The sequence below is a fragment of the Dunckerocampus dactyliophorus genome, chromosome 16 (genome assembly GCF_027744805.1).
Source record: "Dunckerocampus dactyliophorus isolate RoL2022-P2 chromosome 16, RoL_Ddac_1.1, whole genome shotgun sequence".
Taxonomy (NCBI): Eukaryota; Metazoa; Chordata; class Actinopteri; order Syngnathiformes; family Syngnathidae; genus Dunckerocampus; species Dunckerocampus dactyliophorus.
Window position 1 is genome coordinate 6,332,023 of NC_072834.1, and position 122,047 is coordinate 6,454,069.

At 39.9% G+C, this 122,047-nt stretch overlaps 3 protein-coding genes across 8 annotated transcripts; 2 read left to right on the forward strand and 1 right to left on the reverse strand.

The window, feature by feature from the left end:
* Window positions 1–32,484: 32,484 nt before the first annotated feature.
* On the forward strand, window positions 32,485–67,851 carry LOC129168918 (cytoplasmic polyadenylation element-binding protein 4-like). Of its 4 annotated transcripts, XM_054754749.1 has the most exons (11): window positions 32,485–32,893; window positions 33,541–34,763; window positions 47,580–47,670; window positions 56,022–56,072; window positions 61,449–61,472; window positions 62,039–62,209; window positions 63,398–63,487; window positions 63,556–63,674; window positions 63,760–63,874; window positions 65,633–65,814; window positions 66,730–67,851. In XM_054754749.1, exons 2-11 carry the CDS (start codon window positions 33,588–33,590, stop codon window positions 66,955–66,957), a joined length of 2,247 nt encoding a protein of 748 aa, XP_054610724.1. In that variant the 5' UTR covers window positions 32,485–32,893; window positions 33,541–33,587; the 3' UTR covers window positions 66,958–67,851. The 4 variants fall into 4 exon arrangements, with proteins under 4 accessions (XP_054610724.1, XP_054610726.1, XP_054610727.1 ...); XM_054754751.1 differs by lacking the exon at window positions 61,449–61,472; XM_054754752.1 differs by lacking the exon at window positions 56,022–56,072.
* Window positions 67,852–72,213: 4,362 nt separating this feature from the next.
* On the forward strand, window positions 72,214–96,247 carry nsg2 (neuronal vesicle trafficking associated 2). Its single transcript, XM_054754881.1, has 5 exons — window positions 72,214–72,496; window positions 73,452–73,601; window positions 78,563–78,673; window positions 94,252–94,362; window positions 95,225–96,247. The coding sequence occupies exons 2-5, from the start codon at window positions 73,473–73,475 to the stop codon at window positions 95,420–95,422; spliced, it is 549 nt and encodes a 182-aa protein (XP_054610856.1). The 5' UTR covers window positions 72,214–72,496; window positions 73,452–73,472; the 3' UTR covers window positions 95,423–96,247.
* A 10,353-nt stretch (window positions 96,248–106,600) lies between these two features.
* On the reverse strand, window positions 106,601–119,811 carry si:ch211-215c18.3 (uncharacterized). 3 transcript variants are annotated; one of them, XM_054754883.1, is made up of 4 exons: window positions 119,291–119,811; window positions 114,746–114,869; window positions 111,483–111,830; window positions 106,601–109,489 (listed from the first exon to the last, which is right to left on the reverse strand). In XM_054754883.1, exons 2-4 carry the CDS (start codon window positions 114,816–114,818, stop codon window positions 109,383–109,385), a joined length of 528 nt encoding a protein of 175 aa, XP_054610858.1. In that variant the 5' UTR covers window positions 114,819–114,869; window positions 119,291–119,811; the 3' UTR covers window positions 106,601–109,382. The 3 variants fall into 3 exon arrangements, with proteins under 3 accessions (XP_054610858.1, XP_054610859.1, XP_054610857.1); XM_054754884.1 differs by lacking the exon at window positions 119,291–119,811 and adding an exon at window positions 114,968–115,129; XM_054754882.1 differs by lacking the exon at window positions 119,291–119,811 and adding an exon at window positions 115,211–115,406 and having other exon boundaries at window positions 106,602–109,489.
* Between the last annotated feature and the right edge of the window lie 2,236 nt (window positions 119,812–122,047).

Sequence of the window (122,047 nt, forward strand, 5' to 3'; positions counted from 1 at the left end):
GTACCTAATGTTGTGGCTGTTGACTTTACAGTCGATTGTAAGACACTGGCCCATCCTTTGGACCTTTAAATATAGTGTTCTGTGAAAAAATATTCATCATAATAACACGATAGTGCTTTATTTTAATCATATTATTAGGTGGAGTACTGTATATGTGGAGACAGGGAATATGAGGTGAATGGTACAGAATGGGAATGTATAAATTAATTAATGCCAATATGATAACACAACTTTTGCATTTAGCATTTTGATTGAACTAACTGATGAATGATCATTTTTCAGTGGGCATTTCTAAAAGATTCCAACTTATACTTATACTTATACTTTGAAATACTGTATATTATAAAGTACCGTGTTGTACATGCTATTTTACATGCATTATTTGACGGAGTATTAGGACCACATTGTAATCTGATATTTTGAGAATACCGTTGTAAATTTACATTACTGGTAACTTTATGTTGTAGGCATTGCCTGAGACAACAATGAAAAGGGGGGACTTATGTGAATTTTCGCCTCGGGCATGCGGAGGAGGCGGGGTAAGGAAGGCGGAATTGAGAAGGGCTAGAAATGCGTCTGTGTAGGCTCTCAGTCGTACAGGAGTTGTCCAGGCCTTAAATACAGTACGAGTGGGCGGAATTGGTGTGCCAACACCCTCCTCCTATTGGTTCCTTACACTAAGCCTGGGCGGAGTAGTGGTCTTATCCTCTCCTGCTATTAGCACCTCCGATAAAAGGGAAGTGTAGCTCCTTGTAGTTGGGTATGAACGACTCTGATACTGGCTCGTTAGTGTCTATTGTTCTGGCTCGGCTCTGGCTCCACCTCATTTGCAAGACTAAGAGCTGTGGGTTTTGGTCTCAGTAACCTGCTTTATCAGGCTTTATCAACACCGCAGGGACAATTCTAGTGGGCCTCAATCAGCATACATCTACACCTTAAAGCAACCAATCACTCTTTTGAGGACAGCGAGGTAAAGATTTTGGCCAAAGAAAACAGATGGTTTGAAAGAGGAGTAAAGGAAGCTATTTTTGTCAAACAACAGAACCCATCATTGAATCGGAATGGTGGTTTGAGGTTTAATTTGGACCCTGTGTTCAGCAGCTTACTGAGACCAAACCCACAACTCTTAGTCTTGCAAATGAGGTGGAGCCAGAGCCGAGCCAGAACAATAGATGCTAACGAGCCAGTATCAGAGTCGTTCATACCCAACTACAGGGAGCTACACTTCCCTTTGATGGGAGGTGCTAATGGAAGGAGAGGGTTAGACCACAACTCCGCCCAGGCTTAGTGTAAGGAACCAATAGGAGGAGGGTGTTGGCACACCACTTCCGCCCACTCGTACTGTATTTAAGGCCTAGGCTACCAGCACTTATTAGTTCGCTGACGAAGCTCTTCGGATGAGGAGCGAAACGTCCGACACCTTCTTCACAGAAGTACAGATGACGTCTCAAGAAGCCTTTCCCTCGAAGGGCTAGAAATGCTAATCTGTTTGTGCTTAACTGCTCTGTTTTGCTGCCACGTTATAAATAAAAGCTTGCCTGAAGCAAGAGGAAAGTTTCCATCCTTCCTGAAGAGCTATGCTCTATTTTCCCTCTGACACGTATGACACGATGACATGTAATATTATGACTTTGTTCTCGTAAATTTGCGACTTTATTCTCGTAAATTTACGACTTTGTCCTCAAAATCTCAGATTATTGTTTTCTTACAATGTGGCCCTAATACTCGTTCGTACATTATAGTGTAAACAACTAAAAAAGATACACAGATGGGCGTCCAAAAAGGTGATTTTTGACGCGACTGGATGTTTGTTGCACAGCTGAATAAATATCAAATCTGTCTTGGTACTCTGATATTCATGTGGATGTTAGTATTTATATGGAGTGAAAGGGTGTATCTTGTGTTGTATGTTGTATGTTTTATGTAAAGCTACAGCATACAGCATAAGCAAATAGATACAGAATGGTTTGGGGACCTCTATGAATATGAAATCTAGTGTTCCACAATACACACACATGCAAGCGTAACCTATATAAGCAACATAAGCACGCACTGGGAGGAAGATTAAACCTCACACCTAAACAAACGCTTACAGTATATGCTGCATCAGTGATAGGCCCTATTTGCACCAGTGAAGTGATCCCCTGATCATTGTGAAATTCATCTGTATTTATTTCAAATGTGAAGTCATTCCTGCTGAGGCACGGTGGGAGCCATCCCTTGTCTATTTCTATCCCCCTTGTTTTCCCTCCCTGTGTCTGTTGTATTATTTCACACCCACGCACTCGCTTAAAGGCCCGGAGATTTCCCAGTTTATTTTTTTAATGCAAAAAAACCTTCCAAACGCTCAGTTTATTGTCACAGCTTTTTGTGTTGGAAGATGGTCCAGTGAAAACTGTGAAAGGCTGATAGATAGCCTTTTTATTCAGCATATGTTGCGGGCATGTGTGTGTGTTTAGTGTGTGAGTGTTCTTTTCATGTGTGAAAATAATCACCCCGAGCATGGTGAGCATTTTTCTGACACTTGAGTGACAGAAATCACACTTTGATTTTATTAATTGGTGTTATAAGTTAAAATATATAAATATATGTACCCAGCATGGGCAGCTCTCTGTGGCGCTAATCATAGTAGGGTTGTGTGACTATAAAGAGCTAAATTTCCATGAAAGGGAGAAAGGCGCTGTTCTGTTCTATGTGAACCAGAAAGTAGCCTGTTAAAGGCCCTGTCACACCTTGACGATTTAGCCAGCTTACGCCAACGTATGAAAAATTTGGCCAACACGCAGGCGTACGTCGAATAATTATGGGTAAATTTTGTATATGTTAGCAGCACGCGGAAGCACACCGGCATACGTCGTAGTACGTCCAAGTCGTCCAAAAATTTGGTGCATGAACCAAACGTTTTGACGTATGTCAAGCAACAAGCAAAAATATGGCACTCCCTGATTTTTTTCACCATTGTTAGAGACATTTGTTGTCAGTTTTTGCCTCTTGGGCCACAATAAAACTGTTCCTCCGATGCCATAAGCAAAGCTTTTTATGGTCCCGTCATCTCATATTGTTCTCTGTGAACCAGGAAGTAGCCTCCTAAGTAACAGACAAACAAAATAACGGTGTTTCATGATGTCGTTTCACACTTGTTAAAGGGATTTTTTCCTATTTTGTACTGTTTATGTCCCAATGAAGTGGTTCAATTTCGGCCAGAATAAAAAATAGTAGTCCTGTGGGTTTTTTCTGTATTGTTGTCTGTGAACCAGGAAATACAACTGGGTAGACAAACAAACACAAATTTGGCGTCACTTGTTTTTACCCCCGCTTGCGTTAGGATGGAAATGTTAAGAATAAAAAATGGTAGTCCTGTCGTCTTATATTGTTTTCTCTGAACCAGGAATTACCCTGATTTTTGTCACTTTTGTGAGAGGGATATTTTTCATCTTTTTACTGTTTGAGTCCCAATGAAGTTGTCCAACCCGGCCCCAGAATCCAAAATAGTACGGTCCGGTCATCTTAAATCATTCTCTGCAAACCAGGAGATAGCCTGCTAGCTAACAAATGGATGGACAAACAAACACAACAAACACTATTGTTGTTAGAGGAAGTCATTTTTTTTGTTTTTGGCATTTGTGTCATAATGGAACCATTCCCCCTGTCTGAGAATCAAAAATGGTAGAGTCCTATCATGGTATATTGTTATCTGTGAAGCAGATCTTAGCCTGCTAACTATCAAAAAAACAAAATAATGTCGCTTCACAATTTTTTTCCCACATTTTTTGAGGTATTTTTTTTGTCTTGTTGCTGTCTGGGTCTCAATGGGGTCCTGCGCCACTTTTGTTAGAGGAAGTTATTTTGTGTTTTTGCCATTTGAGTAGTGATGGAACCATTCCCAGCCAGCCACAGAATTGTTCTCCATGAACCAGGAGTAGCCTGCTGACATACATACAGTATGTATGGCTGGACAAACAAAAGTATGGCGCTGATTGAATGATTTGGGAAGTAAGTTCCTCTTTTTGTTGAGTCGTAATTACACTGTTTCTCCCATCCCAGAATAAAAATTGGGTATGGTACGGTCATCTTATGTCATCCTCCGCGAATCAGAAAGTAGCCTGCTAACTAACAAGCAAATAGACATAGAAACATAGAGAAACACATTTTTACTTTAGTTTATTTTCTTGCCGTTTCCGACATGAGCGAGTTGCTCCCTGCCACAGTGTAAAAAATGGAACAGTGCGGTTATCTTTCATCATCTTCCTTAAGCTAGGATGTGGCCTGCTAATGCAGCATTAAAGAGGGCAGAAATAATAATAATATAAGCAAATGAAAATCATCTTAACATCAGTGACACTACAACCAGAAACAGTAAAGTCCGATGTCCTCTATTTGCGTCTCAGCAGAGCTTTTGAGACAGTTGCACAAAGAACACAAGCAGAGGCTATTTCTTTCTTTATCTCCTGCCCTCTGGATGCAGCTTCATGCATCTTTAAAGATGAGAGGGAGGCTCCACTTTCTCACGCCTCGTAGGACGAGGAAAGAGGGACCACACATCGGCATGCCGAAACCACATACTGTATCGTGAAGAAAGGGGCATCCTTTGTCTCAACTCGTGTTTTTTTTCCCCCCCTCTGCTGTGTCGTGAGGTAGCCTACTCCTTGAATATCCCTCGTCGTCAAATCTCATCAGGATAATAATTATTCAAACATCTGAGTCACAAGCATCTGCCTCTCCTTCTGTTGACCTCCTCCCCCTCATTCCTGTCCATTTCCATGTGACTTGATGCATGGTCAGAACAGAAAAAGTGAATCTTTTTTTTACCCTTTAAAAGCCACATTGTAGACATGAGTGGTATACTATAATATTACAACAATACGTACACCTGTAACTAATAATGATAATAATAACAATTGTCCATTTTGAGGGGTATTAATACTGTATATCAATCTAGACATTGTATGCAAAGTTGAGCATGACAGTACTGTGCAAAGATTATTTTCACCAAATTTATATTGCCATAGTAACACAGTAAATGCGAGTAGGATAGATGCAGTGAACAGATTTTGCGAAAAATATTAAACCCGTTTCCACAGAACGTGTAAATATGTGGTGCAAGGGTCAAGGAAGAACCCCTTGAATGTTGGTGAGAATCTGGATTTTGTTAGCAGTTTGACCTTGCATTAGACAGGACTTATATGTGGTCAATTTAACTTGGACTTGTGCACAGTATACTACACAGTGAATACTATGTACAATTATGCAGTAAGCCTACTATATTAGATATACTGTTCATACTGTAATGTTCTAAGTTGGACTGCTTCAACATATGCATCATGCTTCAACATATACAGCAGATGTTACATTTACTCTGTACTTACTGACTTATTTCCATTCATTTTGAACATATTTTTCCCCAGTGGGTCTCTGTTTCGCGACAGCATCTTTCATGTCACCAGTGTGTGAGTGACAAGAAGAAAAGTCATTTGGCGCCACCTACTGGATTGTATCTATAAATCTCGAGACCTCGAATATAAGACGGACGGTCTTTTTTAGACATTTACTTGGGAAAAAACACTATTGGTTCACTATGTTTTTTTTAATGATATGGTGAAATCTTTCTGATTGTTCTTAACTCCTGTTTCCATGCTGGTATCTTATACGTAATAGTTCTAATAGCAGCAGAGCAATATGTTAGCATGGGTGTTGCTCAACTTGCAGCTGACGTCTTGTTGTTTAGCAGGCAACCAGTTCAGAAAGAATCAGGCACTCTCCATTTTGCCTCAATTAACGTTTACCACCAAGCCTCCTCATTAATATGTTTAATACTGACTGCGCCATTTGAGCTTGTCCTGCAGCATCACTGTCTTCACCTCCATGCTTGATGAAGCTCATAAACTGTACAATGCCGTGACACAGCTATAAATAGCCAAAATATAAGCCCAATACAGGAACATTAACGGTATCATCACAATATCATGATACATTTTGTAAATATGTCGATAGTAGAACAATGCTTGAGCTCATCTAATGAGAAGGGATGAATCTCACAGGCTCAATAGACACCCATAAAAGCAAGTAGACGGAGCAAAATGGGAGAAATCTCTCACGCGTATGCAGAACAGATTCGCATTGCATGTGAAAATGCTGGGGGAGGGGCAGTGCCTCCTCATGGACGCAGCAGGGGATGTACGCAGCGTGCATATTCACGTAGCGAGAAATATCACTCGAAAAAAAGACCTTTCGTTGGCTTAAACAGAAGCAAAATGTCTGAATTAGTTAGTGAGGGCGATGCATTTGTATCAATTAAACGTTAAAAGTAAGTGGGGTGTCTTTCATGCTCTGGAAACACCATGTCCTAAAATAGTGCTCCATCAATGTTACATACCTAAATGTGTTATAGTTATACATGTGTGTGTGTGTGTGTGTGTGCGCACACTGGGTCTTTCCCCACAGCGGTTCTGTTCTGTTCCTCTCTGAGGTGCCACTGGTTACCATGGCAGCAACATCACTGAACCTCACCTCCTTCCTCATTTTTCCTTCCTCTGTCCTTTCTCTCTCTGTCTTTCTCTCATCTTCTAACGCCCCCTCGACCTCTTTCTCTCATATGTGCACCAAGAAGCAGGCCAACAAGCAAGCAACCTTTTTTTTTTTTTTAACCCAGTTGGTGCATATCCAGGGTTTCCCTCCTCTGGTGGGAGGACACATGGCAGCCATGAAAATGCCAGACACAGCCAGCGAGATAAAGAGTTATAATGAGGTGTTTCATGCACATTCATCCTGCCAGTCCAAACATTAAAGTGCAAGCTGCAACGTATGCGCATTAGTATTTGGACAAGTTATTATTCCGTCGACAGAAAATAAAAGAAAATGGATCCCTCCGCTTTGCAGTTAGAGTTGAATGCCCCAAAACGGGTACAATTTGGAGTGAAACCAAGTTTGTCTGGAAAAATATGACTCAAAAATAAAACAGTTTATGTCAACAAATCTCTTCAGACTTAATGTCACTGAGCATCTATGATTATGTGTTTTACCGTTCCTTTTTATAATACCACCACAGAAGGGTGCCAGTGACGCTAAAGTAAGGAAAAGTGTGATGATAACCACAGAACCAGAAATGACCCCTTATTGCAACTTAGAAAAAACCTGTGGTGACGGCACCACGGATGTCCAATATTCGCTTTTTCGACGATAACCGATATGCCGTTATTGTCCAACTCTCAATTTACGATTCCGATGTCAACCGATACTGATATGTGTAACATCACATATCTTTTTCTTGAGTAAAATTGTTCTAAAGTAACAACACTCTTAAATGAGTACAGTTGTTTTGTTGGCTATTGGCTATTCTGTTGCTCCTGTGTTGTGCAATATAGTTAATAAACGTTAATAAACGACCGTGTGGTTTACTATTACAGAATGAAGTTCTATCTGAGTTTTCAGATTTTGGAAATAACAGCCTCTCCCCAATTCCAATTAATGCCCCGTCCAGTTTAGGTAACTAATGCCTTGGCTATAGTTAGTGCAGTTATTGTAAATGTTTGCAAGTGTACCTAATGTTTGTCCTGTATTTATTTTTTTGGCTAGGAGCAACTGAAAGCATATTTCTTTATCTATTATCAGATTTATGAGATAAAATCATTCTTCTCCTCCACCACCATGCTTCCATTCCCTCTTCAACTCCCCCATTTGGTGTTGTGGGTCCTTGGCAGCCGTAGTTTTTCTTTGGGCCAAGCACAAACAAATGGCAGCCTCCCTCAGTGTGACGCTGCTGTGACACACATGCACCAGCTCGCTTGGAGACTATGGCCAGGTCGTGCACTCGTGTGCAAGCAAGAATGATACAGTACTGTGCACACTGTACCAGCATGGACCAATGCTCATTTGAGCAATCAGCCATGCGTGTGTATGAAGGATACGTGGCCACACACACATACACAGATGGAAGTATGTGTGACATGCACTGTACTTACTGTGTGGCTTTATTAGCATAATCCAGTGTTTTACTATAAATCCGAGCTCTATTCTCCCTGAGGAGATCTCACCGTGGCCTGGTTTCACTCTTGTTTAGCATACACACAAACGTCAGGGTGGGATCAAGCTGTATTCAAGCCAACTTGTTCCAGATTGGCCGCTCATAGTGACAGTGTAATGAGTTGGGAGCAATATGTCGCCTGCCTTTCTGCCTCCCAGTTTTGCATCCCCTGAGCATTGGGATCAAGTTTGACTGCGCTCGCTTATGTGTCACCCTTAAGTCTACGAAGCCTTGCTTATGACAAACCTCACTCAAATACAAATATGGTATGTGGCCTTTTGATTAACGATCCGGCCTTCAGCATTTAAATATTACACTCATCTACTTGTAGTTGTTTTTTTGAGAGATTTTGAGAGTTAGAGGGGGTTGGCTGCACAGAGGGTGGGATTAAGCAGCATGTGTTTATGAACTGGGGAGTGTAACAATTTGAATATGTAAATCGAGCAAGCAAAAAAAGTATTTGCATGCCAGTGTGTGTAGTAATGTGACCCCATCTTACCTCTGCAGCTGACAAACGACACACCGACTATCTTGCTGCAGAAAAATACCCAATTTACCCAAATAGTAGTATTTTTTTCCCTAAAAAAAGTCTTATATTCAGTGTCTATAGATCTAGAGGCCAAGAGGTGGCGACAAATGACTTCCCCCCCTAAGCAAATCAGAGCTTTTCTTCCTGTGATTCACACATATCACTTAATTCAGTCTGTTTTTCTCGTTGATTGTGCCTGTATTTATTTATTTATTTATTTATTTATTTATTTATTTATTTATTTATTTATTTACAGAAACAGGTCTTGTAAAAGAAAGATTGTCTTATATTAGGGTCAATACCGTAATACTAACAGCACCCACCTCTGACCCACAAGTGTCGACCAAGTAAACATATTTCACAAGTTTATCAACTATTTATTTCTAAATTGCTATACATTTTAATAGAAAAAAGTTTCATTTTGCCCTTTGCGTTACCTGGGTCAGGCCTGCCCATGACCTAGTACTGGTCGTAGACCATGTTGTCATGTTATAAGAAGTGGAATAAACACTATTTTCTCTTGGTTTTGTGCAGCTTTAGTTATTGTCCGCCATTTTGTACTTATAGCAACATGGCGGCTATATTTGAATTGTATCTTGGGATACAGTGATGTCATAACCAGCACCATGGACCTCGGGTGATTTTATATTCTGTGGGAACTCAACATGTCTAGTAATTGTGTGTTTTTAAATAAAATTATGCATTTTCATCAAGAAAAATGGTGTGTGTGGTATTGGGGGCTATCAGCACTGCACCAAATACCTTGAATGTGTAATTAACAGGCAGCCTCCTGATTACTGCTTGACTGTAACCCCGTTTTCGGCTAATTTAACATCTCAGTAGGGAAATAGGACAATGAGAGGCTGAAGAGCAATTATTCTCACGTAACATTTAAGTATACTTGCGTAATCCCATGAGGTCCAGCACAGGAAATACTGTATTGTACTGGATATCAATAATTCTTACTTTAGGTTAGATAAAATCAGAAACAGCTTCATATGATGCAGTGCAGTGGCTGCCATTGTCCCTAATTTGTCATAAAGAAATATTGACTGCTATCACTTCTCCTCTTCCCCTTACTTTTTCATTCATTTATCCAGTGTGGTTTCCCTAGTATAAAAAGGGCTTTAAGGACAGGAATCTACTGTATAGTAGTAGAGATGATGAAATATCGGCGTAATATCAGCTACCAGATACTTGGTGAAACCTCACCAGAATTGCAATATATATAAAATGGAGCATCTAATCCGATTTTGTCCTTCTCTTCTGTCATACAATCTTGTTTCTTCTGTCCTTTCCTTGCTTGATCCACACGATGAGAGCATATTAGGCCAGCACGCTGCAGCAGACCCCTGCAATCTTGGGCTAGAGCTTTCGCCTCAGCCTCACTAAGCTATTTATGGCGCACACGCTCGTGCAGCAGCGTGGCTGAGAAAGAAGCTGGGATTGAGGGGGGTGTCTATAGCAGAGTGGGGTAGCTAGCAGGGATTGCTATCAAAAGATGAATCAGAATGAGAGATAGTATAGTAGAAAACCCAAGTTTGCATACGCCCATGACGTATCCCACGGGGCATCCAAAATTCATAGATTTGTAAAAAGGTTTGGTCGGTCTGGTAAGTAAACACATGCAAAGTCAACATGTTCCAAATTCCCTCAGAGCTAGAAAAATAGAAAGCAAATATTTCGGGGAGACTGTTTGGCTTTCAGTTTGTTTGTGTTTCAAGTATAACTTTATTTATTTATTTTTTTTTCTGTTTCAATCTGTTCAAGTGCATTTTTCGCATAAGAAATAGTGGAAATTTAAATAATCCGCTCCAGGAGTGGACAAATCATGTTGTTACATTTTAGTAACATTTTGACATGGTTAGTAGTTAGTGATGGATGAAATACTTGGACTGAGTCAAGTACGTTCGACACAACACGGCAGATGAAGTGAGTGCCAGGTGACACATTGCTGTCCCAGCATTGCGGAAGACCCTTGCACCCAGGCAGAGCTCCGCCTCTGTTAGCAATTGGATACTACCTCCGCAAAATTGCCGGGTTCACTGGGTCCCCCCCATTCATTGTCAGTGCTGTTCATACAGAAAGCTGGAAAAATGATGGCTTTGTATTGGCTAAAGGGGCTTAAAAATCCCACATAGCCTGGTGGTCTACAAATATAGTATAGTCCAAACAGGGTCAGACAACATTCCTCTGCATCACCAGTTGTCTTGTCTATTGGCTAGCATGTCATGTTAGTGTCACAGTTCCAGCCAGCCATGCATGTGTGCCTTGGCCAGCCCTGCAATGGGAACAGCACTATCAGCACTTTGTTTCCTCTCACTTGTTTGGAGGTTAGTGGCGATGTGCGTGTGTGTGTGTATGGGCTGAAATGTTAACAAAACACCCCCCTGCCCCCCCACACACCCCCCTGCCTTCTTGGCCTCCTCTGCTCTGCAGTCCTGAAAAGCTTCATCAGCTAAATTACTGGAAGTTAGCTGTCTCTATCAATTATCACTAGAGCGGTGAAGCCTTGTTCCCTTTATATCTCCCTATGACCCCCTCTATTTTGTCATCTTTCATTTACTCTGTTTGTCTCCTCTCCCTTGGCGCTTTTTCTTCCCCCAACAGCACGTCATCGCTCACTCCACTTCTGCTAATCTACATACATATGCAGCAAATTACACTACACATACATCACAAGACGGAGGGCAAGCCTTTGGTGCATTTTCCTTTAGTCACCCAGCAGGGGGTGGGGAAAGAAGGGGTCACTGGACAAGGAGACCCTCTGGTTCTTGGATGCCCAGTAATGCCTCTCTTTCTTCCGAACAGCCTTTAAAAATTAAAGCACACTCTCAACGCACCATCAGGCTCTATTTCTATTTCATTTCCTTTGAGGCTACACAGCCAGAACAAATGTAAACACACATGCTAACATTAGCTTACCCAGTATTATACTCCACAGTCTCCCCTTTGCTGCAGCACTCCATCTTCTTGCTGCCCTCAGTCTCCTTGTGGATGAAGTTTGCCTCCTTACTGTGGCCACATAGCGAGAAGGAAATACAGTTGTCCCTCGTTTAACGTAGTTAATTGGTCCCAGACCCAACCACGATAAATGAATTTAATTGATATTGAAGTAGGATTCGATATTAATAAATGGAATTTTTTTTGTAGTAAGAGCATAGAAAAACGTCTTTGTAACACATTGCTCACCTGAAATGCGCAGGCTACGGTATCACTGCCGGGACAAAAGAGACAGACGTCACTTTAAACATACAATGCTGCCGAGCTAACTGGTTGGCCTCAAATTTATTTATTCTAAACTTAAGAAATGGTTTCAAATCGAGTGGGGAAGAAGGACAAAGTAAGAAGCCAAAAATGTACAAGACAGTGTATTAATAACACGAGAGGCATTTGTCATATTGTACACTAACCAGGAAATCTATGTGAACGTTAACTGAAAAACGCACTAACTGGGGCGGATGCTAACCGAGGTTCCACTGTAATAGTATCTAAAAAAACAAAAACAAAAGTAATACAAACAATAAAATGAATAAATATATTTTGAAATAGTCCAATTATCTGGCTTGAGAAAAGCAACCGCATCCTAAATGAGCCACACATTTTGTTCCTTGAATGCGTTCTTGAGCAACAGTGTTGCCAATATATGTGATAAAAAACAAACAAACTAGAAGATGATAATAAAAAAAGATACAAATTAAAAAAATGAATTAGATAAAATAATGAAGCATAATGTAAAATATATTTTTCACATACAGTAGCATTAGTGTGTTTCGTAATTGTACAGGCATGATAGCAAATCACACATGCTGCTGCTGTTGCTTTCAGTAATGACTTTATTAAATCAGCTTTGCAGATGGCTTCGTTTCCAAGACAACACTGTGCTCATTATCACTCGTAATTTTTGAGTTAACCCACTCATCCATTTTATTATTATTTTTGTAGCTGTTTTTAATGCGCTGCGAGATGAAACCGACTTGACGCCATGGGTCATCTGGACAAAGAAGTTCACTATGTGGGACTTTTATGTCCTCTTATTGCTCATTTCTGGGGCAGTTTGTATTGTGCGGTGTTGTATTCACAGTGGTGCTTATCTCTTACCAAGTTAATGCAGATGTGACCCACAGAGAGCGAGAGAGAGACATGGATAAGGTCACGTGGGCTCAGCATGTGCTGCTGCTTGAGGTCTGATATACACGCTCTTCACAACAATCCTCTCAGTGTCCTATTTTAATTTTAAAAGTAAGAAAAGCAGCATCATTAGGAATACATCAACCCACTAAATTGTCACAGTGTGGGAGATGAATGTATGATCGATGTCTGGTGGGAAATGGACCACCATGCAGATATTTCATAATCAAAATGTATTATACTAAACATTTCACAGTTTTTCATATTTTTCATTAAGCACATTATATAAACTGAAAAGGAAAAATATTCTCCACTCATGAAAATGTGTAGTATGCATGCCAGGACAATAGTTGTCTATTTTCTATTGAAATACTACATGTATGTGAATATACTGTATATATTAAGTACACCCAGTGAAATCCAATACAAGAGCTGTATGAAAACATCTGCCTTTACAGAGAAAGACGTTTTGATGGACATCGTATTCATTTATGTCATTACCCTCGTTGCTCCAACAAAAGCTGCTATTCAATTAACCACCATAGTCGTTGGGTGCGTGAAAGCAAATAACCTCTGGGATTTCTAATTAACACAGATTAAAAAAACATTGACATTGGCAGCTGCGGCTGTAGGCAACCCCCTCATGTAGTTTTTGTTAACTGCACGTATCCAGCATCTTTATCTACCGCTACATGTATTTTGAAATGCTGGCCACGCCTCTAAAACGCATACGTTGTACACTTGCCGTGCTGTTGTTTACAATGAACTCATCAGCGTTATTAATTCTGGCTGAGCAGTTTGCCTCTCACCGCTGTTACAACATTGGTTCTGTTCATCTGTATTGTGCAATATGCACTAGGTCTCCAACTTACAAACACCCGACTAGCGAACACTCGCGGATACGAACACAAGCCGACTGGTCTATATTTTATTTTATTTTGCCTTGTAGTCAGTCGCTCAATCAGTATTTATACTGCTACTGTGCCTGCTTGACCAGTAGAGGGCACTGTGACACTGCTAATGCAGCCTTAGAGCTAATGAGACCAACAGAGGAAGAGTTAGGCTGGGGAGATACAGTGCAAAGCTAAATGGAAAGCTAAATTGTACAACCCGGACAGAGCGTGTGATTAAAGTTTATGAAGAGTTAATAGGCCTGCTTAATTCTACACCACCCACAGAACACTACCTCTTTTAGAAGAGGACGACGATGACTTGTCCTTTTTTTCAATATCTCCTCCTCCAACTCCTCCACAACAACGTATGCTCGACCACTCCTCTTCAAAGGTAAATAACATTTATCATCACTTTTATTATTGTTTTTTTCATTAATTATCCTCGTTTAATATTACTACTGCATCCAAATTCATATTTACATACATACACATATACTGTATATGTATACACGTACATGTAGTACCTATATCATTGGTAAACATAAGAACAACAACAACATAAGATCGGTCGTCTGGAACCAATTGTGTTCGTTAGTTGGGGACTTAGTGTACAGGATTTGATAATAAATGACGATGCGGTCCAAGAGAGATATGTTTTTTTCCCCACTTTTTCATGCATTCTAAATTATTATTAAAGTTTGTTTGTCTGTATGTGCCCTGTGATTGGCTGGCTACCAGTCCAGGGTGTAACATGCCTCTCACCCAAAGTCAGCTGGTATAGGCTCCAGCATACCCCCCCGACCCTAGTGAGGATTTTCACACTGCAATTATTGCCCACTTCCAATTAATGCCCCGGCTGTAATTACAGAATTACAGTATGTTAATATGTTTTGTGAGATGTTGGACAGTTTCTAAACCTTTACAGCACGAAACGATTGTGCATATGTACCTAATGTTCTGTCCAGTGAGTGTACGCTGTCATCCATTCATCTTTATTGGGCAGTGTTGATATAATTGTGTGTGTGTGTGTGTGTGTGTCTGTGCATGCCTTTGTTGTTGCCCTCAGCTGCTCTCGTGCTTTCCCCAGTGGGGCAGGAATAACAACAGGAGATCATAAACAGCAGCTGTGCCTGTCAGGGCCACACGGTGCACCCCACCAGCGAGCTGAACTTATAAAACACGCTCTGTGCTAATATGTAAACATTGTTAGCATACATTTTACATGTGACCATATTAGAAGTGTGGGACACTGTACTGCAAAATATTAGCATCACATCTCCGTATTGACAAAATGTTTGTTACTGTCTTATCCTGTCGAACCAGGCGGTTATCACGGTCCAGGACACGCAGCATTGATGTTTGTTACTATGGCGACAGTAACCAGAGACACCACATTGGTGTTCCATCGCATAGGGGAGGTCATTCATTGTTCTTAGCAATGAGATCGTCTGTCACACCCCCCTCTGTGACCTGAAATTTCATACATATCAAACCGAGCGGGCTGACAAAAGATGCTTTACTTATTGAAGAAAAGCCAGATTATTGTTTGAATTTGTTGTAATGACACGCACACGCACACACACACACACACACACAATTTACAGTACAGCATGGATGGCTGCTGCGATGGGATACACAAACCTTTGTATTCAGTTACTTTCAGTAGTGACCTATGAACCTCTTGAGAGTTGGCTGCAGGTGGGACTGGGGTTAATTTATATAGAGAGGTGCTGTCTGGGTCTGTTTTCACTGGGTCAAATGTAAGTCATGTAAGTGGTGTTATTAGCGTGCTGGAGGAGGGCGACCCACTTATCGGTATAAGGGTAATTTCCTGGTATGAAAGCAGCTTATTAGACAACATTGTGGTCAGGACAAGCACCTGCTGATGAATTACCTTGAAATATCATCATCTGTGATCATTGCTAATGGGCATGACTAAGGAGGTGATTGTCCTGTAAAGCGGGGGTGTGAAACCGTGTAATTCTAAAAACAAATGAAACCTCAGAGGAACTGGTATAAAAAGCAGCATAGCATACATCCACAGATGCATGTAATATACTCTATATACACACTCCTGGTCAACATTTTAAGACCAGTTGCAAAACTGCAAGAATTTACATTTTGCACTGGTGGAGGCATGCATAGAGGTTCTAGGTAGAGCTTCAAAATGCTAAAAGAAGAAATGGGAGTGAGACACAAAAAATGTAGTAAACAAATCATTGCAAACAACCCTAAAAACTGAAAACGGGTGTGATGTTGTTTCTGCCATACGGTGGGATGCATTGCAAGTATTGATGGTGTCGACATCGACATCCGCCTCCTTTGATTGTAGGAAATGGGCAATTTGTTGCTTTGTTGAAGCCACATCCATTTCATCTGGTTCTCAGTTTTGGACTGCCCTGGCTTTTGGTGTAATTTGTTCTCTGGTGTAATTTGGAGCCGTGTGAGGATCACATCGTTCATTCCTGCATTCTGATCTATCTCATCAATTGTATTTTTAATTTGCGCAATGATATTTTCCTTGGTTCTTGCTCTAGGCGCACAAGGCAGCATTACCATCCAGTAGTACCTGGATATCATCCTGTAGAACCTTGATATCATTGCATAATGCTCTATTTTCCTCCATAGGGTTTTCAACGTCCTTTAGAGCAGCGCGCAAGGAAGCATTGTCATCTTGTAGGACCTAGAGGCGAAAAGAGGTGCTGATGCAACTCCTCACCAATGGATTAGGCTTGAGAACAATTTTAATACCATAAAAACGGCCACTAGGTGGCAGAAGTGCATCAAGAGAGGAAGGACAAACACACAACAGGAGGAGAAAGCCCTTGCATAAAGGCAGCTGTTACATTGCGTACCGCACGGGAAAAAATTACGCATTGTAGGGAAATTTTAACGCATGCACGTGCACACACACGTGCACACACACATAATTCTGTTCCAACTAACATAGTTCAGTTCCAAATGTGAAATTTGTATATAGTTCATGGTGTTATATTTGTAAATAAATTGTCATTTTGATGTAAAACCAACCTTTTTTGTGCTGTTTATGTTGTGGTATAGAAGCATTATAAGTATTATAAGTTTAATTATTATTATAAGCATTATAAGTCATCTGAATGTATTAATTCTATTTGTTAAAAATGGCATAATGATGTAATTGATACAATTTCTACAAAATGAATACAATAAACATTATTTAAAACAAAAAAATATTTAAAATTATATAACATTAAAATTACTTTTTTCATCAATTAATTTTATTAAAATAAAACGTTGTACTCTTTATAACGCTATGAAATATGCCATAATATGATATATTTTTTGGATTGCAATCCATCCGTTTTTATTTCACTGATATTAAAAAAAGGATTTTTATAAAAAAGATGCGTTTGTCTTCAAAAATATTTGCCAAAAACTGGCCAACAACGAGGCCAACAACGAGGGGTTGTCTTATATACACAGTCGTCTTATATTAAGTCAACTCAGTAATGATAAGCCTTTGTTTGTTGCATCAAGTGTTTTTGAATGTGTAGTGCTGCACTGTTCGGTTGACTTTAGTTCGCATTTAGACATTTCCACTTTCAAAAGCTGTTAAATGGACCCAAAATATCCAATCCATACCAACGCAATACAGCGTGTCAGGACAGCAAAACAATATAAGCAAACCTAAGGAGGGATAGACTGATAAGAAGTAATTAGAAGAATCATAATTATGGATGGCTGTGATCAGGTTGTGCTACAGGATGCATTCTCTATTTTATTATTAACAACAAACTTGTATTCTGATCACCTCTATCTCTTAGCAACATGCTGCAACACGGTGAGCTATTCCACCTAGAGGCTATTTTTACTTTGAAGCGGACTACATTATTATTTATTCATAAACCCCAACCCCAGATTACCAGCGACCTATTTATATTTCAGACCAAAATCTGGCTTCACTATGTTTTGACTGTTTCTCCAACTCCTTCTTTATCCATCCCACGGCCTTCTCTTTTTTCCCCCTGTCCTCTTTTCTCCTCCTTGACATCCAGTTGCTATGGTGAGGGTGTGGGTGCAAAAAGGGAGGAACTACCGCAGACAATATAAGGATGTGGGTTAAAGCTAATGGAGGGCTTGCATGAAGGTAGCGAGAACCATCCTATTGCCGGACCCCCTAGTTTAAATATATGCTAAGCAAGAAGAGTAGGATGATGAGTGTCACATGTTCTGGTCCCGTCCCCTTTGATGATTCACCGGAGCCATCAACTTTGTCTCCACGGAGCATGAGACCTCCAATTTAACCTCCAAGTCCCCGCTCCACGTTGTCATGGCAATCCCATCATTTATTAGAGAGTATGAGGAGAAAATTTCTGTACATAGTCTTCTTTCACATCCAACACACTTGTAAACATTTGCCCTTTATAATCAAATTCTGGTAAAAAAAAAAAAAAAATCAACTGTTTATGCCAAGATTGCAGCCTCCGCGTCCCACACTGCGCTCATCTTCTTCTGTTTGTTTGTGTCCTTGTGTAGCACTGGTGTTCAGGGGCCCTCAGAGACTACATTGTCAAGCACCGATGTGGGACGCAAAAACTCCTATTCGGCCCTTTTGAGAATGAATTGGTGTGGAACGGCAAGGTTATTGTTCTGTTTTGTGTTAAAAACATAAACAAAAAATTCCAAGGGTACCATGACACCCTCACTGGGGCATGATCAAATGTAGAAAAAGGGGGAGTAAAGGACAATGGCTGGATTTTTTTGAAAAATAGACCCCACCACATACAGTAGTTGTACCAAATTTTCGACGTTAACCGAAAAACACGCTAACCGGCACGGACGCTAACTTAGGTTCCACTGTAATGGGTTCTTCCTTGCCACTCCACTACAAAATTTGCTGGGAATTGGTTATATAGTTATTTTTTGATCAGTCAAATCATCAGTGTTTACAACCAAGGTTGTACCAACTCTGCAAGAAGCTAACACAACAGAGCATTGTGAACAAGTTTGGAAGCGCCTGGCTTGTACTTTCTATGTAGAAGCCTGTCTGTAAGGGAGCCATGGAGCCATGGGACCAGACCAAAACTGACTTTGCAATTTTGCAACATAATAATTTTACATGGAAAATACCCTAGGTCTTATTGATTCTTCTCGGTGCATCTGTGAGTGCATCAGCATCAGCGCCTGTTTAAATGGCTTATGGCCTCCAACTTGGCAGAGCTCGCTTTAGACCTAGCTGTGCATCTCAATGAGGGCTGTTGCAGAGTGAGTCAAGCTCACAGAGAGCATTCACACCACATGCTAAGGTGTGTTTTAAGTTTAGACGCATGTTTGTGGCTTTTATATCTTTACGGTGTCATCTTAGAGGTCACTTGAACCCGCTCTGTAATAAAAATAGCACCCGTTTTGGTCCGAATTGCATGCCTGGTGTCATTGTGGGTAATTACCAGCCTGACAAAAATGCCATGGTGACTCAATGTTTATGTGGCAATGAAAGAGACTGGCAGTGAAAGTGTGGCCCAGTGTCTGTAATGGAAAACATACATATAATACATATGTCCATAATCATTAGACGTATGGACAATTGTAAGTCAAAGACATTTTGGTTGATGGTGGCCATACTGTATGTAATCAACAGCTAATGTTAGCCGGTAGCACTAGCCTAGCTTGAAATAGATAAAAGTTCATTAAAACTTTGCCTGTGAAGTTAATAAGGGCAAGGGACACTTTTCAATTATAATTAATTGTCTTGTATGCCGAACAAATTTGCCTTTTTAATGGGTATTTATAATGATACTTTTGCATGTGACTTATTGTAATCAAGTGAACAATGGGAGGAGTTCAATAGCTGTTTTTGTTCATTTGTGATACAAAAATGAAGAGCCTCAGAAAGGCCTCACAAAGGCACCTTAAGCTGATGGTGACTGCAGTTGACTTGGCAACCAAATCTCTGGGGTTGTTGAGCCACAACCACTCTCATCATACATTACGGGGTTTTTTTGGGCCTTTTTGTCTCATTCATTCATTCTTTTTGTCTCATGCATGTAAATATGTGTCAGTGTGTGTGTTTTAATAGCGAACAAAGTCATGTCAAGACTGGTTAAATAGCATTACTCAGCACTTAAGGTCTCAAGCTCTTCTTTGTAATCATTTCTCTCCTTGACACTACCGTGCTCTTTTCCATTCGTGATTACTCCCTTCTTCTTTTTGTTGAAGATACAGCACTCACCCCCCCTCCCCTGGGGAGACGTTGACGCAGTAAAACAAATCTGATGGATTCAACGTGTCTGAAAATCCCAGCAGTTTGGCCCCTTATAGCGTCCTAGAGAATAGAGAGGAAGGCAGGAAAAGCTATCAAACCAATCAGACTTCCATCAAACTCTTCATTTGGCACTGTTGGAGCTAGCTAGCGTCTGCAGGTGCGTGTGTTTGTACATGCGGACCTCTCTGATATCAGCTAGTCCGTGTGTGTGTGTGTGTGTGTGTGTGTGTGTGTGTGTGTGTGTTTGCGAGCGAGCTTGTAAATGTTTGATGGGTTTTGATCCTACCATCTGTCCACTATACCACTGCATGGCTGAGACAAAGACAGAGAGATCCACATACAGAGGTCAGGTTACACCAAGGTCGACAAACGATTGACAGTGAATATCACATGTATGCATGTTCCCATACGAGAAGCGTATATTTAACGGATGATTAAATACTCCCGTAAATGCTGTAATCTTAGCCTCAAAGCGGATATGGCGATAATTGGAGAGAGGCTGTTATTTCCAAAACTCATTTATATAGCTACTAGGGTTGTGAATGATAAACCGATGCGACCGGATGTCCGGCTTGACAAGCGAGAGATGCGGCTGCGTCGGTAGCAGCCTCCTGGATCACTAAAAATCAGCCATAAATCCTTAATTTATCGATTGTAGAGACATGCACCAGGCATCGTGAGACAAACAGTCGGTTGACAGTGCGTCTCTTCAACAACGTGAGAGCCTAGGCTGCCGGTGAAAGCAGTGTTAAGCATGCTCCGTAGCCTACCACGACTGACGACGAGAATGGATGTAAATAGTAGCAGTCATCGAAAGCCGCAAAAGATTTTCAACACGTCAGCAAAACGAAAATCTAAAGTTTGGAACGTCTTTGGATTGTTTTGAAAGTACAGTTGTAGCACAACAAATCTTGACCAGTGAAGCCAACGCAGACGAGTACGGTACCTGTTTTTCTACGGCTGCTGCTGACCGTTTTTGTTTTTTAACTTGCTTACTTTGAAATGTTGCACCTTTTGTTACTTACCCGAAGTGTTGAAAACACGATGCTTAGACTGAAATGTTGCACGCTTACTACGGTTATGACATTTTGAGTATGGGGTGGTTTACTTTTCAAGCTAACGCAGCGTTTTCATGACACCCATTTGACAAATAATGCCATTTACTCATCTTTGCTTGGCCACATTGTTGCTATTTTTTACTTTGCACTATTTATTTATTTATAATTATTGATTGGATTGAAGGCTAAGACCTCTGTTTTTTATTGATGTATTTTATATTGATCCCATCAAACAAGAATGTTCATCCGGCAAGTCTTTTTTAAGTGAGGCAAGTGTCTAAAAATACATATATTTGACATGTTATTCTGTTGTTTGTCTTTTGGCTTTATTTTTGCCAATGCCTTGCAGCATGCTTCGGGATACGATGTGCTCTTTTACACATTAAGATGTCTACATCAACAAATGTTGACTGTAGAATCATATCGAGCCGGAATGTATCGTTTGTACACTGTATCGAATTGTATCGAATCGGTTTTGAATCGTATCTCTCTCCACATGGTCATTTATTGACAAGCGTATTACACAACACAACAGCCAATGTTGTAAGAGCAATACAACTGTACATACAGCAAGTGTAGCACAGGTTTCACACCAACAGCTGTCATTTTAAAGCGCATGCAGAGGGAGCTAAAGCTGCAGGATGCTGACCACTCCTGATACTGCATATGCAGCTACTGCCATCTTGTGGACTTACAAAAACAACTTCAGGAGGTTGCCTACAGCCACAGCTGGTAATGCAAATGTTTGTGGAGCTAAAGAAAAAGCAATGGCTCCACTGTAAACACTATTTACATCAGGCATCAGTATTAATTTATAGAAAATTATCAAAACATAGATATATTATTTCATGTCATATCATATACCATCAAAAATATCTTTGCAATTAACAAGATCCAGTAAACGAGATCGTCCGCAGCATTGGTTACTGATTAGCTGGGAGAAATCACATGGTTCTACTGCATTACACTGAGGCACGTCGATATCCATTTAAGTCACCATATATGTTTCCTTGCCGTTTAAATTGATAATATTCATTTTATTTTATGGTCTTTGAAGACATAACTCAAAATGATACAGCTCCTATGTCGGCTCTCATTCGACTGCGTACCTAAGTGTCTGCTGGATGGGTAACCTAGCATGTAGCCCATTCGTGTAATTTGCTATAAATAAAGCACGGCATTAAAACAGCATAATACAATCCCTAATACAATTTTAGCCACCCTATCGACTCAGCTCCTGTGTGATAATCACTTCCATCATGACTGTGCCCTCCAAGCTTCATCTGAGTGTGGCTAGCCAGCTAGATGATCAACATGTATGCTAAACAGCTTCATATTGATTTTTCAGGAGGTATTGATTATAGTGCGCCATGACATTTCAATGCATAGCACAGTGCATGATTAATGTTGGGCTTACAGGGGACATAGGTCACATGATTCTGTGTGTTTACATTGTGCTAAATGCATGAACAAATACATTCATACATGCACAGCGAACACGAGGCCCCTCCTCCCACACACCTACCTTGTTGGGGCTTTCCCCTTCCCAAAACCGAAGACATGAACACATTTGATCATGTCTGCGTTGTACGTCAATCAATGGCTCTAACGAGCAACGAACCGGATTGTGAACTCTTCAAAGGGAGGTCAATAAACACAAAAGACCAGAAAGGTGCACACAGGGGTACGAGGGTGTGATCAATCTCTTACCAACTCCCCCACCCTCCTCAAACTGCCGCGTTCCTTCCACACGAGTAAGGTCATTTCTGCCTGACAATAAAGCTTAACAGCTCATTCGACGATAATCAACAAAAAGCTAACACTTACATGAATAAAGACATCATTTTAGGAGCATAATGTAATAAAAAAAGAGAAGTCTTAGTATCAGAAAAAAGTCAATTTCACAAGAATAAAGTCTAAATTTCTAGAGAGTAACATTTAAATATTATGCAGATAAAGTTGCATTTTTCTGATCATAAAGTTGTCATATTTGAAGTTTAAATACCACGTGAAAAAGGCCGTAACTTTATAACAATAAAATCTGCATTTTACAGGCATAACATTTAAATATAACATGAACAAAGTTGTAATTTGAATGAATGGTAACGGCAATGGCTTAATTTCATTTTGAACATGCGTACAGGTTACATTGGAATACATCACTTATTACATTTCACAGTTCCAAATGTCCAAAGACGAGTAGGAAGAAGCAAAGCTTCACATCCATTATAATACATTTGTTTGTGCACTTCCTTTATTCAGCATAGATAAATAGAAATTTTGCGTGAATTAAATGTTAATTTTGGACATAGAAGTCAAAAATTTACAACAATAAAGTCACAATTTTTTTTAGTACTGCGTGAGTAATGGCAGAATTTTACAAGAATAAAGGCCAAATAATTTTACAAAAATAAAATGCAAATATTACATGACTAAGTCTTAATTTCAAAATAATAAAGTCCATAGTCTACAAGAATAAAAAGGTAAATATTATGGGAATAAGGTTATTTTATGGGAATCAAAGTCAAATATGATATTAATTTTGTGAGAAAAATGACAAATTTTAAAAGAAAAAAGATGTAACGGTATGAGAAGTCATAATTCTAGGACAATAAAGTCATATTAGGAGAAAAAAGTCTTAATTTTAATATAAAAAAAATTCTGAATATTTTGGAAAATCATAATTTTACTAGAATAATGTAAAAAAAACAAACCCTATTGACTAAAGCATGGGACATTTTAAATTATGCTTCTCTCAGAGTCATTCTGCCACCATTGAATGAACTGAGATGGGGTAGTTGGGGAGTGACTAAGGAGCAGCTGAAGGCAGTCATGTCTTGAAACGTCTTTTTGACTGACACACACACACACACGCACACACGCACACACACCTCAAAGTACATGCCAGCATAGTGGGAGGTGCAGCTGTGAAGTGTGATAAGACACATTTGGAGCTCCACCTCTAGCTTCATGTGATCTTTCATTGCTATTGGCCTCACCATCATCAGACACACGCATGCAAGACAACTAACATAATGTCTCGATAAATACATACGATACATGACACCCATTTCATCACACTCCGCCATACACTGACACACATTAGTGACACTTCAAGGAGGACTTTCCATTATTGATGAGACCACATACTCTGTACATTTATTGGGGTGTGGGGCCGCTCCGCTCTGCTTGACTCAGCATTCCTCTGCCTATTGCTCTTTTTTTAAGCCTATGTCAGCACTGTGAATGTGTGCGTGGACACACACACACACTCACACACACACACACGTGCACAGGAAGAAGAAAACAATGGCAAGACAAACACAGACAATATACCAAACTAAAACACAACCTTTAATAGGTAGATAGAGAGATGGTCGTGGCAAAATGATCATTACATTAAAATGATTAATATGTACATTCAATGAAAATACTGTACAAAAGCAACTTTGGTTTTTGCTCCCATCTTTCATGAGCTGAACTCAAAGATCCAAAACTTTTGTACACAAAAGTCTGTTTCTGTCTGTTTCTTTCGGATATTGTTGACCAATCTGTCTAAATCTGTGTTAGTGAGCACTTCTCCTTTCCCGAGATAACCCATCTACCTCACAGGTGTGGTATAACAAGATGCTGATTAGACAGGATGATTATTACACGAGCAGGCCACAATAAAAGGACACACCAAATTGTGCAGTTTTGCTGTATTGAGGAGGGTGAGAGGGGATGTCAGTATCTGGCGTGACCACTGTTGGCCTCACACAGTGCAACACATCTCCACCACATACAGGTGATTGTGGCCTGTGGAATGTTGGTCCACTCCTCTTCATTGACTGTGAAAAGTTTGCCCTATAATGGCAAGGACCGAAACACGCTGCCGTATACGCCAATCCAGTGGTGGCCGGTGAATATGATGTCCATTCAAGAACTGAGATGATGGAATTGTGTACAGATCCTGCCAACATGGGGCTGTGCATTATCATGCTGCAGATTGTCATGGAGGAACAATGGGCCTCAGGAACTTGTCACTGTATCTCTGTGCATTCAAAATCCCATTAATAAAATGCACCTGTGTTTGTTGTTCATCACATACGCCTACCCATACCATAACCCCACCGCCACCACGTGCTACTCGATCCACAATGTTGACATCGGCAAACATCACCCACATGACATCGTACGCACCGTCTGCCATCTGCCCTGTACTGTGAAAACTGGGATTCATCCATGAAGAGAACATTTCTCCAAAGTGCCCACTCCAGTCGGGTGTGACGACCAACTGCAGTCAGGTCGGGACCCCGATGAGGATGATGAGCATGCAGATGAGCTTCCCTGAGACGGTTTCTGACAGTTTGTGCAGAAATTCTGTGCATTCTATTCTTGTTGTAGCAGGTGTCTGGACTCAGACGATCTGGAGGTGAAGATGCTGGATGTGGAGGTCCTGAGTTGGCATGGTTACTTACACGTGATCTGCGGATGAACTTCCAAATTTGGAGAGGGCTTATGGTCGATAAATGAACGTTGAAGTCACGGGCAACAGCTCTGATGGACATTCCTGCAGTCAGCAGGCCTATTGCAACATGCAACTTGCAACATCTGTGGCATCGTGCTGTGTAATAAAACTGCACATTGTGGAGTCGCCTTTTATTGTGTCCAGCCTAAGGCACACTTGTGCAATAATCATGCTGTCTAATCAGCATCTTGATACGCCACACCTGTGAGGTGAATATCTTAGCAAAGGAGATTTGTGAATAGTACTTTCGAGAAATAGGCCTTTTGTGCACATAGAAAAAGTTTTAGATCTTTGAGTTCAGCTTGTGGAAGATTGGAGCAAAAAGAAGTGTTGTGTTTGTATTTTTGTTGAGTGTATGTTTATGTGATGTTTGGTACCTGTGTGGTCATTTATGTGCTGCTCTTCTCCTGGCTCCTTCTTTGTTAAGTTTACTGCTTCTCTTGTCTTCCTTTGTTGTGGTGTTGGCAACCCCTGAGCTGGGCAGAGCTACGAGACGTGCCAGAGCTGTTTTATCAGCATCTTCCTTCTTAATCGCACCTGCGGCGTCTGGATGACACTCGGTGATTCTTCCCGCTGGAGTCTCCATGCCACGTGCTTTCAACTTTCTTCTGCGTCTTGTCATGCTAGTCTGTTTTTGTCCTATTCCAGAACCATCCAGTTCAACTAGTCTATTTTCAGCACATGTAGTTGCTCCGTCTGGCCAGTAGGGTCGTCTTTGTGTTATTACTTTTTCCATTATTACCATTTTCTATCCTCATTAGTGTCACAGGGTATGCTGGAGCCTATCCCAGCTGACTTTGGGCGAGAGGCAGGGTGCACACTGGACTGGTCGCCAGTCATTCGCGGGGCACATATACACAAACAACCATTCACACTCACATTCATACCTATGGACAATTTAGTCGCCAATTAACCCAACATGCATGTTTTTGGAATGTGGGAGGAAACCGGAGTACCCGGAGAAAACGCACGCACGCACAGGGAGAACATGCAAACTCCACACAGAGATGCCCAGCGGAGATTCAAACCCAGATCTTCCCGATCTCTTGGCCACCGTGCGGCCCCCTGTAATACTCCATCTGGGAAAACACATGGGATGGAATGGGTTTTACAATCTATATTTTAAATTTCCCATTGATGTTTTGTTGAATATAACATGGAAGATTATGGAGAATACTGACAACATACATATTAATAGATTTCTATCAAATTCCAGGGCTTCACAGAGGCAAAGAGCAGCTCATCCAAACCAAATGGACAGAGGAGGACCAAATTTGGGAATTTGTACTTGGAGCTAGCCATCCAGCTGCTGCGGCTCCTTCCAGTCTGTCTGCCAGCCAGACTCATCAGCGCATGGACACAAGCCCAGAAGGTAAATGAAACCATTCGTGTTTCTCACACACAATACCTCGATTGATTTCACGTGCACACATCTGTGCAGGTTTATAAAATTAAAAATTAAGTTTCTCTCTCACCACAAAAAAGGCAGATGCTCATACATACTAAAAAAACATTAAAACCCGAACACCACCCTCCCCTTTTTTTTTTATAAGTGATGACAAACAGTGAATGAATGAACTAGTAGGCCAAATTGGAATCACCATGGCAACTAGATATTCGCATATTGCAGAGTGACACATATACAGCAAAGAGTTGCCGTGGGGAGGTGGCAAAAAACATAGTTGGAGACAATCCTACATCCTTGCTTACCCTTGACACAATTTCTACACAAAAAGACACAAAAAGACACATATCACATAGCTGTGACAAACTTTATGCAAGCATTTACCACTGGCGCTATTTGTTCTCCTTCTGTTTTTTCCAGTCCATTATTAAGCATATATTGTTAAAAGTACACTACAATCTTATTCCAACATGACAGGTTGGAGCTGATAACTGAAAAATGTTTTCCCCATTTGTGGCACAATTTGGAAATATTTGTTCAGTCCGCAGTGCACATACATGCACACATAGAACCCCAGCTGCTGTTCTCATGTAATTTATTACATGCACTGAACCCAGTGGAGTCATGAAATCAGGCTTTATGACACACGCGCACTGAGAGTCCATGATTCTTTCTCAAACAGTCGTTGTGGCCCGGCTACTCGACTGAGACCTCTTTGGGTTAATTAGAGTGGAGTCCCCTGGGAGAGCACACCAGGTTGAAATAATACACTGGAAGAAAGGATGAAACCATGTAAAAGGACTCAGTCGGCTCTGAGAATATAATACAGAGTAGAGGCGCGATTTGATGTTAATCCTGAGGAAACCCAATGCTTCACATTTAAAGGTGGAAGAAACCTGAAGGTTGCACCTAATAGTTAAACACACGGTAGGGCCACACTCAACAAATAACAAAACAATAAAACATCTTAATAAAGTTCTAGTTTTACAACAAAATATATAAACATCATTTCACAAGAACAAATGTGTACTAATGCAGGAAAGTACACTCCTGATCAAAATCTGAAGACCAATTGAAAAAGTGCTAGAATTTGCATTTTGCACATTTGGATCTTAATGAGGTTTTCAGTAGAGCTACAATATGCAAAAGCAAGAAGAATGAGTGAGACAAAAAACACTTTGAAAAAGTAATTTATTAAAAACAATTAAACTGAAATAGGCTGTTTATCAGCTGATCAAAAGTTTAAGACCATCGCTCAAAAAATAACAAAAAACTCGCCAAACCAGAACAAAAATTTTTCCCAGTAGGACTCAGTAATGAGTAGCTCCACCGTTCTTGTTAATCACTTCAAAAATTGGTTTGGGCATGCTTGATGCGAGCGTTTCCGGGAGGCTAGTGGGAACATTGCTCCAAGTGGTGAAGATGGCTTCACCAAGGGCATCAACTGTCTGGAACTGATGGCCATTTTTAGAAACTTCCCTTGCCATCCATCCCCAAATGTTCTCTATGGGATTTAAATGAGGGGAACACGCAAGATGGTTCAAAAGAGTGATGTTATTCTCCCTGAAGAAGTCCTTGGTCAAGTGAGCATTGTGAACTGCAGCGTTGTCCTGTTGAAAAACCCAGCTTTTACCACACAGATGAGGGCCCTCAGTCATGAGGGATGCCCGCTGCAGCATCTGCACGTAAGCAGCCACCTGAAGCTCCAGTGTTCCACTGAATGAAAAAGCACCCCAGATCTTGATGGACCCCCCTCCACAGGTGGGATCTCCTTGTCATGCCAGTAACATTGGAAGCCATCTGGACCGTCAAGGTTACATTGTTTCTCATCCGGGAATAAAACTTTTTTCCACCTTTCAATGTCCCATGTTTGATGCTCCCTGGCAACGTCTGAACGGGCAGTTTTGTGGCGTTGATGGAGACGAGGTCTTTGAATTGAGTTTTTTCAACCCTTTTCCCGCAGATGCCGTCTGATGGTTATTGCGCTGTAGTCGGCACCAATAAGGGCCTTAATTTGGGTCGAAGACCGCCCTGTGTCTCGATGGACAGCCAATCGGATCCGCCGTCTCAGTGCAGGTGTGATTTTTTTTGGGTCTACCACTTGACTTTTTTGTTCCATAATGCTCAGGAAAATGTAGAATGACTGTCTTACTGCAACCAACCTCAGCAGCAACGGCACGCTGCAAGAGGCCTTGCTTATGCAGCTCCACAATCCGACCACGTTCAAAAAGAGAAAGCTTCTTAGCTTTAGCCATCGGGAGGGCATGACAGTGTGAATGCCTGACAGAAAATGAAATTTTTGAGCAGATTTTGGCTTTTATAGCCTGTGGTCTTAAACTTTTGATCAGGTGATAAACAACCTATTTCATTTTGTTTGTTTTTTTGTTTAAACTACAAGTTAATTTGTAACTATGTTTAAAAGGTTTGTCTCACGACCACACAATTTGCACGATTGTTGCCAGGTCAAAAGAGCCCACAGTCCACTCTATGAATGATCTTTATGAACCCTCGAGACCGGAAGTACGATCTCACTCTCGGACCAAAATGAAAGAAAATGATTAAAATTTAAACGTTGTTGTGTGTGTACATTTAGACGACAGCATGTCGTGGTGCACACTGGGAGCGATTGTAATTATGCCCAAGGTAGAGGCGATTAATTTTTTAATGGATCCATATTTTATTCATAGCACCTATCCAGTCTTGGTTATGGCAGAGTGCACTGGGTGGTTGAGTGGGAGTGGGGGGGTGCGCTGCAGTCAGAAGTAGAACACATGGCAAATATTTCATTCTGTAGACCAAAAATGCACATGGAACACGGCTATGAATGGAAATGTATTTATACAGTAGTTTGTATGGTTTCATTTTTGAAAGTGAAAGAAGTGAAGGGTGTTGCCTCCTGACTGACACTCGTAAGACCAGTTACGGCTGTCCTAGAAATCCATTTCCTGTATCAATTGAAACTCCCCGCCTTGCATTACAGATGCAGCATGAACAGGGCCATCACTATTTTTCATTCTCACATCTGTACTTTTTGTTTTAATCGGATTACTTTAATCTGGCCTCACCCTTCTAACACTTAACCATTGCCTGCTCATCCTTTTTGTACACATTTATCAACACTCATTTATCACCCTCTACCAGCTGGACTGGAAGTGACTGATTTATTAGATAGCCATTTGTGGGTCGGAGAGACTGACAGGAGCCAAAGCCTCTTGATGACCTCCAGGTGATAATAAGGATACAGCAGGGTAGGACACAAGGGTAGATAGAAGGATGTGTATAGGAGATGGCGTGGGTGGACATGTGGGTTCTTCAACTCAGAGATCAAAGAAAATTATTTTTTCAGGTTAACGTTTTCCGCCACTGTAAACATCTGCTTTACAGATGCCATGTCATCCACTGATCGACATGGTGCTATCATTCATCCAGTAATATTTACATTCATACATGTTTTATAAACCCCTTACACAAAATTGTCATTGGATCGGGCATCTATCAGCCTGTGCCTTTTATCCAGAACCCTACAATGCCTGATATTTCCGCAAATGTGTGCGCTTTCACACAGCATCACAACATCACGCAATTAGATTAATCAGGAATGCTCTGCTGCAGACGCAACAGCACTTTCCCTTTGAACTTCAGAGTACCCGTCAGCTATACAGATGCCGTGATATATCAGTCATACTAAACGTAATTACAGTCACCCAGGGGCACCAAAAAGGGGCAACATACGAGCCTTATTTGATTGATTGAACGGAGGCTACTATTTAAGAAAATATTTCATACAGAGGGCATGCAAAATCAGAGCCTTAACAGTCGATCATACAGATTTTCGGCCATGAGCTAGTATTTGAGGAAATCGGGGAAAGCACACAGAAATCTGCCTTGTGCCTTTTACACAGAACCCAAACTGATAGTGCTGCAAGTGTGCATTTTCACACAGTAAAACCACAAACATGGATCAAATAATTAAATGCATGATTTGTTCCATACACAACAGGACTAACCCATTAGACTCCAGCGAGAAGATTGGCTTTGACGTTACCTCCAAAGGCAGAAAATTGCCGAAATTCTATGTTGGTACCTTTTGTACAGAACAAGCTACACAGAAAAATACATAAAAATGCCAGCTTTTCCTAGCAGCGTAAAAAAAGACTGTATACTTTATGGCTATGATGCTACCTTTGAAAGTGGAAAATTGCTGGGTCAGCTTCCTCCTTGCATTTCATGTTGGTGCCTTTTAAACAGAACAAGCAATGTAGAAAAAGGAGAAACATTGCTAGGTTTTACAAGCCGTGCAAAAAGGGCTTCACACACATGGCTTTGATGTTACCTCAGAAGGAGAAAAAAAATACCCATCAACTTTTGCCCCCATTCCCAATGCCGTTGCCATTTATATAGAACAATGCAGAAGGAGCAAAAATGCCTGCAACATAAAGCCTAATTTAGCTTGTTGAGTGACAGTCATGAATGCTTAGAAATGATGACAAAGGAGGATGTTATAAACCTCATATTTTGGTATTATGAGTGCTTGCAAAACACCCGCACCCACATAAATTCCATCCATCCATTTTTTATACCGCTTCTCCTCGTTAGGGTCGTGGGGGTATGCTGGAGCGTATCCCAGCTGACTTTGGGCGACAGGCGGGGTACACCCTGGACTGGTCACCAGCCAATCGCAGGACACATACATATAGACAAACAACCATTCACACTCGCATTAATACCTATGGACAATTTGGACTCGGCAATTAACCTAACATGCATGTTTTTGGAATGTGGGAGGAAACCGGAGTACCCGGAGAAAACCCACGCACGCATGGGGAGAACATGTAAACCACACAGAGATGGCCAACGGAGATTTGAACCCAGGTCTTCCCGATCTCTTGACTGTGACTGTGTGGCCAACATGCTAACCATGCTAACCATCACTGTGCAGCCCCCCCACGTAAATTATTTGACTTAAAATCCCTGAATTGGCCGCACCGTGGCCCAGTGGTTATCATGTTGGCCACACAGTCGGGAGATGTGGAAGATGTGGGTTCGAATCTCCGATGGACATCTCTTTGTGGAGTTTGCATGTTCTCCCAGTGCGCACATGGGTTTTCTCCCCGTACTCCGGCTTCCCCCACAACCCAAAAACATGCATGTTAGGTTAAGTGGCGACTCTAAATTGTCCATAGGTATGAATTGAGTGTGAAATGTTGTCTATATGTACTCTGCGAATGACTGGCAACCATTCCAGGGTGTACCCCGCCTCTCGCCCAACCAAAGTCAGATGGGATAGGCTCCAGCATACCCCCGTGGCCCAAATGAGGATTAAGCGGCATAGAAAAATGAATATCCCTGAATTCAAAACATTAAACATAATTATTATATTCCTAAAGATAATCTAATTCTTGTGTAGACTGTGCCATTTGCCAGATGACGATATTAATAGAAAAAGTACACTGCCCCCTCAAGTGGCATGGATTTTTACACGACTGATTCGTGAAAAGACAGGTCGTGCCGAGAAAAAAAATTCCATCAGATCATTTGTGCCCTCCCAGTGAAAAAATCATGGGTGTATTGTTCATGCAGTTTTGGGCGGGTAGTAGGCGGGGTCAGAGGAAAGCTACCGGTTTTTCAGCCAATAAAATGCCGAGGTGTGGCTCCCGGTGGGCGTAGACGCGAGGGAAGGGGCGGAGATAGAAGCGGAAGTGTGTTTCGGCTGATCCTTCACTGTCATTCGGCCACGGTCGGCTTCAGTAGAGGGGGCAGCCAAAGCACACACAAACACACACAAGGAATCAGGCAGATAAAAAAAAAATACTGAGGCGAAAAATGAAACCGACCGAATAAGGCTTGTGACACATCCGTAGCTGAGTGCATTTGACGCGTTGCCACGAAGCCCTTGGATGACACGGTCCACAGTGGAGGCAGAGCGGTGTCATTGAGCAGGCAGGACACGTCAAGAGAAGGGAGGAAGAGAAAAAAAAGCTGACCGACAGCACTCAGCTTTTTAAATCGCCTCAGCCTGCATTCAAGACATCCTTCCAGGGACGACACCTTGCTATCAAGCCGACGGAAGGTTCTCGACAAAGAGGTCGGAGGTGGTGATCAGAAGGTGAAACATTTATATTCGACCGCAGCCAGCTAGCATGCTAAGCTAGGAGCTACCTTGCTATGGCTATTAACCCATATTAGCTAGTTAGCTATATTTTTTAACCGGTTATCAAGCTTTTCTTTGTCGTCTTTCAAGGATCAAAACGATTACTACATCTTTACGTTGCGTATTTAGCCGATGAAAGAGGAGAGTCTTGACAGCTGTCAAACAAGGTCGTACGTTTTTCTGTTATATCTCACACGTCAAGATCGTTAGTAATTAAAAATGTCTTCAATGTGTTTCCGTTTTTTAAAAAATACATGGCGTGTCAGTTTGCGTCAAGCAAACGTCTCCAAAAAAGCCGAATGTGTCGCCTCGTCATATCAGAGCTAGGAGCTAAAGCAGCATATTGGCTGCCAGCAGCTCAGCTGTCCGTGGACAGGTTGGCAACGTCATGCGGTTATAATTAGCTGAAGATGTATAATGTTTGCTTTGCACACAAGCGTTAAAAAAGATAGAATGTTCAGGGAAAGGATGGGCCCATTGGGCAGTGAGATGGTTATCACGTATTTAGGAATTCTATGAATGGGTAAAGCAAATCCAGTAGAGAGATGTTTAAATCTGTAGTGACTGCTAACCGTGCATGCTGTGTGCTCTTCTCTCCATAGGACCAAACGATCACGGGATACTATTTGTGTGTGGGGGGAGCAAACAAATGGGGGATTACGGCTTTGGAGTCCTAGTTCAAAACAACACTGGCAACAAGTCCGCATTCCCGGTCCGAATCCACCCGCATCTGCAGCCCCCACACCACCACCAGAATGTGTCGCAGAGCCCTGCTGCGTTCATAAACAGCACCACAGCCGCAGGGAATGGCACCACGGCGAGCTCTCCCTGGCTCTTCCCAGCCTCTGCCACCCACAGCAGCGTGCAGGATGAAATCATGGGGGGGCCTGACAAGCCCAAAGCACAGCAGCAAGAAATGCAAGAAACGCAAGAAAAGCAGCTCTCCCCTGGGAGTCACCAAGAGGGCGGAGGTGGCGGCGGCAGCATCATCATCTCAGAACTGGAGAAGGGCCGGTCGGAGGAAGGCAAGACGGACAACGGTGCAACTGACCCTGGGAAAGATAAGCAAATCCGCCTCGAGTCTCCTGTACTGACAGGCTTCGATTACCAGGAGACACCTGGTCTTGGGGGCCCGGTTCAATCCAGTACCACCTCATCGTCGCTCACTGGCTTCAACAACTGGTCGGCGGCCATCCCACCAGCGCCGTCAACCATCATCAACGAGGATGTCAGCTTCTTCAACCCTGCCTCTGCCAACAACGGGCCGCTGCTGTTCCAGAACTTCTCTCATCACGTCAGCCCGGGTTTCGGCGGCAACTTCTCCCCTCAAATAGGACCAGCCGGCACCCTCTCGCAGCACCACCCGGCACCCCCGCCTCACCCCCACTTCCAGCACCCCCACAACCAACACCAGCAGCACCGGCGCTCGCCTGCCTCGCCACACCCTCCTCCGCCCTTCCCACACAGGAATCCGGCCTTCAACCAGTTGCCGCATTTGTCCAACAGCCTGAGCAAGCCTCCGTCCCCCTGGGGGCCGGCGAGCTACCAGAGCCCCTCACCTTCCCCGGGCTCCTCCACCTCCTGGAGTCCCGGAGGTGGTTACGGAAGCGGTGGAGGCGGCTGGGGTGGATCTCAGGGCCGAGATTATCGCAGAGGGCTCAATGGCGGTATGACCCCTATCAACTCTATCTCACCGCTGAAGAAGACCTTCCTGAACAACCACGTGGCCTCCCAGAAGTACCCTCGCAACAACCCCGGGGGTTTCAATCCCAAGTCCTGGATGGATGATGGAGTCGGACGCAGTGATAACATCTTCCCTTTCCAGGTATGTCTCACCTTCATACAGCCCATCCATTTTCCACCATACCGTACATTCCCATTCAAGCACGGGGATTAGAAATTTGATATTGAGTTTGAATGTAATACATTTGAATTAATACAATCATGTGGAAAAATTAGGACCGGTTTAAGCTCCCACTCCTGGACTCCTGCACACAAAAGGGTAAACTTTTGTCAAAACATGCTTCCCTACTGTGCTGCCTGTGCTATTATTTTGTTTCCGTTATTAAACCCCAAATGCTGACCCCATAGGTCGGAATAACTTGAAATTTCTCATTCAGCTCAATATACACACTAAATTTGGTACATACCTTACAGACGAGCATGCCCCTATAAATTTGAGCAATATTGGTTGGAAAATATGGCCGCCATCAACCATCTTTGCAGGGGGACGGCCCTGACTTAGCAACTAAATGTCCATAAGTCATTGACACTTTTTCTGATTGTACAGCTTTGATGATGTCTGTATTACATGTATGCTATCATGTTGTCCAAAGTATTTTGACCACAACCTATGAGGGATGCCACGTACATGACTGTATGTGCAAAAATCACTGTAAAGGTGATCGCGCTGTTATTTATAGACATTTGGATGAGAAATTAACAAGGCGCTTGCTTCTCTTATAAGGTTTTTTTGTGCTTCTTTGCTTGCATTGCATGTCTATGATGATGACTAATGTGCTTGTGTCACTGCAACGTTGCAGTGTGCCACATATGCGAGCTGAGGGGGGTTTTTATCAAGGATGCGGAGAAGGTTATAGAATAAAGTAAGCGAGATCATGCGTTTTATTGTGAATAATTGTGTTTCACTCCTTTCACATCAAAAGGTTTCAATATAATAGTCCCAGAAATGGAGCCTTATGATTTTCTTTATTAATAAACAATCAAGCGTCTGTTTTAGGGTAGTCCTCTCATTCAATTTTTATAGGAAAGACTAAAGAGTCCGCAAATAATTGTAGTAAGTTTCTGATTAGGATTGACGTAAAAGGGGTAAAGACCGCATGAAGATAAATTCATTGTATTGATCTGCCACGGTGATTGATCGTGTAGGTCATTACAAGGAGGGTGGGGCTTGGGGGGGGATGATGTTTGCCATAGCCCCCAGCTTGGCCTCATGACCTCTCTAAGGACTGTACACAGCCAATGCCCCTTTTTGTCTTCATTTGCTGGTAGTGTTCTGTCAAAGTCGGGCATTTGAATTTATTTGAAATAATATCATATATCAGGCCGCCCGGTGGCCGAGTGGTTAGCATGTTGGCCACACAGTCAAGAGATCAGGAAGATCTGGGTTCAAATCTCCGTTTGGCATCTCTGAGTGGAGTTTGCATGTTCTCCCCGTGCGTGCGTGTGTTTTCTCCGGGTACTCCGATTTCCTCCCACATTCCAAAAACATGCATGTTAGGTTAATTGGCGACTCCAAATTGTCCATAGGTATGAATGTGAGTGTGAATGTTAGTTTGTCTATATGTGCCTTGCAATTGACTGGCGACCAGTCCGGAGTGTACCCAGCCTCTCGCCCGAAGTCAGCTGGGATAGGCTCCAGCATTCCCGCGACCCTAGTGGATGGATATCATATATGCTCTTAAAGTTAGTGCACGATCACATCATTTGTTGTCATAGCTGCTGATGTCCTAACAGTAATTGGCCTCAAAGACCACCATCTGTTGAGAAATTTTAAGTTAATTTTATTCAGAAGTCTTACATATGCCAAAAATTGTAAGTAAAATTTGGAAGCCTTTAAAGTTGCCCATCATGCATGACTGTCAGTAAATCTTGCAAGAGTTAAGTAAATTCTGTGAGACTTAAAGATCAGTGAGCATCTAAATTAGATCCTACAGAACTGTGGTAATAACCATAGAACTGGAAATGAATCTTATTGCAATATAGCATTAGCATAGCATTTCCAATAACAGCTTGGCAGTCAAACTGTCAAAATAAATCTTCTGAGACTTGAGCTCAGTGAGCATCTAAACTTTAGATGCTGGTCTTTAGGACAAGTGTGATGATAATTACAGAACAGGTTCTGACTGGAAAATGGCCCATATTTTTGAATCCCGATGTTGACTTGTATAGTCCTGACGTCTCTCCATGCCCTTGGCTTGTTGATTTTACTGTTTTTTGTTTATTTTTTTTTACACTCAAACCATGAACAATAACATACTCTGATAATCCTGCGTTCATCTTGACTCTTGACGTAATGAACAATCTCATCACTAAATCCCCTGTTCTGGTTTAAGCTAAAGCTACTCCAGCTGCAGTATGTGTGCGTCTCCTCTGTGATGAATCAGATCAAGCAAAGTAGCATTGTCCTTCTGCCCTCTTCGTACAGCAAGGACACATGGTGGATGGGCACTAAATGACCTTACTTCGTGTGTGTGTGTGTGTGTGTGTGTGTGTGTGTGTGTGTGTGTGCGTGCATGCATGCGTCCAAAAGTGCTAGAAATTATGCAAGTCTAACCCACTTACAAACAACAATTGTGACACGCAATCCAGAGTTTCTCAAATAGATTTGTACCTTTTGTAATTGATTTCAATTAGTGCACTAATTCAGTGCATTACTGTGGATTTTAGTACAGAAGAATGAGACCCAAGGTAAATATGCCCCTACATAATTTAATTGGAAAATGTGCCATTTTGGTGTGCTACATTTTTATTGTCTTTGATATTGCGGAGGAATTGCCCTCACCATTTTTTTCACTTAAGTTTTTTGTCATCATTTTTAAGAGAATAAGGTGAGAAGAAAGAGACATCATACTATGAGCAGTCATAAATGCACAAAAAAATTAGATGGAATATGCTGAGAAAAGTCACAATTTCACAACGATGATGTTGTAATTACAGTAAAGAATTAAGTAAAAAAAAAAAAAACATGACAAAGTAACAACTTAGAAGTATTAAGTATAAAGTAGTGTTACAGTGGTGTTAAAGTATAAACAAAAATAACATTTTTTAGAGACAGAGATTAAATATTACCTTAATAGTAGTAAATGTAAAGTTCAGTATTTAATGTTGTGAGAACATTTAATATTATAATTAGAAAGTTAGAATTTTAAGAGTATGTTTTATTAGTACCAGAAAGTAATTTTACAAGGGAAAGGATGTAATTTTTTCCTTATCTTCATTTTTTCCCCTGGTAACATTTAGACATCATTCTTTTGTCAGTGTTGTATGACTATGACAATCTTGTATTTGTGTTTCTGAACTGATTAAAAAAAAAAAAAAAAAAAAAATTGTCATTGTGTTGGTCAGCGCTTGCAGACATATGTTGCACAAGGCAGCCACCAGTTTGGTAACCACTGTACCATTTATCCAAACACGTCTATGTTAAATGGAAAACATGCGGAAGTGTTGCCACACTACCTTAGTTTTTTTCTTCAGCCATATGTAGTTTCCTTTTTAGCACTGACACAGCACATTTAGGGCACGCTCACACTGGGCCATGTCAACCGTGCCAAGTCTTGGGCACTCTCAGTGCTCTACAGGACTGTTTATGTGTGCCAACAACACAGAATTACGGCAAATGTACTCATTGTGTAGCTTATTTCGAGTTGTTGTTTTCATTATGCAAGGTGGCGGTTATCATTAATAACTGGTGCGAGGAGCGATCACATTGATTATATAAGATGTACCTCCTGTGTATGTGGCGGTGCATGAGGACCGTCAATAAATTACTATTGCGCTGAAGAGAATTTGTTTAAAAAAAAAAAAAAAGTATATAGTATAAATATACTGTAAATTACACCACAAATTGATCTATAACCATGTCAAATGATTAGTCCTATCCTAAAAGTTTTTTGCACGCCCATTTTTTCAAATTTGTATCTTTTATTGGATGGACCTTTTATTGGCTTTTTTATTGGATTAGGGACCTTACTCACAGAGGTTTGTTACAAAAGTCAAACAATATTGTTGGGCATGCTGTGTAATAAAGTAAATTAAAAAGTAGCAAAATAATACTTTGGTTGCATTATTTTTAATGCTTTGAAGAGATATTATTGAAAATAATTTTAAAAAAGATCGGTTTTGGATCGGATTGGAAGACAATAAAAAAAAAATAGGAGCCAAAAAATGTGTATCAGGACACCCCCTGCGGTAAGACATTACTTTTTGGATTATTTTTGTTTGTATATTTGGCCATCTTTTGTTGTGTCATGGCTGTTTCTCCCAAAGTAACAGGAAGAGCCATGCAGGGCACACCATGTTCTGTCCTGTGCTGTAGCACAAGCTGTGGTATAAGCAAGCGATGCTGGTGTATTAGAGCAGCTTTAGTATTTGGGCTGGGCTGGTGGCCAGCGACACTCTTGCTAACTGCTATTAATGCAGCTGGTGCCAAGCTTTTACCGTCCACCCCAAAATGTGAACGCTGTTGTTTTGTGTCCCATATTGTTGTCTTTTCTTGTCTTGCAGCCCACACTCCTTCCAAGAGAGCTCCTGTTGTGTCGAGTGTTGTGTTCTATAAGCCAAGACAGGATGTTGTCTTTAGAGAACCACCTGGTCAACTGTTGGTTAAATCTTTGGCATTCTCACGGTAGCCTTTGGACATTGTTTATCCTCAACTTGCTATTATTAGACAGGATATTTAATCAATATAAGAAGCTGTTGAGAGCAATTATAAATGACAAAACTCTACAACGCATGCCTGATTAACATTGTTGCTGCAATTTCCTAGATTAGGTTCATGTGTTAATGATTTCTTCAAATTGCACATACTACATGTGTGTAAGTGCACTAAACGGCATGTGGCTTTCAGTTTTGTTAAAAGACTAGAACCTATGATGTTCATAAAAGACACTTAACAGCTTGCCGTTCCACAGGTTATGTGGACGTTCTACAGTCATCTTTAACATTTTTAAATATTATCAACCTCCCCTCCCACCTAATGTGAAAAGATTTACATTTCTAATGCTAAGTATGCCAAATAACTGCTACAAAACATGGAGCACATCAAACCTTATCAGCCACCTGAAACGGCAGCATAGCGACGGCGCCCGGAGCCCGGGGTTTATTCCTATTGCCGTTGTGTTTGAAATGTGCAAACCATTTGCCAGAGATGACCCGAGGGCTAAAAGGACCTGATTTATCATGGAAATTATAGCCCTGGATGACCAGCACTTTACCGTCATTAGTACCATCATTAGCAGATAGTAGTAAACCATTTGGAGCCAAGGTTTGTACTTCTGAGCCGCTGCTATCTTTTTTTAATGTTTTGTTAATAGTAGTGATGTCAGATACATAATTGGTTTGAACAAATCTACGGGTACAGTTTGTCAAGTATAGCGTGAGTCGTTCTTACCTCCAGGTGTGCACAAACTACAGTTAAATCTAAATTGCAAAAATAGTAGATACTAAAAGTTATTGGTTATCAGTATTGGTCTTGAGACACAGGAAGTTATAGGTATTGGCTTGAAAAAAAAATATTGTGCGTCCCTAGTTTTAATGCAGTACTTAACTAAATCTTTGTTTTATTTTTTTTTCATATTCAATTATAAAAATATGACAGAAAATTGTAAGTTTAAGGTATTGACCCTAATATAAGACAATGCTGAAAATTAGACGACCCCTCTTTTTCAAGACACATTTTTGGAAAGTTTTAAGACATAACATTTCAAAATTAATACTTTTTAAATTAAAAACATGTTTTCATATTAGTGAAATAACTGGTAGTTTTGTCATTATTGTATTGCAGGTTACTCCACATTTCCACCCACTGATTTTTACCAGAGCATTTGCACAAACAAAGGCCTCTCCCTCTATTAGAGCCTTACCCCAGTAGACACTGGGTACTTTCTGAAGCTGAGTAAAGGTGACTGTCCACTGAGGACTCAACTCACTTGACTGAAGCACGGCCTGAAAACATAGGTGTTACATTTTATCAAGCACACGTCCTGGTAGTTTTCCTTAATCCTCCAGTTCACATGGAGTCATTTCACCAATTAGATGCTCATTTCACTGCAGACCTCACTTGATTGAAACAGGATAATGTTGAATGGTTTAAAAAAAGCTTCATTCATTAGAGATAGCTTTTCATCCTTTATCCATGACATGCGCATGCAAATTCCCGTGCACATCTACGAGCACTAATTCTGACTGAGCCATTAAGCTGCAGAAGGCCCGAGGTTTCAGTCATTACCCCTGGTCTTTGTCACGTTGGTGCTAAATGAGGGAAATGTTTTTAGACTAATGAGGGGCCTGAGCTGGGCTGCACAGAGCTCATACTGTAGCTCTGGCTCATACGGCTTCAGCGCGCCCTTCTCACACCCTTGACAGAAGCAGTACATGTGTGTGCACATGCCTGTGGCTGCATGGGCCCTCATTAGTTCCCGGCATATATGTCTTCTACACATGCGTCCTAACAAAGGAAGAGAAGACAAAACGGTGTCTATGTGGAAGTGTCTTATTCTATTTACTTCAGCAGCTTGCATACAATGAAGTCAGTTCAGCCTAATCCCAGAGTAATCCCCAAGCAAAGGAAGGTTTCTGTTTCCCCATTACATACTCAACAATTACCAGCACTCAGCTAACAATTGGTAAGAAGTTGTTTTTGACAGTTGAGGTGTTAAATATCCTAGGAGGGCTTTGAAATATTTTGGCCTGCTGCAGCCATATTCACAAGCATCAAAAGCCCAACCTGCTTCCCCTTCCTGCCCTCCTGGTAAGGCAGGCAGGGAGAAAAGACCTTTTCCCTTTTTTCCTTTTCTCCATCATCCTCTTCTTTTCATCTGCCTTTGCCTTCTGTGCTTTGGGCTTCCTCTCCCTCCCCGTTGATGTTGAGGATGTGATTAAAAACACAATAAGAATGGGGTGAAATGGACAATTTCCCCGGCAATTTAAATGTAGATGTGGAGGTCAAAATCTCCAAATGATGTTTCTCCCAGCTATCCTTTTATCCCTCAGTTACAGTTCTTTAACTTTTCACCTAGCCTCCATTTTTCACGATAAGTCCAGGTGACACGAGAGGACAATGTTGGAATGACTCATCCGCAGCATGCTGTATTTAATAGTATATGTCTGTACATGTACACTTATGGCAGTACACAATATATTTAATAAGTTTGGCTCTAGGACTGGAACCAAATTTTAAAAAAGTGCGGTAAAGATATTCTCAGATCAGCCGACGCTCCTGGATTCTGCAGGAGATTCCAGGGAATTGTGCTTGTCTCCTGAAATCTGGACTGGAGTAAAAAATCTCACAGATTGGGATGTTCTTGTGTGGATCTAAAATATACTGCTCAAAAAAATTAGAGGAACACTTCGAAAACACATCAGATCTTAAGGGGAAAAATGATCTTGAATATCTTTCCTGATAATAAGTAGGTGATGTATTAGTAACAAAATGATGCCACATAATTTGATAGAAATGAAAATGATCACCCTATAGAGGGGGGAAATCAAAGACACCCCAAAAATGAAAGTAAAAAAATGATGCAGCACACTGGTCCATTGAGCTAAAATGTCATTCTAGCAACTCAAAATGATTCTAAGTAGTTTGTGTGGGCCCCCACGTGCTTGTACGCATGCCTGACAACGTCGGGGCATGCTCCTAATGAGACTACGGATGGTGTACAAAATGGGTTTCAAATTGTAAAAAATTGAACCAGGAGCTCAGCTCCTGGGCCCTGCCAGGTACTTCACCCTTGGACCTCACCCAAAATGCTTGCTCGCTCAGTTCAAACACTTGCTATGCTCGCTTGACTGAATTGCAAACAGTATGTTGAAGTGTTGGCAGCTCTGTATACTTCATGTTGTGGCTGGTGAGTGTATATTATTTACTCTTATTTCCAAATATAGTGGCTCAGGTTGTTTACTCATCTCCAGAGACTACCTGGCATGTTTTCTAGGGAAAATGAAGGCCTGCATTTGTACAAATGCATGTTTATTATAATAATAGATACTTTTTATGGACACTGTTCAATTGTGTTTGTTGACGCCACTCAAATCGTTTTGTTTCCTTTTTGTCAATGTTGAAATACAGTATTTGGCAAGTTTTGCTTTGCAGCACACAACACTTTCCATTTAAATGTCATCTTTACAGAAGCCACGTTTGCTCTGTAGATGGAACATGTTGTAATAAAGACATGACCTGCAACACATGGAGGAATCGGTCATTGAGAGCACCACCTGTAATAAAGGTTTTTGGTTGTATTTGTTCGAGTGGACAACGCACTTGGTGACTAATTTAAGTATGGCGTCTATTACAGTTGCATTTGTCCACTTGCATAGCCTCTTTTGGACAGAGATCCTTCAAAATTGCGTACAATTTAAAACAGTAGCTCCAGCATATATTCACCTGTTTCTTTTATACACAACCCAATATTGACATAACTATGTGCTTTCACACAATGACCCAGCACCAGATAATCACATGCGTGATGGCGTCATCACTAAACAGTAACAATTGCTTTCTCCTCTTACAGTACTGAAACTACCTCCTAAGGTAGGCTATGGCCAGATTGACTTCACCGCACTCATTTCATGTCAGTGACACGGGAAAAATGATGGCTTGTACAAGCGGTATGAAAGGTAATGTGGCCTGTATAGTGAGGCACATATGGGAAAAGTGTCGACAAAATTGGCCTCTATGCTTGTATTGTTTGTCAGCGAGACGAAAGACCATGTGTGTATATTCTACATCTCTGTTTTGACCATGTCCCTTTTTGTCAGTGTGAGAAATGTTGGAAGTTTAACCACACTTTCTGTTGCTAAGACGACCAAAAAAGTATGGTAGTTATTGAATTTGGAAAATATTCAAGCAAATTTTAAGAAATTCCCCCTCACCTGCCTACACGATCCTCGGGTCATGCGCTGAGGTCTGTTTTGGTGACCTTTTGAACACGTGACCCCCGCATTTGAGTTCATGGTGTATCATTGTATTGTTTGAGCTTTTCTTCTCCTGAGGTGGCTTTGCCCTCACATTGTTTCGAAATAGCCAGGGTGTGACCTGTGTGCTGCATGAATAAGAGCACATTGAAGATGTTGAGCATTGAAGTGTTTGTGGTGACAACATACAGGTTGACAAACAGCTATTGTGCTAGGGTCTCTGGATTGTCTGTCAAGGTCAACCAGTTCAGTGAAGCTTTGTGTTTTATGTTATACTGTGTGATTGTAAAGTCATGGTTTGTTTGCTACAGTAAAATAGTCTTGCTCTTCTTGTTGCTGGATTTGGAATCAATTGTTCCCACAGAGAATAAAATTGAAAGTTGAAATAATTTGATCCCGTGCTGAACTGTCACCATCACAAAACCTTCACCGACCATACTAGAATTTTAACATTAACATTCAAATGTAAAAATAACTTAACCTACTTAAATGTTGGTAGTGTAAAAACAAAACTATCAAGACTTGAATGAATATCATCGCAGATCACACGCATTGTAAAAATAAATTAACCACTGTGAAAATGATAAAACAAATAAAATCATAAACTCCTGGCTCCTGCTTTTGGAATACCGATGTACCTCAGGTTGTGTTATTAATCCATTCCGTAGGGTCCACTCAAAACTGAATTGTACAAAAACTATTTTTTTTTTCCATCTGAAACAATGTCAATACCTTTTTCACTGTGGGTTAAACAACGATGCAGCTAATTAATGTTAAAACAACTACAGTTCCCATGATGCTTAGAGTGTCATTAATATCACATTTTGAAGTCTTTTATGCAGCGTTTGTGTTTTGATCTGACAAATCTTAAACAAGTTTGACCAAGGGTAGAATTACTACTACCTCTGCTTGGACTGCGGCAGCTGTGAACTCCGATGAAGAAAAGCGTCTCTTGTCGCAGCGTTAGAGCTACTGAGTGATGCTGGGAACACTCAGTGTAGATATGATTGCAAGGTTTAGAGTGTTTTTCTGTGTAAATATCCCATTTTACAACATGGACACCTGCGCCTTATAGACACGTGTGGTCTCTATATATATATATATATATATATATATATATATATATATATATATATATATATATATTTTTAATTCGCTTTAAATTTGGTGGTTGTGGCTTATAGTCGGGTGCTCTCAATAGTCTGGAATTTAAGGGAATCCATTCCAGACACCCAGAAATGTTAACACAAACCATAGAACAATTGTAGTTCTGCATGCAGAAAACAATGTGAAATGCTTATAAATGATGAAAGTAATCAATGAATGTCACTTTTATTTGTTGACTCTTACTAGCGAGGACTGAAGAGGGAGAAGGGGAAGAGAGCGCCACACGAAGGGCACCTTCTTTGCTGCGAGTTACTTCTTCATTTAAATAGTGCTTCTCACCTTCTTTATCACTTGCAACTTTCTTTGGCTCCATGGTGGGTTATTTTTCATCCGTAAACAATAATAAAGCTCAGACTTGTGGTGTAACTTAGTTAGCAAACAGTGTGAACTACGGTGACACTGAGGGGAAGAATGGTTTCCGGGTGGGAGTTGAGGACAACAACAATGTTGTGATCACGTATTAATAACATGACAAGCCACGAGTGCGTGGGATTCTTTGTATGGACACTTGATTCCGAGGAATGATATGGGGCAAACAGAGGTGGTCCTGGACAGACATCTGTGTGGATGTGATGCAGCAGTGGAGTTTCTCTGTTGTCTTATGTGTATCTCTTGTGATTGTGATTTTAACCATTTTTTTTAACCTAGTCAGGCCCCATTAACTAACACAACTGTGTTGCTTTTAATTCTTCCTGTTTCATAAATGAAATGAATGACATGACAATGTTTAGCTGTATGCTAACCGAGACAGTGTACGAAAACCAAGACGTATATATTTTTCACGAAAACAGAAGTGTACGTACGAAAATGGAGGTACCACTGTGTCACAAAAAAACAAATCAAAGTTAAAACCTTTGCCGGTTTTAGCGTCATCCACGACGGCAGTCCAGCTTTTGTAATGTGTTGCAAAAAATGCATAAAAAGCCAAAGAAAAAGTAAAACACTTGACTAAATGTGATCCTTTTTGAGGTCACTAGCAATATTTTAACATTTTGCCTAACATCAAGCATGAATTCTATTTGGAAGTTTTGTGCAAGTAGTGGCACATTATACTGTACAATGTTTTAGTCCAATTTGTTTGATTTTGCTGTAGAGGCAGACTTTTCTACAACTGTGCTTTTCATTTAATACTTAAAATATACACTTCTTACTTCAACTGCTTTATTACTTAGATTTTTATATCTGTAATGTTAACTATTGGCTTGTGTTATGATGCAGTTGAACTCAACCTTTCGTCCATATTAGTTGTGACCAAACAGTCAAGCCACCATGATTAAGCAATTTTAGTCAACTCACTGAAAACATATTTGTGTGTAACCAGAAGACTCTGTGAGCACATGACTGAGCAAGCTATTAAGACATTTCTGCTTTTCAGAGGACACTCATGATTGGGGCAGTGGCTGGAAAAAATGAAGAGACACAGGCAGGAATGAGACATTTTAATCATGTGATGTTTTGACATAACAGTAACAGCAAATTATACATACAGTAAATTGTGACAGGAAGTAGCTGTTATACTGTATGGCTTTTCATGAGAGGGCGCAATATTAGCACAATCATGTACTGTACAGTAGCTCACAAAACCATTCATTTTTAGTACAGTATATTTTCTTAGGGGACAATACTAAAGAAATTAAACATGAATATAACTTGTGTATACCAGGTATACTATCCACAGAAAAATGTTAAGGTGTGCTTTAGACTCATTATCATTTTAGAAAACTGCCATGCGTCCCACTTTCCAAAGGGAGCGAATCATACTTTGCTTCACAGTACATGTCGGAATTCATGTTTCCCATTCCTTGAACTACAGCTCCCTAGTGCCGGCAACACTCATGCAGCCTAAGTTTGTAAATACACGGGACTTGATGGAAGTAGGCAGTAAGGTCCCGACCTGGGACCAAAAAACTGCAACGTCCACCAGGTCGTCGCTCGTGGCTGAATTACAACAATTCTGCAAATATGTGTGGGCCAAAATTCCTCCACAGCGCTGTAAGGGACTCATTGCAAGTTATCACAAACTCTTGATTGCAGTTGTTGCTGCTAAGGGTGGCCCAACCAGTTATTAGGTTTAGGGGGCGATCATTTTTTCAGACATGGCCATGTAGGTCTCGATTTTTTTTTTCCCCCCTTAATAACAAGTTTAAAACTGCATTTTGTGTTCAGTTGTGTTGTCATTGACTAATATTTAAATTTGTTTGATCTGAAACATTTAAGTGGGACAAACATGCAAAAAAAATAAGGAATCAGGAATGGGGCAGACGCTTTTTCACACCACTGTATGTATTGTAGTTCATTTAGCCATAGGCAAAAAATACGTACAATTTTGCAACTGTATATCCAAGTTTAATTTCTATGGTACTGACACTCAAGTTGTACTGGACTGTAGTAAAAATGCTTTCTGAAATGTGACGGGTGTACTCACCTTTTGTGAGAGCAGACATACTTCACTGAGAATGTGTGCACATACTTTTTGTGCACACATTACATGGGTGTGTGTGTGTGTTCTCCTGCGTGCGCACCCAATGAACAATTCTCAGTATGGTTGGTATGACATAGTTTTATGTGACAATAGCTATCGCCCAGCCGTCACGGCTCCTGCTTGTTTGTTTTGCTGCCAACCTAAACACCACCTTCCAACAGCGGACAATACAAAAAGTATCTCAGTTAAGGATGAAGTGACACACACAAAGACTGGTCTGGTAGCTCCTTTGTCATTACTGGAGATGACGTTAATCACACCTTTATACTCCAAATGAAGCCATGTAGCAGCTTGATGAGCATTTAAGTGATTTCTTTTCTTCTTTATTCTCTTTAGGAACGCACCAGGTCGTTTGACAGCTTCAACATGAACACTCTGGAGAGCTCCCTGATTGACATCATGAGGGCTGAGCAGGACAACTTGAAAGGTGAATGTAGTGCCCGTCTGTTATGCAAACATTGCTCATGACATACATTACACAGAAGCAAACACCATGACATGACATTGCACATTTTCAAAGACACTTTTTACGGCATACAGTGAAACCTATGACAACCACAGATGGCAACTATGTCGTTTTGTTCTCACCCCTCACAGAGAGCGCAGAGACTCAACTGCATGTCACGTTGACCCTGTGTGTCATGTTGAGTTGAAGTCCTTGTTTTTGTTGACTCTTTCTTTGGGTCAAAACCCAGAGCAGTCTATTGTAATTTGGCAACGATCACACGCTAACTGACTTTAGTTATTGATTACAAGAGAGCAGCCAATGCCAGTTATTGACTAAATGTTGTTATGAAACACTGCATAAATAGGTTACTGGATTGTGCATGCATGTGGCATGTATTGTTTCATGTTCTAACTGACAGTAATTGCATATGACCAGGGCATACAAGTATTGATTTTTTTGGGAGGAGGTGGAAATGCATGTTGGTAACAGTTTTGGTATTGACACTCTGTTCTCAAGGCATTAGTGCAGTTGAAAGAATTTCCTGGGAGGGTGGTTAATTAATGCTTTATAGGCCACGGAAGTTGAACCTTAATCATGTTTTTGTGCTAAGTTGTCACTCTTGAATGGGAAGCTGTGTTTTTTCTAGCAAACTATATGCCTTAAGTTTAATTATTGTCCTCAGCAATCTATGGTACCTTTTTAATGTTATGGAGTGTACGCAGTACAATAGAACCTAGGTCTAATTTACAAATAGGAAATAATGTAAAGTACTACTAAAGCGATGATAATTACTTGGACAGCCTGAGTAAGTGAAAAGGAAAGCATAGCTCTCTTTGACCATACAATAATTTATTAACAAGTAGGGATGCTCCAATCATTGGCTACCGATAAATATCGGCCGATTTCCTTAAAAAGCACATGATCGGCGTGAATGCCTTTCAAAGCCGACCACAAAAACCGATTGGAGTGCTGCGGCAAACGCTAGATGTGTGGTGTGTCACGTAGGGTTGTCAACACCCGTATGAGCCGACACGGGACGCTCTGTCCCGTATTGCCGCACGAATCAAAACTAGTCTGTGAAACCTCAATGGCTTCAGCTTGCGACAGGCTAAGCCAATTGATGCCAGCTTGTTTGATCATTCACTTATCAAACCTATTGCTGTTCGACTTTTGTTGCATCTTTGTTTACACGCTTTGCCTTGCTGTCACTGTTGGCAGCTAGCTAGCTGGTCTTAAGACTCCAAATGTGACTTTTTACCACAGTGACATTTTGTTTTTAAAACAAACAAGTGATGCTGTTAGTTCAGAGCTCGTTTTTGTCCCACGCAGAATGCTTCAAGTGGATATTACGTTCATGGGGTACGTACTAACTTTTTCAAGTGTGACTGAACAATGTTGCTCTCTTGTTGTCATTATATCTATTATACTAATTATATCTTGTCCTCAAAACACAATTTATGTGTTGTTGAATGAAGATAATCACATAGTGTGTCCAGCCTTACAATGGTGATATTATGAATGGGGTCTCCTATCTTTCCAGCTGATTTTGAGTAGCTCACCAAAGAAAATTTGATTCAACTCTTTTTATTATAACTGTTGAATTCAAACTTTATGCCTTTTATATAATAACAAAACCACAAAATAGCATAAAGACAATGACCACGCTATTTGAGTGGAGATCTGCTTGGGGAAATAAAGTAGTGGACAATTTAAATAGTGCCAGTCATAAATAGAACACTATAGTTCGCAATAGTTGACAGCTCCAATAGTGATGAAAGTTGGAGACCCCTACAACCTGGACACTGAATTTATTCTGTTTTAAATTAAGCAGGCCAGATTTCAATTTAAAAATATTTATTTGTATTATTTTATTCGGTTAATTTTGTTATCTTGAACAAAAATAAATTGAACAAATTATTCCCCATGTATTCATATTACCCCAAAACATGCATCAAATGAAATTGAGGTTTGTGTCAAATTGTACAAAAATCATTTCAGACAAATAAAGGCAAAAAAACCAAAAACAATCCGCCCAAAAGTAATTTAACACCCCCCCCCCCCCCCCCCCCAAAAAAAAAAAAAAAAAACAAAAAAAAACCTATTTGCCAGGTGGAATTGGAATTGTATATTGGTGGCCTTAGTCAATACCACTCATCATAAATAAATGGAAAAATCCACAGTTAATCCATGCCATCGGTGTCTGTATTGGTATCGGCTAATCTCCCTCATGGATGATCGGTATCGGAATTGGCCGCACAAAACCCTGAACGGAGCATCCCTATTAACAAGTATTTTGTACAACACGGCAGCTGCATAACCGATGTTGTAACAGTGGTATGGAGCCAACTGCTCAGCCAGCATTAGTAGCACTGACAACGTCATTATTAACAACAGTATACCCAGTATAACACGCATGCGCTTCACATGAACAGCTGAGTAATGTAAAACAAGAAGAGGTAGATAAAGCTACTGGATGCTAACCACTAATGATACTTCAAATGCGCTACTGTCATTTTGTGACGCTAATTAGAGATGGACAATGTTTGCTTTTGTAGACCACTCACCCGGCGTACATAGGATACTCTCGGGGAGGTTGAATAGTGGTGTTAAATGGAGCATTTGTGGTAGGGATGCCCGATAATATAGGCTGACTGACATTATTGGCCGATATTGGCATAAATGATATCGACGTGTGAGCGATGACGTCATGCTCCAGTAACAAGCAACAAGCTTGCTAGCTCAGTATGTCAGGTCTGGAATTATTTCCAAGTTCCGCCTGTGGATGGTAAATATGCAATTTGTAATGATTGTAAAGCGCTGCAAGAGGGGAGTAAGGGGTCTTTATTTAATACTTCTTATCTAATATCACACAAGTAGAATCACTCAGACTCAGACTCAGACTTGACACACCTGCAGCAAAATAACAAGAGACGAGGCATGCTGTATGAGCCCAGGTTATAATTTCACTGCTTGTATTAGTCCAGAGTTTATACTTTGAACTCTTCTTTGTTCTTATAGCATTCCAAATTGTGTTGTTGCCAGCATTATTTAATTGCTGATTCTTATTTGTGAATTTATTAGGTCTAACCTGTCTTACTTATTAATAGTAGAACATATTATTTTAGTTATTATTTGTCATGATTTTTGATGGCTATTTTGTTAAGTTTAATGTTTTGGTTTTAAAATAAAATGTTTTAAATGAATATGGTCGTTTTTGTATAATCTACATGACATTGTATTTGTCATATTTTACACAAACGGTGTTTATTTGTGAAATGCATCCCGTGGCATCACAGTAAGAGAAACATAACGTGTTCATTCATTGCATGAGATGTGAGGGAAGAGCTGCGGCCCAAGTCAGTATTGGTTTTCATTGGTATCAAAGTGATGAAGTGCTGGACAATATTGGCATATCGGATATCGCCACTATCAAGCATCTCTGAATTTGCAGTATACAGTCATCCCTCGTTTATCGCGGTTAATTGGTTCCAGACCCGATGGGGATAAATGAATTTCTGTGAAGTAGGATTCAATATTCATATATTGAATATTTTTGTAGTCAGAGCATAGAAAACGTGTTTATGACCTTTTAAAAAAAGTTTTAAACATTAGAGCCCTGTAAACATGAAATAGCACCCATGTAGTCACCTTTATACTCCTATGACCTAATATAGTAAACATGAGAAGCAATAATAAGACACAATAACTCAGCGTAAGCATTGGGAAGTTCCTTGTTGTAGTATCTAAAAGTAATGTGGGTCGATTGCACATGGCATAAAAAAAAGATGGCCCTCAACCTATCATCCAGCCTCAATATTACAGGAATACGGCATCTCTGAAGTGACACAAGAGACGGCCGCCGCTTTAAACATAGCAGTATACTGAGCTAACAAGTTAGCTTCCAATTTATTTATCCTAAACGTAAGAATGGGTTTAAAACTGAGTGAGTAAGAAGGGCAAAAAAAGCAGGCAAAAACGGACCACTTCCATATGGAATAATAGGCCACAGTCAACCACGAAACAGCGATTATTAATTAATAGGTTTTTGAAAAACCACAATAGAGTGAGGGAGCGATATTCAAACTGCGATGTAGCGAGGGACGCCTGTACAATGTTTTTAAGTAACTATCATTCTTAATTGTCACGCAAGTGAAGATGAGTTATTGGAGAATGATGCTGTCACCTAGTGGAGTTCTATAGGTATTGTTCAAGGTTAGCATATGGTTTCATGTTGAAAAAAAAGCTAAAGAAAAATGCAAAGTACACAATAGAGTTGATCTTTTAGATGATGTCTACATGTTTTTGTTTTACTTTTCCCAGAAAATGTTGGTCAAGCTCCAAAATTATACCCCTTTTGTTGCCTAAAACTGTATATTTTACTTTGGAAGAAAAGCCGTGTGTGTTTTATAGCTCCAACAATGCTAAAGTAAAATGAGCTCCACAAGTCATTCCCACCCCTTATTTATTTCAGCCTCATACCCACTGTGCTCAGCCAGCTCCAGCTGTGTTCTTAATGTTGTGCTGTCAAAACGTAGTAAATCTTGCCTTAATAATTAATGTGAGAAGACTACTTTGCTGTGTTTCTGGTGCCTTTGCCCAAAAGCCAGGATGGTGCCGATAGCATGCATTTTTGTATCTGTTTTATTAGTAATCTTAAAGGAAAACTGCCACTTTTTGGGGGAATTTTGCCCATCCACAATCCTTATGTGAGACATGAACACATGTCTTTCTCTTTTCTGTGCGTTCTAAAGATATAAAAAACAGCTAAAAAGACATAGCGAAGAATGCACATAATGGGAAACACTTATTCCGCCCATAAAGCCTTCTGAAAAAAACTCCAATAAGTGCCAACAACGCTCCATTTATAACGTAACATGCATATTAGCCAAGCTACAGCGTCATTATTGTTATCATTATTATTATTCTTATTATTGTTACGGCAGTTGAACTACTGTACGGTACTGGCGTATTGACACACCTTGCCACACCATACCGGCCACCTACTATGCAGCTCGAGACTAGCTTCACCACACACACACCTACAGCGTGTGAGCGCTGTGCTCACAATGCCTCAGGCCACTACCAAAAGGTAACGCTACATATTGGAGCTGCCGCTACTGCTGCTGTGTTTTTGTTTTTGAGTTTGGAGAAGTTAATGCTAGGTTTTCTACATTTCTATGTTGCTATGTGAAATCAATGCACCCTGGAAGGAAGTTCCAGTCCTGCTTAAAAGGACCAAAATACAGCAACATACTGTAAGTATTATGTGTTATCATGTACCTGCATGTATCATGTAGGCATTTTAATAGCGGCCTTTGTAGGCAGCCAAGGTCCCTTTACGTGCAGTAATGAGCTGTCTTTTTTTGTCTGTTTTTATATCTTTAGAATGCACAGAAAAGAGAAAGACGTGTGTTCATGTCTCACATAAAGATTGTGGATGATGGGCAAAATCCCCCCCAAAAAGTGCAGTTTTCTTTTAAGGGTATTATGCAGTTATGTTCACTTAGCATTGATAGCATCTTTCTGTAATATTATCTACTGTTTGCTGGGAGGAAAAGCAATACAACAAATCAGTTTCTCCTCCCATTTCACCCCATTTTCCTCTTATTTATCTTCAGGCATCTTTTATCAGATTTTCTGTTATGACAGTGCCTCAGCTGTGTTCACATGATAGATCACGCCAGATTGAGCCGCATATCCTCATTGCCTGTTGCAGTTTGTTCCGGAATTAACGTCCAGGTTTTTACAATATTTCTACCCCTATGAGACACTCGCATATAAACTATTGAAGTATTTGCCACATTTGCTCCGTCATGGTCTCTTTGAGAATCCACACGCAGTAAGAAATATAATAAATGCAACTGGCGTTTGTCTTTCCAAGTGACCATTGTGGACAAAGGGTGAGAAATAAAAGCACGGGGCGCAGGCGAGACAAACTGTCGTCTGTCGTTGTGATTTTGAATTGCTTCCAGCATTGTCTTGACTGACAGAAAGGAACCTTCTGTTCTCCCACGCTAAGCACATACAATACACATACACAATTATGTTTGTGTCCGCTTGTGCATGCGTGTTTTCCTCAACTTTGCTGAACATGTCAAGACTGGCAGCACGCAAGGAGGGTTCACACAATGGGCACGCCCACCCTGTTGACACTGTTTCCCCCCCCACCCCCAGCGCTAGCATGCATACTTCGCATGAAAGATTAAAATCCAATATGACAAGTTGTGCTCACATGGCCACATTTAATTACGCAGTTCTGCAGCATAGCCTGTTCTCCCATGCTTGTAGTTCAACCTCACCATGTTGTGAAGAACATGCTCAAAAATGCATCGCGGCCCATCTTGTTTTTGCTATTCTAGGTATTGTTTTATGCACAGCATCTCCTGCATACTGTGCCGTAACTGCACTGTGGGGGAGGGGCCTTCAGACGTCCATGTGACAGAGGCGTTGGAATGCACCAATCACAGGGCGCTCGGTGTCCGTACAAACAATGGTTGTACTATTTCAGCTTTTTCATCTCATTACCTCCCCCTTTGCGGCGCTTGCATAACTTTGAAGCTTGTTTGGCATCACAACATGAATTTTTGTGTGTTGTTTATACAGTATATACTGTGTGTGTGTGTGTGTGTGTGTGTGTGTGTGTGTGTGTGTGTGTGTGTGTGTGTGTGTGTGAGACAGCGATAGCAAGATGTGGCCCTGGCAAGCGGGACATGTGCGATAGGAAGCCCAAAGTGAGAGACACTCCGACGGGGAAGTGGAGGTTGACGAGACCCAAACATGTAGCCTCTAATGAGATTGATGTGGAGGCAGCTCTCGGTTTGCTCGCAGTTGCCACAGCCAAAGTGTTACCGCTCCTAATGAACTCCCACAGCCATAGTCAAGATACACAAATCAATAACTTCCACCTAAATACTAGGTCATTGCCCTCCTTTCTTGGCTGAAATATTGAAATGGCACCCATCAACAAGATAAAATTGAATAAATAGGGTTGTGCCATGATTGTACCATGTGCACATTTGTCACCTATACTCTGCTTGGGTTGACCAATCCATACTCAAGCGTGGTACACTTGGAAGAGGCGGGTTTGTGTCCCGAATTATTGCTCAGGCACGTTCACCCAACCTGGATGTGTCGTATAATCACTGCAGTCGTTATTAATGTTAACTGCTACCTTGTAAAACAGAAATAAACAGACAATAAAAGACGTCAAAGCTTCTCAAAGTCAAAGCTTATGATTTTCTCTTAGTGCGCGACCACATGCGCAACGTGGTCGCTTGATTAATACGATTGCTCCCCCCCGGCAGTTATTATTGGTAACCGTCACCTTGAATAATAGATTAGATATAATCCACAAAGTCAAACTACACGTCCGTGGTCCCAGAATGCTTGGAAGAGTTGGGTCTCTGTCCGACACGACTGCTCATGCACAAGCACCCAACCTGTATGTGTAGTATAAACAATGTGACAGCTCCTCTGACAGTTATTAATAATAACTGCCACCTTACACCTTACAGTTTCCAATAGATGTAAACAGAATAACTCTAAATAATCCCTAAAATTGCAGTAATCGAGCATTGCACAAAAACTTTATAAACAATTTTCCGAATTCTTTATAAAGCGGTGGCTCATAGGCCTACAAAGCCCAATAATATTTGGTATGCTGATGAAGAAATTTTTACCGCCACTTTGTTGCACTTTACTGCCAACTATTGAGTAAAGAACAATGCACCAAGATGAGCGAAATGAAAAAACAATACAAGCAGTTGATGTTTGCAAAATACAACGAAGACGAGTCTTGAACTTGTTTTGTTATGCGTCTCTACTTATTATTTATTTATTATTATACTGATTATTATATTTATTGTGACAAAATCTTAATTACATAATCCTATTTTTACATTACCTTATCATTATTCTATGCATTAAAAATCACATATGGAATACAGGAAGGGAATAAATGTACTGCACAAGATGTGGAACGGACGGGAGGTAGGATTAAATAAGCTTTGCTTCTTCTTCTTACTCCTTTTGGACATGTGGAACTGTGAATTGAATTATGTGATGTATTCCATTGTAGCTTGCATGCATGTTCAAATAAAATTAAACCATTGCCATTACCAACTATAGGACTAAAGTGGAACACCACTGCTGTTCGATCAAATGATTGAGACACACGTTTAGAATGGTTGGAAATAAACATTCCTGATCACAAATTATTTCGCTTTAAGGGCCTGATCATGCGCTCATTTCGACACCGGACTATTAAAATAAACAAGCGCTAGTCGGGGCTATCATGTTAAAATATTACCATTGTGTGTCTCCCTGTGCAGGTCGTCTGGGGTTCCCCCATCCTGGCGGGGACAACCCACTGCCCCTCAATGGTACGTATCTTGATCGACTCAGGTTTTGGTTTAAAATTAAGAATTAAATTTGCCATCATAATTGTCATTCAGAGAAGCCACTGTGCTTGAATGTCCCATATTATAGTATTTTTCAACAATTTTAAATAAGTGTCAGTGGTCCCACAATACTGTTTTGGAAGTATGTTGTTCAAAATCTGGTCTTGATGCTGAAACTCAGACAGTATAAAAGTGCTTTTACTCAGCCATGCTGGGGACACGCCGTTTTGTATGTCTGTACCGCTAATGCTACTAAGCTGTTTTTGTCCACGCCTGTCTCCCCAGTCTCCGATGGCGTGTGTGCCACCAGGAAGTGCTATTGTGTACTTTATCCCTTTTTTACATATAAACTGTAACTCTGCACTTGTCCAACGTAATAGATGCCATATACTGTATCACATACCGCAACGTAACATCAAGGAGTCTGACAGGAGGGCACAAACACTAACACTAGTGTAGCCATCTGAGCTACAGCGCTAACATTACAGTGGCATTGTAACAGCAACAGCATGCTACATTAGACTATTCGCTGAACAAAAACAAAATTATTAAGCTTACAGAGCCCATGAATGTAGCTTGTTGCTGTAGTTGGTGCATTCCCAGGCTTTGTTTTAAGATATGTAGCGAAGACTTTTAAACATTTTGCAAAGCTGTCCTTGGTAAAGGTGGGCGTATACTGTACATGGAGTGAACTCAGCTATAGACAGGTCAGAGGTGGTAACTTGTTCATGAGGAAGGACGGTTTTCCTTCATGATGTCTTGAAAACCCAGAACTTCAAAAGCGACTGTTTGAGCGCCTCTTCTCTCATAAGTGGAGCAGGCAAGTGACAAAGATGACATTTTAGGTTTGGTGCTCATAAACAGGCTGTAGAGATACATATTACGGTTAGAACATCATTAAACCGTACAAGACAGCTACTGATGAGGAGACGCAACCGCTAGCAGAGCTGTAAAACATCCTGCAAAAGAAGCTGATGATCCTCCGCAGAGCAGAGTGGCACCGGAGACGGGGACGAGAGAGAGCCAGGATGTGAGCAGCCTTGAGCACCAAACCTTTTGGCTTCACAAAACAACTACTGGGGGGACAAGCATAGTGGCCGGCTTGAGTGTTCAACAAAGGAAGTGAATCGCTTCCTCCAGGACACAGTGGGCGATTCTGTAAGAGATCAGGATCCTAGGATCCCTGGAGCTCCCGCCGTTCTATCCTGACCGTTCACACAGTCATAAATCACAAAACTCTCCACATTACTGCCAGGTCGCTACTTTTTTTAATGTCTTGGGATGCGTGAACGTAGCTGAAAGCGTCAGTACAGTCGTCCTAAGCCGCTTTGCGCTTGAACTTTTGCGGCTCCACTTTATCACGGTTTTTCCAAATACATTCATTAAAAAAATCATTGCAGTTCCTCGCTGTTTTGTGGTTGACCACAGCATATTATTAGTCAATATTAGACTAATTTGTATGTGTTTTTGCTCTAAATTAAGCAGTTTCATGCATTAAAATGGGTAAATGAACTAAACTACAAATACAAGGCATTCGGAAGACGTACTATAGTCACACATTCAAAGACAAAGGCCCTCGCTATGCGTATCTAAAATAGCCTCATTTTCATTGCAGTATTTTCACAGGTTAGTGTGTGTGTGCAATTATAATGTACAAGTACGTAAGTATTATTACTGTACAGTGTAAGCATGTAGTAAGCATATCAAATGAAACAAGCTGGAGGTAATTGGTTTGTGTGCGTGTGCGTCTATTGGTCTTATGTCTTATTTTCTCTTATGTCTATTGGTTAATACGAGTGTAAAGGTGACTGGGGGGATGTTACTTCATGTATAGAGGACCCTAACAATGTTTATTTAAAAAAAAAACATATTTAGAAGGTCATAAACAGGTTTTCTATGCTATATGAAATTATTTGCTTAATAAATAAAGAATACTATTTAGCGGAAATTCACTTATCATGGTCGGGTCTGGATCCGATTATCCACGATAACTAAGTGGCATAGTGGGTTTTTGCTCTCTTTGATTTATTACTTATTTTATTCATTGTATTGTTTTATTCTTCTTGTATTTTGTGTTTTTATTGCATTTTGTGAAGTGTTAATTTCAGTTGAGTATGAGTTCTGATTTCTGACACTAAAATTTGACTTCCAAAGCGTTGTAGGATTAGGAGGAACACCTGTACTTGGTTAGCCTGCCAAAATGTCCACGTGGGAAAACCCTTGATGATAATAAGCCTTTGCATATTTCAGTGCAAGCTAATTCTGTTGACATGCAACAGTTTAATATTCAGCTACCTCCACCCTCTGTCCTTTAGCCATGATTATGTTTTGCTCTCTGGTCTCTGGGCCGTGTAGTTTGTTCACAAGATGTGCAGGTCACATGGCTCGATCACATGGTCACGAGCTGTCATAGAGCCGTGAGACAGATGGTGCCAGCGGATAGGCAGTACACATATCTCGCTCGCTTGCTCTCATTTCCTCCCTTCATCATCATGCACTTTTTTTTTGTCATCAGTGTGCTTCTCCATTTTTTTCCAATCTTGTTTTTCCTCATCTTTTAATAGAACTCTTTGCTCCGTTTCAATCTCCTTCCTCTCTCCTCCCTCGTTGACCTTCCTCTCCAAAGTAATGTCCATCTGGGTTGGAAAGTTGTCTGCGGGAGCTGGGGATTAGTGCTTATGTGTACCGCTGCTTCTTCATCCTTTCTGTGTTGCCACTCTTTATATATTGGTGCTGCAATCCCTCACAATGTCTCCTGGACTACTTGTGAAGGCTGGGAACAGATCGTGCTTTCAAATGGTGGCTGATAATCACAATTGTTTGCCCTCCATCTCTGTGTAGGCAATGATCACACATCAAAGATACACAGTGGATACAAATCTTAATTGGAACTGTAACAGATACAGTGGAACCTTCTTTCAAAACAAATTGCTGCATTGGAATTTATGTAATCTGAATTAATCTGTCCTGGTGCCATCATAAAACCAGTACAGTGGAGCGCAACCCTGCAAATTTGCTGATTTTTGGGCAGTTCTCCCGCAGAAAACACATCTCATTCACCCTGAGTTGGTAGTAATTTATAAATGTGATCCTAAAGCATAAAATGTACAGACAGTATATACAGTACAGGATGCTGTACACTGTACATGTTGCGGCATCAGTGCAAGATTGCGGTACCCTGTGTATATAGCAGCATTAACTTTGACAGTCAATTTGTTACTGTCCAGCGTCAAAACTTGCAGTTAGGTGAACACAAGTTAATATATGATCGTAAATCTTTACTGGAATTACAGGCGACAGGCAAGCAGCGAGGATTATGTAGACGTGGCTTTTCTTCGACAGCTAGGTACGACGCAGCGGAACCGCATACCACCAGGAAGATGGAGGTGACACTGCAGCAGACCGAAGTGCGGTTGTAGCGCTTGCTGGCGGGTGTCCAAAGTTTTTCCACCGAGAGCCGCATACTGAATATCAAAGGATGTGGAAGCAAAGGAAAATCAGAGGACCCTTTATATATTTTTAAAGACAAAGCTTTGTTTTATTATTAGTTATTAGGCTCGACATTTTATTTTTACATTTTGCCTTTTTGATCTATTTTTCCCATTTTGCTTTTTTTTGTTTCATTTATTTATACAATGTACCAACAGCCAAAAAAAAAAAACAAGCTGCAGGTCGTAAATGGCCCCCGGGCCGCACTTTGGACACCCCTTTGCTAGCCTGACAACCAGCCTTAAAAGCTAGACTGTGATTCCGATTCCATCTGTTCTATCGATTATCTTTCTTTCATTATCATTCATTAGTGGTCAGTACCGTGTCAAGTAGTTTATGGTGTGAAAATGTGTTTAATCAGTGTGTGACGCGTATTTAGGGCTTAAACCTTTAGTGTGCTTTTATGCGTTGAGCTTGTTAGCTTCCTTCGTTTCGAGGAGCAATTGAGTAGAGATGGGGAGGGTTCTTGAGTTGAATCTAATCTAATGATTGCACTAATGATTGCAACAGTCAGGTGATCCAAAATTGGCGGAGAATGTCAACATCAAGCTAGCAGGAGGGTTTGGAGGGGGAGGAGCGAGCTGGCGTAGTGTATGGTAGCGCCTCGATGCAGCAGCATAATCCAGGCTTTATTAGAGTGTCAAAGTTTTTTTACGGGTGTCTCAATTACTTGTGTTTGTTATTCATAATGGGGGGTCTACTGTATAAAATGCACACCCTAACTGCCATCTAAGTGTTAATAAGTCATATTTATTCATTAATAAGTGAAAAATAAGTTAATTGTCGTGTAATTAAACTAAATACAACTAAAATAATGTAAAACTACTCATCCTTGAACATACCTGAAAGATACGATTCTCCAGAGTGATACTGTCACCTAGTAGTAGCGTTTTATAGGTACTGCTGGGATTAACAAGCGTTGTATGGACACTTATAAAGAACATATCTTGGGAAATGTGGTTGTTCTGTCAGCATGTACTGATTTTAGGTAATTGTGTGCACCAGTGGCTCTCGAAGTGTTTGCACCATTTTTGCTACCTCCGCTTGCCATCGTGGTTTTCCTTTGCATAAGTGGCTTGTCTTGCAGGTAATTGTGGCAATCTTGTGAATTTCATTTCCGCCAATAAATGTATATATCTGCGTATTTCACGCATGTGTATTTCTAATATAAGGTTAGTGAATGTATTTGATTATTTTCATATTTATATTTTCAAATGTAGTTGCATTTTTGTTTTTTAATCTGGATTTCTTGCCCCCGTGGAGGACCCGTGCTATTCCATGCCACATTTTGAGAAACGGTGATATGCCCAATCTGACATCTGCATGTTAAAATCTGTTTGTAATTGATATTTATTAACTGATCATACTGCTCATTTGTACTGAACAACCAGACCTGTTCCTGTCTTGTTTCTGGTTGTATGGTTGTCAATCACAGGGAATTTGAGCCTACAGTCTGTCTCATGTTTTATGGTTGTATGACAGTACAGAGTGGTTGAAAGTGAATGAAGTGAGGTTCAAATGGCTGGTAAAGTTAGCATCTGGAAACGTTGGTAATTTCCAAGCAGGTGTTGAATTTCAGTAGGCTGTTTGTTATTTGATGACATGCTCAGTTTTTTCTTTATTTATGCACATTTGAATGGGAAAAGGTTATGATTTGGTCACTTTTTAATGTTTTACCAATAGCCGCACTGAAATGTGATAGACATTGTTGCATGATAAATGTGTCAAGTACACAAACATGGCGGCTGCTGCTTTTGTTCAAGTCCTAATGCGTAAAACAGTGGGCAACATCTTTCCGCTGGTATGCTTATTGATCAAATGCATTGTGCACTTTTTATAATCCCCACTCTTGTTTGATTTCACATGCAGCCAGGAGTTATAGCAGGAGACGAGGTAAAACCATGGCTGATCTCATTGTCTTACATGTCACATTTTGTCCACATATGCATGCAAGAATATGATGTTGGGACACTGTAGGTTGTTAGCATTTAGCAGAAATGTACCGAGGCACAGAAAACACACAACAGCTCAGCTACACACGTACACGTTCCACAGTGCAGCACATACAGTAAGCTGAGGCTGAGGCTAACTCCCTGGCATAAATCTTTATAAAGCAGCTCAGGGCAGGTTGTATTGGAGCAGGCATAGGCAAGGCAGGGCTTAACCCGTACAACGTGTGCACACATACTCACACATATACTCACGCAATCCTCTTGTAAAGCTACGCAGCCTCTCACCGACAGGCAACGTGTGTGTTTTTGTGTAAACCTGCATGCTTGTTCGGTTCAGTTGTCATGTTTTTCTTTTTTCTTCACAATTTTGAACCACTTGGCAGACGGTGAAGTTGATGTTAAAGACACCCTTAAAATTTAACACGGCACCAAATGTGTGTGTCAGATTAAGCATTGTTTATGCTCCCCTCAGGAAATAAACCCTCATCCTGTACTTTTTACTTTTAGGCCATTCCTCTCTCTTCCCCATGGAGGATGGATTCCCTGATGAGGAGCGTGGCGATCAGGGTCTCGCAGGCTTGGGCTCCCCACACTGCTTTCCACACCAGAATGGCGAGCGCGTGGAACGCTACTCACGCAAGGTCTTTGTGGGAGGATTGCCCCCAGATATAGATGAAGGTATACACGTGCGCACGCACGCACACACACACACATCCCATGTGTTTTATTACAGTTGTAATGCGACATCAATTTATTCATATGTACTGTATAACAAATACCGTATATCTTGATAACCTCTTCATTGTATGGCATGTCAGAGAGTGAGAGACAGTAGCTGCTGGGACAAGGCCGCTGTGTTGCATTAAAATACTACAGAACACAGAACCTTTTCTCCTAAAATGGTGAATTTATTCTTGCTTGTAATGTTCTGCCTTTTTTCATGTAAAATTGTAACTTAACACGCATGATACGTGAATAAATTATCGTAAAATTAAATCTTTATTCCTGTAAAAACTGTGACTTTATTCTCATAATTATTGAATTTTTTTCTCTCCTTAAAATATATATTTGATCTTGTAAAATGTGTGACCTTATTTCAGTCATGTTAGGACTGTTGTTCTCGTAAAATATTTGTTGGCAGTAAAAAATATTGGTTACCTTAATATTTGGTTAAAAAAAAAAAAATCCAGTCTTATTTGTGAAATTGTCCTTAGAATATTAGTACTTTCCTCGCATTTTTTATTCTTGTACATGTTATGACTTTCTGCACTATTATTTTCCATAGAGGTAAAAACATTTTTTTAAACATTCTACAAGTTTTGTAGAATTTGGGCATTTTGAAAATGATGATTTTATTCTTATTCCTATTTTATTCTTTTTCTTGCAAATTGTGATGTATTGAACTTGGAAAAACACTGCAATTTTTTTTTTATTCACTCAATATATGTTGCAAAACTGTTATTTTTTTCTTGAAAAAATTTGTACAAATAAGAATTTATTGGACTTTTTTTTTGTAAAATTCAGATCTTGTCTTGTAAAAATTGCAATTTCATTCTTAAAATATTATGACCTTTATTTGTAAAGTTACCGTACTCTTTTGTCTTACAAATATTGTGTCTTTAACGTCATAATATTTTTCTTCTAGATATGTGCTTTAATATTTATTAGATATTATTGGAATTATAATGTGTTTCTTTTCATTGTGGGCTTTCATACGTAAAAGACTGAATCTGGAGTGGGACGTGCTCGTTTGAAAGAAAACATGCATTATTCATTTAGAAAAGCACAGTAAAAAGTAAAATAGGCCATCCCCAGTAAACCCTCCTTTGAAAAGCTGAACATTAGTTTGCATTTGCTTTGTTTCAGATGAGATAACTGCCAGTTTTCGGCGTTTTGGACACCTGTTTGTTGACTGGCCTCATAAAGCTGAGAGCAAGTCTTATTTCCCCCCTAAAGGTATATTCACATTATCTCGCTGGGTATGTAGAAAGCCTTGAACTAAATGCAACTGTTACCTTGGGCAGGCTACGCCTTCCTACTCTTCCAGGACGAGAGCTCTGTGCAGGCTTTGATTGATGCCTGCATCGAGGAGGACGGCAAGCTGTACCTGTGTGTGTCCAGTCCCACCATCAAAGACAAGCCGGTTAGTGTCTCCATTTTGGTTCCACATTAGCTTGTGTTGCAAAGTTGTAGCTTCGAATGAGACCTATTGACTTGGTGCGCGACAGGTCCAGATCCGCCCGTGGAACTTGAACGACAGTGATTTTGTGATGGATGGATCACAGCCTCTGGACCCGAGGAAAACTATTTTTGTTGGAGGGGTCCCTCGCCCGCTTCGTGCAGGTAGGACACTTAAACCGGGTGGCGGCCAAAGGCGGGAACCTTGGCGGGCCGATCCTCTGCTGCGGAAGCTAGCTCTTGGCACGTGGAATGTCACCCCTCTGGTGGGGAAGTTCCGGCAAGATATAGTCGGACTCACAGCAAGGGCTCGTGTTTTTGGCTTCTGAAGTTTAGAAGAAAGAAAGTCTAGGCTAGCTGGTTATCCCGCTAGCTTGCTGGCTTATTAGCTCCGCAGCCGTCTTGAGTTCCTGCAGCATAAGAGTTGTGCAATGTGTTGTAAACAAAGAATAATGAGTTGGTGGTGTTATATCATGTCTAATGTTTACATGGCTCTAATAATGTTGAAAAACGGATTTAGAAAGTCATAAACAAGTTTTCTCTGCTCTTAACTACAAAAATATTCCGTTATTAATATTGAATATTGTCTGGAACCAATTAACCGCGATAAAGCAGGGATGACTGTACTTGCTTTTGTGAAATGTCGTACTGTATAAGAAAAAGACAAAAATATGTTCTTGTAAAATTACGACTGTTTCCAGTATTAGGATTTTCTCATAAAATGATCAGGTAAAATTTTGACTTTGTCCTAATAAATACTGCCTTTTTAAAAAATTTAAATAGTGACTTTATTCTCATAATGGTGCTTTTTTCATACTCAGTGGTATTTTGTTTTTTGTTATTAATCCATTCCAAATGTAAATCCAGTTAATCTGTTCCAGACACCCAAAAATATGCATATGCAAATTTCATATTTTCTCATTTCTCTGAAGAAATCTAGTTGTTCTAGTTGTGTGTAGTCCCTGGAACCCTGCTAACCTTTTAATCCATCTGTGTTGATGGCTTAAAGCGCTCAGATCTGCTGCCCTCATGAACTTAGTGAATGTAAGGCTGAATGGGATTGCACAGGATTGGCTGACATCAGTGATGTGCGGTCAGGGCAGGCGAGCACCCGTCATCAAAAATAAACGCAACGAATAATGATAAAATAAATATTAGTCAATTTGTACTAAATATTCTTATCATTTGTCCACTGAACTGTTATAAATTAGTAACATTTGCTGAATTTGCACATTTCCTGTTCAGAAACCTGAGATGAGGGTGCGGCACGCCTTTCCTCAAGTGTGCAAACCTTCATAAACATGGTTTCTGGCAGCATGTCACCAGTGTAATGTTTGCAGAAACATTTATTATGCACCACGACCTTCTGCTACTGCCTGTATAACGTCTTTGCCAGCGCCGGCATTTTAGTTTTTTTTAACTTGATTGAAATACACAGCAACACCAAGCTAGAGTCGGGCAACAAGTCAAGTGCAATAAAGATATTCTTATGCTCAGCTGAATGAATGAATTCATCTGACTGCCATCTGACTGTGGAGGATTGTATAGCCAATCTCGAAATCTTATCCAAATTGGACTTTTCAGACACAACAGAAGGAAATCAGACTTTTACAACAAAGTAACAGAGCTTTTCCAGGAGAGGGATAGCTGCATGTACTTCATATGCAAATGAAGGTAATACTACAAATGGTTTTCAGTTTTGCAATAAATAATACATAAATTGTTCTCCTCTTAATGAGCAACCTGTATTAGCATTAAAAAAAAAAAAACTCCAAAAGAATCAGTGCCTCACCAGCCATGAACCTCACGGCACTTCAGTGGCTGGCATTGCTGCATTTAGTATTATGTTTCTGCATCACTCTTTTTTATTTTTTAATTTTGTATTAATGTTTGCTTTGCTTGTATCTTGTCTCGCCCCTGTAGTGGAGCTGGCCATGATCATGGACCGTCTGTACGGCGGCGTGTGCTACGCTGGCATCGACACAGACCCCGAGCTGAAGTACCCGAAAGGAGCTGGGCGGGTCGCCTTCTCTAATCAGCAGAGTTACATTGCTGCTATCAGTGCTCGCTTTGTGCAGCTGCAGCACGGAGAAATCGATAAACGGGTTCGTGGAAAGAAATGTGACCTCGGTCTCGCCTCATTTTGCGCTCACATTTTCCTTTCAAGTGTCTGGATTCTACTCAGTATTGTTTCCCTGTTGAAAACCTTTTCGAGAGAATAGTGACAAAACAGGATCAGGATCCGGATCAAAGCATCAGCAGCCATACTAATCACTTAGATTAATTGATAATATTGTGTGCATTTTGGAGAATTGATTTATTGCATCTTCAAGCAGCCAAGTCAAAATGGGGTGCACTACTTGGCTGCAACCAGCAGAGGCACTGTTGACGCAGTCTCTGCTAGTTTGTTGTAATGTTATGTTAGATTGTGATAAAACTCAATATGTTCTGGGATCAGCTAATTTAAAGCAGTTATTTGATAGCATAGCACAGGTTTTTAAAAATGTTTGATTGTGAAAAAGATTGAAAAGAGCTTCAATATAAAGCTATTTTACAATGTATTTTTTTAAGCTAAGTTTTTTAAACAATGACAATAGTTTGAATATATTAGTTGACAAAACATAGTAACAATCTATTAATTGATACGTAACGTTGAATGCAAAAAATGTGAATACAATTCATCACAAAAAAATAGTATTCTTAAAGACACAGAATTTTATGCCATTTAAAATAATTTATAAAACATATTTAAAAAGCAACATTTAATGCAAAACATTGATAATAAAATTGTGTTGAAAAAAGGGATCTAAAATCTAAAAAATAATATTTTTTTCCCTTTTTTATGGAAATGTTATAATTATATTAAAGAGAGGAGGGAAAAAAAGCAAAAATGATAAGAATATGATGTCCAATGATTTATTAGAAACCAATGATGTCATTGCTTTCCCGTACCTTTTCTACTGGCAAGTGTGGTAGTTTTAACCAGATGTGATTCCCCTAATTCCTTCGTTTGCCCACAGGTGGAAGTGAAGCCATACGTGCTGGATGACCAGCTATGCGACGAGTGCCAGGGGACTCGCTGCGGCGGCAAGTTTGCGCCATTTTTCTGCGCCAACGTCACCTGCTTACAGTACTACTGTGAGTACTGCTGGGCAGCCATCCACTCACGTGCCGGCCGCGAGTTCCACAAGCCTCTAGTGAAGGAGGGCGGCGACCGGCCTCGTCACATCTCGTTCCGCTGGAACTGAGTGCCACGACGACGACGACGACGACGACGACGATGACGACGACGCCGCCGCCGCCGCCACCACCACCACGGCGGCTGGAGGGAAGCAGGAGGGCAAGGTAGTGCAGGAGTCACAAATCATTTTAACAAATAAATGCACTTTTCTGTTGCTGGTTCCTTTTTGCTCAACAACTTTTTTTAAGTTACTATTTATATTTTCAAATGAGAAAACAGGAATATATCTAAAGTATGTCCAGCAAGGAAAAAAAAAAGTTGTTTAGATATTTTTTTTTTTATATTGTTCCCAAAAAATGCTTCTATAGGAAAGATGATGTGTTATGGTACTCTGCTATTCAATTGGTATGCTGTTCTTCATGTGTTTGTTTTTATTTTTGACATAAAAACATCCCCCAAACAAAGCAACCTATTTTAAATTTGACATTTGGATTTTGTAGCAGAGCTCTTGTGAACTGAAAAAGATGTTGCTGGAGAAGAGTGCACTTATTTCGATAACAGTATAGCGGACCCTTAGTTGATAACCAAAGCTGTTTTCATAACTAGCATCACAGGAATAGAGAGAGACCACACCCTTCTCTCGGTTTTTCGACTCCCAACAGAAACAAAACAAAAAAAAAACTCATAATTTGTGGTTTCGATCTCCAAACTTGACATGCAAAAACTAATACCTCAAAAACTCAGCTGCTAACATTTTACCCGTGTTCTCTCCCTTTTCGGGGTGGGTGGGCGGAGCTACGATGTCACTGGCACACTTTTGTACTTCGCTAGCTTCGTTGCCTCCTTATTTTATTGTTTTTGTATCCGCAATATGGTACCAGCGCAAGCAAGAGTGCATTATGGGAATGTATCGCAATGGGAGGCTATAGACGGGAGCCCCTCCCACCCCCAAACCCCTGCATCAATGCCCCTTCCTCCTCCCTCTTTTAACTAGCCGCTAAGCTAACCCGCTAATCCATAAGAAGGGCCTCGTTATTAGATCTATAACCGGTCACATTCTAAGAAAAAATAGCTGGTTTAGTAGCCATTTTTACCATTTTTATGGGGCTACAACCCAATTTCTAAACGTGTATCTGTTAGTTTTATCCAATGTGGTCAGAAACAGTCCGTCGCATGTTTGGCAGGGGTGGGGAACCATACGGAATTTTGTTATTTTTTATAAGAAATCCTCATCCTTTGTTTTTAGAGTTGCACGGCGGTCCGGATCAAATGCTATTGCGTACCATACATGGCCCACTGGCCCGCAGGTTTCTCACCCCTGCAATTTACTGATTATTCTACTCATTCAGTCTTTTTTTTTTTTTTCTGGAAGCATAAATGAAGACCTCTGCAGTGTGCAACTACTGCTACTACTCCACACTTTAGGTCCAGCAACCAAAGATGGCTGTGTAGTAGTAGCTCATTTCCTGTTTTAATTCAGTTTCTTAAATAATAAACCAGCCCCGTCTATCCCGCCGTCAAAACCAAAGATTGGCCTTAAAAATACAAACAGTGCAGTAAAATCACATCACCCCATATATTGACTGCCCTCTCTCACTATTTTCAACAAGACAAAATATAAAAGTGCACATTCACACAGTGAACATACTGTTTTTTTTTAGGGTGCACTCACACTAGGCAAAGCTTTGACTAGTGCCTGGACGTATCATCATCGTATTATCAATGCATTCACTCCTCCCGCCAGTAAGTAATGATAACCTTGCACAGTAGGAATAAGGAAAGTTGCAGTAAATGTATTACAAAGTGATGACTCAAGCTTGAATAAGTGCAGCACAGTGTGAGTGCCGAGTGTGATGCAATGGGCTTAGTGTGAGTGTGCTCACCCCAACCCGTACCCCCCGCCCCAAAAAAATACACTATAGATGTTTCCAACGCTTTTGGGAACAATTTGTTGTTCAAAATGAGATAAATTATTTTATACAAGGCCTGCTGATTTTTTGAGAGTGTTTTCTAGCTAAATTATTTTGTCATGCACATTTAAAAACATTTATTATGCACTCCTTTTCTAGATGGGTTTTTTTGTTTGTTTGGTTTTGGTTTTTTTCACTTTTCCGACAAGTCATTTTAGGCACATTTTTCACAGATGGGGAAACTCCTTTTTGCAATACCTCAATTTTTTCACATTGTGAAAGGTAGCTTTTGTACTTTTGTTACTGAGAGATCTGCATATATGGAAATGTTCATTTTAAAGAAGAGTAAAAAAAAAAAAATAGAGCTGAATGATTTCAAGATATATAATATTATTTTCAATTATGCTTTTTATACATTTCAGTGCTGAGGACTCTTTAACAACCTTAAAAATGTGTGTTGATGCGACTACTTCACAGAAGAGACCAAAGTGTATCCGCTCTTTTGGTCTTTTAGCTTTTCCTACACTTGATGTTTCCAGTCTAATAATAATAATAATAATAATAGCATGGCGAGAAATAACTAAAAAAAAAAATGGACAAAAAAAAGTGGTGATCTTAAAAATTGATGTGACTCTTAACAACTGCGAAAAATTTGACACTTAATGCTGAATCTCGTATCACAAGAATGGATGTTTGGTGTTTAGATATTTTAATATTTGATGAAAAAAAGCGTATATAAATATATACATATATATATATTATATATATATTCTTGCCAACTAGCACCTATTGTAATCTTAGCATGCATGGCGACAAAAAAAAGACAGAAAATGAATTAGCTATTAATTAAACTGTTGTGATGTGCACCAAATGTTTCTCAGCTATTGTTAAGGATACCCTCCCCGTGACCCCTGTACCCCCATCTCTTCTCTCGCAACCCCCATTGGCAGACCTCAGCGGGATGCACATAACAGAAGCTATTAGCGTGAAAGTTAGGTTTTGTTTTTTGTTTGTTTTTTTTTTGGCAGTGCAGCATCCTTCTAGAACACTGTTGGGGGAAAAAAAAACAACGAATAAAGACTTGATCATTCTTACACAGACCTACATGGAGGAAGGGGAGCTTAAAGACTTGAATGTGGTAGAAAAAAAATATAAAAATAAAGGAAAAAAAATACAATGTTGCAAGTTAACTTTCAAGTTGTTATGTGCAATACTTCTTTTGAACCTTTTTCCAGATGAAAGACTCTTTGCAATGTAATTCTTTAAGAAAAAAAATGCCATTTTTAATTATTGCAGACATTTAATTAAAGAAGATGTTAATATGTTTTTTCACAAGTCATTTTCTACTGTTTAATGTAATCCTTTTCATGCTGGTGTTTGTAAAAAAAAAACAAAAGAAATCCAACTATTTGTACTAATATAAATAATTGAAGTTATTTTTAAAACATTTAAAAAAAGGTTTTTGTGCTCATTTTGCTTATATATATTTTTTTGGTTTATTTGAAGCTACTGTGATTGATTGCATTGTAATTATTAGGTCAACAATGTATTTAGCTGTTTATTGGTATATTTTTAATTGGAATGTATAATTGATTTTTATAATTTTGATCAGATTTTTTGTTCTATTTTTGAGGTGAAGCTTTTAATATGTTAAAAGTGTCTAGTTTTTACTAATTGCTATATTGTGCTCCACAATATATGGTTCACATTTTCTGAAGGAAAATAAATATTTAAATATTTGTCTGTTAATGTTACTTAATGGCAAGATTTCAATAGTTTTTAACTGTGTACGGGAAGGTTGTCGTATTTATTAATAGCATTTTTTTACTTAAGATATCACCTTAATTTTTATTGTCATTTCACTTTATAAGTTCCTATTTTTGTATTTTCCTTTCTAATTAAGTTATGTAATACGGATATGTCCATATTTCTAGGAGTTGGTCTGTAGAAGTGCTAGTGAAAACGAAAAGAGAAAAATCTAATGTTATTTAATTGTTTGCGGCCAACTATTTATATAACAGTATGCATAATTTTAAAATATTTGTAATGTGAAATGTTGAATGAAATAAACCTTAACTGTGATGAAAATGTGTCGTGTCCTTATGTATTTTAGATACTTAATATTTGTATTTTTTCTTACAAGTAACATTTTATTATATTGCACAAGCAGGACAGTGATGGCCTATTCGTTGCTAATGAAAGTGCAGTATCACTAAAAGCATTATCGTCCTCCAGCGGTGGTGGCAGGAACAGCACCATTTCCAGGACAAAAAAACAACTTCTTTTGCCTCAGATTTGATGGAAATGTAAACTTTCGTGCCTCAAGGACGAATAAAGAACAAATATAATTATTTCATACAACTTTAATGATAATCTTTAAACCATGAAATTACATTTTGAAATCGCCTCACATTGTGGTTGTACCTCACCAATCTGACCACCAGGTGGCGAACGCCAACCAAACATTAAATGTTTTTTCTGCCATCATGAGCGACAGTAAAGTTGCTATTATATCTACTTTTGGGCATAAAAACAAAAAAATATTTATGCTTGAAAAAAATATGTAGAAACAAGACAAATTAGTTTTGGTCAGGCATATTTACATGCTACTAACTTCCGGGTTAATATGACCGTTAATATGAATTTACGTTAGCAAGCTGACTGTGCTACTTAGCAAATATTGACTTACTTTTAAGTTATTATACTCTAAACATGCAAAATATATCATAATGTATGTGCAAAGATATCGTTAACTGACTTTAAAACAAGCAAGACAGGCTCAGGCGGTTGTTAATTAATCAGCAATGGTTTGCTGCTTGTGTTTGAAATAGGACATAAATGTGTGGATGTGTAGATTTACTGTTTTCACCACATAGTTCGAAATCATGCTAATGTGTGTTTCTTTCCCAGCTAGCTGCTTTAACTTTTCAAATTTCCCGGGCTTTTGAAAAAAGCTTCATTTTGATCATTTGGGAAATGATCAAAAGAACAGAAGCTACGAGAAGTGGAAGGACACCTCTTTTAGACGCGTTTGCCGAGGAATATAGTCAGTGTTAAGACATTTAAATAACTTAACTAAGAATTATGAGAGGCTTTCTGTTACACACTTAAAAAGTTCCTGATAATTATAACTTCGGCCTAATCTGCTTGTGCTGCCTTCGGGAACCCCTGGATAGGTAGAGTATTTCCTAAAATTACCACCCTAGAAAATGCATAACGACTCAGCCGTTTACAGCATAGTACATTGTAATTGTTTAAATTATACGATTGTATGTTTTTTAAATTTATTTAGAAGCATTTCTAACTACTTTCAAACCAGGTCATTCGTAGAGTGGTAGTTTACGGCGAGCACCTGAAGGCAACATGATTTCAGCTCCTAAACAACTCCCAAAAGGATCAAAAAACAAGCTGGGTGTTGCTGCATGTCAGAGACGAGCAGGATTTGGGATTAAGGGGTTGGACCGTCTGCTGCTTGGAGAAGACTGCCGCCAGACATCGCAGTGAGTTTGTATGTAGCGGTGGAGCGTCGCATCTCTCCCGCAGCATCAGCATCACCTGCTCTTCCTCCTCCTCCTCCTCCTCCTCTTTCTTCTCCTGCTGCTGCTGCTACTGCTGCTGGTTCTTCCTCTTCCCTTCTAGCAACACACACACACACACACACGCCGCTGCAGCACAGGACCCACCGACGAGGACTCTGTAAGTGCCTGCATGTCTGTGGTTGTGGTCTTGTCTACATGTTTTTTCATGGTATTGTACCAGAGATATGCTCAGGACTGTCTAGCTTTGTGTAAAAATATACTCAACCTACATCTCAACTGGTTGCCTTGCAAAAATAAGCAAAACAGTCATTTTTTTTCTCCCCAATTCACAACAACAAAAAAACATTCAACTCCCTTATCGACTAAGAACCTTTTCTGCATCCTCCTGTACTGTAGTATTTATTTATTCCTTATTATAAATGTTATATAGTATTTAATTTATTTATATATATACAGTATAATGTTTATATGTTATGTAAATGCATATATTTTTTTTTATTATTTTTATATACAATATTTACTTATGAGCTTATGTTTATATTTTGGCATTTTCAATTATTTGTGTATTTGTGTTTATGTAGTTATTTATTTGTAAGTCGCTTATGTAGGGTTTATATAGCATTTTATTGAATTCATTATTTTAAAACTTGTTTAATTATTGTTTCATTATTTAATCATTGCATATTTATATAAATGTATAATCTTTTTATATTATACGTTTATATTTTCATTTTATTTATATATTTTATTCAAACATTTTAATTTTTTATTAGTAGTTTTCATTTATTCTTATGTAGTAGTTTAATACATGTTATTTTGATATACATTTTCATTATTTTATAAAAATGTGTAATTTTATTTGGACTATTTTCATGTATTTATATGTTTTATTAGAGCATTATTATTATTATTCATGGGTGGATTGCATCGTGTCTGTTTTGAACTGTTAGTAAATGTTGATATAGCACTCCAACGGTCATTGTGTAACTGGATGTACAATGAATCTAAGGGCATCATTCAAGAATTCAAACTCTGAAGCAATATAAATGAAAAAAAAATACATGCAAGGAGTTCATGTTCATATGAATTTATTCATTGCTAAAATCCTACAGGGGACTTGGAGGATACACAAGATGGTGAAGTTAGGGAGTAATCTTCAGGACAAAGGGGCCAAAGCGGTGTCCGTGGAGGACGGCTTCCAGAATGTGCCCCTCATCACTCCCTTGGACGTGGGCAGCCTCCAGAGCCAAGGCCCTGACAAGGTGAGTGGCCATCTGAGCCCCCGATCCGTTTTTCTTTCCCTCCAACCCCTAAATGTCAATCTGTCTGAACTCAGTAATGTCGTCTACGCACATTCATTCACACGCTCATTCATCTCAGATGTCATGCATCCACATCCTTTGTTTTCCCAGATGAGATTAGGAAGCAGATTTGGCTGCTAGACAGACGGCCATTTGTCATGTCGACATCCCATAGTCAAGTGTGCCGCTGCTTGTTAATCCAGTTACCATAGTGACTTTTCAACAAAGGAGAGACAACTGGCGTTTGCATAGGATTGGCTATGACTGTGACTGTGTGATGATTTGCTTTCAAACCTAATTGAAACAGAGACTGGCCAGTCACACAGCAGCACATACCAGGATCCAGCCAGGTAGTAAAGCTCTATTCAAGGCAATGGATCCTATTTCTGACCTATTTTTAAGGGGTAATCATTAGGGGTGTCACAAGATCTCGTGACACAAGATGTGACAAGCTTTCTTGCTTAGAAAAATAATGTCTTGAGGGTACGAGGCCTGGGATGATAATAAAGTAATGAATTAATCACACAATAAATGAAAATGAACTCCATCATTTTGCCGGCCTCAGTATATTGCCATGTGCGTGCGTGTCTCGTTTCCTCATCTCTCGCCCCCGAACAGGCAGGAAGAGGGATCACGCCGTGCATTGGTTTCAGCACCTTGGCGTGTTTGTTCCGCAGAGCAACGGCATGAATGGAGTGAGCCCTTTTGAAGGTCACACAGTCTCTTTGTCTCAGTGGGTAGCGGCGGGGCCGCTAGCATACGCAGAAGAGTGCAATGTTTTGTCATATTTTTTAAAATATATTTTTGATTGTTCTTTTCTTAAAAATAATCTTGTCTCGTCTTCTTCTCATACTTGTAGAACCAATCTCGTGCATTGTATCGTTTGAACAGAGTGTCTTGTGACACCCTTAGTCATCATGGTTAAACTGCTTTAGTTCCTCAAACCCCCCAAAATACAAAACAAACCTAACATATAAATGCAGGCTCTAGATACACCACTGTATGAAAGTGAAACACGATACATATTGGCTATGTATTTGCTAGTTAGGGTATGCTAGTTAACTGCAGTGAAGGCTGTAATTATAGCCTGGGAGTTTATTTATCAAAATTGCATAAGGCTGTATTTCCTGAAATTTGTACTTATTATAAACTTACTATATATAATAACTTGATTTTAACATTAATAATGAATTGGAGTGCATGAGAACGAGCAAAGGGAAACATATCGCTCTTTGAACACATTGTCCTGTTTTAGTAATATATTGCCCAACATAGCAGCAACAGAACCAATGTTGTAGTAGCTGTAACGAGCAAACAGCTCAGCCAGCATTATTACCGCTGATGACGGTGCGGCAGGTGTAACGTGCAACATGTTTCACATCAACAGTGACAATCAGATTTTTTAAAGCGCATGCAGAAGTAGATAAGGCAGCTGGATTCTGACCACTCATGATACTGCTACCATTTCATGGAGTTTATAAAAACTACTGTAGAAGGTTTCCTACAGCCAAAGATGTTTGTGTTTTTTGGTCACATGATGGTTATTTGCTTTTGTAGACCACGTACCTGGTGAGTATAGGAGTCTCAGAATAATTAAATTGTAGCATAATGGTACTGCATCATATAGGCCCATTGCTTGTAAATGATAGTAATAATAAATACTGTATAGGCCTGCCCAGCTTTACAAGATTGTAATGTTGCTCATTGTTATCATTGTTTAATGTTTGTTTAATGTCATGTTTATTATTATTATTATTATTATTGTTGTTGTATTGTTGATGTGGTGGTTTACTTTTGCTCTGGCATATAGCTTTGATCTCTATATTGTGGTTATCCTGGTTTGAAACCCCCAGTGTATATATATATATATATATATATATGTGTGTGTGTGACGAATGACAAGCAATATCTGCTAGCAGCCACCCATTTGTAGTTTGTGACATGACATTTAAAAAGCTGTCAGTCATTTTCCACCAGCCTGGCACACATGCACGTGACTGTGTTGTGTGATCTCCTCTATATCATCGCCAGACAGAAGTATATAAAGCTGAACCCTCAGGATTTGCCGGGGTATTATTGTTGGCTACGTTTGACAAAGGAGGTAGAGGAGAAGAGAAGCGTCTTTCTTCTTGCGTCTTTTCTTGTCGACACGCTGGCTGTCAGCCATTGCAGATTTTTGTCGTCTGCTTCCTGCCTGTGAAAACGTATTTGTTTGGCTGCATAAGCTGCTTAAAGTTGCCCGTATGCACCAGACATAATCACATGCAGTAAAGTCTTCTTCTCCGTCTCCTTCAAAACATTCCAGTCTTTGTTGCCAGTCGAAAATGTACTGCTGTATTTCCTCAAATAGTGTCTGCAGGTCGTTTATCTACCCAACTGCAGAGAGTGCAGTACATTTGGACATTTGTACAAATGTTTGTTTAAGAGTGGAGCTAGATGATGAGGTCACTGTGCGTTATGTGCGAATGAAATGCAGAAATGGTGTGTTGTTGTTCTCCACAAAGGTTTCACAGCATAGACGCACCTAGCTGAACAGATGGCCAAGTTAAACAGTAGTACATGAAAATCTCCAAATTAAAAAATTGCACTGCCAAATCCGCTGTATTTGTGAAGATCGGATAATATTGGCTTTCACCACGAGATCGAGCAGATCCGGTTGCCGTGTCACGTTTGTAACTCTGAGCCACATTCCAGCATGGTAGGTGCTGTAATGTGCCTCAAAGCTGGTTGCCACCATATTCAATCCCACAAATTCATGTTCGTAACAAAAGCTCATTATTCTTGAAAAAGCAAACAAACAAAAAAAACGATCGGGATCGGATCGGAAGCCAAAAAATGTGGATCGGGACATCCCTATTTTGTATTCTTGTAAAAAAATAAAAAAAATTAACCATGAGTGAGGTTATTTTTAATGTACAATTTGGCCTCCAGGGCAATCGTTCATTATCTCATTCAAGATTCGAGTCTTTATTGTCAATTCACCATGTATCAAAGACACACAGAGCATCAAAATTACATTTTTTTTCTCTCCACGGTGCGATTACGATAAACTGTATATGTGCCAAGAGTAAACTTTTCAATCAGAATTTAAGGAAAATTGCCATTATGTAAAATATTGCAGGTGTTATAATTTGCGCTTGTGGCATGGCTGTGAGATCATGCTGCTGTCTGTTTTATTACATATTTAGTCATGTGCTTCTTTCACTTCTAATGTGTTGGTTTGCCTAAAGATGCCACACTTGTTTATTTATTTATTTAAACAAGACCTCTTTGGTTTTATGTGCTTAAATAGGGTGCTAAAGAATTGATCAAAACTAAAGTCCTGTTTAAAAAAAAAGAGTTTGCAATAATGCCTCCCCATTAAAAATTATATATACCGTATATTATAAGTACTGTTTGAGATCAGGCATTTAATTGAGGCACGGACATCTAATTTAGCAAAACCTTTACTTGAGGACGTACTGTACTTTCTCCCAATGAATCAGTGAGGCCAATAGGAACAACCTTGTTGTGGTGGTGCAGTAATGTTTCTGCTTTCTTTGTTTTCTTTGTTTTCTTTGTTTTCTTTGCTTTATCTGCTTTAATCTGATCTGATCAGTCATTTTCTATTATAAGCTTATAGGCCAAGTCATTTTGAACTACAGAAAACGAGACCATTCATTACGATGTCATCCAAAGTTCCATTTTTTTCTCAAAATTGTTTGAATGTTGATGTTTTCCAAGGTTATTGCTATGTTCTTGAAAGGGAATCAATGTAAGAGAAGTGCAGCAATAAAAGAACCTTAATACTAAAAAAGAGCCGACATCCACTTTCCTGGCTCACAGCACCATTATCGCCACAAATTACAGCTTCCCCATTTCCTGTTTCACACGTTTTGCTGCAGGAGTGTTAGATGTGTAGAGGTGTCAATTTTTTCTTTTGTTATGCAGTCTTCCGCCCACATATAACACCACGGCTTCCCTTCAGGTCAGTGGTCTTCAATTCCGGCCTCATGACCTTATTAGCCAGCAGTGGAGTGTACTGGCTGGCAATCTGTTAGATGATTCCTACTTGTGGGAATGCTAAGAGACAAGCACGAGATGTGTCTTATTACCTGTATTGTTTTGATTGTCATTGGTTTATTGGTCAGTTAGTTAGAGTTTAGACATTTCTGTTTTTATGGGCTCCTTAGAGACAGCATCTCAGTATTCTAGAGGGATCTGCATTTTCTAGTTTGGAATGTTGCTGTCTGAGTTTGAGGTTCGATGTCACATTTCACATTCATGATCCAATAACAAGGGCTGTTTTCATCCTTCCTCCATATTCCCCATACTCTCATCTTTGTCCTCTTGCAGTTTCTATTTTCAAAATGATTTTCTATGCGTGTTGTGTGTGTGATTTTGTCCTTGAGCTCCTGATGAGATTTCATCCGAGTCATTTCTGTTCATCTGCTTCAGTACGACTCAGGTTCGCCTTTTTGGGATGCACTGCAGAATTCAATAAATTACACATCTAATTTCAAACAGGGCATAAAAGATTTGCATGAGCTGACACTAATGGGGTTTCTACCTGTATATCACCTTTTTAAAGGGTATCAGACAACAGCTAGAGACACAGATAAGACCAATACATCCTCAAACTCCACACTAACCCCAAACTTAATCTGTAACCCTACCAGAACCCACAAGCCAACACTAACCCTAACCCAAAATTTTACTGCCAACCCTAACCTTACTGCTAACTTATGCTTGCCTTAGCCCCAACAATAACCACAAACCTTAACCCAACTCTAACTCAATCATCACCCAATCCTAAACTAGCTCCTCACCACTGCAAACAACAGCCACAATAATACAACGATGTTAAATCACTACCCCAAGCAAGACCGTTAAGTAAAGGTAGGATTTGTTTTCATACAGCTCTTGACTTGCTCTGCCTGCAGGTGGTGGTGAAAACCCGCACAGAGTACCAGACGGAGAAGAAGAGGCTGAAGGTTCCCAAAGTGGAGGAGTTCACCATCAGCTTTACCGATGGCGTGTCTGAGAGACTTAAGGTAAAATGAGCAAGGAATTACTAGCAATGATAGTGATAATACTGCAGTTAAACCAAGGATTTCTGTGGTCCACCTCTTTAATTTGAGAGAGGTCAGGGATTCTATTGTGTGTTCCTCTAATGCAGGGCTTCTCAAACGGTCTCTACCTGGGACCCGCATTGTTCAATCGTCATTAAGTCGTGACTCACTTTTATTTAAGTCAAACCAAGCAAAGGTATCTTTTTTAAAAACGCCTATGTTGAAACATTAATACACATATTTATATATGCAAAGTGCATTTTAGAGAACATGATCACTGCATGCATACTAATACATAAATCATAATTAAATATAAAAATTGCACTGAATAACCACAAAATCAGATATTTCACTCATAACAAAAATTGGTTGTACAGTCGGCCTTCGTTTATCGCGGTTACTTAATTGCAGACCGTGATAAGTGAATTTCCGCAAAGTAGGATTCAATATTAACAAACAGAATAATTTTGTAGTTACAGCATAGAAAACCTGTTTATGCCTTTCTAAATATGGCTTTTAACATTATTAGAGCCCTGTAGACGTGAAATAACACCTCAATAGTCACTTTTACACTCCTATTGTTCTTTGTTTACCCCACATTGGTCAGACTACGGTATATGCTACATAACAGACAGCTGCTGCGAGCATAGCAAGCTACCGAGCTAACTTCTTAGCCTCTCCAATTTACTTATTCTAAACTTAAGAAAGTGTTTCAAATGGACTAGGAAAGAAGGACAACAAAGCCAAAAACTTACCACGTCTACGCGGAATGAGAGGAGAACCTTTTTTACATGCTCAGTAGCCCGTCTCCATGCAGTGTGAAAGGCAATGTCTCATAACATTACTGATGCCTAGTGACCAGCATACTACGTATAACTTGTCTTTCAATATTTTCTTTACTAATAATAGGCCATAGTTAACCCACGGAACAGCGATCATTTATTAATTATTTTTGGAAAACCCTTGATTAGTGAGGGAGCGATATTTGAACCACGATATAGCGAGGGTCCACTGTATATTACATATTTTAATGTAATTTCGGAGAGTCTGTCTACGACTCACCCAGAATGGATCCCCGAGCCACTGTTGGTTCCCGACCTACCAGTTGAGAATTGCTGCTCTAATGGATAGTGATGGAGGGTTAGTCATCACACATATGCACACCTCTGGAAAGATGATGAGTGCTGGAGTGTGTGTGAATCACATAATTAGGCTCCCGAAAGCGCCTGTCTCTTCTGTTGTTAGGGGAGACCAAAGGGAAGTCATGTTGTCATGGTAGCAAAGAAAACCTCCCTCCATGGCAACTCTAGGATGAGAGCGAGCCAGCAAGTGAATGAGAGGAGTGAAGGTGTGTAATCAAAGGTGTGTACATAGTGACAAGGGATTTTTTTTCCCATAAAAATTTGGATTTTCTATTCTATTTATTCTCATTGATTTAGAAGTAGTACAGAAGTGCAGGATGTAATTACTACTTGCAGTTATGGCCCATAATGGAGTAAGATCCAAAAATCCCATAATGGTACTACTGTGGTATGATCATCTACAGCATTTTTGCTACAGTATATAGAAATAAAATCTCTGTTATTGAATATAAAGTGAATGAAAAACCTTCTTTATGGTGCGACTAATTTAGTTCTGCCGATTACAGAACTGCCAAGCTACTTTTGTAGAAGTCTGTTTAAATGGAAAGCAATGAACCAATCATTCTAAGTGAGGCCATATTTCAATTATGGTATGTTCATAGTTGCTTTACACAACCAGAATGGCAATTAGTAGTTTGTAGCAATGGCAGCACCAATCACCCCTCTAGATTTTGTCATTAGGATTCACAGTTTAAAGTTTGTAACCAACAATGTGGTTAGATAATACCACATAGAATATATTACATGAGTGCCATTTTTAGTCCCTGGATCCAGAATGTGTTGGATCAACCCCATGAGAAAGTGGAAAGGAAAATATAGTTGTTTTTGACCACATGATAACTTACTCACAAGTACAATTGTATTAATAAGTATTATTGTACTAATAAGTACAATAATCCCTCATTTACTGTGGTTAATTGGTTCCAGACCCAACCGTGATAAGTGCATTTTCACGAAGTAGGATTCTTTATTTATAAATATTTTCATTGTTAGAGCAAACCTGTTTACAACCTTCTAAATATGGTTTTTAACATTATTAGAGCCATTCAGACATGAAATAACACCCCGAAAATCAGCTTTACACTTGTATTACCCAATATAGACATAATAATAGAAAATTAGACATAATAGAGACTCACACACGTTAGCAATGCGAGAGTTCCTTCTTGTTTCTTTTTATATTTCCAGGACTTGTGGTGGCTAATGTACTAATGTATTGTAGCTATCTTATAGAGTCACACTAAGTCTGACATTCTTTTAAAGTTTTATTGCCAACCTTAACGCCCATAGTAGTGCTAAACTCCAACACAACACAGTTTAGCTCACACACTTGTCTCCTCCTTGTACCCTCTGCCACAGCAACAACACTTCCTCCTTATCCACCAATAATATAAACAGCAAGGTGTGTTCACGAACATCAGAATTGTGGAGTTTGCTTTTCCACTGGCAATACAGGTTTCTCATTTTGTCATACCTGCTCTGCCGGCATTGCTCATTGGTCGATTTTCAGATTTGTTATTGGACCATTAGAGGCTACATGGTTTGAAATAACAAAAACAAATACACATGCTAATGTTAGCATACCCTATTGCTGCAGTATTGTACGCCGCGGTTTCCCATTTTGTTGCTGCCCTTGGTTATCCCTGTTAAAATTAGTCTCCATCAATACCCTTTTTCTCCTCAATTTGTTATTGCTGGTTTGCTTTACATTTGATGTGTTCAATACAGCATGCTTTCCAACATCTACCTAAGACTGGAAAATTCCAAGTCTTCTATGTCATTTTATTTTTTTGACCTGAATCTGACCTTATTGGGATTAAGGTCATCAATAATTACTCACTACATGGCGGTGTCTTATTCCAGAATGTTGCCTTAATCGGGTTATTAATGTAGGAATATTGCTATGCCAGTGTTAGTTATCAGACTTTTCCAGAAATGTTGCGGTTGGATTACTAAGGGGCTTGCCTTGCCTTCAGCTTTTGTTAGACAGAAATGCAACTCCAGTCGCTGTGATTCTGTGTGATGTCGCTTGCTTTTTTTGAGGGGGGGTGTTCAACTGAACCACTGGCTTGGCTTCAACTGACAGCGCTGATTCTGTGCACACACACATACATGTCACAGTGTGCATTTGCGGATCCTTACACATCTCTTCTCTCCTCAAAGCTTTGCAGATTGTATTGATGGATGGAGAGCTCAGAGTGGCTCTCTAATCCGCCCTCGCTGGCACCGCTCTCCGCCGCCGACTCCCCTTCCCACCTTCCGCCCTTGTCATGCACCTCCCTTCTATGCCGCCTCTGCTTCTTTTGCCCTCCATTTGTCTATTGTCGCACTCTTGAGTGCCGCTGTATTAAAAAAAAAAAAAAAAAAAAAGCCTCTCCACAGTGTGGGACTGTCGCTCCGACACGGCCATGACGGTGTTCCAACCTTTTTTATCATAGACATAGAAAAGGACATACTGTAGTAATTTGGCCTAAAGAAAAGCCAACCAAAGTGTCATTTCCCCTCCTCCACCCAACTCCATCCCGTGTCGCCTGCCTTACCCCGCCCTCCCAAACACACCCCCACTCTCCTCTGTCTTTCCGATTACCCTCAGTAGACATGCAATATTCCCAACTGTAGTCCTCATTTGTTAGCTCCGGAAACATTTGCGCCCACATTCTAGAGGAAAGATAATAGAGATGACATAACATTGGTCCACCTCTATCATGTTCATTATGATTACAAATGTATTTTTGTTTACCTATAAGAGGATTTTTTTAATAGGAAGCAGGTTGGAGAAAGGCTGTCACTTCTGAAATATGAAAACTCAGTCATTTTATATTAAAGCTTAATTTTCTAATATGATCATGCCTTCAGTGCTTGCGATAGTGGAAAGGAAAATGTAGACCTCTTTGACCACATGGTACACACCAGCAACAGAACCAATGTTGTAATAGGAGCATACTACTCAGCCAGTTTTAACAGTGCAGATGAGTTCATTGTAAAGAACAGTCTGCTGTAACATGCATGAGTTTCACACTGACAGCTGAGTAAGAACGTTTTAAAGGGCATTCAGACGTGGATGATACTTGAAATGCAGCTGTTATGATGGAGTTAATAAGAAAAATACATGTTGGTTTCCTATAGCCACAGCTGTTAATGCCAGTGGCTTTTGTTTTTGGAGATCACCACCCTGACGACTAAATGTTTTTGCCATAACAAAAATACTAACTAAAAGTGTTTTGAGGAACTCAAAAATTTATAAATTTTTGTTATGAAATGTTACTAAATTATCACAATGATGAATGTTTTTTTTAAATATTTACTTCATTTACAATTAGTTTGTGTTGCAATTTGTTGCAGGTGGCTAAATGTGCTACAAATACACAACATTTGAGGTTATCATGGTTGAAATTATGCAAATGTTAACGTGTCTTATGAACAATAATGAGCGTTTCATTTGTAACTGATGTTAAACGAGTAATGTAAACGCCTCAAAAAAGATGTTAAGGTGATCAGTTAGTCCGGCGTGCTCGCATGTGCAGCATGGCAGCAACAGCCCAAAACAATTGGTGCTGTAATTACCTCCAAAAGCGGCACCACAATCCGCCTCCTACATACACAGCCTTCCATGTTTTTTGTTGGGGTTTTTTTTTTCCAGGTAGGATGTAATTACTGCACTGTGCACAGTCGCCTTCACTAATAGTGTGTTCGAATCCATTGTCAGCTCCCATTTAAACGCCCACAGTGATGCAGAGTCACACCATTTAAGTGAACTATGGGGCAACTTTTGATTTATAAGGTTGGACGTGTTGTTTGCCTTATCTGAACGCCTCTGTGGGACTTACACATTTAAAGATATCCATAGACTTCCTGCTGCTATTTTATGCTAAAGTTAGGTGCTGAAGCCAGATTGCACCCTTTTAAGTGGCTTGTTAGACTATTACGAACAGAGGTGGGGTGCCTTTTAAATTTGCTTACACATTAGCCACCTTCTCCCTCCTTTCCGTCGCCATTTTCACCCTCATCCTCCTTTTTCCCCTACTCTTCCTCACCGTGGTGTCATGCCGAGCCAGCAGTCAGTACATCCGTATTGCCAGCTACTATTGGCAGGTAATCACACGCATCATATCGTTCAAAACTGGCTGCTGATAAAATGAAACGGCCAGATGTGATTGCAAGATCCTGAAGGCCTGCTTGGCAAAATACACAAAACACCCAACATCAGTGGTTTAAGTCACAGTTGTGATTTTCTGTGCAACTTATTTTTTAAAGTTCTGGATGTACATGTTTTATTTTTGGTATTATTCTAAGGGCAAACTTATTACTCTTAAAAATGTAACTAAATTAGTTTTTTGTTTATATTATTAACCAACTAAAATATACAATTCAAATAAATATATTATTATTGTTATTATTACCATTATAAAATAAGGGAAATATTATATCTTTTTTGATACTGTAACTGTAAACTGAAACTTTTGTATACGCAGGTATTATAAAGGAATTATTATTAATGATTTTTTTAAAATCACAGTTAAATAAAACATAAAAGCAAAGTTATTAAATTACATCTCACCTATTTTTTACACTGTTTTTTTGGATATGTTGAAGCTTCAATGATTCGCTAAAGCTTGTGAAGCTTTACAAGAATAGTCAGTTTTTTTCCCTTTTTTATTTTATTTTTTTATTTTTTTTTACAAATGATTATTATTATAGTTTTAAAATACAATTTTTTTCAGTTTCTCCCCTATAATTTTAAACATTGTTTGTAAAGTGCCCTTGAGTGTTTTGGAATGCACCTTCACATAAAATGTGTTGTTAGGAACATTTTAAAGTAAAATAAAATAACATTTACAACAATTGTATAGGAATCCACGCAATGACACATTATTTATATTGGATGAAACTACAGTTGGACCAAATTTCAATAATTAGACTTAGCAATTTTGTTCGTATACCTTCACGTACGACTAAAGCCCAGTTGTGGTCAGGTCAAGCCGCCGTCCCAAAGCCCTGGAAAGCAACCAAAGCTATTTGTCAAGGCAAAGATGTCCCACATGTCAGCTGTCAGACAGACAAGACAGACAGCTCTTCAGGGTCACACTGAAATGCAGACAGAGCTGAATGAATGGCCGAATGATTGGCTGCTGGGCCAGCAGGATTTGGGATGATGTATAAATCCATATGGCTTCTGTTGTGCTCTGTAACAGGCGTCAGGGATCATTGCTGACTTCTCACCTCTTCCTGGAATTTCTTTGTTATTGTCTGTTTACAGTGATAACCCCGCCCACTCTCCCGTGCTCAGTGCTGCTTACAAGGTGAACATATGAAAACAGCCCCACTGGGAGAACTGCTGAATCATTAGACTAATGACTCTTGTCTTGGATGTAAACAAACTAGTTAGACGTGCACTCAGTGTGTGTGTGTGCGCGTGTGTGTGTGTGTGTGTGTGGGGGGGGGGGGGGGGGGGGGTTCTGGGGGAGGGCGTGTCCATCAATTATCATTTTGCAGGCAATATCTTCATCCAGCAGAGCTGATTAACAAATGGAGCGCCTCCTTGCATACTCAGGAGTCATAATTAGCGCTCGTTGCTTGCTGTTGGAGTACATTACAAGAATTATTATGAAAATTAAGTCGTAATTGTAACAGATTAATTTTAATATTCCCAAATTAAAAAAAAAAAACAACGTTATACTCTTGTGTACTTTATGTATACAAAACACTATACTCATAATATTCTGACTTAATTTGGTAAAATGACATTTGTTTTTCTCATATTACAAATGGTATTTTGACTTTCATCTCAGAAATCATGACTTTATTCTGGCCACTTTAGTCTTATGGTAGTAATATTGTAGCTTTTTTTTACATTATGACTTCTTTGAATATTTTCTTGTAATATTGCTTTATTCTCATTTAAATTACACACACACACACACACACATTGTATCACAATGTTTATGTTGCAAAATGCATTTTTTTTTTTTGGTCATCTTTGTTATTACTGCTTCATTATTGCAATATTTTGACTTTAATCGTGGACTTTTGACGTCATTCTGGTTAGATTACAACCTTTTTTTCCTGAATAGTTTCTTGTATTTATGTTACAAATAATATTTGATATTTATTTTAATAAATAATAGACATAAATAATTTTTTTTAAATTCTCACCATATTATTACTATTCTTACCACAGTATTTGATTTTGTAATTCTGACTATTTTCAGAATATTCTATCTTTATTCTTGTAAAATTATGTGTTTTTCTTGTAATATTTTGACTTAACTCTCACATAAATAATTGGTTTATTCTCATCAAGTTACCGTAATTTTCGGTGTACAAGCCGCAACTTTTTTCTCACACTTTGAAGCTTGCGATTTATACAGTGATGCAGGTAATTTATGGGCACGTTCTAATCTTGCGACATCTCCTATACTTCCGAACAGCCGTTTTGCGCTTCATGCACACACCCTCATCATGGAAAACACACGAAGAAATGCCTGTGATGCAGCTTTCAAGTTAAAGGCGATCAATCTATCAACGTTTGCTCAAGTCTGCCAGTGGACCTTGACAGCGTGGAACAGTGTCAAAAAATCCACTACCACCAACAGGTTTCGAAAGGCCGGACTTCTGCGTGATGTAGATTAGAGCGCGATGAAAGTGACACTGAGAGCGACAACAAAAGAGAGAGACTGACAAAGTTTATGACAAAGGAATTATGAGGTTGGAGGAAGATGACGACAGCGATGAATGGCTTCTCTGGTAGGCGACTGTTTAACCAGACGCGTTACACACACTGTTTGGGACTGTTTGGAAAAAAAAACATTTATTTAAAGTTAAACAAATCTTTCTGTGTAATAAATATCCCATGTTACCACATGGACACCTGCCGTTTATAGACAGGTGCGGCTTATATATGCACAAATCTTTTTTCCCTTTTTAATTTAGTGGGTGTGGCTTATACTCTGGTCCGCTTAATAGTCCGCTAACTTTTCTCATAGTATCGCAACTGTATTTTCTTAATATTTTGACTTAATTTTTGTGGTTGTGACTTTGTCATGAAAATGATTGTCTTTCTTCTTGTTAAATCATGACTTTCTCTGATTTTTTTTCTAGTAACATCACTTTATTTGTGAAAAATACCACTTCATTCATATAATTTCACATTGGTTTTTGTCATCCTAGCTAATTTTATGACGGTTTTGTCGTAAAATTATGACTTTTCCCTGCAATTTTACAATTTTGTTATTGTAGAATTAAAACAGTTTTCTTGTAATTTGACAACTTTATTCTTGTAAAACTCCTATTCATTATGCTTGTGTGTGTATTTTCCTTCATGCTCTTTACTTAATGCCAAATTTCTAATGGGCGTGTGTGTTTGTCACTGACGCACATCCTCTATTTGATTTAAGGCTAGACCATCATCTCTTTGAAGTTAGGTCTCCATGGAGATAGTGTATCTACTAATTGGCATACATTAGCATGATTAGCATCTTTTTGGCTGTAAGTAAGCACAGACTGTCGCTGCCAAGACGCATCCACTCAAGAGACAACTTTTGATCCTTTAATGTCATATCACATCTTTAATGACACTAAACACATGCAGCATTAGAATTCCAATGCAGTCTAGCCAGTGACTACAACTGTTATGTCTCCTGACAGCAGGCTGGCACAGTTTAAGTACCTGTGGACTTATTTGCACTTTGAGTGACCTTTTACGTGTAATGGCCTCTGCAGTGAAATCACCTCACACAGCATGAGCATAAAGGTCACAACAGCGCTTGCTGTGAAGCCTTGAGAAGGAGCCTCTTTCTCATGTGCACACCTTGGCTGATTGCTGTTTGTGTGTTGGTAGCTGCACTATTGTGACAATCTCAACGACACAGTCCATCCTCAAGAGCCTTAGAATGATCGATTTGCATAACGCAGACGCATTTTTCGTACATAGCACACATTTTCACACTTGAATACGCTTGAACGCTTTGCTGCTCTCAAGTACGCATTTTGTTGCATTTCGCTCGTTTTAGTTGCATTTTTTAAGGCTAAAATATGCAACTTACTGTGTCACGGCACCGGCATAAATGAAGCTGGCTGGCTCCTCCTCCATCCCTCCCTCTTGAAGTGCATCTTCCAAAAAATCCTCAAGCTGCTGCGAAGCTGACCGTTAAGGCTATGATTGGTCAGTACATTATTTCCTGTCTGAATACGACTTTGGAGACTTTGTTCGGTTTTGGGATCTACTGACTTGTCATGCATGGATTCGTTCCAGCTGCAATAACACCCCCCTTCTGTCTCTAATTACCATCGCTTGAGACAGGACCGCATGGTGGCTAGCATGTTGGCCACACAGTCAGGAAGATCGGGGTTCGAATCTTCAGTTGGGCATCTCCGTGCAGAGTTTGCATGTTCTCCCCAAGCATGTGTAGGTTTTCGCCGGGTACTCCGGTTCCTCCCACATTCCAAAAATATGCATTTTAGGTTAATTGGAGACTCTAAATTGTCCATAGGTGTGAATGTGAGTGTGAATGGTTGTTTGTCTGTGTGTGCCCTGCTATTGGCTGGCGACCAGTCCAGAGTGTACCCCACCTTTCACCCAAAATCATCTGGGATAGGCTCCAGCATACCCCCACGACCCTAATGAGGACAAGCGGCATAGAAGATGGATGGATGGATGGCTGGATGCTTGAGACGGCTAGCTAATAACCTAAGTAGCCGGCAAGAGTTTGTCGTTGCTCACAGAATTGATGTCACATTACGCGTCCAACCAAAGCTATCCAAGGTGGCCCATGCCTGTTTTTTTATTGGCGAGCGGCACATTGTAGAAATAAAACAAAAAAAAGAGAAAATAGAGCAAAAGGCATAATGTAGGGAGAAAAATTGTGAAATGTTGATATTTAAAGCTAATAATAACACAAAGCTTTCATACATCTATTTTTTATTTTGTAAAAAGGGTGTAAAATGTAGGAGAGTAAAAGTACTCAAAAATACTAACATTTCTTCAAGTTGGCAGCTCTGTGTAATGGGGCACGTGTGACTCGTGTATATTATGACTATTAGTATTTGAAATGAATGCTAGTTTGACAGTACAACAGAAAGATTCTTGTCCTTTTGCCCTCTTTTGAGTGGGTGTCAGGCAGGCTGGTGATGGCAAGATGAATGCAAACATTGTGTCTTCAGCCTTCTGATATCCCCTTGTGTTCCATGCCTCCGCCTCTCCAAAGGAGGGGGAAAAAAAGTCTCCATCTGTCTGCGGATCACAATGGCTTGCATTGCTGCTGTCATCTTTTGGGGGGTGGGGTGTCAGCTAGCTCTCCCTTATAGCTCCCAGCAGAGAGAAAGTGTGGGTGGTGGGATGCAATCTAACAGACAGCATGCTTTGATATCTTGCTTGTATCCTACTTTACAACCTACATGCTCATAGGACACAACATTAGGTACACCTGCAGCTATAATTGACAAAGACTTGATGCAGCTGGAAGTCGACAACAAGCGATAATAACAACTCCACCATAGATTGTGGCAAATTAAACAATATTAAGAAACACATTTAATTTCTTAATAATAAGCTATTGTTCAATTTACATACAGAATTACCTATAAATTGTGCAATTCAGTCAACGTTTTTGAGTTACTTGTTTTATTTAATGTCTCCACGTATTCTAACTTAATCCTACTTATTATTTACAATTTATTCCTATTTTATAGATCGTTTTAATTAAATGTATCTTAACCTTATTTTTCAATATTCTTTCTTCCTTTTCATTAACACTGCACAAGATTTATAGTGTCATTATTTTAACTCCTATGTGCTTCTTGATGTATTTTTTGTTTCCAACACTTTCCTTTCTTCTCACACAGGAAGAGAACAAAATGTAAATGACAAAATGTCAGCAAGTGAAATATTGTGTCAACATGTAAAAGTTATGGTGTGAATGGGTTATCAGTAATAGACACGGAGAAGGGGTCGGATTCAATAAGATCTGCTTCTTCCTACTCCTTTTCAGATTGAAGATATTGGATTGTGCAAATATAACCATGCCGTGTTCCATAATGCCGCTTGTTAAGCATGTCTAAGACTAATCAATGTGATTCTTCATAATGTATTGCAAATGTAAAAGAAGAAAGATGAGTCAGCTCCACGTAACTGTAGGCAAAGGCAAAGTTCTTGAGCTTGCTCACATAAAACCTCGCTTCGTGCAGCTTTAATAATATGAAAGTCATCCTTGCAAAGCAGCACATTTCTCCCCGATGCCAACCAACAGTGTCACGCACTCAGCGCTCCTTATTGCTGCTGTCGGCTCTCGTTAGGAACAACGTGTTCTGAGGCCCGAAACGCAGAGCAACCAAAACAAACCTCTTTCCTGCTTGTCTGTTATCAGGAGTCACACAGCAAACAGGATGACGGCTGCGTTGGGAGCGATAGTGTTGCAGGATGGCACATTCAACGGCACTAATGACACAACCGCTGTTTGCAACTCATAGAAGAAAAATTAAGATGTGGGCGGCACATGATGCTGTACAACGGGATAACGACTTCTAACAACCCTGAGAGATGCGACGTGAATGTGGTTAATTCACCTTAATGTCAGACAAACCTGCTGTCAAAATGTCAGACAGGTGTTAGGCCACATGACCAAAGATGCCATCAACTGATTTGAAAGAACTGTTGCTGAGCGATACGATGACAAGGACAGTATCACTATAAGACACTAGCTACCTCAAAGCGAGTTTACAGGCTGTCGTGTCCATGCTAAAGCAACATGTATATATATATATATATATATATATATATATATATATATATATATATATATATATATATATATATATATATATATATATAAAATGCGATTTTCCCGCTGGTTTTTCATGATAACCACCACCTTGTTTAATAGAGATAACCAGAACGACTCAAAATAATCCCCAAAGTAAAATCCTACGATCTTTTGCATACGCAGTTTAAGTGTGTCACACTCCTTCCAGTTATTAATGATAACCACCACTTTGTATCATAGAAACAAATAGAACAATTTAAAGTGTAGTGTGTTTACTAACATTAATATAGTTAATATGATTATATAATGTAATAATATAATCACTGAGCCATAGGCGCAACGCAGTTTAGACGTGTCATATAACTGATATTGCACCGCCTGCCAGTAATCAGCGGTAGAACATAGGTAGGTTTCAGGTAAATATCAGTTCCCTACGACTGTTGGGAAGGTAGAGAAGCCAGTTAGTAATGATAAGTGATACCTTTCATAATAGAAATAACTCAGTTGTGAATGGCTGTGTATCATATCGGCAAAAAGCAGTATCGTAGTGGGATCGGCCTCAGCTTGCAGTAGCATGTTTGCTCAGACCACACTCCCAGTCGCAGACATTCATTTTGGTGACACGGTGTCTGGGACTAAGCCGCCCATTTCTTCACAGTGATAGCAAATCTTCATGTTATTGCTTTCATTGTGCAACATGACGAGCGTCACAGCAATCATCTGTCCTAAAGGACACTTTAGCGCCGTCTCCTCTGCCAAAAGGCGTCGTAATGTCTCTTCATAGGTCGTCAGTGCTGAAGGTCACACAAGAGTTAACATGCAGCGTAGAAGTAAACTATCACTCAGCTGGCGTGTGGCTGTCAAGCACCATAAACGCCGACGGAGTCTAACCATCACAGCCGTGCATAATTGCACTGACATCTTTGTGTGACGGTCCTAAGTGAGAGCAGCCAATTGGAAAGGGCGGTGACATTAGTGCCGGACAAGAATTGCAGGCAGGAAATTAGAATTAAATGGAGGGCGACTTTTTTTTTTTATTTGCCTGTCACAAGCAAACACAGAAAGTGAACACAGCTGTCAGAAGGTGGCAGACAATAATGTAGTTTTTTTTTAAACACATATCCCTCCACACCTCATTTGCATAATTCTAATTAAATGCTCTTTCAGAGGCATCCAATCAGAGTCTCAAGTTGAAAGCAGGAGGAAACTACTCCTTTTATATGTTAATCTCTTTTACAACAACATGTCTATCTCGCCAGGGGAATGAATAATTCCACCTGATGCACGCCTCTTTATTTGCATTAAAATACTGACTTTAAATTATATATTTGGATCATATTAGCTCTGCTTTTGACTACTTTTTATATATAACATAAACTAGCATAACAGTTAGTGGGAAATATTCATAAAAGTAAACCACTATATTATGTTCAAAATGGACTGGATTGCACTCCTGCAAACATAGATTTTTTAAAATGCTATATTTTCCCATAAATTCAAAATTGTTAGGAGAAAATATATGGCTGCACGGTGGCCTAGTGGTTAGCATGTTAGCATCTGGAAGACCTGGGTTTGAATCTCTGTTGGGCTTGCATGTTCTCCCCGTGCGTGCAGTTTTCTCCGGGTACTCCGGTTTCCTCCCACGTTCCAAAAGCATGCATGTTAGGTTAATTGGCGACTCTAAATTGTCCATAGGTATGAACGTGAGTGTGAATGGTTGTTTGTCTACTGTATACAGTACGTGCCCTTCGATTGGCTGGAGACCGCCTCTTGCCCGAAATCAGCTGGGATAAGGTCCAGCATACCCGCGACCCTAATGAGGGTAAGCGGCATAGAAGATGAAGATCATTTTTTTTTCCTAGACAGCGATAATATATTAAATATATTAAAAATATATGATACATTTTTTAAATTAATATAAATGTTATTTTATCTTTGCCATTGATATGGTTATTATATTAAATTAATATGAATCAATAAAAGCATTTTTAATGAACCCAAAAAGGCTGTTATAATCATGATCATGCTATGCTTTATTCATTTATTTACTTTTTACACAAATGGTGCAAAATAGTGTGAAAACAGGTTTAACATGGCAGCTTGTATCAATCACACTGTGCAGTGGTGTATGTCACACTCATGCCGTTCAATAACATAATACCCTTTCATGTCAATTGTATTGACTTGAAATTCACCTTCATCACGTTTAAGAGGATTACATGATGATGATTCTAAGTCAGTCAGCCGGGATGTCAGCGGGCTCTTTGTATTTGTATGTTAATGACAAGGAGGACAATTACATGCAGATTCATTTCACCATTTCCCCTTTTAAGAAACCTAACGAGGCGTTCATGTTCTCACGTGATGCAAGCGTATTAACGCTATTTTTCCGCAGATTTACGCATAGTCCACGTCCAGTGTCGTCTCACCTTCACCCAACAGCATATCATGCACTGTCTTGACTAAAGAAGCTCATTTAGCTCACAGCTACATCACAGTGCAACTACTATAACATAATATTATTTTTCAACAGATTTATACATATTTCACATTTCGTGTTTTGTGTAGTTCCTGAGTTCAGCCAGCAGCATATACTGCACTGTCTTGACTAAAGAACCTTATGTGCCTGTCAGTGGCATCGCAGTATTACTACCATAACATAATACCACTATTTTTCATCACGAGTATGCAAATTTCAGTTCAATGTCATCTTTTATGTTCTTCCTGAGTTCATCCAGCATATCATGCACTGTCTTGACTGAAGAAGCTTATATAGGACTCACAGCAACATCACAGTACTACCTTAATACAACCATTTTTCCACAGATCTACGTAAATTGCAGGTCCAGGGTCTATGTTGTCCCTGAGTCCAGTCAGCCCGATATCATGCACTGTCTTGACTGACGAAGCTTATTCACCTGGCAGCGACATCATAGTACAACTACGATAGCATAATACTGCTTTTGTCTTCTGATTTGTGCGTATTTCACATCCAAAATCATCTCTTACGGTCTTCCCAAGCTCAGCCAGCAGCATGTGTCTTCGCTAAAGAAGCGTATGTAGCTGACAGCGGCATCACAGTAAAACTACTGTGACTAAATACTATTTTTCTACACGCTTAGTTTAAGCAAGTTCCTGGCCCAGTGTTGTCTTTTATGCTCTTCCTGAGTCATGCACTATCTTGACTAAAGAAGCTTATTTGACTCACAGCAGCATCACAGTAAAAGTACCATAATACAGCTATTTAACCACACATCTACACTATGTAAATCGCAGGTCCAGTCTGTGTTCTTCCTGAGTCCAGTCAGCATCGTATCATTCACTGTCTCGACTGATGAAGCTTATTCACCTGACAGCGACATCACAGCACAACTACTATAGCATAATACTGCTGTTTGTCTTCTGATTTGGGCATATTTCACATCCAAGGTCATCTCTTATGTTCTTCCTAAGTTCACTCAACAGCATATCATGCACTGTCTTGACTAACTGACAAAGTACTGTGACTAAATACTATTTTTCGACAGATTTAATTTAAGCAACTTCCTGGTCCAGTGTTGTCGTTCATGCTCTTCCTGAGTCCAACCAGCAGAATATCATGCACTTACAGTATGCACAGCTGTACCCAACATGCACTAACTGGCGTTTGCGCCCCCTGCAGGTGACCATCCTGATCATTTTGGCCTTGGCCTTCCTCGCCTGTATTGTGTTTCTGGTGGTCTACAAAGCCTTTACCTACGATCACGCCTGCCCAGACGGATTCCTCTACAAGGTAGACAAGGTCCATACCGTGTCATGGTTTAGGTCTTCCCAAAAATAACATGGCGAACAGTATTAGCATTCTCCTGTGCACTGCACTGAAGTTACATAAGTTCTGATGTCACCTTGGCACTCAAAGACAAATGCACCGCTTTGTAAAGGTGGACTCAATCTACTTTGGAGCGCTGCGGGAATTCTGAGTTCACTTTGCACAGCAATCATTATCACCACTTGTATTATTAAAAAAAAAAAGAAGAAGGGTGCACCCACGCAAGAAACGCTACTCAAGTGTAGCTGCATGTACTTTTAGTGTCGTGCCATATCAAAATGATGCATGTAAACAATTAGTGCATTTGTCAGCTGTATGTGAATACACGTTCACTTTCCAATACAAATATCATTAAGAACACAGATGATGTGTATGTGGGGACTACGTTTTTCATATGAAGTATCTTTTGATGAGAGCACTTCAACGTCATTCTATCGAGTGTTGTTTTCAGCCTTGTTTGCTTAGCAGCACTGTTTGTACTAGAGAAACACAATGTTACCTGAAGAAGCACTACTACTACTACCAACATTAACTGTTTTTTTTTAAGTCACAAAAGTGTTTTTTTTAAATAAATATTTAATATTCCAAGGAAAAAAATTTAATTTAAGAGAATAGTACAATTTTTCAGATAATAAAACTATTACAAAAATGTTTGCGAGTTTTTACAAAATAAAATACAAAATCTCAAGTGCTAAGTAAAAATTTTACAAGAACATAATTGTAATATTACAAGAAATGCATCTTAATTTTAGGAGAATGGTTGCAATATTTCAAGAAAGAAGCGTCATTTTATGAGAAACATTTTTGTGTGTGTGTGTGGCGTCAGCACAAGCGGTGCATCCCGGCTTCGCTGGAGGCATACTACGCCACGCAGGACTCCAACTCTAGGGGGCGCTTCTACACCGTGATCAGCCACTACAGCATGGCCAAGCAGACCACCTCGCACTCTGTCTCCCCCTGGCTGCCTGGAGGGGCTGGGGGGCAGCCACACGACGCCAAACTCCCGAGTGATGAGGGGCACTGAACGCACGCGCGCACACACACACACACACACACACACACACACACACACACGCATACACGCATACAAACATATAAAGAGAGTGCCATTAGGGCCTTTAGAGTGCATGCAGACATGAAATTAAACCATCGACTTTTACAATGATTTTGTCATTGCTGTGTTAACACACACACGCACACGTTTACTCCATGTTATTAACTTCTTATTATTTATTGACTGTGAATATATTGTTTTTTACAGTAGTGTATGGATGTTTTGTATGTGGCTCAATCACTCAACTCTTTGTACAACAGTATGCTTAATTTCCTTCTGTACTGTATACTACACACACACACACACACACACACACACATATATATATAAATATATATATATATATACAGTATATACACATTGATGACGAGCCATGTCCTTTTCCTGCCTCTGCTGTCCAAAGTGTGCAACTTCAGGCATGACCCCCCCCCACCTCCAAAATAACATCTACAAAGTGTGCTCCCCAAAGTGTATAAAGAAATGTGCTTGCTTTTTTTTCCATTTCAATAATGTGGATTGTTTCTCTGTTCATTCTAAATGTACTTGCAGTATGTTCTTACAATGATCACCTTTTCTGAACAATTAAGGCAAAAAATAAAAAATAAATTGCGGAATTGCAACTTTCCGCTGTGTTTCATACGTTTATGTGCAAGCTTTCTTTGACTGCAGCGTCAAGAGTGCTTTCCATGATCTGTTGTTGTTGTTTGTCCATACAGTACTGTAGCGATACCTGTAATTAACCCCTGTGCAACCCTCAACCTCTTCTCTTGATTCAAATAAAAGATTAAAAAACAACATTGTTTCTGTTATATTTCTAGATTTTTTTTTTTTTTTTACCCATCCACAATCCTCATGTGAGACACCAACACATTTGTCTTTCTCTTTTCTGTGCCTTATAAAGATATAAAAAGACGGAGCTAAGAATGCACTTAATGGGAAACATTCTGCTTAAAAAGCCCTCTGAAAAAAGCACCAACAACGCCACATTTACATATAATGTGGTGAGCAAATTAACCAAGCGACATTGTTATTAACGTTACGCCGATCGAACTACGTTACTGGCGTATTGACGCTCTGCCGCACCACACCGGGTAGCTGCTAGCCGGCTAGCTGCTAGCTTCACCACACACTCGCTCGCAGCGCGTCACAGCGCCTCAGGCGACCACTGACAGGTAAAACTACATATTGGAGCTGGCGCTACTGCTGCTGTGTTTTTATTTTAGCTTTTAGTTTGGAAAAATGAATGCTAGGTGTAGGCGTTTGTTTTTATGTTGCTATGTGAAATCAAATCAGCAACTAAAGTAGTCTCTCTCTGTCAGTTTCTTGATGCAAGGATAAATCCTGAAGTTGTTGAACAAGTCGATGCTCTCCATATCACAGCAACAGTAATACTTCAAAGGATCAAAATTCGGCAAAATACTGTAAGTATTACACGTTATTATGAATGTGCCTGTAACTACATGGTTACAGTATGGATATAAAATCTTGCTGGAGGTGTTTTAATAGGCGGCATAGGTGTGTCCCATTACATGCAGTAATCAGCTGTCTCTTTAAAATCTGTTTTTATATCGTCAGAACACAGAAAAGAGAAAGACGTTTGTTTATTTCTCAAGTAAGGATTGTGGATGATCGGCAAAATTCCAAAAAAGTCCAGTTTTCCTTTAATATTACCCCCAAAATGTTATCATATATACTGCTCAAAAAATAAAGGGAACACCAAAATATCACAACCTAGATCTAAATTAATGAAATATTCCTATGAAATATTTTGGTCTTTACATAGTTTAATGTGCTGACGACAAATTCACACAAAAATGATCAACTGAAATCAAATGTGTTAACCCGTGCAGGTGTGGATTTGGAGTCACACTCAAAATTCAAGTGGAAAAAGACACCACCTGTTGTCTATTCCATTTGCTCAACAGCACGTGAAGTTGATTGTCAATCTGTGTTGCTTCCTAAGGGGACAGTTTGAATAACGTTTTGACTGAGTGTGAATTGAGTGTTCCCTTTATTTTTTTGAGCAGTGTATAAAATATTACATGAATAAAGCAGGTTTGTATGTATCTAAAGACATAGAGAAAAATGTTGGTACCCTATATGAAAGGTAGAAATACCTACAATAGTCACTGAAATAACTCTAAACGAACAAAAGTAGCAATAAAAAATATAGATATTAGAAGAAAATGCATATTGACACGATACAAAGCTTCGGGCAGACAAATCTGGAGCTTTGTGTCAAGTCACATCAACTCTGTTTACAGACACAAAAATGAGGCATACAGCGAAAACAACACCATACCGACTGTGAAAGATGGAGGAGACGAGGTTATGTTCTAAGGCTGCTTTGCTTCATCCGACACGGAGTGACTTTATTCTGTGACATGAAATCTCAAGACTGTCGAGGCATTCTGGAGCCTGATGTGCTGCCCGGTGTCAGAAGGCTTGGTGTCAAGTCACGGGGCACGTGTCCTCCAACAGAACGATGAAACAAAACACATTGCCAAAAACATTCAAGAATGGCTCATGACCAAACATGGGACTATTCAAAAGTGGCCTTCGATGAACCCTGATTTAAACCCAATTGAACATGTGCGGAGTGGGCCAAAATACCTGTTGACAGGTGCAGGAGTCTCATGCACAGTTACAGGAAGGGCTTCATAGCAGTAATTACAAAAAAACCAATTAAAAAAACAATTATTTTCCAATTATTTACGCGATTCTTGTGGTGTTTTCCTTCTAAACGGCGCCAGTAAGGGTGCCGACCAGGCGTGTATGTATGCATGTATGTATTTACAGTATGTATGTTTATACGTAGCATGTAGTTGCCCAAAAAACGAAGAGAACATGCATATTTTTGGAATTCGGGAGGAAACCGGAGTACCTGGAGAAAACCCACGCACGCACGGGGCGAACATGCAAACCAAGCGGAGATTCGAACCCAGATCGTCCCGATCTCCTGACTGTGCGGCCGTCTTTCAGATCATCAATACCATTTCAATGTTAGTCAATGACAACACAGCTGAACACAGAATACAGCTTTTAAATGAAACCTTTTATTATTCAAGAAGAAAAACATCCAAACCTACATGGCCCTGTGTGGAAAAGTGATTGCCCCCTAAAGCTAATAACTGGCTGGGTCATCCTTAGCAGCAACAACTGCAATCAAGCATTTGCCATTACCTGCAGTGAGCCTCTGACAGCGCTGTAGTGGAATTGGGGCCCACTCATCTTCGCAGAATTGTTGTAATTCAGCCACATTGGAGGGTTTTCCAGCATGAAGCGCCTTTTTTTAGAGGTGGACTTGCCGTATTTTGGATCATTGTCCTGCTGCAGAAACCAAGACCTTCTCCTTTAGGATTTTTTGGTCGACAGCAGAATTCAAAGTTCCATTTATCACAGCAAGTCTTCCTGAAGCAGCAAAACAGGCCCAGACCATCACACTAGCACCACCATATTTTACTGTTGGTGTGATGTTCTTTTTCTGAAATGCGGAGTTACTTTTACGCCAGATGTAATGGGACACGCACCTTCCAAAAAGTTCAGCTTTTGTCTCGTCAAAGTACCAGTATTTTCCCAAAAATCTTGGGGATCATCAAGATGTTCTCTGGCAAAACTGAGACAAGCCTTAATGTTCTTTTTGTTCAGCAGTGGTTTTCGTCTTGAAACTCTGACACGCAGGCCATTTTTGCTCAGTGTCTTTCTTATGGCGGAGTCATAAACAAGGACCTTAACTGTGGCAAATGAGGCTTGCAGTTCTTTGGATGTTGTTTTGGGGTCTTTTGTGGACCTGTTGGATGAATCATTGCCGCGTTCTTGGGGTGATTTTAGTTGGTTCACCACTGTTCCGTGTTTTCGCCATTTGTGGATAATGGCTCTCACTGTGGTTCGCTGGAGTCCCAAAGCTTTAGAAACGGCTTTATAACCTGTATAGAGCTCAATTACTTTCTTTCTGTGTTTGTTTTTAAAGGTAATTGCTGTGATCAAACATTTTTGGGGGTATCTAATCTATCCAGCCCAATTTTTGACTTTGTAGTAAATAATGTTGCCATGGTTACATGGAATGTTATGAAATGTAACCACCATTCTAGCAACATAGCACGTGGCGGGCTCATTGCACGCTGTGACCAAACTAAGAGAAGAAGAGCACGATAATAAGATATAATAATAATAATATAATTGAATAAGTATGAGCAATAATCAGATGGGCAGCATCGCCATGCAACTGACTGCTACTGCTTGGCAAGCAGGCCTATAATAATATGAGGCGTACGTTTTTATCAACACAAACTTCGTGTCATTTTGGACTCAGCCTTCTGTGTTGACCTGTCACGATGAAAGTGGGCCATGAGGATAATCCTGGCATGATCACATGACCTGTGTCATTTTTATAAGGCAAGACACAGCAAAAACTGACCTAAAATACAGAAAAAAATTACTTGAACAGCTGCGGTCTGCTTCAAACAGGAGATGTACAGTAACTACTGAGATAGTAGACAACCCTCATTGGTGATGCAATGTTGCCGTGGAAACCACAGGGATGCTCTTATCCTGATGAGGAAAGTAACTAGCAACATGACCCATGACTTCAAGAAATCGGGGCCCATTTTACACAAAAGTTGTTATTTTACACACAAAAAAAGAAACGTTTGCATAAATAGATTGTGGTGTGACAAGATTTTATGAGAATAAAATATGACTTGCACAACAAGAGAGTTGAACTTGTGTGGGAATAAATTGGCAGTATTACCTGAAAAAAAAAAATCAAGAATAATGTCAGAATTTGTGGACTAAAATTGTAATATTACAACATAATAGCATCCTCATTTTAATCGAATACAAATAATTGTGTCTATGTGTGCCCTGCGATTGGCTGGCGACCCAAGTCAGCTGGGATAGGCTCCAGCATACCCCCGCGACCCTAATTAGGATAGGCGGCATAGAAAATGGATGGATGGATGGACGGATGGATGGAATAAATAACTGTATAATAATGCAGCTAGGAGAGTAAAGTCATTATATTACCAGTGGAATTTTCCAGGACTAAATTACAAATTTTACAAAAATCTGTAATTAAAAAACAAAATAAAGTCATAACGTTATGGGTTGAAAAAACATTGAATAACTCAACTATATAAAAAAGAAAATTACAAGAATAAAAGAAAAAAATACGTTTCATAGAATTAACTACAAATTTTACTCAAATAAAGATATCATTTTTTTAATGCGGTTGTTTCATGAATCATGTTAGAATTGTATGCAACCAAAGTTATAATATTACAAGAAAGTAAATCACAATTTTAGGTTAATAAAGTCAGGATTTCAGATGAAAACATTTTTTTTTACAAAATAAAGTCATAATATGAAAAAGAAAAAACTCTTCAAATTTGTACTTTAGCATCAATAAAAAAAAGAGTACTTGTAAGAGAAGAAAGTCCTAATACTATGAGGGGAAGAATACAAGCATACAGGAAAAAAAATAGTTTTTACAGAATTAATTCAACATTTTTAATAATATTACAAGAAAAAGTGCTGGTATTACAAGAATCAAGTGCGGGTTTTAGGCAAATAAAGTAGTAATATTCCAGGAAAATAAATCACAATTTTAGGGTAATATAGTCGAGATTTTAGGAGAAAAATTGGAATTTTATGAGAAAAAAAATGCAATATTGCAAGAAAGAATAAAGTAGAAAATATCACAAGCAAAAATGCAATTTGACAAGAATAAAGTGCATTCGATCAGAAGAAAGGGGTAATAATACAAGAAAAGTCGATGTTTTAATGGGTATAATTTGCAAGAATAAGACATATGAGGGATTAATGATCATCGTACAGCAGAAATATTGGAAGTTGAAGCCACGGCAGCCAAAAGATCGTCTGCTTTGCGTTTAAAGACGACTTTGACAATATTGCATTCTGCGCCGTGGCTTAAAAAGCTCTCAATCCTCCAATAATGAGAAGCGTGTGCACTTTGAGGGTGTTTGTGCGTTTGTGTGCGTGTGTGTACGTGTGTGTGTGCGTGTGTGCCCATGCTGACACAAATCTTCCAAGTGATACACGGCTTATGAGTGTGCGTGACTAATAGAAATAGAAGATAATCCTTCGTGCTGCTTGCGTCTGCAACTGGCTGCTTCTGAAAGGAGGAAAGAGGCTGATATTGCGTCTTTCATCACCACCGACCCAAAAAAACATAGAAAGACACACATAGGAGTGATAACGCTGAAAGTCAATTACAAGCACACAGTTCATATTGTAATCACCATGGCAACAACATGGGAATGGCAGTCATGGATAGTCAAAGTGTACCATAATGACACACATTAATGCGCTAATCAGGTCACCAAAGCTCCAGAAGGCCAAGGTTGTTTTTTAAATGACAGGGGCAGGGGTGCCCAAAGTGAGGCCCATTTACTAAAAATATAGTTTGACAAGAAAACTAAAAAAAAACAACAACAGCAAAAATGGAGAAAATCAGCAGTAAGAATAAAGAATAAACTCAAAATATGAATAGTAAAAAGTTGTAAGCTAACGAGAAAAAGTCGTAATTTTGCAGGAATAACATAATGAGTGACAATATGAGGGAAAATAACATTTAAGTTATCATTTTTGTCGTGTGAAGTTGAAATATTGAAAGAAAAAACACTTTTTTAAAATCCAATTTTATTTTTAGAAAATTAGGTTGCGGGGAAAGTTATAATGGTACAAAAATAAGTATGATGGGAATAGAAGGGAATAAAAAAACAACAACAACAGAAAACAAGAATGCAGTCCAAACATTAAGAGAAAAAGTCACAATTTTAATAAATTTAATTTTTAATAGCATAAAGTTTTAGTTTTGGTTTTAGTAGCATAGAGTTTAAATATTAAAGAAGAAAAAAAAAATTTTTTTTCAAAGTTGTAATATGAGAAGCAAACAGAACAAAAAAAGTTGTCATTTTTGAAAAATTGGGTTGGGAGGAAAAAGTTATTATTAGAATAACGTCAAAATATTATGCAAATAAAGTCATAATATTATGAGAAGTGAATTTACAAAGATTATTTAAGAAGAAAGTTGAAATATGTGGGAAAATAAAAAAAAAAATTGACAAGAAAACTAAAAAAACAATGACAGCAAAAATGGGGAAAAAAAGACCCAAGCCGGAAGTTCATACAAATTGTGCTAAATTTGTGTAACTTCTTAGCATATGCACGTGTTAGATGACAAAATTTCAAAGTGTACCTTGCATACTTTCATTTCGAAGTATGTGCTGCTCAGTGGAAAAGGTTTGGACACCCCTGAGTTAAGGTCATGTTACCCGCATCCTGAAGCAGAGACGTGACATTTGGGTGTGTCCTCCTGCTCAAAATGGACCTGCACTCCACGCCACTTTAGTTCCAAAAAAAAAAACACTTTAGTTCCATCAAAGATAAAAGAGCAAAAAAATAAATAAAAATTCAACCCACTTGCAAAACAAGTAGCAAATTAAAATTAAAAAAGTCCTGGAGTGGTTCACACCGTGGGGAGGGGAGGAATTAAAAAAAAGAATCGCACCAGCCTGCAGGGGCGCTGCTGAACATCAGCTTCAACACACACACTGTCACGTCCTCTTGAGGCTAAAGTTGCAAAAAATGTACCAGCCTGATTGAGGAGCCCTGTACAAAACCCTTACAAGAACTACAGTGACCCCTGCTGGACATTTTATGTCATTAAAGAACTCAATCTGCCTTTTTTCCCCCTGGCTTTGTTTGATTGGGCACACTAAATAAGTGAAATGTTCATCTGTTTGTTGTTCTGGCAACGTCAACGTCAAAGCCAACACAGCAGAGAAAAGGTGTTACAGAGACGCTAGCAAAGGAAACATGCATACGCACGCACAGACAATTCACTATGGTTGGAAAAGCCAGTTTGGAGATCTCCAGTGTGAGTGAGTGACAGGCACCCGAAGAAAGCCACGAGTCAACTGAAGCCCTCTGGCTTAAGTCACAAGTGAATGGCAAGACCATACTTAATGGACCTTTCTAGAATTCTGTAATGTCCTAGATGAATATAAGAGCCATTTCACACACGTGAAACTGTATTGCACAAAGAAGGTCCTTACAATGGAGGGACGCTCCGATCAGGGGGTTTTTATGCTGCCGATTTCGATACCGATCATCCAGGACTCAAACCGTCCAACGCCGATCACACGGATTCATTTGACATTTTTCAGTTTATTTATGATGAGTTCTGTTGGCCAGGGGTGCCGTGTAAAGGAGAAGTCAGGAAAATTCCAAGGTCCCTTGACTGCCAGGGGACCAAAAAATAGGTAATTGCTAATAAAAATAGTAATTAATTAATGGGGGGGGGGGACCCAGAATTCCTGGCTGCACCCCTGTTACTACACTGAATATGAAAAAAAGGTAGGTAAAAAAAAAATCAAGAAGAAGAATTCATGGTTTCATTTATCACAGCAGGTGCTTCCAGGTCCTGAAGCAGCAAAACAGCCCCAGACCATCACACTACCACCACCATATTTTACTGTTGGTATGATGTTCTTTTTCAGAAATGCGGCATTACTTTTACGCCGGATGCAATGGGACACACACCTTCCAAAACGTTCAACTTTTGTCTCATCAAACCGCAGAGTATTTTCCTAAAGGTCTTGGGGATCATCGCAAATCGCATTTTTTCAGTGCCGCGGCTGTTGCAAAATCACATTTTTTCAAGTTGCTGAAACGACACTTTTCCGGCCGGGGAGGTGGGCCAAACCCCCCAAACATTCATCGGGGGTCCCAGCAGGACTCAAAGATGGCAAAAAAACCCAACTTTTCCAAGGGGTCGATTTTCGGCCGTTGTTTCAGTGCTGCGGCTGACGCGAAATTGCATTTTTTCAAGTTGCTGAAATTACACTTTTCCGGCCCGGGAGTTGGGCCAAACCCCCCAAACATTCATCGGGGGTCCAGGCAGGATCCAAAAATGGCAAAAAAAAATACTTTTCCGACGGGAGTGTTTTCACGATAAAAACTTAATGTAATGTTTTTTTTACTTTAATATTATGACAAACAAACAAAACACGATCATTTATTTTTTGGGAAAAATAGTTTGGAGAAAAAGTTCTAGAATTGTATGGGAATAAAATTGTAATATTTACTCAGCTAATTTCAGAAGAAAGCAAAAATGGGGAAAAAATAGCAAAGCCAGAAGTTCATACCAATCATATTCTTTTCCACCAATATGACAAAGCGGAGGTGCAGTTATTTTTACATATCCAGTATATAACGTCTTAGTATATCTACATGTGTTTCCAAAATATCAAAGTGGCCCGTTCATCCTTTCATTTTTCAGTGTGGTCCTCGGTTGAAAAAGTTTGGACAATCCTGCTGTTGGCTGGGCGACTGTCTAAGGCTCCCCGCCACCAGGGGGCTCCAAAGCTGCAATGTTCAGCCTCATCTGAGGAGAAAGAAAATGTCCTGCCTTTATCTGTAGCTATCCCGTGCGTTTGTTATCAATCTCTTATGTGCGTTGTCCGCCAAAAAGTGCGAGGAAGTAAAAGCAAACAACCGTAGAGCAACACATGCAAACGAAACTGAGGTAATAATCAGGTGTAATCAGCTGCCAGCGTTCAACACAACATAAAGTTGACACATTAGGGGCGAACACAAGAAATGAGCGTGACAAAATAAAAGTCTAAACCGGAAGTCATGCCGAAAACAAATCCAACCTTTTATCGAACTTTTCTGTGATTTTGTTGAATTACTTTATCAGCCACTACTTCCAAATATTTTAATGCATTTTACTATTTGCTATCACATTTTAATTACTGTAAAAAAAAATTAAGGTAACATATTTCTACTCACAATCTCACTGTCTGTGTCTATATTTTTTTTTCGTTTAACTTTATTTTACCAAAACTCATTGACATTAAAAATCTCGTTTACAAGAGATGTTTCATTGGAATTGTAGCCTGTTTCACTCACGAGGTGTAATAAATCGTGGCACGAGTCAGGAACCTCTTCATCATGCGTTGACAAACTCGGGGTCCCCAAACAGCATCTTGTTGAAGGCCCCCCACAAGGCTAGAAACTGCCCTGTGTATTACTCCACAGCTTCAACTGTTTTAATGCAATTTTTGTATTGTATCGTCTCAAGAAACTAACCAAAATACTACATTCGAGTCTCTGCAAGCCGCAATAATAAGCCAGTGGTAGTAGCCAGTCACCTGCGGTGAGGTTCACGGTTGGTGCGGCACCTTTGGAGTTTTTTACAGGTTAGCTTAGCAATGTTCCCTCTAAGCGCGTATGCTGTCCCGTGTTGTCAGCGCACAGCAAATCCGTTCACCGCACAAAATAAAATCCAACCTAAACTGTAAATGAAATAAACACATTAAAACCAATTTCTTCTGTACCATTTTGCAGTGCAACTCAGTGAGTGACAGGCGACAACAAGCAGTAACAACATAGAGTACAGCACAACGACAAACACTGTCCAGCCAATGATAAGATCCTTTTTGCACGTATTTACTTATGCAGCCAATCAATTCATGAACATACTGTATATAGCTAACACGGCAGTGGAGTTAAAAGAGCTAAATGTTGCCTGCTAACACCGTATTATAGCGAAATGAACAGGCAGTGCCACGTCTACTGATGTGCGGATCGATACTGAAATATCAATACTTCTGATACCACCTCTTCATGCTGTAAAATCAATTCTCAAAAGAAAATATCGATACTTTAGTCGTCTGAGGTTTATGTTTGTCTGAAACGTTTGTCTGTTCAAAGGATGACCGATCGTAAACGCAGCCCTGTGTGAGTCGTGAATAAAGGTTTCATTCTTATCACTTATTTCAATTGTTTTATTATTTGACATAATTTCTTCTTTTTTATTGTTTAAAATATATGAAATATTTTAAACATTTTTATATCTTTTTTTATTTAATATTTTCATATATTTTATATGATTCTGTTGTTTGTTTTTTCTGTTGTTGTATATTAGCTAGGCTACATTGTAAATCGCTCCGCTCCCTTAATATACTTCAGGGTGAAAACAAACAAACAATAAATCACTTGAATTAGGTATTCAATTATTAATTTATTTAAATGAATAATTTGTTGAAATGAACAATTCACTTCATTAATAAATTAATTGAATGTATTGTATTCCTTATGCTATGATATGAAATACACTACTTTTCAAAATTTACCAGACACATTCGGTGAATTTGCACAAAGTATGGAATTGCGGCGGCATCACCACTACAAGTTAAAAAAAAAGTGGTTCTTCTAGGGTGGACTGGCTGTCGGAGTACGTGCGAACACAACAAAAGAGCAAGAAGTGAAACCGGGTGAGACTGCTTTCTTTTTCCACTGACAAAGTGCTGCTGCAAAAAAAAACATGCTGCAAAGCCAAAGCAGCAAGCGAGTTTTCGGAGTGAAAAGTGTGGATTGCTTGGGTCCCTGATACACCTTTTCAATTCCCCCCACCCACAATTCGTCGTCGCGGCCACTGAGTGTGATGCTGTGGTCTCAAAATGCGTGAAGAGAAAAAACAAGAGAGTTTTCTGTGAGTGTCTACACCTTTATTGCTATAGTTTTGTTATAGCATTGAGCACACCTTTGGTGATTTAGTGTGTTAGAAGTGAAAAATAATAGCACAGAATCAAGTAAGATGAATAAAAGCACAAAAAACTGTTTAAAAAAAAAGACAATGCATGGCATGTGTGTCAAATATTGACAATTCTGCAAAAAAGTAATCAATTCATAAAACACTAATCCCATATACTGTATTTAATCTTATTACTACAGTAGTATAAGGATATGAAAGTAACGTTTAAAGGCATTTTTAAACACCGTATGATTATTTAACTCAAATGTAGCCTTTTTATGTGCAAAACACGATTCCGCCCCGTAGCCTTCCTGTCGTGTTTGGGTCAAATCTGACCAATTTACACCTTAAAAGGGATAGTTCGGATTTTTTTGACATGAAGTTGTGTGACATCCTCATCAGCAATGTAGTCTATTAACAGTGACTTCACTTCGCTTCGCTGCTGGGGACAATTAAGTAAAGAGTTTGGCTTCTCAAAGCAATATGCGTTCAAAAGGTTAATACATTTGCATCACAAAAATGCCTTCTCAAAAAAATCTGACCTCACAAAATGCTCGGTGTTGCATTTGTCTCCTGCGCACCGCCGCCCGTGTATTCTTGTGTATGTGCCGCGGCCATCTTGTTTATGTATGCCGAGCGTTTTGTGAGGTTTGATTTTTTTGAGAACATTATATTTTATACATACATTACATGTTCATTTTGGAATATACAGTATTTTCGGTGCCTACATGTATTTTCCCTACTGTTATTCATGTCGCCCTCTACTCTGAGAGGAGGGTGTTCACAGCTAAAAGGAGCGGTAAATAAAAACTTGGTCGTGATGAATGGTTTTTGTGTGAATTTAAGAGCAGTTAATGTGATTGATTGGGGACACTAACGTAAGGGTAGGGAGATGAACACGACAGGAGGGGTCGGAGATATTGGCAATACGGTGAACTATAACGAGTTAACACTGGCATCTTGTCTTCATGTGACAAAGGTCATGACTGGGGCTGATATAAATGAGATATCGGATCATACCTGTATCATTTTTGTAATTATATGTTATATTCTACATTGATATTGACCTCATCAAACTCCAGCGCGCTCCACAGAGCGACAAAGCTTGCTAGCTCAGTATGTCTGTGGTCTGGAATGATTTCCAAGTTTGGTTTTCAGATTGTAAATATGCAATTTACAATGACTGTAAAGCGCTGGTTATGTGATGGGGGGAGATGCTTCTACTCTAATATCACATCTCAGGAAGACTCACTAGGAGGAGATCCCCACTTTATAATCTCACTGAATTGTAATGTATTATGTAGTAATTTCATACTTTGCACTTTACTTATACTCATACACGGATGTTGATAGTGTTGTTTCAGTTGACTATTATCATGATTTCTTTGAATGACTATTTGGTTGAGGCAAAATGTTTACATAAATATGGCTATTTCTTAAAACTCGTCTTGCATATTCTTTTATTTTGCACAAACAGTGTTTATTAGTGAAACGCATCCGGCGCCATTACAGTAAAAGAGGCATAATGTGTTCATTCACGACACGACATTAGCTCGAAGGAAGAGCTGCTGTCAATATGGGTATCGTTTGATATTGGTATCGGTAAAGAAGTGCTTGCCAATATCGGTATATTGGATATCGGTAAGAAAGCCAGTATTGAGCATGTCTATTTGGGACTGATTGCAGTTCACGTGCTACTTGTTGATACACAGTCGTGGCACAGCATGACTACTATGAACAAGCCTCAACATTCAGTATACATTTTACGAGATGGGACGGTATCAGTCCACATTCAACAGTAACAGAAAGCTACTAAAGCAAGTGATGCCGAGACACTTCATTAGGTACACTCACACAATCTATTGCAAGAAGTTCATCACACTGAGAGAGCTTTTCCTAACATTTTGATCCCCTGTAACATGAATTTGTGCTTGATAGCACTGAATTTTGTAATATTTTGATCACCTGTACCATTCATTTGTGTTGGTAGCATGAATGGTGCAGGTGTTCCGACTACTGTGTCCAGAAAACGAGGAAAGCTAATTCATTAGCAACAAAGGGGGACACACTGAGATTGCTATCTTTCCAAACGCGTACAGACGGGTGAATCGGCCACATTCATAAGCAAAACAAAAATGATCTAGCCTTTTAAAATAGCATTTCAAAATAATAGTCATTATTTTCCCACATGAGCTGTGATGTTTCTAAGCTGTTTTCCGATGAGCGTGAACTGAAAAAGGTGCTTACAGAAGGCCCCTGTGACGTGTTTTCAAATATTCTACATCGCCATCATCTCAACTGAGCTAACCACCAACGCGAAAGTCGCAAACCACATTTCAAAAGGTCCACCGTGTCACGATGAGGCGCTCACGGACTCAGGAGACCCACTGCCACAGGTAGTGACATCACCAGTGACAAAAGCAACAGAGCTGACTGAAACGTCACGCTGAGTGCACAGCAGACTGGAAGAATCCCTGCAAAGAAAGCACAAGGTGACGAACATGTATCGGCTGTGTTGCAAGTCTTCCACACTTCCACCAAGTCACCTAAGTGCGTTCATGCTGGTCCCTGGTTGTGTGACGGCACATGCTTCTGCTTTTCACGGTTGAGGGCGTGTGTTTGACTCCCGGCCAGGGTTGCGTCAGGAAGGGCATCCGGTGTAAAAACTAAACCAAAACCTATCATGTGATTGACTCTGTGGTGACCCCAGACAGGAAAAAGCAGAGAAGTAAAAGAAGTAAAAAAAAAAAAAAGTGTTCTCACTCGGGCTTTCTTCGACTAAGGATTTTTATAGTCGAATCTGATTGATCAGATTTTGTCCACAGTCAACTAATCCTCGAATGTGTGCGTGTTTTTTTTTTAAAGAGCAGAGCTAACGACACAAAAAGCAAAACAAACAAACCCCCTTTAGCACGATCGCTGTCGGCACACGTCAGAAAAGTGCACATAGAATAGGAACAGCATGGCTTGAAAAACAACAACTTGCCAAACTCCTCAGTTAGCAACCTAATTTACTGCCTTAAAACGTACTGTCGGGGATATAAAATGAAGTTGGCCTAACAGCCTTACCAGTTTTAAATGACACGCCATGTTGGTTTTGGTCGCGTGATACGTATGTAAGAAGCTGTTGACATAAGTTGCACTTCAATTCTGGAGTCTTCTGTAAGCTTTGGAAAATAGTACATCCACACTTTGGAAAATGTTTTAGTAGTCCGTCGATGTTGACGGCCTTCCAAGAGTTTAGCGTTCAAAGCTAGCGCTCGCCTCAGCTCCCTGGGATGGTGCCACGGAAGCGCGTGGTTTTATTTACGCATTTTTATATGATGATATTCAAATCAGACTCCTCAAATGAAATTGTCAAATAGTCGATTATTCCAAGACATCCCTGGTTCACACCGAGAACTTTGGTAAAATGCGGTGCGCCGTCAGTACCCAGATGTTGCACTCAACACGTCCCAAATGGTGAGTGACCACCCTCAAATGTTGCCATCTTGGCTACGTAGTGGAAGAACTAACGTGAGTGGTTGCAATTCACAATTAAAAAGGAGAAAAGAAGAAGAGGAAGCGGATGAATATTGCAATCGTCCTGTGGGGTAAGCGTACCCGTTTGGGGCAGCACTACACTGTCAAAATCTGTGCCCTTAGGAGCTAAGTATGCGGTGTACGTAGCATGCAGGTGGTCCTTGGTTTACAGCATTCGGAGTTTCGCCATTTCGTGGTTACGTATTGCAATTCATTGTTAATACTGTCCAAAAAGAAACAGAGCGCACAGAGGAGTAATACGGAGACGGATGAATACATTTTCGGACTGATGGAGTAGCACGAAGTTGAGAGAAAATGTCACTTTTGATCTTTTTAGTTCATTATTTAAGTTTGTTCTCCATTATGACTCCGAAAAGCTGTGACGCGGACTTGTGTGGTAAAAGTGAAAGTCAAATTAGACATCATGATGCCCAGTGGAGAAACCAACGCTGGCTGCAGGCCCAAGCTGCTGAAACGCAGCGACCATCATGAATGGTAATCGTTTCATGTATCACGGACATGCATGAGGGATAAATATGACATCTATGAGCCTGTGAAATGTTCTGATCCTATGAAATGGACAGTGATAACAGCATAAGCAGTGCGGTGGTCTCATTATTGAGACTTCCTCCACCCAATGAGCCCGTCTCTCAGTCCTTGCAACGCCCCCAAGTGTGCAAGGCAACAACAGGCATAAAAGTAAGGAGTCTCTTTTTTTACTCCGGTTTCATTTCGTTCTTGTATTCAGTGTTGTATTACTGTATATGTATTTCATGTATTCTGTGTACAGTGTGAGTGACTTTGTGAGTTCATTTCGGTATAAGAGTGGACCAAAACTCGACTTACATCACAGTCTAGGAACGTAATTCGTACGTAACCCGAGGACCACCTGTACGCAATGTATTGAAGTGCACGAGTTGGATCGTAGCCAAGAAGCTGACTCACGGTGATGCACGGCCATGCTGTTCTCTTTCCAGCTGGTGCCTTGGTAAACTCTGCACGTGTACGTGTAAGGTTTCTCATCCGCCAACGGAGCCCAGGTGAGGCGGCAAAGATTGGGGGCGACCAGGCTTACGTTGCTCCTCCTGCGGTCCTCGATGGACACATAGATGACGGCGTTGGGGTAGGTGCTGCCCACCAGCCTGCTGTCCTGCCGATACTCACAGTAGGGGCCCGGGATCTCGTTGGTCGCGGGGAACTCACAGTCCACCCTGACGTTCCTCTCCAGGTACGTCAGACATGGAAACATCTGAGGCCCACGTGGAGTGAACAGGAATGTGTACAATGAGCTCACTAGGAGAGATTGAGACAGAAAGAGAATCACATTCATTTTGCATCTTTGTTCTTTTCAAATGCAACAAAGTAAAATGGCACAGCAGTCTGGAGGAATGTAGTAATTTTCCAACAGGACAAAGATCACAAACAGTCTTTTGCGGAAGAACATTGCAGCAATTGAAGGGCTGAATCTCGTTTTTTCGATGTGGCACAGCAGCGCCTTTGTGACATGTCGCAAACAGCCACACACTGTACGAGTCACGACCTGTGGCTACTGCGGGTTGGAAGGGAGTACGGCTTTGGAAGACATATTAGCATACATGTAATCGGAAAAATCCTTGTAGTGTAATCATTAGACAGGTGCTCGATACCTTATGGCCAATCAGTTGCTAAGCCACGCCCTGTGCCATGCAAAGAAGTTTTGCTTGATGGCGGCCATGTTTTTCCAATCAATCTTGCGCTTGTCAGTCCCCTAAAGCCGTGTAGCAAATGTCATAGTGATCCAGCTAAACACGCCGTGGGTGTTTTCTGGAGCGCATTGAGCTGTGTGAGAAATTTCAAGTCGATCTGACTTATGGGGTTAAACTTTGGGGCCTCCATGTGGTGTATTTGTCAGAACAATACCGGCACAGGCAACACAGTAGGGTGGTAATGTACAGGTAGGTGTGGAATTAATGCGCATGAACAGACTTGCACCATAATCCTTCATAAAAGTATGTCTCTCGGCCAACTCTCTCTCCTCTCTCTGCTATGTAGTGCAACATTTTTAAAAAAATAGTTTCCCACAAATTCTGCTGGGAACAAGTAGCCGCATAAACATGTCACATGACCAGGGAAATGAATCAGCGCCATTGTGTTTATTTAAACTACTAAAAAGGAGCATGAGGGGCCACACTGAACAGGGGAATGAAGCACACCATGCAAACGTACTAGAAGATAAAGTACAAGAGGGACAACAAAGTATAAAGTCTTCAAAAGTAGCTGAACCATTAAAAGCTATTTTTATACGATGTGACTTGAATCTAAATTTGTTTTGGAGCAATATGAATACATGGGAAACAAGTTGTTCGATAAATCATTTTTAGGGCAAAATACCAAATGAACAGAATAAAAAAGTGTCCGCGGCTGGGAGGAAACCCTCACGCTGCACCATGACAGGTCAGCGGCTGACTTTTGCTATTTTATTCTCTTTTTCTGCTGCATGTCAGATTACTCATCTCTTTTCTCTCTCTTGCACGTGTGTAGTCTTTGCGTCTGATTACAATGCCGCTGGAAGAGAAATGTCATGCTCCACAGGACAGGAAGGGTGACTTCCCGTCTTGTGCTTTTATTTTGGATGGTGTGCTTCCTGCTGGGTGTGGTGTGCAGCCACTACACCCTAGTGGAACTCTGTGCAGCTGTTTGCAATCTCAATCAGTTGGGTTCATAAGCCCAGCGTCGTGGCTTCGTCATTGTTGCGGATGTCGTTGTTTTGCTCACGCGTGCAGTCAGCCGTGACGTTTTGTATTTGTGTTTTTCGCAGAGCCTTTTTCTGGGTTGCTTTTTGTTACCTGTTTCCTGCACAACTGTGAGAACCTGCACCTGCTCATGCTTATTGAAAGACTCTTCACTCTTCCCCTACACCTTGCGCCCGTTTCTGCATACCGGCGGTCCAGCATTCGACCGCTCCACTGTATTGTAGCAAGAAATTTTAATAATATTGTCGGAAAGAGAGAATATTATGTCTTGCTTCCGCAGCATTTTCCAATGTTTTGCCACACATGCTCCCCATCAGTTCACATGCTTTATATATAATTAAAACAGATATTTTGATAAATTTGGAGTGTTTGATAGCGCATCCAGCCTCGAGCAGCTGCAATGTTCATAGACTCTTAGAATTTTAAAAAACAAAAAGAAGTCTTCATTTTTAAACAAGCCATTGGAGGTGATGTAATCTGCTTTGGCTATTCATTTCCTCCTTTGCAAACACCCAGTCTATTCAGAATAAATCATATCTTGGTTGATATATAACCTCAGAATTTGGGAATTGAGAATTTAAATTGTAAAATGTCTGCATTGGGATCATGTAATGTGAATACAGACATCATTGTCTTTCTAATGACATTTGACATTTGCCCCGTGATCTATGGGGCGGCCCCATATTGCGCAAGGGGGCGCAATCAGCAACAACCAGCAAAGGACAGCAGTACAGGAGGTATTACTATCTACTGTTCAGAAATGAGCCTAATCTACTATACAGAAAGGAGCCATCTTCTGGCGCAGCCATTGTACTTTTGTCTATGGCGTCTTCTGTGAACAGTCGATAGTGATACCTTCACTCCTGCCCTCTGCTGGTTGTTGCTGATGTCATTAATAGTTGTTTTAGGGTATTTCTTTGCAGCTCTCACAAGTTTTTCTTGGTCTACCCGTTTGACGTCGACACAAGTGTTTTGTTTTTTTTTCTTTCGGACATTCCAAATGGTTGCACTGGCTATGACCATTGTTTGTGCAGTGGTTCTGATGAATTTTCAACCTTCTCTGAGATTCACAATTGCTTTTTTTTCACTCATAGACAGCTCTCCGGTTTTCATGTTGTTTTCACCTCTAAATGCAGTCTACACAGGCAAAACATATACCCGATCTAAATCAGAGCATCGACATTCGGTGCTATTTATTGACTGAATAAGCAATGCGACACACTTTGGTAACAAAACACACATGTTCCAATACTTTGGCTCACATGAAAAAAAAGGTGGGTTCAAACAAAAGGTGCTATTTGCTAAGTTGTGCATCCGATCCAGATGAAATTACCTGGAAATAAAAGCTGACATGTTGTTCTCTGGTCTCATATTCACCTTTTGATCACTGGCTTCACTGTTCCACTACTTCTAGAGGACACTGTATGTTATAGAGTACCTGGATTGCAGCATTTTATGATGATAATAGCCACTTACTATGAGTACTTTGGTGTGTTATTGTGATCCTTGCAAAGAGAAGGCAGGCAGCGCTGAGCAGGTGAGGCGCCATTTGTGTGTGTTCTCCAGATGAAGGTCAATAACATTTACGGCACGTTTTCACCTGGCAAAGAGTACAACACGGGACCTCATGAGAAAGTTACGTATGCATGCGTCAATACTAGACAACACAACATAATAAGCAACATGATGAGTACATGCCATTGCATTTGCATACTGTATCGACGACTAGCACCAAAATACTGTAGCCGGACATTGCAGGCTGCAGATGTGACGACGCCCAATGCAGTGACTTTGCACTGCAGCAAACTGCCATCTCAATTCACACATCTCACCCTCACTGCAGTCTGCTAGCATTGCACACTCATACACCTTGCAGCCCAATAAGATCACATTATTTGTCATATTTTCATCATATCCGATTGCACAGCGGAAGAGTCCTACCTGCTTGTCAAACGCTGCTTCCGAGCTGGATGCCTGCACTCAAACACACACGCACACACGCACACGCTCAGCACGCACATTTGTTATTTATGTCTCTTAAAAACACTGATAACAAATGACGATAGGCATTACATCATGTTTGTGTCGCTTGTGCATATTGCCTTTTTTTTCTTCTGCAATACAGAAATGCATTGTAATGTAATGTATGTACTGTATCTTTGGCGGAGCATGCCGCAGTTCTACATGAGCGCCATCTGCTGGACAAAAGGAGGCGGCACAGTGTCTGGGGAAAAAAAGTACTGTACTGTAAAAGGTATACTGTACTGACATCTGGTGTAGCTAGTAAGAATATACAGTATTGGGGAATATTACGTCATCCAAGTCTTCTATTGCAATTTTTCTCATATGGACAAAGTATTGGTACACCTGGCCATTCCACTTGCAACCTGATCTAATCTACCAGATTTTGCAGTGTTTCAGGGTGTCCAGTGGCACAAACGTGTACAAAATAATAAAGAACTAAAGTAAAAATAAGCAGCAGCACAGCAGTATTTCAAGTAAATTAAAGTGCAATAAAAAAAAGTTGCATCACAGAGCAAGACCGAGAGAAAATGATCTGTCTTTGCTCATAGTCGTCTTTCAAAGTTTTCAATTCCTGTGTACGCGTATCCAACCCGAGCGGATGCATGGACTGTGTCAAAGTTGTGCAGGCCTATATTCCTCGGAAACAACATTTACTTTGTTACAAAGTAAACACATTGGCTTCCTCACTGCATTGTCGGTAAATGTGTATTTTGTAGTCCGGTTGCTGTTAAAAGTAAAATTTCCAGTGTGTACTTTTCTTTTTTTTTTAGATTTGATATCACTACACAGTAAAACCTCAGTTTTTGTACGCGCCAGTTTCCTTATGCTTCGGTTTTCATAATTTTTTATTTTACTGAAATGTTGTTTTCGTACACTGTCATCGTTTTCATACAATATTGCACTGAACAAACTAGTGTGTTTCCATTACTGTACTGTTCCCTGAAATCGGCCAAAACAAAGCACTCACTGTTTTATTGAGTGTAGCTGTTAAACAACTCGCCATGGAGCCAAAGAAAGATGCGAGCGCCAGCAATTTGATAAACTTGATGTTGCCAGGATGTACAGGAGGTTCGCATCAACAATATTATGTTATTGTTGTTTGTTTTCTGCATGTAAAACTACAATTATCTCTATAAATGTATTTCTTGTTAATATTTTTGGGTGTCTGGAACGGATTAATTGGATTTACATGATTTTCTATGGGAAAAATCGGTTTGGATCTTGTACGTTTTGGTTGTCATTCAGCCCTTTTGGAAGGAATTAATTACGAAAACGGAGGTTCCACTGTTTGGTTAACAGTCTTCTTCTACTGCTTCTTCATTGTGACAAGTACACCTTGCTGTTGCCCCCTGCCGAATGGAGGAAGTACTGCATGAACGAGCACATCTTGTGTTGGACTGAATGGTTTACATTATTTGGATTATGTTTGGATGGGGTTTGTGGGCTGCCTATTGAGGGTTTCGGGCATCCAGTGTACTCTGAATGAGGAACTGTCCTGAGCCATGCATGATGACGAGCGGTATTGCCATTTTTAACAACACTGATAGTTTCCCATCGATGCACATAGCTATGGAGGTACAGTACAGTATATTGGTTGAGCCAAACTAAAATGCCCCTGAGGTTAGTTTTGCATTAAAGTGCTTAGAGGGACAAAATGACAAAGCTACAGGACTTCCAATTATTAACTATATCAAAAAAATCATTTTGGTGAGGATTACCAGACCGTCCTCTGCTTCTGATGGGCGTGACAGCAATATGCGAAAACCACATTACAGTACAGAGCTGCTTTAATTAGCTGCGAGGAGTTTGTGTCTTTGAGAGGCTGCAACGCTGCTGCCAGTGTCCTCTGAGACTACTTTGGCAAGGGAGGTGTTCAGGATACGTCCTTGGAAAGATGGATGAGCAGTGTGCACAGGATGTTCTACATGAGGATACAGTGAGCTTATCATTAAGGCTATCTGTCCGTAGTGTTTTATCTCAACAGTACGTACAAATAATGCAAAAATATATAGTTAAATATGCATAAATAAATACAAACTGTGGTTGGCCATACCAATGTTAATTTCTCACTTGTTAAGGTCATGAGAACATTCATGAGATCATTTTATTGAGTGGCGCAATGAATTGCTGAGTCAAGCTTACACAATAATGTTATTCTGCACCAAAAAAAAAAAAAAATGCTGAACAGTGTTAAATGCATGACAGCATTACTATTTCTCAATTCAAAATAAGTGAAGTGTCTTTTTTGAGAAGGATACTTTTTTCATGGACTATGTGCTATGATATGTTGTCATCTATTCTCAATTCATTTTCATTTTTTTTTTCTTTTTTTTTTACATTTTGGCTCAAATACAGAATTTATCAGAATTTACAGCATGTAATGTAATAATGAGGCTTTAAAGTACGCAGCACATCCCATGCTTCTAAAGTTGTAAACCATGTGTAACTGCCCCTTTTGTTACACATTTGCCGTGCAATAACAGCATCACCTTCATGATGCAAGTGACATATAGCAGCACTGACACTATAACATATTGAAAGTTATTCTGCACACTATATTTATGGTCAAATTGTGTTTGTAAAAAAAATAGAGGAAACATCCACACACATGTATTTTTGCTGTGTGATAATCAATCGCTGACATAGCGTGTATGATGCATTGAGAAAAAACGCCATTAAGGACTGACAATATTTGCCAATATTGAATGAGGACATACAGTATAGCCAATGAGGTGCGTGTGCTAATCAAACTGTCCCCTAGTAATATATGGTGTGGAAGAAAAAAAAAATCAATAGAAATGTAATGTTGAAAAATGTCCCCGAACTTGACTGGAGCAGCCTTTTCTCCCCCTCCCTCACTGTCCCCCTCCCTCACTCTCTCCTGTGTTTCTTCTCGTAGCCGACCTCTACTGTAACAACCCCTGGCATCACTGCAGAGCGCTGAGGAGAGCAGTAAAACTGCATCAGACAAGGTGAGGATGATTCATACGGTATTGCATGCAGAATTTTTACGAAGGGTAAATATCGACTTTTATGCTACAAAATGGACACAGAAAACCTGTGCTGTACTTTTTAATGGAAATGATTCATCTGAATGAAATAGTGTATTTTCAATGCTTTCAGGCTTCAAGCAAATATCCTTCTATGTATCTACAAAGCCGGAGACTTGCAAACCAACAGATATATGTAGTGATGAGTTCTGGGCCTATGTGAGGAATTATTAACTGGCAAATAATCAGCATTTGTAGGTGTGGTTATGAAGAGAAATGCATCAATGCTGGCAGCCCTCCAGTGAACTTTCTAGCTCTTCACTGCACAGCATGAAAAGTCAGGCTGTACTGTACTGTACTGTACTGTACTGTATCACGCTGTCTGAATTCTGGCACAGAGTAGCGTTATTCGTGTTATTGAAATCTAACCTCGTGCAGTCTCAGAGCACGGTCAGCATAATTTATGAGGAAACTCAACACTGATTTCATTCTTTTTCCCAGGAAAGTTGGGACAATGTTCCTCCTTGCCACAATTTGTCTTCTTGGTAAGGTCAATCATAGCCACTACACTGACATCTAAGTCTTTTTCAGTGAATTGCTATCAAAACACGCTTTTCTCAATGTGTTATTTAAATGAGGTTGATATCAATATGTTCCTGCATGTAGGTTTTGCATCGGGTCAGAGAGTGATTCAGTTATCCTACTGCTCAATAGATGAGCACCACGTCCGACTAGATTGCAAATATTCTCTTCCCGCTGAGTCACCGGAAGCCTTTTGCAAGTACACACAAGGTGAAAGACTCCTGGACACCACCAACCCTGAGGAGGAGCAGCATGCCCCCTTCAAGAACCGAGCCAAAGCCCGTCTCTTCCCGGGAAACATCTGCCGCCTGCTGTTTAAAAACCTGCCAAATGGCAAGTCCAACTTCACATGCAACATCAAACAGGGTGACTCAGCTGCTGCGGCCAAAACCTCAGTGGTGGAGAAAAGTAAGTTGGCATTCACCTCTGCCGTTCACTTCCTGTTTGAATTCCTTCCGATTGACACCTCCTTTCTCATTTCAGAGCTCCTCCTTCCTTGTTCTGCTTGGAGTGTCCTATTACAAAACTGCAGTGGCCTACTGTTGACCTTGATGACACTTCCCATGCTGCTTGTGCATCACTGGCTGTGAACACGGTCCCCGAGCTGCTGAACCTGATCACCAATCACCTGCCACTGGACTCTCAAAGCTGTGTGCACACACGATATATACACAGTATATCTAGTTAGCAGGCTTACTGTATAATCAGATAAACTCAAGCGCCATTTAAGGAATATCATTATCTGAAATGTGATATATTGTATTCTGCGGTATTAAATTGTAGTGATTATTTTCCACAAAATGAGGGATTCTGAGCTCAGGTTCGTTGATGAAGGAGTGATCAAAACTTCCCCTAAGTGATGCAGGACATCTGCCAAATGATTATATGGTAGATAGAGGTGACCTTCTGCCTGGTGCAACATCGTAACCTACATGCATGACATACACAAGGTATAGTTCAATCAATATATGGTTCTATTTATAAACCTGTATGTTGTCTGTGGATATGTAAAGGATGTTTACATGCTCCTATAGCTGACAGTAGAGCTGGTGTGTCGCCAAAGCACAATGATGCCAAGCATGCAAGCGTTAATGCATGAAACCTGCCATATTTGGACTTCCTGTTGATGAAGGTGATCTCCAGGATTGTCAGCCACCTCACTGGTAAGAAAAAGCAGCTGGGATTAGAGATGAGTTGTCTGTTCTACAATGAGAAGCACAGTTTGTTGTCTTAGCAGTTAATATGGGATGTTGGAAAATGTGAGTATGATGTAAACCCGACTAAAGAAAATCACAATGTGCTTTTGTGTTCATGTGCCCACTGATATGAGATTAAACATTATATTGTAGCGTTTCTTATCCTCAGTCCTCATTAATGTTGCAAAATCATCACGAATATGTTCCATTTTACTGTGAGATCAAATGTTATCGCCATCATGGAGAGATTACAGAAATTACCAGCTAGGAATTCCATTCTCATTGACATTTATAAATAAGTTCTAGTGTTATTTAAATACACAACACATGCGGTATTTCCCATTATGTCAATGCATATTTTACATAAAATCTAAACACTTTTGCTTTCGCTCCCGTTTTTCATGAGCGGAACTCAAAGATGTAAAACTTTTTCTATGTACACAAAAGGCCTATTGTTCTCAAATATTGTTCACAAATCTGTCTGAATCTGAGCAAATTCGTCCACTTCGCAGATGTGGCATATAAAGATGCTGATTACACAGCATGATTATGTCTTAGGTTGGCCGCAATAAAAGGCCACTCCATTAATGTGCAGTTTAAATGTATACGCCAATCCAGAACATCCTAAACAGGCTCAATGGGTGACATGTGAGCATGCTGTTCTGTGTTGTGGATGGAGTGGCCCATGGTGGCTTGGTGGGGTTATGGTACGGACAGGTGTATATCGGCGATGTGTTGGTCGAGAGCAAATTGGCTCTAAGAGCTGGCTCTTTGAAATGAACGACAGGAGCCGGCTCGCGTCGTTGGAAGCCAATTGGGAGCTGATTAGTTTACAACGACAGAGGAGTAAAGCTGGTACTTTTAAAAGGATGAAGTTGTATGACATCCCCATCAGCAGTGTGGTCCACCAATAGTGACTCACCCCCCACTTGGTCTCCTAAGTCCAGTTCTGGTCAGATTTCGGTGACGAAGAACGTAGTTCGTGGTAGTCGCTGGTTTCACAAGTAAGGAGACTGGCTTCTCAAAACTATATGCATTTAAAAGAGTAATACATTTGCGTCACAAAAATGCTTACCTCATCAAATCAGACCTCACAAATCGCTCGGCGTTATATTTGTCTCCTGCCGTATCCCTACGCACCATTCTCACCATATGTGACGAAGATGCATCTAATTCCGCGACGGAGCGCCGCGGCTATCATGTTTACGTGTGCGTTCCACAGCGGAAGAAGATGCGAGCGTCCTCGTCACATGCACAAGAATGGAGAGGCGACAGTGCGCAGGGATATGGCGGCAGACAAATATAACGCAAGGAGATTTGTGAGGCCAGATTTTTTCGAGGAGACATTTTTGCGATGCATTTTTGAACGAATATTATTTTGAAAAGCCAAACTCCTTACTTGTGAAACCCCACCGACTACCTGGAACTATGTTCTTGATCACAAAACTTTGTCACAACTGGACTTAGGAGACCAAGTGGGGGGTGGGTCGCTGTTGATGGACTACACTGCTGATGAGGATGTCATACAACTCCATGTCAAAAAATCCAAACTATCCCTTTAAGATAATAGTTTTCAATGAAGCATCACCAAAAATGTGGAGCAGCTAAGAAATATGATTAATAAAATAGGATGCATGAAATACGGTTAAACTGGAAACATGATTTAAGAACATATACGTTTGGTCCTTGATTTCCCAACATATTTTTTCCAAAAAATGTGTCATTAAAAAAAAGAGTGCCGTCTGTATGTGGGTTTTGTATTCCGGTCAGTATAGTAGTATGCTGTATTTATACTAGTATATTTCACCTGAACTTTGTGAATGAGCAGAGTCGCCCAGACTAGCATAATGGATTCAAATTCTGACTAAAATACTTTATTTCTACTTTACTTAAATCCTCCCACCCCAATAAAAATAACTAACAATTCCTACCAAAATTACTTTTTTGTAAAAAACTTCTGAGTAATAAAAGTCCTGACAGATAAG

Bases quoted from the DNA above. Each gene is read 5' to 3' on its own strand.
- si:ch211-215c18.3 (XM_054754883.1), bottom strand. From the start codon at position 114,818: ATGGCGCCTCACCTGCTCAGCGCTGCCTGCCTTCTCTTTGCAAGGATC. The intron at 111,831-114,745 runs GTAAGTGGCTAT...AATCTCTCCTAG, and splicing joins AACACACCAAAGTACTCATA to TGAGCTCATTGTACACATTC. The intron at 109,490-111,482 runs GTGAGTCAGCTT...CTTTCTTTGCAG, and splicing joins CAGCATGGCCGTGCATCACC to GGATTCTTCCAGTCTGCTGT.
- nsg2 (XM_054754881.1), top strand. From the start codon at position 73,473: ATGGTGAAGTTAGGGAGTAATCTTCAGGACAAAGGGGCCAAAGCGGTG. The intron at 73,602-78,562 runs GTGAGTGGCCAT...CTCTGCCTGCAG, and splicing joins AGAGCCAAGGCCCTGACAAG to GTGGTGGTGAAAACCCGCAC. The intron at 94,363-95,224 runs GTAGACAAGGTC...GTGTGGCGTCAG, and splicing joins CAGACGGATTCCTCTACAAG to CACAAGCGGTGCATCCCGGC.
- LOC129168918 (XM_054754749.1), top strand. From the start codon at position 33,588: ATGGGGGATTACGGCTTTGGAGTCCTAGTTCAAAACAACACTGGCAAC. The intron at 47,671-56,021 runs GTGAATGTAGTG...CTCCCTGTGCAG, and splicing joins TGAGCAGGACAACTTGAAAG to GTCGTCTGGGGTTCCCCCAT. The intron at 63,875-65,632 runs GTAGGACACTTA...TCGCCCCTGTAG, and splicing joins CCCTCGCCCGCTTCGTGCAG to TGGAGCTGGCCATGATCATG.